Here is a 144,179-nt window from a genome sequence, read left to right on the forward strand (position 1 = left end):
TCTGGTCCATACAAATCTCTTGCCATCTCTGTGGCCTTAGGGGCTGCTCCTCGCTCCTTTCTGCACTTTATCTGCCCCTTCACATTAGGTTCCTGCTGCCCTGGCCTCTTACTCCCCACGGTCCTTCTTTGCCTGGAGCCAGCCCAGTTACTGTCCAAGGCAAGGAGCAGTCTTCTCCCTCCTAGGGAATCACTCCTCTCCAGTGATTCAGCCAAATAATTTCTTAAACTAGTAACAGAAACTTAAACAGATAAAATAGATGCCATCCGTCATACAGTATGGAAACCTTTCAGTCTGTGAATCTGAATTTTTCCAGGAAAGCCTGAAATTAGTAGTGTCCTCCTGCTGAGGAGGGATTCTCTGCCTGAGCCTATCAAGAGCTGTCCATCTAGTTCACAGCCTGCTCCAGGCAGTCATCTTTTCCATGGGATGTGAGAACAAGCTGAAGACTGCAAATAGGTGCTGAACAACCAAGTCAGCGTCAGCCTCTCCCACCACTAAGTAAAGCAGTGGGAAGGGAATGCTCTCTTCAGCCTTCTACTGCTGCTGCAGAGTAAGGCATAAATAACTCTGCTGTGCCGCAGAGCATGCAGAATTTTTTCTCCTGCAGTTCTTACCCTGGCCCTTCATCTCAGGGCAGTATTCTTGCATGGTTCAGTCTGTTTCTAAAATCTAAAATATTATTTTATTAAATCCGAGGGCACTATCATGAACCTAACAAAACGAGCACTTAGTCATGCTGCCCATTTTCTCCTCTGCTTTACCTTAGAGGTACAGACTTTTACCTTTCAAAAATGCTGTTGAATTTGCTGCTAGCACTGTGAGGGATCTTTTTATTATTATTATCCTGTAAAGGCTGACTGCCTGTAGGCTGCCTAAGGGCTAGACTGTTGGGTTGCCTGGGTTACCCTTTCTTCCAGAACGCAGCTAATCCAGAATCACATTATAAAAGAAATGCTAAATGTTTTTAATAGTCAGAATTAAGAGTGAACACACAAGGCTATGAGAAAACGTTTTGCCTTGAGATGCATGCAGGTACCAGTGCTGCTGCTAAACACCCTTTACTCCTCAAATTGGAGCAAATGGCCTTTTATGAATTGCAAACAGAAGAAATCCTCACAGGCACCCTTCTGTTCTACCTGCTCTTTCATGAGCAAGAACAGAAAGTGTCCATGGGGTGGACACAGATCTCCTGACACTGCTGATGACCTGCATTCATGGCAGTATGGTACCATATGGTGGAAACGCTTCCTAACAAATTTGCAAACTACATGCTGAGGCCCACTATGTGCACGTGCATTTGTGTCTGCACGCTTAATGCTATAGGGCTAGGTCAACATTATTGTGCCCTGCTAGAAAAGGTTTTAAGAGTCAGTCACCCATTAGGAACCCCACAACTGCTAAGTGGTTCATTATTAATTTTGTATCCCATCTCAATCAATAGCCAGAAATATCCTATATGAGTTAATCCATTTAGATGGGAGTCTCAATGCTCTTATCAATATGTAGGTTGATGCCTAAGGTTCAATGGACAGAGACATTTCACCTTGACCTGTACACACCAACTCCATTCAGGGGGAAGGAGGTGAAAAAAGAGGGGAATTTAGCTCTTGGCTGAGCTTTTATTTTATGTAACCTATAGACAGACAAAACTACTTGGTAAAACATATACATTAAATTAATGCACACATTACACTGCAGCTTTGGTTATTTTCATAACTACTGTTAGTAAGGCACTTTGATTGTGGGATGAAAGTTTCTGTGAGCTGTCACATATGTAAAAGGTTTTTTTCTGCATCTTTTTGTCTTGTCTGTGCTTGTGATGCTACAGTCTTTAGTTATTACTATTATGGATTATTTTTTCAATTGGTAACTCATTTTCCAATGGGAATAGAATTGTCTTGGAATAAATCAGAGCTGTGTAGCAATGAAGCTATATACCAACAACCTTCTTTCCTATTAAGGATGAACCTTCTTTCCTATTAATAATAATGGCTACTCCTGTTGAGAATGATGATTACAAGCAAAGAGAAATTGTAAAATTGAAGGGAAGGAAGAAAAAGATGATTATGGTTAAAACAGGTGAAAGATGCTTTCAAGAACTGGATTCTATTCTGTCTTAATTATAGACCCCTGTGTAAAGTTAGGAAAGTCACTGAAATTAACTGGAGAAAATGGCCACTATTTCTTCATTTCCTTTCTGGCCAAAACCTTGATGTCCAGCTGCTGAATGTTCTCACCAGAAAGTTGTGTTAATGCCAGCTGATTTCTGATTGACATATTGGGTGTTTCACAACACAAAAGTACACTGACATGTGGTCACATTTTCAGTGATTCAAAATGGGTGCCCATATAATTATATACACCTTCTTTTGCTCTTATTGCCTCACATAACTGACACCAAAACACAAATAATTCTACTACTTTGACTTATAAAGTTACTGTAAGAAGTAAATTAATATTTTTGAAGTAGTCATATATTAGAAACACTAGATACAGTATCAAAGAAAGAATCCTGATGAAATTTGGAATTCCACCTTCAGAGCAGGATTTGAACAGCAGGCTAGAAATAAAAACGAATATATGCAACTAGAAAGAAAAAACAAGAATGCCAAATAGCTGCTTTTTAAAGCTATTTTGTACCTTAAATGAGGTAAAAGAGAACAAAATATACACATTTTTTAAATGTATCAGAATGCAAACACTTAAGGAAGCCTTAAGTCTTGCTTTGCCTTTTGAGTACTCAAATTTGCATTCTGAGTACAATATTAATATTCTTTTCCTTGATTTTGTGATTTAATAAAAGCATTCCCAAGTGGAAAAGGCATGGAATCTGACTACATTAATTTCTTTTGCTTTGGGTACTAATTACCTGCCACCACTTTACATGGAGAGTACAAAGACAGCATTTTCTTCTGCTGTACCTTCAGTGAAACGTGTAATTGCCTATACTCTGGGTGTCCAAGTACAGGACTACTTTTTTCCTTTATCTCACTAGTCTTGTTTGTGCTCCTTACTCAGTGCCATTCTGATGTGGTGGTGGAGGGTGGTAGTTGAGCTGCCCTTGAAACAGGAAGATGTTTCTTGTAAATTCATCCAAGAGTCAAAGTTTTAATAGATTAATTAAACTTGTCAAACTCTTTAAAAGCATTTTTCCCTGAAGTAATTTATCACCTATGAAGTAATGAACTAAAGTGCAATAGCTAATTACCTGCAGAACATAAGAAGTACAGAGCATTTCACTGTAGGGTTACCCTGTTGCATTAGCCTATGAATCTGAAAAATAACCCATCGTAATGTAGGAGATGCATTAAGGAGAGATCTTAAACTAAGGCATACTCTTCTGAAAATAATCATACCACAAGTTTTAGAAGAAACTCAAATGATTTCTAACAGTATAATCATTTCTAATTTAATTTTATCTTAATTTTGTTGCTCATGAGCAGCACGCTGTTGATAGCCTTGCAACTTCAGGTTTGTCTACATATAGTAGGATGTACAGAATAGCAAGTTACGTACCCACGTCTCCTGCACTTGGTTCCAGCTTTAGCTCCTTTCAAGGAACCATAAGCCATTTGATTTCTGAACACATTCATTGTTTTGGTTTGGGTTTTTTTGGGGTTTTTTTGTTTGTTTGTTTTTTTGTTTTGGTTTGGTTTTTTTTCAGCCTATTCCTGGAAAGAAAACTTGACCATTGGAAATCAAAACAGAGCCAAGCTACCTGTGCTGGGTTGTGTTCTTGCCCCACAGAAAATAACAGAAAAATCACCAAATTGAAAGATTGTTCCCGTCCCCCCCAAAAAAAACAAGAGCCAAAAACCAAAACCACAACCTTCTTATCAATCCTCTTACCAACTGGATAACCCCATTTAAACCAGCCACACTATGTCACTGACTGGTGTAGTCCACACCATGTCCACATGGAGTACGCAGCTAAGCTTTCCTCCCACTTGCATATTTAGGATTTGCACATGGTTCAAGGCATCAATAGGTTTAAAGGTAAAAAGAAATGTAAAAGTGCAGCTCATTAAGGATTTGTTAAAGAGTGAAAAAAAATCAAGAGTCATCTGTCAAGATCACCTGCTTCTCTCTCATTAAATGTAACGTTAAATGATGTGTATGTCACATAGGACTGGCACTATAAAATAAGAACATCCGTCACTTTTCATATTTTTGCTTTGACATGAACTAGCAATCAAATGAAAATTAAATCTATTACAGAATTTATTTTTTAATTTCATTTTTAGTAACTATGTCAAAAGTACAATTTTTTTCTGAAAGAGCTATTTTAGTGATGCTCAACCTATTTATGTAACTGATGCATATTTTACATGGTCCAATAAAAAAAATTGTTCCTAAAGTAGCTGCTTCATTTTTCATCTCTCTCTCCATTTCTGATTTCACTAGTACCAAGCTATTGCCAAGATAAATACTAAAATTTGATATAAACTTCTGCTTTGCACTGTAGAATGTACTTGTGGGAGATATTTTTTATTAAAATGTATATTTTACCCAATATCCTGTACACAAGAAAAAAATGTTTGAACAACACACATTTTCTTAGCTTTGTGCCATATTCAATCTCGTATCTACTGACGTTTCCTTGAGTGCTGTTATTAATATCGGTTGTATTTTTCTATCCTGTAAGTTTGCTCATGCTTTGCTATGTGGTGGCAAGTTTTCCACATTGTTTAAGCCCCAAACTATTTTTTCTGGAAAAAATCAGCTTGAAAATTGCTTCCTTATGAGGATTGTTATGATTGTTGTCAATGCCAGGAATAAAAAAATAACACAGCATAGGTCGTGCTGGCTGAGTAAACTTTAAATGTAACAATTTAAAGAAGCTCTCTCTAATATCAAGACTGAATAACAGTGTGCTTTAGTTAAAGTTGCAATCTCATATATTGTTACTTACAGGAAAAGTTGAGTTTTATCGCTAGGTATATCCTGTAGCAATTACAACTTTTAATACAAAGATGCTTAACATGATTAGCAAAGTAGACAAAAAGTTTTCAGGTCTAATCCTTTACCAAGGAGAAAACAATAGTACCTAAAGCAAGCAGGGAACATCAGCATTTCACAAGAAAAGGATAACTCCTGCACACGATAACTACTCCACCAACTAGGAGAATTGATTTTTTTTTTTTTTTTTTTTTAAATCTTATCCAAAGGTTCCAGGAGACACAGGAATTTCACGCAGCCAATCAGAAAAACAGCCCAAAGATACGCTATAATCCAAATGGGAAGTAATTATTAAGAAAGGGAAAGCAAGGGAAATAGAACTGAAATGGTTAAAATCAAAGATATTTAATCTTAAAGAAAATACCAAAGGAACAATAGAAGCATGATATTGGTCTCAACAGTTAAGATTAGTAACTTACGTGGTTGCAAATGGGTAAGATTGCCCTGTATCTTCCATGTATGCAATTTAATGAAGTCAGTGTGTTGCTATGAATAAGTTGGGGCGTGAATTACAAACCGTTCCAAGTCAGCCATTAGCATCCCATTTCTCTACCTGGAGAGGGGAGAGCTCTTCCCTGCAAGAGCTAGAAAAAGTTTTTGTATTGCACTCATCAGAAATACATGTATAGCATAGGATATCTTCTTTCTACATGGGTATGTGTTCTGAACAGGTATCAGCCTGGCCTTTTAGCAGGAGCAGATATAAACTGCTGATCCAGAAATTATTCCCTGTATTCTCCAGTATCTTCTACTACCGCCCCTCACCTATTTTACACATATACTCTGTGACCAAAAAAACCAACCCCAAACTCTGCTTTTTATTTCAGTTCTCCCTTTGGAGCCTGAAGAGCCAAAAAACTTTCAGATACAATAAGATAACCTGTTCTCTTCCTTTTCCAATAAAAGATATGAACGTGTGAGTTTAGAGGAGATTTAGCCATGAGGCCAGGTATTTCTGTTATTAAGATACACTAGAATTACAGGTGCCAAGGACAGATAGAGAAATGTAGAGGAGGATGGAGAGAAGAGCAAACCATCCATTAGTCAGCTTTCTAGGCACTTGCCTTATAATTGAGATGAGGCAATAATCCCTACAAAAAGCTGAAATAAACATAGGCTGCAATGGTAGAACATGTTAGCAATACCATTCCACAAAGTATGACAGACAGGACCAATACAATGTGATTGTATAGAAGACCTTGAAGTGATTTGGTTTTATACAACTTAAGGTTGTTGCTGACACATCAGAAATGTTACTGAAGAAAAAAAAAACCCACAACACAAAAAACAACAAAACACAAACCAGGAAAAACCTCTTCACAAGCCACAAAACTCATCACAAAGTGCATCACAGCTTCTTTTGGACTGCCTAGGAAATTAAGGAAATTTTTTTGCAGGCAGCAGCTTATTCTCTTGCTTTTTTAGACTTTTTTCTTCTTCTTCTTTCTGCTATTGAAGCAAAACAAGATCTTGGTATATTGTTTATACGAGAACAAAAATTAAATGAGGAACATGTATTTAACCTCACTGTATTTGGTTTCATTAAATGGATTCCCTAGGTTTTTTTCTTTTTTAATCTCTTCTCGCAAAGAATGAACAAAAGTAAATTAACCTTTTTCAGCCATACCTGAAACGTACTTGGTCATTTTTGCATTTATAAAATGCAGTCCAAAATCTGTCCTGCTTTTACAAGGCATGAGCCTAACAGGAGAGAGAAGGAGGTCATGAAATAGCTGTACTTTTCCATGCAAGTCTACAGAGACTTGATCTGTCCTCAGCATTCAGATCTCTAAGTGCACAGAGATTTACCCTTATCAGCATTTCTTTCAGACAATCAAATTCAAATCACCTTTTGTAATTACATTATTAAACACTGTAACCTATTTTCTTTCTTTCTCCCCTCCCACCACCACGCAACGCTGGGTTGCCAATGTGAGCACTTTCTTTATGGGGATTTTTCGCTATTTGCAGCTATCGCATTCTCGACACTTGGCTATCCTTATGGACGTGAACTGCTCCAAGCAGTTTCATTTGGAATTGCATTAGGAAGAAGCTGGCCAGACTGGATGTTGTGTCGGCAGGCAAAACATGGCAGTATGCAGAGTAGCTCATTCCCTGCACTTCTGGCTTTGCATCCACAGACCAGGGGCATAACAGGACATGAATTTGCCCAGCATAACACTGTCCCTCATTACTGTGCTTTGACTCATAGGGTACGATCACACCAGCAAATGTGATAGAGATACAGGTACTTAAATAATTTGCCAGACGCTTTATTTTGCAACTGGGGAAAGATGTGTGTGCCCAGCTATGGCAGTTCTGCCATTAGTCACCAGCACTTTTATTTAGTTTGTGTACAACACACTAGGCACACCTTCATGGGGAGTTTGCAGAACACTAATTCTACATGTCCAATAAAACCTCAAAGTTAATCTACTTCTACTCTGCAACATCTGACATGTCTCTTCCTCCTAAACAGCTAATGAATCCCATTAATGTGATGAAAATTACAGGGATGATGTGTGCACGCAAAGCTACTTGACATGAACAAGGACAACCAATAGTATCCAGAGAATATGCAGCAGTTGGGATGTGCATAGTTTCGTAATTCTGTATTTTATGAATCTTCACCAAAAGAATATGCAGACACATTCACTAATATAAATATGTATATTTTACAGTTACAGCTTAACATTAAGAGTAAACACACAAACCTAACGTGTGAAACCTTTAACCAAAACACTCAAACATGAGCAACAACCCCAAATTTTTATATTAATATTTCAGTATAAAATTTCAATGTATCTGATATTCAGAGTTATATAAGGTTAATTTTATTTCAGGCCCCCACACCTGTATTTGAATATTTAATTCTGGAAACAGGTTAGAAGATACCAACTTTAATTCATATTTCAGTGATAACTCTTCTATCAAAACAAAGCTGTAATTTTTAAGCAGTGGGTGGAAGTCTTATACATCTACTGAAACCATGACAAATACAGACTTTCAGTGCAAAAGCTTTCCTTAGTCTCTAGTCCTGAGAGAGAGACACGTCCCTCTGTATATCTTGAAGAAATCTTACCTCTTTCTCTGTGTCGAGGAAAGCATTCTACATTTGCTGCATTTCCAGGTTGAAATACTGGGAAATGGTGTAGATGAGCAATATTAGGAAAGCACCTTGGTGCGAGCACACAGAAAGCTACCAGGGGGGTGCAGACCTGGGTCAGACTGCAGACTGCACAACTGTGGCCTGTTGTTTGCACCAGGTACCAATAACCAGACAGAGCGAGTGAGCACAAAAACTGAGTGCAATTATAAGCGTGGATAACCCTTGCAGTTCTGCTCTGGCACGTAGCACAAAGCTCCAACACCTGTAAAAGAGAGGCCAGCCGAGGGAACCACATGTGTGCCAGCTGCAGGGCTGGAGTATGTGTGACAGTGACCTTCCATACTATAAGAGAGGCTGAAAAAATCAGCCATTAGACAACAGATGTTGTATTAGTCCTGCAGAAAGGGTTTGCGTAGCTCATTATAACCTATTGCAATAGGTTTTAAACAGAACTCTTGAAAATTACACTGCTTTTTAAATGGATGAATACCTAATTAAAGGAATTAGCTGCGATTCCTGAATCGCTGCAGAGCTCTTATTTTAAGCCTTGCCCATCACCCCTTGTCACTGAAGTTTACAACCACATATGTTTCACTTTGTAAAACACTAAAAAACACAAACTACCCCTGAAAACAACAAAAGGGATGCAGATTCTTCCTCTAATGGGCATGCATATTTCAAACACTTTATTCATGATGTTACCCTAGAGCTGTATAGGTAGATTATGAATATTGTTGTATATGCAACATAATATAAATATATGCATTGCATATTTTATATTATTACATACATTTTATATAATGATACACATTTTATATAGTATAATAATGTAATATATATTTCTACTTCATAAAATTTTTTTCAATATACTTATAAATGCAAATATTTACAAGCAACCAATTAAAAGTATGCATCAAAACACACTGGTCAACAACAACAAAAAAAAAAAGGCAGAGTAAATAGCTCCAAAGTGGAAAGGAATCCCTTCTAAGAGCAGCAGCTGAGTGGAGAAAGGATTGCTTTCTATTAGGTGTAACAGCAGGATTTGTTATCATTTAAATACACGCCCTAATACACTTAGTGTTTTGTGCTATGTTTAACAAGATTAAGTGATCATACAACGTTTCATCTCAAATCTTTATTGGAAATCAGACGACAAGCCTCATTTCTTGCCAAAACATTGTCCCATGGTTCATGCATGATGCTAATTCCAGCTGAATGAGTAAATCTGTTTACCCAGGCATAACAAGAAAAGTGCTATTTATCCATTAAAGAATTCCCTTAAGAACACCTTTTTTTTTCTAGACTTCTATCATTTTTCTAAACAGGTGCAACTTTGCACCAAAAACCTGGATTATGAAGTTCTAAGGCACTATTGAGGCCTTTGATGTGGATAAAATTGGAAATATTGTTATCTTTACAGTCAAGGATTTAAAAATCAAAACACTTTATAGAAAGCACCAAGTTTCATAAGTATTAACTACATAGGAACTTTTCTTTTTTAAAAATTTCTAAATGAAAGCTGGCAGGGGAAAGACTAGCAATGTAAATTGACCGAACACAGCTTCAGAGTACAACTGAATGATGTATGTACTAAACTTGAAAATAATACAAGCCTCCCGATACATGGACGCATGCCAACGCCTAAATTATACCAAGAGGCAGCACAGGTGGGAATGGGACTCCATTTTTCCGATTCTCATGCCTGCTGAAAAGAAATTCTACAACTACAACACCAGGAAGTAATTCATTACTTTTAGTGTATCTTTAGCTAATACATCTTATAAACCAGTTTCTACCCAACAGACAAAGTGCTATAGACCTGCCTTGGCTGTACCTGTACTTATAATGGCAAAGAGGAATCTTCAGTTTCTAGTCTAGATACAAGCATTTTTCCAGCCTAGTCTCTTGCTGTATATTACATTCTGTTTATTTATTGATTTTTATGCCAAGACGTTTAAAGATTCAGCTGCACCATTAAGTTACACAGGCATGTATGGGAGCTGGCAACATTGGGTTCTTTGGAAAAAGTAACATCCACAACCAGCATTAGCCAGGGAACATTTGCCAGTGTACTTTAATGAAGACATTAGTTGCAGATAAACAATAGTTAGATGTCTTTCATATTCCCAATGCAAGTGATATTAGGAGCTGAGCTAAGCAATTATTTTGTTCTGTGAAGGAGGAATAGGGTAAATAATACACTATGCTCTCTGAAAATAAAATTCAGGTTAGTGTAATTCAGCTCCAGCTGCTGTCATTATGGGCTTGGACTCTAATACATAACAGATTTAAATACAAAACTCCCTTTTCTCAAGGATAAGCCTAAACCAATGTGTTGAAAAATATCCCATGACAGCATGCTGTTATCAGTGCTTTAAAAGTTGGTTCACAGTCCTGCTTTTACAGAAGGCAAAGTGCATTTAAACTTGGGTATCACACATTCAAGAAGAATTTCCTAATCCCTAATTTTTAGTTTATTCACGGTGCATTTTCAGGATAGTCACTTGAAAAAATGGATTCCAGCCACTGCTGGAATATTTACTTACTATGCAAAGGGATACTACAAGTATTCAGAATAACAAATAGTCTGACGATTTTGGTATCCTCTTTAGGAGAGAGAAGGATGCAGGATCCCAGCAGCAGAGAAGGTGATGGAACTTGCTTCCTTCCATTCTCGGTAGGCATGCTCATTTCCAGGCTATCACATAAAAAGGCAATGACACAGCAGGCTTGCGAACTTAGCCTGCTCTTCTTGTGTACCAGGCTGAAACCGCTACTGTGCCAAGAAGAATTCATTTAATTAAAACCCAAAACATTTTGTATTTACTACAGTATGGACCACACTTTTTCCTATTTGATCTTGCTTAACTAAAAATATAAATTAAAGACAAAACAAAACACAGGTTGGGAGGGGGGTGGTTGTTCTTTGGGGTTTTGGATTTCTTTTTTTTTTTTGGTGGTGGTTTTGTGTATGGGCTTTTTTGTGTTTGGCGGTTTGTTTGTTTTCCTCCTGATATGAATTGGATGCTGGATCTCTGAGTCCATCCTCACACACCTACCAATCAGAACAAAACAGAGCTCCAAGAGCAATGAAGGACACCTTTAGAAGCAGCTGTCTCAGAAATAGCCATGGCTGGTATTCTGGCCTCACTTGGGATGAGTTTTTCTCTTTTTCTGAAAAGCAGGCACAGCACTAGGATACTTCCTGTTATTTTCAGCTTTTTCTGCAGTCTGAACAGACCTCCTGGTAACACTCATTTACCAGGCTATAAACCTCTGGGTTCTTTAACATGTTTCCTGCTAACATTTTGGAGAACTCTTCAGAGCCAGTTTATTTTTCAAGATATTTTTTCCATAGCCTTTACTATTATATTTTTTAATTAAATTAATTCTATTAATCAGAGTTATAAAGTGTTCTTTGAGGAGTTTTATGTCCTCTTCAATCATCAAATTATGTTCTTCATTTAACAGCAAGGTTTCTCCCAGTAGTCTTACATTTTTATATTATTCTTACAGTTAAAGTGCTTGTTAAACAATGTTTTCAGCAATGTCCCCAAAATTTCTCTCAGCAAACTAGTGTTGAGGTTGAATCAATTGTGCTGTACTTTTCTAGAAAAGCTTTTTCCTTTTTTAGCTTGAGGACCTCGGATGGAGAAGTGCTCAGGGTTAAACACATGACCTTGCCTGCATCAAACCATTCATAACCCCAATCCATGGTCTGCAGAAGTACATGATGCAAAACTCCTCTCTTGTACAAGAAGCAATTCCTCTGAACATTTTCCAACAGACGATTTCCCTGGGGTCTATTTCAGGAGGTAAATCAAAACTGTTCTCCATGTCCCTAAAAGTCACCTTGAGCAGACCTCAAGCTGCATATTAGCATTCCCCTCTTTATCACCTGCTGCTGCTCTCCTCCCTATTGCCTCCCCACACCAGCCTTCTCTTCAGCTCCTGCCACCACCTACTGCATTTCTGTCCTATGCATTTGCCTGCCTCTGCCAATACTCCACTGGGATCTCTACAATGTTATTTTCCTTCCCTTTGCCTACACCTGCATCTTGATTTTTTTGTTCATTTTAAGTCTGAGACAGTCACTTGTTTAATCTTGTAAGGCACTTCCATATTCATTTGATAAGAATAACAGCAGTACTAAGGTTTTTTTTGTTGTTGCTGTTTTGTTTAGGGTTTTGGGGTTTTTTTGCTGGGTGTGGTGGGTTTTTTTTACCAGGCCATATTACAAAACAGAATACGGTACTTCACCCGAGGCCTCACCAAATCCAGAAGAGCATAACAGTTGCCTACCATACATGTGATCCACCTGTCTAAACAACCACCAAAAAAAAAGTGGTATTTCTCTTGTTTCCTATGGTTTTTGGAACCATAACAACCCAAGACCCATTTCTGTGGCACAGTTGCCTAAAGAGTTATTCCCCATTTGATTTTCAAGTAAAAACCACGTTAAGTAGCAGACAACAAAAAAAGAGTATGGTATCTTCACCTGGCTTCATTTTAAATTTTGAGTCTACACAGAATTAGGAATTAAATTTAGAGATTAAAATATTTATCCTAGAAAACAAAAGGGTTTGTGAATTCCTGAAGACAAAACAATCACTGAATATAGAATCATAGAATCATTTAGGTTGGAAAAGACCTTTAAGACCATTGAGTCCAACCCTAAACTTAACACTGCCAAGTCCACTACTGAACCATGTCCCTAAAAAGCAATTGTTCTTCCTGAAACAAGGAAATCTAAAAACCATCAAAATCAGATTTCATCTTCTGCACAATTTACTTTTTTTCTTCTTGTAATGTGAAAACTATAGCAAAAATAAGCAAAATGCTCCTCAGCTCAAGTTAGAATTGATTTCCTACGACTGAGAAATACACTGTAGGCAATATTTCACAGAGCAGCAACAAGGCTATTCCTTCCTATTAGAAGTACGAAATTATGAGCTTAAACGTCCTCCAAGACCATATCTGCTGTTTGACTGCCTCTGTGGAGTCTGTTGTTCGTACAAAAAGGGATCTGCTGTTTCACAGCAGAGTGATGAAATGCATGCTGTACTTTGGCAATGAGGGTGCTGAACAACGACACCTTGCAAATTTAGCTGTGCTAACGAAAGACGTTATCGCCTTCATCTGTCTTTCCCCCTCCCCTCTTCTGCAAGAGGTTGCTGCGCCCACAGCATAAACCAGTGGAAGAGAGCATATTGCACGCCTTGCCTGCATGGGTGCAAAACCTGGAGTTAGCTCCAACTCCCTTTCATGAGCAACTTAAAACTCAGAAATCTGCACTGCAGCAGGGGAGGTGCAGGCACACAGCCAGCTCCACTAACAGGTTGCGGGGAGTATAACTGGAGCCGGGGTGCTGAGCTGTACCTGTCAGCATAGCTGGTATAGCTGTCTCCATCCTATGGACCAGCTTCCTGCTGAAAATTTGCAAGGGCAAAGGAAGACAAGTTTTAAGATGCCTTCCACCTACAGACCTTTTGCATGAAACAGTAATTAAGAAATTTCTTTTTCTGTGAACATTCCTCAGATAAACATTTCTTTTCATAACAGGTCATGTTGACAAAAAGGCAAGACAGAGGAATTTTAAAGCTAATGACTTTTTAATATATATTAGCATATATTTGAGTATAAGCCATATATTGAGATTAAGCCTAATTAAATCACAGCTAATCAGGTCTGAGTTTCATTTCCATTATCCTCAAAAATCCAGTGTTCTTCCCCTGTTATATTATGCTATGTTATACTATAACTATGACATAGTACACACTGCTATGACTTTCTGTACCTGATAAAAAAACATGTCTGTAAACATATTTGAACTTTCTTGGTGAATTTCTAATACAAATTCCTATCAGTACCAAGCGGGAAAAGGGAGAACTACCTAAATTAAAGACCTTTGTCACGTTTTGTACACAACTAGATTTTGCTAAACCTGGAGCAAGGTCAACTGCTGCATGAAACATACAGTTGAACTTCTTTTAAGATCATATTTATCACAAATAATAAACTTCCATGAACACTTGCTTACAAGATATCTTGTCAGATGTATGCGATATTAAAGAAACACTGTAGTATATACTTGATTAGTGACTGTTAATCAACAAATGGATTAAGTCACTCAAATTTTGCAAGTGGATTTTTTCAGTAACTTGCCTCCTAGAGGACCTATGGTACCCACCCCCTCCCCTACACACGCACACAGAGGGTATCAACAGAAGAGCAATGGCTATGCCACTGAGCTAGACGGCTGCTTATTTATGGTGCTTAGCTATTCATAAATGCAATGATGGCATAGACATATTAAAAGGGAACAAAATAGACTTTTCATAAATATGTTTTTCATGTCTTTATAAGTGTTCTCCCCCTCTTCCTGAAAGAGGAAGTTTGCAAATCAGCTTTTCATAAGACATTGTATCTAGTTGATTGGATCCTTCAAGCAGCTAAGAGACTCTATCTGCTAGAAATTCCCCTGAAGTTCATTTTGAAATTGAAAATATGTTTACTATAGAACTGAAATAATGTCATGAGGCTGACAGAAAAGATTTATCTATTATCTCCAAGAGATGCAATCCTAAGTAGCACTTTATTTGTTTCACATCATTCACATAGTTTATATCACTTACTGTCTGAGAGAGATGCAGAAGAATCTTATTTAAAAAGATCTCAGTCTCTCATCTGCAGACTATGCTTTCAAAAAAGCACAGTCTAGTAAGTACATATATATCTATATACCAACTAAATACGTATTGCTCTCGCCTAGCAAGTTTGGAACTGACTGTCAGTTGAGATCAGGAACCAGGTCACTGAAATTCTCATTTTTATGCAGTTAAGGTGTGGGGGAGAGATTTTTCCAGTGTGCATATATCAGATATGGAACTGAGAAACATACCACTAAAGAAATAACTAAAAAATTCTAACACACAGTGTGAAGACCCAGAATTGCTAATAGACAGGGAAAGGAAGGCATTACTGCCTCTTCCCAGGCCATGATTCCTTGACAGCCTCAGTCAGGCTCACAGCCACTGCTGCAGTCCTGCCTTTCTGTCCCTTTCTGTCACTTGTCATCTTCTGTAATGAGCTCTTTTAATTTGCTAAGCCAAACGGCTAACACAAAAGCATTAGTTTAGGTTCACTTTTTGCCCGTTTGGTGAACTGAAATTATTTATTCTAGGTCAAAAGACAGGACAGAGTGAAAGGAGCACAGGTTGCATTAAAGGTCAGCATTTATTCTTGCTTCTGCCATTTGTGGGGTGATGGGTCACATCCTGAGCTAGCATAGACAGCTACAGGTAAAATGGGATGGGATGGGAGGAGCCCATCACACAGCAAATATGACATCATGCACTCCAACATTGCTGTTCCTCAGCTATGCTTTTGCTTGAGGTTTCTTGTTGGGTTTTTTGTGTTTTGTTTGGTTGTTTTTTTTTTTTTAAAGAAAAAAAGGAAGAATTTTCAGGTGCAAAAACTTCAGCTGCTTTGGCAATACTAGATTTACCAAATTTAGCTTGACTAACTTTAAGGAGCACTTTTAGGATTAATGGAATTGGAGATTAATAACCTGGTGGAACCGGGGAGTCACAAACATCTCTTGTGCGGTGCTGTAACAGAGCAGCTAGCCTTACATCAAGATATGACCTTCTAATCTGATGCTAGTGACACAGCTGAACAAATATTCAGATAGCGTGTAGGTAAGTGTAAGTAGGTCATCAAAGAGGTTATTATTAGTATATCTCTCACTTTTTTGCTCTCCCAAGCGCCTCTCATTGTAAAATGTCCTTTGCTTTCAGTACTGGTTAAAATTTTGCTGCACATGGAGGAACAAACATCTGGAAAAAAACCAAAACACCCCCCCCAAAAATCCCACCACATTAAAAAGCGTAGGGGTCATCTCCCCGCAGACTTTAGGGACATTGCCCTCAACACAAGAGTCTCCCTACAGAGAGAAGTTACAAATGAATTTACATGTCACATTTATTATGTGTCCAAACACAGCAAGCTTCATCTACCACCAGCACTAAAAGGATTACTGCTCTGCATGAAAAATTATTTTGAAAACCTAAAAAAAGTGAGCTGCTTCTGACTTCTTCCATGAATTCAGCTGAAGGTCTACAGACACTCAGGGTTACTGCACTGCATCCCAAAGGGCAGCACTTCACTAAAGGATCAAAACTAAATGCATTTGGATTACGCCCATACTAATATATACAAGAAGCTTGGGCTTGCTCTCCAGCCCCAAGGCCAACGGGCCCTGAGCAGCACGGCTCGTGTCCAGTGTGCTAATGTCCCTGTCCCTCTCCTCTCCCCACGGCCCCCAGGCACGGGACCGTCAGCCACGCTGCCCCTGGGAGCAGCCCCAGGCTGTACAATCTCCCAGCCCATGCTCAGGCGACCCCTGGAAAAGCGTAACTAGGCCTGGACCAAAATCGTGCCATTGATCATCCTAACAATTTAACAAAATGAGCAAATCACATGCCAGTGCTCAGACTATACTTTAACCCTGTTTAGTTTGCTAATGAAAACACAGCCTTGGTGCCTGCATGCTAACAGCAAACTCCATTTTGGCAAACTTTAAAAATCAAAACAAAACACACTTATTTTTTCCTTCCTGCTCCTTCTCTTTTAAAAAAAAAAAAAAAAAACCAAAAACTAAGATTCCGCCCCCCCCCATTTTAGCTGTCTTCAGGACCTGATATTAAAAGCTACAGGTATCCCAGCTAAATACAACTAAATAGTACCCAGTTAAGTTCCCTCCATATTTTACTTAATTCATTCCAAATAGTTCAGGGACGGCTGGCACAAAACCAAGGGAAAACAATGGGGCTGAATCTGGTGCTTTTATGCGCAGCATGATCAAGGCTTTTATATTACACAGGAGTGAAAAACACTAACATGTCACCAAAACACTATAAGCTCCTACAGCACTCAGCAATAATTTCAGAAACCAAGATCCACTGAGCGAATGCTATTACCAACATTTCAGAACATACCAATAGCTACTTTCAAGTACATACTTTGAAGCAACACACTTGAGCCTCACAATGATTGCCGATTTTAATTTCCTACTAGACATACCCATACTCCCATGTGTGTAACAGATCCGATCTATGGAAATTTTAGAGCCTACTTTGCTGAAAACAGAGATCAAGATGAAACTGGCATTGGAGAAGCTGGTCACACTACAGATAACCATAGAGGAGAAACCAAGAGTTCTTTGTAATTGAAAGGGAATAAAAAAAAAATGAGCATTATGTTACATTCAGTACAAAAGACAACCATCAGTAGACTACGTGCATTTGGAAAAATATTAGGAATCTTTAATTTTAAGTATTTACTGTCCTGTTACATTAAGACTCATTTGTGGTCTTTGGGAAACTGCCTGTCCCTAACACAAGTTTGCCGTTTCTCTTTTGATACCATCTTATCATCACACTCTAATAGAATTAATAGGCTGTTCAGAAAAACAATTGAAAATAGTAGGGGAAAAACTAGGATAGGATTAAGACTGTCGATTCTAGTACCAGGTGTCCTATAAAAAGGTATTGTTTTTTACTGGACATGACGAGGGTCAGCTCAGTGATAACAAAACTCAAACACCCCACCTCCCCCATCATTGCTCAGCCTAACATCTTTTCCCTCATCAGGCTTATCCTTACCACCATCAATAATAATTTTCTGCACAGCAGAAGTATCACTAGGCTTGTAATCACTGCCAGGCTCCTCTGGCAGAAAAATCACTCTCTGACTCACCCTAACAGCTTTAGAGAGGCTGTGACAAGCATGGCACTGATGTGCTGACAAACCATTTTGAAATATAAAGAGCTGGTTATGGACATGCACCGAAAGAAAAAGCTATTTACTTTTCTGTTGTAAGCATATATATTTATTTTTAAAGAAATATTATTTCTAGCTAAGTTGGTGGGAAAAAAAAATTCTTTCCACCTTCAGGAAAGGAGTGAAGATGGAATAGGTTTGTAGAGTCTTGTAGAAAAATGTGTCTAGAACTAAATGGTTTTTCTTAGTGAGTAATACTGATTTCGTGGTAGGGAGGGAGGGAAGCACAAAATGTCATTTTAAAGAAAAACTATTTGCTTGAGCATTACAGGTTGAGTTGAGTAGGGGATGGTTTGCTAACTCTACAATGAAAAATATTACCTTGACCAGAATTTCAGCTACCACACTTCAGGGCCCAAGCACTGACTGGATACAGAAGGCAATATAGGTTCAGAGCAAGGAACTGAAGAGCATCATAGGCTACAATCACTGTCTTCATTACATATTTCATACAGAAGAGACAAAATAAAGATGATTTCTATCCCCAGAGTTCAGGTAAGTGCCACCAGGAAATTTCAGAGTTTGGGAAGAAACATATGTCAGTGTATGTATTCTTTATGTCGTATTTTGGCTAAAACTGAAAAACCTATCTTATTTCTTCCAAAACAAATAAGAGAAAATATAAAAGCTATGTTGAGGAAGAAGATCTATTTCTGTCCTATATGTTGAACCTTTATAAAGAAAAGCCAACCATGAGCCCATACAATCATAGCCCTTCAGTAACAATACTGGGTAATTATTACTGACTTATGGCAGTAGACAGATCTTTGTAAAGCACAGGAAACTGTAACGAGGTTTTGGAGACTATTCACTGGGATAGTTATAGGCTTAGATAGCACACAAACCACATAAAAGGTGGAGCAAGAGTCAGGTATGAAGGGTCTGAGGTTTAACTATAGCACAATTCATAACATAGTCAAACACAAGCGAAGAAGAAAGTCTCTCTGTATTTACATATAACAAAAAAAGAAGGAAATCTGCTCTCTTACATAACTTTTATTGCAAAATATTAAGAAAAACACAAATGGTTAAACATGCTCAACCTACACAAGAACTACTCTAACTAAAGATGACCTGAAGGTTTTTTTGGTGTGTTTTTTTTTTTTTTAAGGTACAAAAGTATTCTCAAACTCTGTTTTCTTTCACTTCAATGTTACAACTATCTCCAAGCTAGAGAAGTTTTTTGTATCCCCTTTTCTTTCTCTCATTCTCACTTTTTAAAGTTTTGGTATCCCAGTGGAAATAGTATAGACCATCCAGAAACTCATTACACCACAATTAAGAAACAGTTTTATTACCTATTTCTCACCATATGTTCAAGTAATTACAATCAGTGTTAAAATCTTGTAATTACAGCTTGCACAAAATTAACTGTATGACAGACTTTTCTATGCTTCATATTTTAGTAATGCTAGTTATTAATTATTTGTACTTCTGCAATGCCTAAAGGCCATTTCAGTACGAAAATATATGTAGTAAAAAGATCATGAGAGATATATTTTTAAAAGGGGGTTGTATTTTTCTTAAATCGGTCTAATCCAAGATCAGAGACATCAAGCTGTAGGATTACCATACAGTATTAGTAAAGGGTAAAGTTAAATTCCTGTATTTCCAAGCTTTGCCACATTTAGTTTGGATTAATTCTCAGTTCTCTGACTTTAATGTGTGAGACATTACAAGGACTTAGACCATTAAGGTTTTTACTTTCTTAAACTGCTACCTTTCTCTCTTGTCCTTAACTCTATTGGCACCTTTTTCTTGGATTAAATAAAGATGTCCCTCTCCTGCATGCATTTCCTTGGGGTTTTTGTTGTTGTTGTTGGATTTTAAAAATTTTTTATTTTTCTTCATTAAATCCATGTTTGGTTTTTTTTGAGATATAATCATAAATAGGAAAAAAAAAATCAGTTCTCACAATATGCACCACTAAAAATCTGAATTAGATTCTCAAGAAACTAAGCATATTCATATATATAGTACTGCACTGTGCCATATTGACAAAATAAGAGCTTATTTCAGAACTTTGTTGGAGCTATGTCTGTTATCTTTATTTTTCCATGGATTCCATAAGAGAATCAAGAATTCACTCCCCTTTTTGTACTCAAATTACAGATTTTTTTTGTTACAAAAGCTTTAACAAAGACAAAGCATAAGTGACCATTGTGAAGTAGGTGCTTGTTTCTATTTGATCAGACTTTATGCAGAGAAATCCTTATGACATTCAGGTTCAGGTTTCAGTATCTTTGCTTCATACAGAAGTTTTAACTGGGTAGCTGTCATCATGGATGACATGCTTTTAACAGCCACACAGACAGCATCCTTAAAAAAAATTAAGTCCCTCAGAATTTCTAGTTTTTAGCATAGACAGAAATTGCTCTGGAGAATGAAAACCCATTCTTTCCATTATCTATATTGACAGTAATTCTAATATCTAATATTTATCTACAGTATCTGCATTTTTTTTTTTCCCATAAATGGGTTTTGGGGGTGTTGGGTGATGTTGTTGTTGGGGTGTTTTAATGACAAATGACCAAGAAGATACTCTTTAAAAACTGTGCCACTACACCAACTTTTTTTTTTAACTGTTTATAAAGTTGTCTTAACACAAATGAATAAGAAGTTAATAGCAAAAATTACAATACCATAACCTCTCTACATGAACCTGAGGAAACTTTTCTACACTTTAAAAAAAAATGAAGTAGCATTTTCTAATCTGCTTAGTCTTAGAAAATTTTTTTCTAGGCTTTGACCACACATTGACACATTCTTGCACATTTTCCTGTTAATTTTCATCATTAATATTTCTAGCAGACATAATCTTAAAGTTGCATTTTTATATATATGAAAATACACGTGTGTGCGTATATATATATACACACAAAGTCCAATCATGACAGAAAGGACTATCACTTAAAAAATAAAACATCTTCCAAGTTTTCCCTTCTGAAATGAAGAAGTTAACAAAAGTAAGATTAATTCACTGAACTTTTTGGTACCTCCAAAGATGTGTTATTACCAAACGTTGTTCTTAATGATGTATGATAAGTTTTAGTGATGACCTGATTCTGTAATCCTATTGAACTCTGAACTGACAGCACTTCTCAGAAACAATGTTCCTTTTCAGGCTTCGTAAGAGATCTCTTGAACACAGCGTAGAAATTGCAGATCATCAACTAAAATTTAAATTCCATCCAACTCAAATGTTCCCAAACAACCCTCCTGTAACCTAAAAAAAAAAATCTATTATCTATTCCTATACATACACACGCTTAAAAGACAACAAAAGCATCAGTCTATCGTTTAGTTCATTGTTTCTGACATGCAGAATACATGAGCCTGGTCTTATGGTTATCTTATAATTAACTCCTCCAGTTTCATTATGAAATTAATAATAATCATTCACTACTCCATGCATTTAAGTTCAATATCTTCACGTGCATGAAATTCTCTTTTCAATATTTCTTTATTAGTTATAATTTCATTTTTTCTTTGGAGTAAACTTTAGAAGCAGATATGAGTGTTCAATGCCCCAAAATGGGACTTGAGAGACCCCTCTAAATAAAGCAACATGCAATACTAAAATAAATAGCAAATAGGAACAACATCCCAGTCAGGAAAACAACAGTAATAGAGATATATTATGAAATGGTACAGCATCACTACAGGGTTTTACTCTGAGATGACCACATGTCTGTATGGTCAGGTCCCCTATTATGGCATTCATTTCGCGCAGAGAATTTCAAGAATTTCAGCTTCTAGGTTTTGACAGATAATATCTTGTTCCCAAAGTCAAAGACAACTCTGAAAACTCAAATCTAGCATAAACCTAGCAGTGTATCTCCTAGCACTGGAGAGAAAATAGAAATAGTGGGCTGCCTAAAACCCCAGTTGGATTCCACTGCTGTGGAGCTTGTTGCCTTTCCAGAATAAAATCTGTAAGCTGGACTGCTGACATTTTGGTCTTTTCTGTCTTCTTGCCTAAGTAGAACTCGCCCTTTGGATACTTAGTTCTCTCCCCCTTCGGTGAACTTCTCTACTGCATGGAGCCAGGCTGGGAAGGAGCCAAAGCTCAAGTCTGAATTGCACCCAGAAAGCTAGAAGTGGAGAGGAAGGCACAGAAAACAGCTGCAAAATGCAGGTATCACTGCCACAGATCACACTGGCTTCAGCTGCAGGATTTTGTCCTATTGCACACACACGCAAACTAAATGCTATAACCTCCCAAACTCTTTCTAGCATACTCTAGCACATATGTATAAATTTTACATATAATAATCAATCATACCCTCACACCTACTAGGTATTTCCAAAATAAAAGTGAACTTATAAACAATAAAAACTAAGTTGATCCTTCATGATGCTACCAAAACAAACGCATTATGCAATAGGTATTGTCACGCTGGCCAAGACATCACATTAGGGCTGCATGCAGGTGACTAGGTTGCTGACGAGACCCTGCCTAACAGACAGGGTGTGAGAAATTGCTGGACATAGCATAAGAAAATTCACGGACTTGACAGCTCACAACATAAGAAGTGTTACAGATAGCAACAGGAGGGACCGCTGGCTTTGCAGATGGTTATGGAGTTAGTACATGAGAAACAGTGAAACTGCACAGATGATCAAAGAGGGGAGTATTGCAGAGCTTTAGGAGGTTGTCCTGCATGGCCAACAGTACCTAGGTCACCATTTCAGTGATACCATAAGGCCAAGATTACCTAGGTAATTGTGTCAAAAATATCTAATTTGGGTATGGATTTAGAATAACTGGCACCAATGGGAGAATATTATAGATCGATTATCTGGGAGAAGACTAGGGCAAAGACAGGGAAATAAAAAGGTGATAAAAAGGAGAGTGAAGCAATAGGAAGAAACATAATAAGGCGTGCAAACGTCCTTGTAATCAGGGCTGTCTGGGAATACACATGGCAGCCCTGTGCTCCATCACTGCAGACTAAACCAGGACAATAAACCAAACCTGTTGTTCTGACAGTATCACAGGAGCTGAACCCATTTCTGCAGTCAGGAGGACCATGAGCATAGCAAGAGGGAATGCTTTCCCCTGCAAGCACATGGGAGCACCCTAGGGGGGCTGATCCAACATCCTGTTGTCACCTTTTTTGATGACAGGTACAGTCCTCACAGCATCAACATCTTCCCAGTCATTTCCTAATACACTGCTGTATCCTCTCCACATAATATGTTAAACATCTGTTAGAAGTTACATTTTAGGAAGGAGAGTGAGGTTACTGTAGTTAGGTTACAAATTGCTACTCTACCGTTAAAAAAAATTATAATTAGATTTTCCATAGTAGGTTGATTTGACATTCAGAATATTTTTCTTGCTTTAGTTTATGATGGGATTACACTCTATAGTATTGCCATTCAATGCACAACAGATTTACTGATTTAGTTTCATGATCATTTATTGGGTTATACAGCATTAGGAATACAGCGTGAATTACATGCTCGTTAGTCAGGTATCTGCTCTGTTAAAACAAGATTTAAACTAGGATTTCCAATTTTTTGAAAATGCACTCTTTTTAAGTCTACATACTTTAATTTACTTTCAATTTCCTTTATAATTTACTGTGTAACCACGGCTACCTCTATCTTAAATAAGTTATTCCTATATTTAATGGACAATACATATGATTGGATCCTACAGTTTGCGTATGTTTTTCCTGATTAAGCATCCATAGACATGAACAATCTTCTAATTCATTTTGTCAAAGATGCAAGGAATTACTTTGTTTTCTGTTGCAGACACTCTCAGGATGACCCTTTCATTCTGGAGTTAACCTATCTGAATTACATACCCATTAAATTAAATGAATTGTCAAAGCTGAATTTGACAATTCTGTACAAAAAGCTATTAATCAAGAGATTTGTAATGTAACTGTTAAGTGAACAATGAGAACTTAAAGTAGCAATATTAGGGTTTGTAAAAGAAGTACCAATTAGCGCTGTAATTTTTCTCATGTCATACTGCTGCAGCTCTTAATAGTGCCATTCATTTAACAAGTTAGGTAGGACATGGGCTTAACCTGAAAGCTTTATGGCAAACATCATGAGCTTTGAAATAGTTCAGAATATAATTTTTCCAGTTCATATTTTTGAAGATTAGCTAATCCTTCGATAAATTGCATGTTCAAATATAGCATCTTACTTAAGTATATGGACAGAAATCTCCCACAGCTGACATATCCTTTGATATCCAGCCATAATACATGCAATTGCCACATAGCTCTGTAGCAATTCTAGCAACACTCATTTCCTCTTCTCCCTACCGCCTCTGCCCAGAACGGTTTCAGTTAGTGCAAAGATGTCTACAAGGCAAGGCGACATTTTCTCATCACACAGACATATGTGGTACCTAGGAATTGCCACTTGAAACATCTGTATTCTCAACTTCAGTACTGCTTTCACACGTTTTTGTCCTTGAGGAGATTCAAACCAATAGAAACCGAATATTAAAATATAGTTCTAGCTAACAGATAAGGCCATATTATTGAGTGTAAAATCTCATTCCTATTGAAAACTCACTCCTACAACACTATGGAGGTCTTCAAGAAATTATTTAAGAGGAACTGAAACACATGAGAGCACGAATCTTGACTCCTGACCATGGTCTGCATATACCTGTGCATGGAAATGATGCTCACAATACAAAGTACTAAGGAATTGCTCCCTTTGGGTAGTAGTAGCAAGATAGCCTCAAATTTCCCGGACGAAAGTCAGCACAAGTATCAATGGCCCTGTCTTAATGCACTTCAAGGATGATACACTGTGTGACTGAGCACACAGTAAGGAAGGACAGGAAAATATTTCTTAAGATTTAATCAGGCCACCTTTTTCTTCCTGATGTTAGTTCATTAATCTCTGCACCTCTTCAAAGCTGTCACAAAAGGATTTGTCTTCTCAACTGTTCATTTGTTTAAAGAACAAAGAGAGATGTATAAACCACAATTTTCTTTTTCTCTCCCTCCCACCCCCCCAATTTGGCTGGAATATTCACAGATTGTGCTAGATCAGGCATCAAGGTGTCCTTTAACCACTGAACATATGTAAAATAAAGTCATCCAACTAAACTTTAGCCTCTACATAGTAGTAAGTTGTTTCAGTAAGCTCAAATCAAACCAGATAAAAATAGAATGCATCAGTCCACTAAATAAACAATGAAAAATTGTTTCATGAAATGACATTCTGAGCATTTCATTAATATTTTTCAGATCTTTTTCATTCTGAGAAAGAGAGAAGATATTTAATTTCATGTAGGAGTAAAAGAAAAGATAAAGTATATCTTACTTGTTTCATACAGAACTCATGAAAACACACAAAATAAATTCCACAAGACACTTGTTCTCTGTTGGGTTCACAATACACTTCAACATAAGCTAATGGGACGATTTTGTAAAAACATTAATAAGTCTTTAAAAATCAGCAACAAAAGCAAACTTTCTTCTTCCATTCATATTACAGGAAAACTGTGTTCCTATGCCTCCAATTGCCTTTTTTTTTTGCCATTAAAATACCATATGATTTCTTTTAATTCTTGGTTTGCTTAGTGAACAAAGAAAAGAAATGCAGAAATTCTGTTTTATTTCAATAAATTGGTTAAAAACTTGCTGACTTTCTGCATAATTTAATATAGAATATTTATGGCTTCAAATGAATTAATCACACGGGCAAATTACAGACATCATTAGTCAATTATGCATACCACCACAGGGCGTGCAAATGCAAGACTCAAATCACACAAGATGTCTTCAAGTGTTACTGAAAAAAGCATTAAAAACCATGGGTTAAAGTCACGCTTGTCACGAATATATGGAATTCCTTTAAGTTTATAGGTTTCTTCTCTGGTGGAATGAAATAAAAATTTACCCACTTACCTCTAAGCTTTTTAATCATTTCATTTCTTACAGATCTGATCTGTTTGTAGAACATAAACACAATTAGCTCCTCAACTACAGATTGTTTGGGGGGTTTGGGCAACAGAAGCCTTAGCTGTACATTTGATTAAATAATTATTCCTTCACCTGCTGAAGATTTCAGTGCAATAGCAGTTCTTTGGAGAAACATGTTTTTTGTCTCAGAAAACAGGTTCTTTAAGATACCCAGTAAAGAACTCATGTTTAGATGTAATTAAAATCTTTATCTAAAGACAATAATTAAAAGGACTTTTGTTACTACAACATTAAATTTGAAAGTTATGTACGCAAGCAAAGACACTTCTCATTCCTGCAGCATAGCCACACTAACTACAAGTGCTGTATTCCACTATATATAATCGGTCAATTGGGGTCAGTAATTCATTTTATCAACACCATAAGGCAAGGAGGGGATTTTGGGGTGCATTGATAAGATCCAAAGAACTGCGGTGCAGAGATCGCTCATCCAATTTAGAGCAGGCTGGTAGGGCTACGCCGGACAGTAGTAGCATGGCATAGCAATACTGCATCAGGGCCCAAAACCAAGGCCACTTGGCTCCAGAACAGCCTCATGCTGGTACAGATATACTGCTTCTGAAGATAATTTTGTCACAGCCAAATTGTTTATTTCTGTATCCTGTTCCATATGTGCTGGCCTGGGCAGGATGCCCTGTTGCAGGTGTCCTGCCATAGCACCTCTTCTCAGAGGGCAACACCTGAGAGGTGGTACTTCGCACACCACCTACATGAGGGCAGTCTGGCAGACACGCTCTCCTAAAAGCATGTGAATAGCAAGGATGTAGAGAGCTTCATGAAGCACATTATACAGCAAGAATAAACTACCTCACAAGCAGGGAGATACAATCAACCTCTCTGGAAAAAAATAACCAAACAAAAGCTGCATTTGGCAGTATAGCAGCGCTGCAAAAAGAGATGATGGAAGAGTGAAGTATGATTAGAAACTACATAAGACTACAGAATTTAGACTAAATTAATTTCTTAATTTTTTTTTTCATATTTGGCCCTGATGCCACCACCTTCATCTTCACAAAAACACAGTGAAATCTTTTTTGTCTTTAAGCAACCAAAACGTCAGCTCCATGGGAAAGATGCTGCATCCACACACAGTAAACTCACATGACTAAGCTGAGATAGTCAGGTTGATACTGATTCAGAAAGTCTAAACTCTAATTAAATTCTCATATTTTTCATTTAGCTGTTTACTTTCATAATAAAATACTTAATAATAAAAACACTTTCATAATAAAAGCTATTATGCATCTATTAAGCAACATACTGGTGTGTCTTAACTCCTCTGGAGAAATACAGCTCTGTGTTTGTGGAAAACTCCTATTGTATAACCTCCCTTCAGTTATTCCTCAAATCCTCTCCTGTCCTCATGGAAATCAGCTGTAGTTGTTCAGTGAGGTTAAAGTCAAAATACCACAAGACCACTCTGTCCTAACTCATTCTCAAGACTCCGCTTTTTACTCCCCCTCACCCCAAAATCTTAAATGAACTTGTACGTCATTATCCTCAACAAATGCAACCACAGGCAAAGGGCTGTTTTCCAGACAGGACCTGTTCACATGGGAGTGCGTACTGGGGCAGTCCGATTCATGTTCCTTGCATCTCCTCCACCACTTCCAGAAGTATGACTGCAAGTCATCACCCTCCCCCTGTCAGTGCCTCTTTTGACTGCAAATCATCACCCTCCCCCCATCAGTACCTCTTTTAACTTCAGAGCTTCACACTCAACTTCTGTTCTTAAATCAGTCTTCCCACATTATTTTCAAAGACTATCTACCCACCCTTATTTCTTATTTAAGGAGTAGTTTCAGGACCATGCTTTAATAAACAAACAAATACTATTCTTCAACAAAGATTTATGTTGGGTCTGATGAGTTATTTTAGTTACAAACTTTTTTCTCCCTGGTTCACCCAAGGAACTGGTTTGCCAGCATCTCCCCTCCAAAGGGTAGACTTGCAGGCTGTCAAAATACACAATTAAAGCCATTCTTCAAGGCAATTAATAACAGCAAGAAAGCAGCATGCTGCAAATAGTTTGTCACTGGTCAATGGCTAGGCTACGCCCTGCATTCCCTCAACCTGAAATTGAATTTTTCCACAAATTTCAGGTGAACGTCAGAGTTTGGCAGTATCTAAAATGTCACAGCCGGCACTGCACAATCTCACCGAAAACAAGATAATTTTTGCTACTAGGAGCTCAAGATCTAAATGGATTCATTTCTTTGGAAACCAACAGAAAAAGTCCTGTTGACAGCAGCTTATTGGGTCCACCCAAAACATTCCAGATGACTGCAAGACAAGAAATCTAGCTTGTTCAGAGAGTCAGATAGGGAATATTTACACACATTGTTATTTTTTGCCTGAAGAGATACATAAATATTCTCTCTTAATCTGTAGTGAGGCAATCCTGAGTCTGAAGGGCTGCTCAGAGTGGGACTGAATACCTGCCATTCTGCACACTACTTCTATTAGCAAGTTAACCTGAGGAGGGGAAATCTCCATGGGAATTTTTTTCATATGCCTGGCATCACAAAAATGGGAGGAATGGAGATTTTGTTCAAAATCTCCACGGCACCTCCAGAATCTTGTAACTGGATGAGAAAGCTGCATTTTCCATCTGCATTTATGTAATTATCTTTTAACCTTTTATGTTGCTCCTACTACTCAAAATTGGATAAATTTTAAAACAATGATGTGGGTTTTGGTCTGTGGCCACAATGTTGTTATATTGAAGCCAAAGCACAGAAGCTGCCAATGAGATTAAGTTCAGTTCTGCATTTAATCAAATTCACATCATCTAATAGATTTCTATCATCTTGCTCTTTCCTTTCTCTCATCCCTTCTCCAGACAAGTCTACTCTTTTTTCCTATGTTTTATAATATCAGCTATTTTTCCAGTCATATAGCTAAACTTAAAAAGATAAAATAGTGAAGTTAGAAGTTGTCTGACCAGTTCAGCTTTTGTATGAGGTATAATCATAAAAACTGGTTACGTTGTGTGCCTTCACTCTAGCACCTAGAAAAGCAAGTAAGCGTTACAAGGGAGTTTGCATTTTCTTTGGTCACTCCTCCCTGTGCATGGAGTCTCTCCTTTAGGCATTTCAGAGTGACCAAAGAGAATTTAATGTTGTACATAAACTTGCCACCAAAATGTAGCACAGTGACTCTGTTGAATTTGAGATCGATACTACAAAGGCAAAATTTCAAACTTTTTCCTCTCATTTCGTGTATGAGTCAATAAACCACTTAACATTAAAAATTAGTCAGCCTAACTATGTTGCAAAGGAAGATGTTAAATACCACTGCAACAATAAGTGTTAAAAATGAACTTGTTAAAGTTCACAGGAAAAAGAAATTAAAGATTGATAGCAGTGTTAGTTCTGAGACCCTGAATACATCCACCAGCTTAGAACACAGCTTAAAACAGGCTACATGTAAATGAAATTAACATAAGAACTGTGACAATTATTTGATGAGGTGTTTTCACATTCTGTATTCAAAATGAAGTAAACCTACTAAAAAGACAAGTAAAAAGAGGGGGGCATTTCTTAGTTTTGCACGATGTTGTACTACTATAGGCTTTGAGGAGAACGACACAAACATACCCATTTCATACAAGTTTTCTGAGATTTAACATGTTTTAGACACAATTGAAAGAACACAGCTAAGAAATAGCTTTTTGTGACCTTCAGAGTGGTGGAATTCACTGTGAAACTGAAAGTCATTTTATTACAAACAACAAACATGAACAGATTAACAAGGAAGCTTAACCAGCTCATACTCAAACTATATATCAGTGATTAAATAGATCTTACCCTGTCGACTTCTCTTAAGCATAAATGTTGGTAGAAGGAAATAAGGGGAACAAGCCCATTGGTTGGGGAAGAAGGAAAAAGAAGAGAAATTACTATAGATCATAAACTCACTTGGGAAAGGTACCAGATGGCCTTCATTTTCACAATTGCAAAGGACAATTAAAAAAATCTAATTTCAAAATCTAGGAGTGCATATATTTACAGGTAATGTACCTTAATATTTCTACCAAAGTTTGTCATATTAAAAAAAAAAATTAAGTAGTGCCAGTCTTTCATGTTAATTCAAGTGACTCTGACCACAAATACCAATCTGTCCAATATCTAGGGTCCTATACTGGAGGCTGAAGTGTTTGGGAATTTCAAGTTCAGCTTTAGCAATGAAGACCTTGAAAAATCTCACTTAAACATCAGATTTAATTTTTGATATCAGTGTTTAATTTAGATATTGACCAGGAGATGGCAGCAGTACCCACTGAATTTATTTACATGACTACGAAATTACAGCACATTAAATTCAAAACAAATATGGAACATATGCAAATTATAGATATGAACTCATAAATCCTGCAGATGCTCTTAAAATATAATTCTTCATCAGGGACTGTATTATATGCGTGATCATTTGCTTCTGGGTCACCTTCAGAAATGAATTACAAATTGATATATTTTCATATGCCATGGCATGTTCTTTGCAAGTCAGAAACCAATGATTTATTCCCTTATTTATAGATTCAGTAATAATACACTGCAGAACACAGAGTGATCTGTGGGTAGTGGTGGATAAAACTTTTAAAACGTGATTTACGGCTGTAAGGAAATGTCCACAAGTCAAGGATACAGATAGGATATGAATCCCAGGTATGAAGGTGTTACTAGTCCAAAGGAACTGGAACAGCGATGGTGAGGGGGGAGGGTCATGCTTCGCTACTGGAAATAAGGAGGAGAGATCTGAAGAGAGAAGGAGAGAGGAGACCGAAAAAAGAGAACAAAGGAGGACCTCTGTAATCTTTCCAAAAGACAAAAGCTCACGTAAATCCCAAAAAGCTGTTTCAAATCATGACCTGTGTGCAAACATGTGTGAACAAGAAATAAAATTAAGAAATCAGAAAAGCACAATGGATTTTAAGGTGAAGTTCATTAATGAATGCTGCTGTAGAGGACAATGGAATCCAAAGGATGCTTACGGCTTTTCTACACATTAACGATGTTACAGTTTCATCTGCTTTCACAGGCTTCTTCATTGCACCAGTGCAATCCTGTCAGTTACTGTATATTCAGTAATGCAAGAGTTCTTTTACAGTAACAACAATCATGTTAATAACAAATTTGAATCAGTTCCAGCTGACATTTTTACTATAAGTGAAATAAATATTATCCTCATTTAACAGTCAAAGAAACTTCACCTCAGAGCGCCTCATAGTTACTTGGTGTTTCAGAGCAGAACCAGAATGAGTTGCTAACTAGCTCCTACATCTTTTCCACCAAAACACATTGCTATCTAGTGGAAAATCGGTTAAGCCACTGTTGTAACGAAATTGCTTTTCCAATGTCCACTCAGAGCAGCTAGACAGGTCCCTGGAGTTGAAGGTACCCACCAACACGACACGTGGCCCCAAGAGAGGCCATTCAGAGTAAAGAATAAAGACAACCATTTTTCCAGAGGAAAATTAAATAAATGTTAAATTTACCTTCTTCACAATATGCAAAGCATGCCTTGCAGGGTTAGTCATCACTGCCTGTAAGTGACACAAGGCAAACCCATCAGCGTTGCTAAAATTAAACCATGGCATCGCCTAGAGCAGAGACCAAAATAACTGCTGGCAGAGGAGCTCACAGAGCACTGGAGAGCTGGGCTCAGCACTCCGGTTCTTCAACAACCGAATGAAGAACAGGAGATATAGCTGACACCAGGCTCTGGCACAGGCCAGGCTCTATATCCTGACCACGCATTTTTTCCCCTATCCTTAGCAGTCTGCTACCACAAACAGCTGCCAAATTTACCCACCTGTAAGGTGGAATATTGCTTACCACAACAGACCAAGGCCAACAGCACAAACCCATAAATACAAGGAGTCACAGCAGTGCTGGAAATTTCAGCTCCTCTGGTCAATGCAGATACCAACTAGTAGTATCTTAAGCCACTAATGAATAATAAAACCAAAAAGCATGCCGTGAGTGTAGGGCTCTTGCTGTCCTGCCCTCTGTCCAGCTTGAGGGTGCTGCCCATCGTGGGCAGGAGTATGTAGAAAGAGACCCTGCACACAGAAGTGGAGGGATGTGCAAAATTCATCTACACTCTACATCTTCATTCATCTACATCTAATTATTCCGCAAACACTGGCCAGCAGGCTCAAATGTGATTTTATTTTCCACCTATGTAGAAAGATTAGCAGAACAGTTCAGTCAGACCAGAAGCACAAGTGCAGCTTCTTCACAGTAGGAATATGAACCAAATGCTGGCAGTATTTAATGCATCTGTTCACTTGTGCTGGAGTGCATGTTTGGAGGAGCAGTAACAGTATCGTAACTGACCAAAGGCCTTTTCCCTCTCCTAAGCCTAGATGGATAACACTGGCTTCCCTCTAACACTGGCTGCTAGAAGGTTGAGAGTTCTGTGGAACAAAGGTAAAGCCGTCCAGCAAGAAAAATATATCTTTCAATGTTGCAGATCTTCAAAACCCAAATGCAGCACCCAGCTCACAGAACAAGGACCGTTTCCCAGTAATTTCCCATGGATGACATTGCTTTTGTGTGCCTTAGCGTATGGACTCTGCTCATTCTGTATACGATTGCTCAAAACACACTTTGGTATCAGCCCCTCACTAACGCAGATTTCCTTCCACAATATTCACAACCAGTCTTTTCTTGGTTAGAGTAGCTTGTGATAATTACTTTGCTGTTTCAATACATCCAAGTTACAGGTTCTAGAAAAAAAAATTAAGAACGAACTTTGTTGCATGTTGGATTCTGGAGAACACCAAACTGGAGGGTTTCTGTGTGTTACTTGCAGAAACAAAGAAATAATTACCAGAAAATCTAGTATGTAATGTTTCAGCTCCTTTCTTTCTGGCTGAAGAATCTTTTTGGCTCGTTGATTTAGGAAGCTAATAATAACATGAATGTAATTGAGAACATGGAAATCAACCTTTAACAACTAAGTGATCTCATTCTTTCAATTGTAGTTAGCAAGAGTAAGGTGTGTCTGACAGTCACTGAAAAGTTTAGCCATACTTGCAGATGGCACCTGATTAATGTCTTCAGGATGACAGATCAGTGGTCATCTGCATTTGATAAGAGTGCTAGACCTCTAGATACTGCAGAATAAAAACCAATTCCACATCTTGCTGTCCAGATTTTTTATTTATTTGTTTTTAAGTGTGAGGGTGCCTAATCTGTCATATCTCATGAAGCTGAAAGTTTGTCTCATCACTTCTTTACTAGTTAAATGAAGCAAACAAATGAAGAGCACCTTATAATATAGGCTAGAAAACCATCAATATTCTGACAAGAACAAGTTTTTAAGACCTCTTTCTCTGGCCTCAAAAGGAGCCACTTCATAATTCTAGCAGAAAGAGAGGGCAGAAGAGGAGACAGCTGGCTGACACGCAGTCCAGATAACAGGAGGGTCATGACGTGTTGGCAGGTGGAAGCATTCTGAAGAAGGGGCAGAATTTACATACACCATTTCTTCACATGAAAGCATCTGCCAGGGTCCATCGGTAAAGCAAGGTACATCTCTGTGCTTGTCAGATCTGTCTCAGTTCGTCTGATCCCCTCCTTGCAACAAACTCATGCAACTAAGGAATCCTATGGCACTTTTACAAGGCAAAAATATCACACACTTTCACAATTAATCAGCTGCTGTGTATTTAGGACAATCCATAAAACCTGCTCAGAACTCCAGGTAATGGAAGGAGGAGCAACCTCACAGACAGCTGCAGCTGTGCAACAGGTATTGATCCAGCTGCAAGGGAAGTTCAAGGTCCCAATTACATATAGTGAGTCAGAAAGGGGCTTTTCAATACCTGCTTTTTCATGTCAGCTAGTGCTGGGCTAGTTTTCCCAGAATGCCAAAGTTTGTTTTCTCACTATGAACAAAATTGTTTTTTTCCTTTTCACTCAAACTCCCCATCCCTACATATCTTCGTATAATACTGTAATTTAGAATTATCTTATACACCAATGCTGTGAAGAAACAAGAATTCTGAGAATTTTTGCACCGTCAGTTTCTTGCCAGAAATAGAACTTTTAAAGTAAAGCTAATCTTCCATAATGTATTTCACAATGTTCTCATCAGAGGATTATAATTACATGACTTCTGACACCTGCTGTTATTTGACTACTTAGATTTAGGTCAATATTTTCCATTTATAACTCTTTACTGAAATAAACAAAAAAATTATCTTCTACTAAAATAATTTGACAGTTTATCATTGTACTACTTAAAAAAAGTGACTGCTCTGACAGACTTAAAAAAAGGCTTTAGTAAGTATCACTGCTGTCAAAAAGAGGCTAAAACCCACAATCAGTTCACTGTTGTTCTTCGTGGCCAGTTGTCATATCAGCGCAGTTCAATTAAGACTGAGGCTGAAGTTCTACCTCCCTGGCAGACAATGGAAAAATAGTGTCAGTTTTTATAAATCAAACACCTTTTTCATTTTTAAAATTAAATTTTCTGTTCACATGCCTCCTATTAGCAGAACTCCAGGAGATCAGCCTCCCATTCGTATTAAGTTATCTATAGGAGGATCTTCCAACCAACATAGGAAGAGAAGTTTTACAACTGACTGCTTCTGATTTTAAGTCTATAAAAGAAATTTTAAACCTCTTCAATTTAACTTACTTCATTAATGAAAATTAATTTTATCCCCTCAAAGAGCTAATATTTTCTATCCTTGAAGAGATGCTTCCTCTATTTGTTCTCCTGAAGAATTAAAATATCATATATTAACTTATTCTGAATCTCGACCACTTGATAATAAGAACAATCTACTACATGACCAATAAATGTTAGTAATTGGGGCTGAGGTACAGGAAATACTGAGATTTTTTTAGTTTGTTTGTATTTTTCAAACATAATACTAAACTCTTCTGGTGAGTTGACCCTGGCTGGATGCCAGGTGCCCAGCAAAGCCATTCTACCACTCCCCTTCCTCAGCTGGACAGGGCAGAGAAAATATAATGAAAGGCTCATGGGTCAAGATAAGGACAGGGAGGTCACTCAGCAATTACTGTCACAGGCAAAACAGACTCCGCTTGGGGAAATTAGTTTAATTTATCACCAATCAAATCAGAGTAGGCTAATGAGAAATAAAAACTAAACCTTAAAACACCTTCCCCCCACCCCTCCCTTCTTCCCAGGCTCAACTTCACTCCTGATTTCTCTACCTCCTCCCCACCTTCTCACTCCTCTCTCCAGCTGTTGTTCTGCAGGTCCTGCCCCCCCCCCCCCCCCCCCCCCCCCAGCCTTCTTAAATAGGTTATCACAGAGGCACTACCTACCACCATCACCAACTGGCTCAGCCTTGGCCAGCAGTGGGTGCATCTTTTGCCATACAAACCCCATACAACGCTTTTCAAAGTAGTTTTTCTCTCTAGTGTCCTGTGCCTGGATCTTGTTTCAAAATACCTTGTGTGAGAACATTCTACCAGTTGAAGTGTGGGTTTGGGGTTTTTTTTGGTGCCTCTGCAAACCTTTGGAACAGTATTCAAACCAACAGTAAGCTAAAGTTAGTTTCTTTTCATCAGAAGTACAGCACTTGATAATGCAAGTTTTAACCGTATATGTTTTTATCCGTGGAACAGCAGAAATTATTATAGCACATTTCTAGTACAAGTTTATTCTCTGGTGTATAAACTACTTTCTATATTGATATGCAAATATTCAAACTTCCATGTCTGGTCACTTATAAACTTTAGAATTGCACAAACAGATGCTTTAACTTAAATTTCTGTCTTAAACAGACATTTTCCTTTCTTTCCATCATTCTCCTCTCAATAATGAACAAGGCCTGTGTGGGTCTTGAGCAGCTTTTGCTTCTATCACCCTGGTGTAAGAAGCCAAAGATCACAGAGCAACTGAAATGGAAAAAAATAATTCCACCAAAAACTCAACAAGATATCAATACCTAGTTGTTTTCCTAAGTAAAATGGCAAGTATCTGGTTTATTCAAATGCGACAGGTAAGCAATAAGGGGAAAGGCGTGTGTGTAGTAGAGAGATCTTTCTTTGCTGGGAGGCAACTGCAGTAATAACCAAGTGACTCAGCCTCCTGCTAAAAATGTTATTTCCACCCCTGCCTTTTGAAAGGATCCTTTTGCAGAAAATCCACACATCATTCAGCTTTACTGAACGCTGAAATGAAAAATAGATGCCCACTGTCATACAGCTATATTGATTATGAGTGAAAATGTGATCATTTTGCATTAACTTGCCCCACAGCACTGGAGTTCCATCAAAGCATCAGAAGGAAATTAATGCTTTCATATAGTGCCTAAGAAAAATATGAGATGTTGTTCACTTTGCCCTCTAGACAAAGAGGTATATGCCAGTAGCTGAGAGGTAATAGCTTTCAGAAGAGAACATGAACTCTAGACTTTTATTAAAATCATTATTTAATGTGCAAAAAATAATGAAGCCACAGCCTTGGCATTTAAAACAGCAATTTGTAGTCATTACATCTTAGATCATGAGGCTTATTTTGTAAAAAGCCAGTCTTTCTCAAATTAAAAATTCATCATCAACTCCCACAGATTATGTAGTCCTTTAAATGATGCCATTTCATACAGATTTATTCCAGCTAAACAAAGAGCCAGTGAAGTGGCACACAAAATATCTATTTCATTGCTTTCTCTCTAGAAAGACCTTTCTACTCCTTAGACTGTTCAAAATCTCACACAAAGGTTGACTAATGCATTGATATTTTAGTAATTTCACCTTCCCGGGACATTTGGGTCTTAATTTGCCATGCTCCTCATCCCCATTGTAGAGTGAACTGTAAAAAACCTTCAACAGAAGGTTTCTTTCTTCTCTTTTCATACTTAGAATGGCAGCCCACAAAGGGAATGACGGTAAGAAGATATGAACAGGCCTAAGTGGATCCCTCTAGTTGACTATCATTTAATCCATTATGAATATTAGATTTATTTTTGATGGAAAAATAGGCAGTGAAAACCTGTTCCTCTCCATCAAGAATCCCGTTAAGAACATGCGTGGCAAAGTGACACAGCCCTACATAACTGACACTTGTTATTCTGCTTTATATCAAACACTGTTATGCTTGATTCTCTTTAAGCACGAAATGATTTTTACTAAATGAAGTCACACAACATCATAGCGCATTTAGATTTTAATGTTTTATCTAATAAATCTTTTGGAAGATCACTATGGCCTGACAAGAAGTTGCAAGATGCACATTCATTCTGTCTTACTAGTGAGATATTTTACTCAGTAACTTGGAGAAATGTAACCGAGATTTACATGTGTATCAGCAAGAGAACAAAAATGCACTGCACGTTTTATCTCTTTCCTGCTTCAAGACTTCTTTTAATTACCATTTGAGCTATAGCAGTGTCAAGAAGTTGGGATCCCTTTTGAAAAGAACATCAAGAGTCAGTTCCTCCCCCAAATTATTTTAACATATGGACCTGAATCGACACGTAACACCACCTGTAATTTAATTTTTTGTATGTTGAATAGGCATGCTGATTTCAATCCCCCTCCTCTTTTCAGCAGAAACAGTACATTTAAATTAACATGTTTCACAGTATGTCCTCTACTGTCTTCCAAATGTCTATACTCAAAACACCTCTCCCATGAAGCATCCCTCTTACAATGGCGATGCAGCTTTTTCTATACCCTTCTGCGATCTCTACACCTACCAGATAAGATTTTAATTAGGGGCTAGCAAGGGGCTAACAATGTTTTATCAAGGGACAAGTAACATTACATTTATTACTCTACTTTCCATCTAACTAAACACCTTGCTCTTTAGCTATATCTGCCAACAATTCTCTCCAAGACTTACCTCCAACTGCCTTCGGTACACAAACTTTCTATTAACCCTACAAAATATGTTTACTCACAAGTTTTGCAGAATCCTATGATACTTCATGAAACTTCACTAGGAGTCCAGACCTACATGCAAAGCAAACAGATCTCACCCTCATTAAACTGCAATTTACCAGAGATTTATGCAAAATTGTGGAATTCAAATTGGAAAATAATTTTTAAATACAGAAGATTGTGGGAATCTTGAACAGGACTGCAACATACACAGCCTATATGATGTAAAAAAATTAAGCAGAACAAGCTTCAAAACAAAAGCAGGTTATTGTACTTTTCATAACAACAGTCATTTCAGGAAGTTGAAAATAAAGGATGGCCATCATGACAGGTAGTTGGCTGGAAAGATAATAAAATGAGGTGCTTTGTTTTGGTCTCTGATAAGTTCCTACCAACCAAGTTATACCAGTGCCCATCCAAAACTACAATCTAAAAATCAATTTGGTATATATAATGAAATATACCATTTAAAGGAAAAATGAAAGTTAAGAAATGTAATCAGTGTTGCCAATTGGAAAGACACAATCTCATAGTTACTGCACATTACTGCAATTTAAAGAGTTTCACAATGAAGTCCACAGAAGCACAGAATGCACAAGCTTAGAACTGCTACTGTACAGGCATCAGTGACATTTAGGTTCCTACTTTCAGTTTGTTATTCATGAATCTTGCCATCTTTGAAGCAAATAGAAATATTATAATTTCTATCCAAGAAACAGAGATTGTAGAGAAATTATGAAAACAGCCAGTACCCTGATGCTTCAGGAAATGGTGTCACTAGTTAGAGGCTGCTTAAAACCTTAAAGTCTAAATAGTTTCTCTCCCAAAATTATTCTCAGTTATTCTGATGCTAGTGGAAGCTTTATCTTCAAATTTCCAAATTTATCTGCAGAGCTGAGAAAATATAGTGAATGTTGACACAAAATCTATAGGATAAAAAAGTAAGCCATCTCAAGTGGAAGAGCTTGCTGTCTCACAGGGGGGACAGGCAAGCTTACATCACTATCAGAGCAGTCTTGCATGCCAGTTACCACTCCACCAAAATGTTAAGGACATATTCAAAATCAAAACACCCTTTCTCAATACCTCTAAGAGTGCTGAATCCTCCAAGATAAGCATCTATTTAAAGCTTTTACATCCTCTTCATCATATGCACCTGCTTCCCTTACCTCCAGTTATATGGCCCCAGACAGATGCAGGCAAGCAGTTGTACAAGAAGGTCATTGCTCATTTTTTTCCTTTTTTTTTTTTTTTTTTCTCCAAGAAACATCTTTATATGTAATCCAAACAGCATGCAGATGAAGTTCTACTTTCATACTGCATACAGCTTCTTGGTGCTATGGACTTTCTTTAATGCTTAAATTCAAGCAAAATATTAAAAATTAGGGTCTCCTTTCACTAGATAAAGACCTATTGTGGGATTTTTAAGCATGAAAGCACAAAAAGCATTAAAGGAGTTGAGCGGTCTCAAGGGAAAAATAAAATTATTTTTAAAATCAGAAAAAATGGTTAGTCACTAAAAGTAAACACATTGAACTGTGCAGGCAAGTTTTTTTTTTCAGTATATTTTTTCTTCTACATTGTGCTCACCTTTTCCTCCCAAAGCCCAGCAAACATTTGAAATGATTATGTATTCAAGAATGGTGTATTTGCTGAAAGGCAGACAAATACTTCTTTAGCTTGAAACTCAATTTGTGGTTGAATGATTAATGTCATCTAGGTCTTGCAATTACATAAGTTTGGATGTCACCCAGGGGGTTCAGGTTGTCATGCCAGTAGAAGTACACATATTTCTTCTCAATTCAGTGCACAACAGGGTATGTTTCCCTAGACGGAGAACAAGCTCCCTCTATAGTTACAGTCTAGCAACCAACATTGCCAGGTCTGACAATGACAGCTTTAATTTAAATTCTTGTTTCTTTATGGTAAATAAACAAGAGCAGCCATTCCTGCATAATCTCTCTGTTGCATCACCTGCCTTCCAGTTACTATTACTACTCACTGATCCCCAGCCACAATTACTTTTTCAGGAGGTACTAAAGTTGCTAAAAATAATCCAAAAATATACAACAAAAAATGGTTAATCAAATACAGAATTTATATTTAGTAACTTTGATCAAGTCTTTCTTCACATTACCATTTCAGATGAACTCTTCTTTCATCATGTTCTCATTAATATTCTGCTAATATCATCAGTCTTAATTAACAAGCAGTACATACCTTTTGTTCTCATACCTCCGGTTTATTTTTTGTGTTTATATGTTCACAAAGTAGATAACACATTACTTGCATTTCCCATAACAATTTTATCTTCTCTATGCAGATGCTTGTCACCCAACTAGTCTCTAAGTCTGTCCCAGGCCAGGATCCCCAAAACTAACATCTGGCCACTCTAATCCAGGTGTTTGCTCTGCTACCAAGCTATGTGACTGCTAAGAGTGGCCGTGTTTCTAAGCAGCTCAGTCTGAAATTTAACAAATTGCAGAATAACCTGCCTTGGCCTATCTGTTCTGGAGGGATAAGTTTCCTGTCCACATTTAAGTTCCTAAGCTCTGCACTTCAAGATTGTCTCACTAGCATGCCAGGTATGCAAGTGATGGATTCACATGCGCTCATGCCAGCTATGTTCACAGTAAGAAATGTGCAGAGGGACAGAAGACTGCGAGAAACTGTAAAGAAAGTTTCCTCATCCCCATGTCATCTGCCCTTACAGCATGAGTGCTTCTAGTCCACTTTAATGCAAAGTCACATAGGCCAGGTTAAACCCCTTCCGGCAGGTTTAAGCCCAGTTGCTGGCCTTTGCTCCAAGATGGACTGAAAGCATGTGCTCAGTTATGGACAGCTAAGAAGGTGTTTAAGAAACAGGTCCTGATTCCTGTGACCAATAGCATGCACCCTGATGAAAGCCCCAGTGAGAATGCTTTTAATTCCTTCCATGGCAAAGATGAAAAGATTAGGGCTTTAAAATAACTTCCTTAGCTTTGCCCTGGAGGGGCTTAAAAGTACTCACACACCAAATTACTGGATCTCAATGAGAAGCCAAAAAATAAACTGGAGACGCACTAAAGAGGAGAAACTTAAAGTTGCCTCAGTTCCTCTCTCCCTCCCAGCTGGCAGCAGGAGCAATGCATTGGAGACCTACCCAGATTCCCTGCCAATATAATCTCAGCCCCATCCCAAGTACCAAGTGCCTCTTGCTAAGGCATCTGTCACATGGTGGGTGCTGAGGCTGTTGAATCCCAAGTCACGGCCCACCAAGCTGGTAAAGTGCCTCTGAGGCCACATCCAGAAATAACGCATTCCTCTTCAACACTGCAGAGCCTTGCAAGCCCTACTCACCACCGTGCAAAAACCTCACTCTACCACCACAGGCTTTTGCCTGTTACTCTCCTTGGTCACCTGCCATCTCAGCCAGTAAATGCTTTTCACACACTGTCTCACAGTAGGTATCTGAGCAGACTCCTTCCCATTTGATAGGTCTTTTACAGTTGAAGCATCTTCAGCATCATATGCGTAAGAGACAAGAAGCTACCTTAGGGCTCTGCTTGATTTTCATGGTCCTGTCTGAGGTACACATTCACAAACAAGACATTTTGCATACCTAGATTAACCACCGCAGTTTATCCTTCTGTACTCCAGGAACACCACTGACACAAGCATGTCACATGCAGGGAGAGGAACACGTAGTAAAACAAAAGTTTCAGATCCTCAGCAGTATTGGTAAAGGGAAGACTGAACATAAAAACAGATAAAATAGTTTACAACTACCATTGCATTTGCTCACTCACATTAAGGTAAAAATAACAATGTTTAAAACTTTAATACTAATAGCTATCTTGTATTTACTGGGGGTACCTAGTTCCCTGAAGCCTAGTTGAGTTTATTGAATGGTGCAAAAATTAACAAAAGCCGTAAGTTCATCTATGTTCCAATCCCTGCTTCCAACTGAGAAAAATCAAGCTCCTTGAAGGGAATACATCAATTCCTTAACAATAGTAGTATTTCAACTACTGCAGTATCATAATTTCTTACAGAAATTGGAAGTATATTGCACTTGCTATGCATATATGTTGTAATTAGCTTAAGAAGTAACTTTGAAATAAAAACCTATATACAACACTAATAATAATAAATATCGAAGTGAAAAAAAAAATCTGATTTAGAAGTGTTAATGTGGGCAATGGATCCTCATCTATGCTAAACAGCTTGGCTAATACAATCAGTTTAATTTTGTTATCATCATCCATAGGACATTAACAAACAATCACCAGAGAAACTCAGGGTATCTGACTACAAGACCTTAGCCATTTTTATGGCAAAATATCTAGTGGGGAAAAAAAAAAAGGCAAAAAAGGATTTCTAATTGACATCCAGCCATTCTAAAAACCAAGAGCTGATCAACAGTCAGCAGTCTCAGCCTCAAGGTTGTCTGTATTCAGTATTTCTGTAATAGAAACAAAAGTTTAATCTTCACACACAAAGCATGACACTTTTGCAGACAACGCAAAACCGGGGGGAGTGGCTGGTGCAGCAGAGAGTTGTGCTGCCATTCGGAAGGACCTCAACAGGCTGGAGAAATGAGCTGACAGAAGCTGTATGAATTTCAACAATGGGAAATGCAAAGTCCTGCACCTGGGGAGGAATAAAACCCCATGCACCTGTACAAGCTGGGGGCTGATAGCTGGAAAGCAGATATGTGGAAAAGGCCCTGGGGGTCCTAGTGGACACCAAGTTGGACAGCAACTCACACAGAGCAAAGAAGGACAAACAGCCACCTAAGCACCATTACATAGAAGGTAGTCAGCAGGTTAAGGGGGGGGTGATCCTTCCTCTCTGCTCAGCACTGGTGAGATACCTGGGAGTGCTGGGTCCAGTGCTGGGCTCCCCATTATGAGACAGGGAAATACTAGACCAAGTCCAGGAAAAGGCCACAAAGATGATTAAGGGACTGGAGCATCTGTCATATGAGGAGAGGCTGAGAGAGCTGGGACTGTTCAGCCTGGAGCAGAGAATGCTCAGGGGATCAGATCCGTGTGTACAAATACCTGATGGGGGAAGTACAGAAGAGGGAGTCAGGCTTTTGTCAGTGGTGCCCAGCGACTGGGCAACAAGAGGCGATGGGCACTAACTGAAATACAGGAAATTCCACCTAAACATAAGAAAGCACTTTCTGCTGTGAAAGTGGTCAGACACTGGAAGAGGCCGCCCAGAGAAGCTGTGGAGTTCTCCATCCTTGGAAATAGTCATAAACCAACTGGACACAGCCCTGAGCAACCTGCTCTGAGCAGGAGGCTGGACCAGATGATTTCCAGAGGTGCCTTCCTGCCTCAAAAAACAAACTTGTACTGAATGATTATCTATCTCAGTTTACTTTTTCTACTGTCCTGACAGCACTCATCAACTAAAGTAAAACAAACAAATGCACATGCACACACACCACCACACAAAAACCCCCAAACACCTAGCTAAAATGAAGATAAACTCCACTGAAATTCAAGAAATCTTATCTGAAAGATACATGAACTTTTTTGTTCAAAGTATTTAGCTACTGTACCAAGATGATTAGCCCAGCAGTCATTTACACAGACTAGACTTCTGTGGTTCAAACTTTTGAAAAGCTATAGAAGCACAGAGTATTTTTGCCACTTCTGAACAGAGGGAGCACATTTTTTTTTTTCCAGCTTTCTACAACCACGGTATGTGATACAACTCAAAAAGAAAATACATTTACAGAAGAACTATCTCTTCCCACTTAAAGAAAGAATGAACACTGTTAGCAGCTAAGCATAAGAGACTATAAAATCTACCAAGCCATCTATAAAGTAAGGAGAAGACTATTCTTGCTGTACACCACTGTCCTTGGGAACTTCATCTATTGAGACCACCTCTGTAACAGACCCAATACCTAAAACTAGCCAACAGAGAATTTTTTCTTTCTCCAAAGGGAATAAACAGTCTCTTCACTCAAAACCAGAAAAAGAGTTGCTCACAGTTTGAACCTCTACTCTTAATATTTTCAGGTTTGCTTAGTGGTTTTGGGTGGGTTTTTTGTTGTGTTTTTTTGTTTTGTTGTTGGTTTTTGTTGTTTGATTGTTTTGGGGTTTTAAGAGTTTGGTTTTGGCTTGGTTTTTTGAGGGTTTTTTTGGTTTTTGTTTTGGCTTCGTTTTTTTTTTTTTTTTTTCTTTTTTTTTGGGGGGGTGGGGGCACAGAATCAGATCCATCACTGCATTAGTATTAATAAGAGTCACAAGCTGATCCAAAACAGTATTGGTCCACAACGACAAGGAATGAACAAACCTTAGGAAACTTTTTCTTAAACAACATGCTATATCCAACCTCATCTGTTTTACAAGAACTTGGTATCTAAAATCATGATAAAAAAAAAGACAAAGTACTTTTACCTCCCATCAAGAACAATTTAACAATCTGATTTCTCTGAGATAAAAGGAAACAGTCTTAACTCCATTAGCCTGTGCTTGTACACTACCTACTAGTACACGACCTTGATTAAGGTTCTAGATGCAATCCATGAATATTACATTACTTACTTGTTACATATAAAAAATTTCCTAACTAGTCGTCTAATGTTGCTAAAAATATTGTTTGCTCCTAAAAACAAACACTTATAATACTTATATTTGCTGTACTTCAGAAACGATGTCATGACAGCAAAACCAGTGTTATTCACATATTCACTCTTCCACAGAGTTATCATCTTAAGTCATTTAGGTAACTCCATCTGCAAGACGCACGTTGTTATCGGCATAAACATAAATACAAGAAACCCCTGAAAACACATATAGCATTGTAGCAAACAGGTGGAAGCTGGATTTGACAGAAGAAATATTGGCTGTTCCTATGTCTGGAAATGCATTCAATAATCTTCCTTGATGATTAATATATCCCACGTGTAAAAGCCTGCATAAAAGACCAAGCAACAGCTGTAATTTACTGAAAGAGGTAGGACAGCTCAGCAGTAGAAGCCATCCAAGTTGTAAAATGACAGTGTATTAGTAGTTCCCATCCATTTAATTACAGTTTAAACTTTCCGATCTGACACAGTAATAAATTGAAAAATGCTGCATTACTGGCTATTTTTTTTTCCTTTAAGACAGATGTTGTACATGGTATATTGTGGACCTTTTCCATCTCTTCCTTTCTTGCTGGTTATTGCCTGGCTAACAGGAAGTTTCACTTTAATGAAAAATACATTAGTGCATTAAGATAAGGTCATCAGTTCTTAAGTTAAATGCAATTTCTGTAATAAAATTAATTGTATAGCCCACATAAAATTTTTTATGTGGGTTAAACACTTTTAATTACTACCTAAATTTTGTTCAACTGAATGTTTAAATGGAGTATTCCCCTATAAAAAGAATGCATACACTGTGAAATGCCTTAACAGTTCTTTATGGCATGCCTTCTATATGTTATACTGTAATACAGTAAGTGGTCAGTGTTAAAGTCTACATAAGTCTCTTGAGCAAGGCTGAGCGGAAGAAGGCAGAGGAAAGAAAACTGCCAGGCGATGCAGTCTGAAAACTGGGTTTGAGGGTGGACCTGGTTGCTCAGGGCCATGTCCAGTTGGGTTTGGGGTATTTTTAAGGATGAAGACTCTACAATCTGTCTGTGCACCCTGGTATACAACATTATAAAGCAGAAAATGTTTTAGCAGTTATTTGTAAATCCTTCTCTGTTTCATATAAATAGCAAATATTATTTGACATAAATATCAAGTCATCACTGTAGCAGAAGTTAGAGCTCAGACAGATCACCTCTCAGATCACCGTAGCAATCTTTGGCTATTAAAAAACCCTCATGTTTTCTCAGTAATATTTGTATATTTAGCGTGAAGTGTAACAGCTCACACATGAAAGACAACATTAGGATGACTTTATCCCACTAGTTACAAAGTTCTTCTGAAATGTGAGACAAAACACTAAAATTCTCCATTCCGTTCAAAAGCAGAGCTATAACCCTGGGTCCTCTATGCCTTGGATGGCTTAGATGGATATTAAGAGGACTTGGAACGATTAAGTTTCATAAATGGTGCATGGCACCTTTTTAAAGTCCTTACAACATTAGTAGGTATAGGCTAAAGGATTTCCCCCCGCCCCCCCCCAAGAAAGAAAAAGGTTCTCTGTCAGGAAAATTTTATTTCAACCAGGATTTTTTTTTTTTTTTAATTCAGCTCCCGAGCCTCCAAAATAATAAGCAAGTGTTAATTCATCTCCAAGTCAGATGCCATTGAACTGCATAATGATAGGCCCTTGGACTTGAACCATGGATTTATGGGTTAATTCAATGTGCATACTTTTTCTAGGATATTTTTAGTTTTATGTCTCCAACTCAATGTATATTATTCAATCAATTGATTTATGAAAACAATATTCTTATACTAACTTAAATGTGGTTCCATATTTCAGAACCAGATTAAATTTGACATTTTATGTTGTCTTCATTTTAACTGAACTGGATTGTGTCAAGAAAAAAAAAACCTTCCTACACAGAGAAAAGAATTGTTTTCATTAAAGGAAGCTTTGGAAATACTTGCCTTTTATGGCCTCAGACTTAATAAATTGTTAGATTAAGTAAGTGCATGTATAATATTCTTTGACAGAAACAGTTGATATAAGTGTCTTGTATAGTGTTCCTCATTGTGCTTTTTAAGTGTACTTCAGCCATTAAAAAAAAAAAGCAGCCCATTTCTCTTTTGCAGCATCCAGGAAGCGTGATTTTGTTGCAGCTGAATGAACGACATAACAATTTTGCATTATTGCCAGTAATGTGATTCCTTGTTTTGGAGTCAAACACAGTCAAATCACATTAAAAGTTGCTAGCTCCGGTACAACTTACATACAGTAAAACATTGTCACTCTACATGGAGGCTGGCATAATAGCACAAGGGAAAGCACGGTAACCTTAAGCAGTTGAAAACTAATTCAGGAAAAGGCCTGTCCAATTCAAAGATGTTTGGGCATGTGACCTCGAAATCTTAGTCAATCTGTAGTGCAGATGTGAGAGGAGGAGGGAGAACAGAAACAGTCTGTACACGTGTTCATATGTATACTGTGGCTGGGCATCTGGGTATGTGTGCAATGACATAATTAGTGCTTTAGGCTCTGCACCCATGAGACACTGGTAGTAGAATACAGCGACGAAGGTAAGAGTCCTCTACGACCTACCCATATGGGTGGAAATTATCTGAAAAATCCAGTTCTAGAAAATATACCTGACAAAAATATCCCAAACAAGCAAGCAGCAAGTGAGCAAAAGGGTTTATTAGGTTCTTTCCCTTTCTGTGTTTTTTCATCAATTAACCCCATGTTTTCTTTTCCTCTGACTTTAAGGTATTGTTAACTATTCATACTCTTCTTAGAACTAGAAAATAATTACTTAACTGTTATGTAAAAGTAGTAAATTTTCCTCACATTCTCTCAAATTCTTGAATACCTTTGACATATCTAATGCAAATTTGTGCTCTATTTTATTAGGGATAAATACTTTGTTTCAGATTTTTTTAATACACTAGAGTCATTCTTTGGAGCTGCTTTTCCCTTTGGTTGGCTTCTCTCAATCATTTAAATTAAATCAAAGTCAAATATACAAGTTTGTGTAAACTGTTTTGAAATTTTAACTAAATTACTATGTTAAACACTAATGAAATAAAACTTTGTAGCAGCAGCCAGCACAGACATTAGTAGCTATTTGAAAAATATCAGTCCTAGATTAGTTCATTCAATTGTTTAAACTCAACAGGTGTTTCAAAAATGTCTTATAAATATCATATTTAATAAGACAAGTCTAACGAGATTGTCACTCATTCAAAGAATTTAAAACAACTGCACCCACATCCTTTTGGCTACAATACATTCTCATTCCCCTATCAAATCACTGTCATTTGGCTACATCCTTTTGGTCCCTTGCCCAGAATAATTTATCCATCAACTGAAATTTCACAGGTGCAAGATTTACAGTGAAAAACGTATTTTGGGCATTTTTAATCATCTGCAAGATTTCTCTCTGTAAAGTTCTTTATTAAATTAAACATAGCTTGAATCCCCATACATTTTTGCTAAGACTGTTCAATTACACCTAGATATGAAAACTTTGATTTTTTGATCAAGCATACCAATTTCTCTCTTGCTCACTGTAAAATTATACTTGCTCCTTTCTCCTGTTTAAGAAAAAAAAAAAATCACCTTTAGACCCACAAGAATTCTGTAATATCCTCTCCTTTTTCAAATGCATTTATTTTTGCTAGCGACTAAAACATCATGAAAGCATTATGATAACACCAAGTGTTTTCCAAAACAGCAACATTTGAAACTATTTCTGAAGTATGCAAGTAAAGATACAGGTTCACAAACCACCTCTACATTAACAGATTACTTGCACTCGCTCTCCTGTTAATGATATTTGTATATGAGCACGCAGACATCTGTTAGCAGAAAGGGGAGGCTTTGGCCCAACTGAAAATTCCAACACCACCTCACATTGCCCTTTTTTCTGAAGCCATTGCCACCTCTTCTTCGAACAAAAAACGTTTCAAGGCTTTGCAAATCAGCTTCACAGTGGAGGACATCACAATGAAGATTAATCTAATTATATTTAAAGTGCAACTTTCTTTGGTTTCACATATATTCCTGTGGAAATTATACCCTCTGGAAATCTGCAAGATTTCCAAGAACCTTTGCCCAATTCTTACTCTTCAAGAAGCATCTCTGCCTCAAGGCTATTTTAAACACAGGCGAGCTCTGGGCTCTGAAGAAAACTGCCCTGCATTTCACAGAGCAACACCTCCTAGCTTTTATTACGCCAAAAATAACATAGCACCTGAAGATAACACCACTATTGCAAACCTCCTCAAGAATCAGAAAGAACACAGATTAAAAATGTAACAGCTATGTACACCAGCACCACCTGGTGATAGCTACAGTGAAGCATGTAATGATTTGGTTAGTTCAGATTATGAGTGAACATCCACGCTGCGGTAGCAGTCAGTTTTTCTCCTGATGCTCTGCATGGTGCGCTAGGTCAGAGCCCAGGGGTCGGGACAAGGATGCTCCGCTCTCAGGCACGGTCACCGCCCCAGCCCCTGAGAAAGCAAGGATTTATTCCTGGGCAGCTCTTCTCCACCAGCATATACTTCTCCCTACCTTTCAGCTATGTGTACACAGCACAGCAAGGTGCAATACCATAACACCTAAGCTAGCACCGTATTCTCCAAAATCAGCATGGGTTGGACTTCTGTATTTAGTAAGCTCCCTGGACAAAACAACGCACAACAGGATTTTCAGGTATCAACACAATGGTATCGACAATCACAGATATTGTGGCAAGTCTCAATGTAAGCTCTCTTGCAAGGTTCAACTGCTTGCACTTTTCCAAGTAGGCTTTCATGTCTGCATAACAGGTAGTACAGAAAACCATGAAGTACTTTAGGCTGTGTAACCCTGAAATCCTGTAATTGCCCAGTACTGGTAACCCTGACACTGAGTACTGCAACTGCTAGTAAGAGGCCACAGGCTTTGTACGGTGCTCCCAAAGGCTCCTGACTGAGGCTTGCCAGGCTTGCTTTGTTTAAATTTGCCCTCATTTGTCTGGAGCTTTGTTTTCGCTCAATTTAGATATAAATAGCGATTCCTCTACTGAATAGCTGGCTACAGCTAACTTGTTTTACTTTTGCTAGGCAGAACTGTTTTTTTCAGGGTAACAAAGAAAACCAAGCCCAAGTATCTAACATGCATAAAACCACACTATAAATAGTACATTTGGATGCAAAAGCATTGCAGACCAAATGGAAGAAAGCAAAATGCAAAACACACATTGGCAAACAAAAATGACCAAGTGGCTCCTTGACTGAGGATCCCACCCAACACCAGACTGAACCCACTGACCTGATTTCACATTTCACTTCAGGCATCAGATCAACTACCATTAAAGAAAGGTTGGGAAACCAGAAATCCCACGAGAAGATCTGCTTTCATCACCACTGAGTATGACAAGAGTATTGGTTTCTTTGGGTATCAACTACCTATCTAGGAGGAATATTTCCAAGTGTCCTGCCCAAAGTTGGAGGGCCCAGAGCTACAGAAGCATGTGGCACAGCGTGTCTGCACACTGCATCTTCAGCAGATACGAATACTCAAGCAGAACAACTCCTGATGAGAAATTCCAGCTGGTGCTATCCTGGAGCTGATCTCACCAAGCTGACAGACCTTTTGTAAATTGATATATTAGTTCTTAAAGAAGGTAATAGTTTTCTCTCAAGATATGACAAATTATTCTCTCCTTCAACTTCCCATATATTTATGAATGTATTTGTTCAGGACAGGACTACAAATCTAAGTTTACGAGGAACTGTTTTAATTTCGTAGTCTGAAAAAAAGCAGCAAAGCTGGCAAACCTGATCACTCTGTCTTTGATCTTCCTTACTTGTAGACAAGCTGTAAGAGATTAAGCTCTTTTCCCATTACTTAATCACTTAAAGTGATACTCTAGGATTCCCAAGGGTAAATGCATTAGCTACTGATCAGTCCAGGCACTTTTTTTTTTTTTAACAGATTGAAAGATTTATAAAATACTGTTAGCTTATGCAGTTTGGATTAGATTTTCAGAAATCCTTTGATAATTCAGGGGCATAAATCTTGTTGAAATCAACATGTAGAGGGAATTCAAATGGCTACTTTGTAATACCATGTAAACTGCTCATTTTTATGACTAATTTTTCCCCCATGTTTCATATCGAATATATCCTTACTTTCTTTAAGGCTACAAGAAAACATTCTTACAATCCGGAAAGGGAAGAGTCAGTGTGTTAAATTAAGATCCTTGATTACTGCTGTGCTGTATAGCAACAATTTAAGACAAAGGATTGCAAGATTTGCATCATTTCCCTGTATACTCTATGTCCACCGTATCTCAGCTCCAATTGTATTAAAGCCCCAGGGTTTCTCTGTCTGGGAAAGAATTGATCCTTAAGCAAACTGCCTGAACAGTTCCCATCTTACTTGTATATACATTTTTTAACTTAACTGCATCTATATCCTTCCAGAACTATTAAATTCTCACCAGGGAAGCCACAGAAAGGTGAAGGAAGCCTTCCAAAGGAAGGTTTTTTTTCAATACTGGACACAGTGACAACTATATAATGATGGCAAATATATAGGATCACTGCTAGACTCTCATCCAAGACATTCTGATGTCTTCATCTAGTCAAATATGTTCTCCAAATAAAATTATATTATGCAGAGCAAAATGAATCTTATGTTATGGATTTTGGCATGAAACCATAGTGATTTTTAACTCAGTTGTCTGCCACAATTCAGGATATTAATTGGAGTATAAATTGTACAGATGTACATTCTGCATTAAGTGACCTTTTTCTTTCAAGGTCTTATAGAATCCTTTGTGTCTAAAATGACCACTCTATTAAAAAAAAACCAACACAAAAAACCAAAAAAACCCCAAAAACCTCATCACATAGAAAAATGAGTACTACTTAAATAATCTAAATATTTATAAAACTTACTATTCTTAAAAAACAAAGTAGTCAAGCATTTCCAATAGCTTTTCAAGTAGATTTTAGTTTCATGCAAGAGAACTTATTTCCTTATTACAATTCTTTATAACATCACTAAAAAGTCCTTCTTGAAAGGTATGAGCAGATAATTACTAAAATGTGCACATACAAATTCCAGGTTTAGTGCTTGCAATGACATGGTATGGAAGCTGGCACAGCTATTCCCCTTGCCAGCTCCCTAGGGAGACCAGACCCATTTGGGATCAACTGCCTTCACCCTTTGTAAATTTAATATTTAAATTGAAATATCAAAAATCCTTAGTGAACTCCCACTTTATCTGAACTTGAAACTTAGTCATACCTGAAAAAACAATTCAGAAAAACCCAAGAGACACTTTGAACCATATCAATATTATTAATTCAAATATCATTACCACCAGTGGAACTGAAATATTTCCTCAAAATATAAAACACGTCTATCTCACACAGCACTGAATGTCTGCCTGAATGTAGGCCTTGGGGGGAGAGGGGGATGGTAAATCTTAAAACTATGAGTCCCCATATCTCTAATTAAATTAGTGTTACTGCGCCCCATTTATCCTTATTAAAAAAAAAATGGGTGGAAGTCACAACTGCCAACTGCATTAGAAGGAAGTCACCAAGTTATTATCCATTTGCTTTTCAAAATGGAGCAAAAGGAAACCAAAACTATGCCAAGTTAAGGTAAATAAAACACATTATTACTAACCATAAGCAACCTTACCTTTAAGACCAGATGTATAGTGGTTTAAGAAAGAAAAAGCAGCAGCAGCAACAAAAAAAATGGCACTCAACTTGCTAACCTTCTCTGCCCAGCTAAAAGAAACCAGGTATGTCCTAAAGAAGAAAACACATCCATAGCTTGAAGAAGCATGATACAGTCTCACAGTAATAGCTATGTAGTGTAAACATCCAAAGTCCAAGCAAACTTTTAGCTCTGCTGCTATTTCTAAGTGGATTGATCAGTCATTATTTTGCCAGATATTTCTATGAAAGCACCACAAATACTGTCTCTGTCCCATTTCATTGATTTTCCAAAAAAAATTACAAGCAATTTCAAAACACAACACTAAACTGTTAAGGAAAGATCATAAAAATCTTTCAACTGTCAACTAAGTTGAAGGCTTGTTTTCTCTGCTGATTCTCTGTCATATCCATTTGAAGCAGCCCTCTGAAGCATTGGTGGGGGAAAGACTGAGAACAGCAGCGGGGGAAAACTCAGCTCAGGAGCTGTGCCTCTGGGTCAGTGCCCAGCCACACCAGCCCAGGGAAGGCAGCAGCCGAAAGCGAGTATGTGAACTCACGCCTGAAGTCCTACTACTCATACAATACATCTCTATGCCCTATTAATTGCTTAATGTTCCTTTCTTTTGTCCTTGGAAATGCCTGAACTTTTCTTTTTTAAATCTAGACAATTAAAATAAAAGTCAAACCAAAGTAGAATATACACCATAGGAAAGAAATTTCTCAACTGATGCTTTCCCAAGTTGTTACACTATAAAAGAGTATTCAAAAAAAGAAAAAAGGTAAGGAACTATGACAAGTTCTACAGTAAGAGAGTATTTAACATCCTGATACAGCTGTAAGAGTACAAATTTAGTAAGGTCATTTCCAAAACAATAGTATCTAACTAAATTATTTGATTTTTGAGGCAAGATAAGTTTATAAAGACTGACACATGATACAACGATGCTGAAAAGAGTAGTTGTTGTGGTCTGAAATCATTTGGGGTTTTGTTGGGGGTGGGCGATGGTTTGTAAGGGAATTAAACATCCTGGACACTTAAAAGCCATCATCAGTAATATACCAATATTGTGTTCAGTCAAAGGATGTTTGTAGCAATAACTGAGGGGATTAACTGGTTACTTCTAGTAATATTTGCCTCCCCTGGGGCAGTCACTGGGTAAGTAAATAAAATCAACTGTGGACCAAGTGTTCTCCTCTTTGTTTGCCTGGGGTGTTTTCTTTCTCTTTTCTGAGAGTCAGCTTTTCAGTCTGGTGAACGGTAAGTTAAATCAAGAAAAAGCTGCATGAATAAAAAATAGAGTTTTGCAAGCAAAACTCTACTTTTTATATAACAAGATCAAGTAAGAATGCCTTTCTGTCCCAGAAATCAGACATGATGTAAAATTCTTCCTCGCTCCACAGCAGGAGGAAACTGTTCTGAGCCTGCACCAGAGAGACAAACTCAACTGTACCATACCATGATGTGGGGTTCCAAACTTCATGATCATTCTTCTGGATTCAGATTAAGGACTAAAACTTCCCACTGTTCAGATAATCACTCCAGTAACACCTCTTGGGATATTTTGATCTAAAGCTCTCTTATTTCACCTAGCACTGTCAATCTGCTTCCCACCAACCTTCCATGGAAACTGCATCTCTCTCTACCTGAGATGACAGAGTAATGATAGGATAAAAAAAAAAGCAAAATTATTTCACCTTTACCTTAGGAAATGGAAAAGAAGATACTTCAAGATAGACAAAACTAAACTGAAACACCTCATATTAGCATGCTAAATGAAAAGTAGTGTAATTTTTCTGGAAACTCCCTTTTTCCCTTTTGCTTTGATTCCACTTAGTGTATTTCATTAGTTTTTTAGAAAGGGACAGTTAGACCTCCCATCTCCATTCTGCCTAGGCTGTGCTTCCAGGTTTAGCTACATTTCCCACGATGTCTGTTCAAACTGTGTAAAGCAGCACTTTAAGTCACCTGCCTGCACACACTGATAACAGAGTACTGCCACACATGCAAGAACAGAAGTCCAAAGGAAAAAAGCAGCACCCTTATACCAGAGGTAGAGATATTTTAAAGTAGAAGTGAACGGCAACAACATGCTTTCCTTTCAGTTCCATACACAAAAGATGAAGTGTTTCATTTTGACAATGCAAAAAGTTTGACTCATCTGAAAATGTTGAAAAAGATTTGCATTAATATTTATTTTTCTTTTACAATTCAATATAATATTTTGATTTTTAAACACAGCCAGCCACAGAAATCCCAATTACTGCTTCAACCTCTTAAATTTCTCCCCTTTTTAGGAAAGATACATAGATACAGATCAAAATTGTACTTTTTTTTGTATTTGAAAACAAGCACAATATTATGTATTATGCTTGGATGACATAATGTATGCACTCACAAAATCTATCTCAATATAATTCTTCTGATCCTTAAAAATCTACTTCTGTGTCTGTAAGAAACCTTAATTTGATAAGGCTGCTGATGGGCCAAGTCAAGTAGATATTACAGTTTAATTATTTCTTTGTACTTCCTCATCTGTCTGCATCCTTCCCTATTCTCACCATATACTTAGACTGTGGACAATGTTGGTCAACGATCTTTTGTTTGCATCGGTGGTGTTTGGAGCGTTTTTGTGTGTAGTTGTATAATTCTCATCACACTGGTGTCCTGCCCCCTGTTTTGGATTCTTTGGATTACAAGAGTTCATACAAGTAATAATTGCAATTTTAGAAGTAACCATAGGACCAATCTACAGTGAATCATAATGTATGGGGGTGGGGGAGGGTGGACATATACAGAGAATACTTTAAGTAAAAAAATTAATAACCTGAAGGATTAAGTAATAACCTGTGACTGCTTTTGTCATTCATTTAAGCTTTTTGCTTCACCTTCCTTTACTACATATGGCATTAAATCTCTTACTACTTAACAGCTATTGGTATATAATTACAGGTACCCAGGAATATCTGTATTTCATACAGCCAGCCTGGCTCTCCTCAGGGGTTCATAGATGCCTTGAATCAGCAACTCCAGTTCCTTCAAAAGATAGTTAAGACAAAAAGAGGAGGTTGTTACAGATTACTCTGCTCTCTGTTCATGTACTCTCCCTTCCTGCTCCTTCAGTTCTAGTTATGGTGTCACTACTATTCAATGAAATTAAAAGACAAGTCATCATTGGAGATGAACCATTTCAGCTGAAGGCCTCAAGCGATCATTTATTCTCTGCTCCTGCATTCAGTCTCTGTACCTGTTTCAGGAGAAGACAATACTCATTGCCAAAGTACTTTATTTTAAAAAGTTAATTCTCAACTACCAGGCAATAGCTTAAGGCATTTTTGATCAAGACCCAAACTAACTGTTTTACTATGAAAGATTTCAAATTAATAAGCTTCCCTTTTATTTTTAGAGGGAATTAGAATTTAGAGGGATTAGAGCCCTCATTATGCTTAGATCTAGAATTTTAGACGATGCCATTTTAACACTTTTTGAAATGTGATTGATTTATTGTTCTGTCATGTTATTTATTGGATAATATGATAAATTCAATACAATTCATCATAGTATTCTATAAATATTGCAACAAATTATTAAAGCAATAAAATCTCATGGCAGAAATTTAATGAGATCATGTCACATTTGTGTTAAAGCCAAGTGATAAATTGTGACACCTGCAGTGGCTATCACCACCTTAAAAGGAAAAGTCTGCACATTCAAATCTTGGGTTCTCTCAGCACAAAGCAAAAGTCTAAATCTCAACTTGGAGCTACCAGACAGAAAACGCACAACAGAAAACATTAAATGCGTATGTCTAGCTGCACACTAGTCTTTCCTCTAGTAATGCACATACCAGTCCTGGATACCATTTAGTGTGAAATTCAAATATATGAAAATTCAGCAGTTTAGGATAGACGTATATCTACAGATTTATTGGGTTCATTTCCTTCTTAGTTTAACAGGCTTCAAATTACTGATTTAATTTAGCCATTTGTTGAGGAAAATACTTTTGTAGTACTAAGTTCCTTTAAGTACTAGTTCTTCTAATTTTCTTCTGCCAGATAGAGCTGATACAGCCTATGGAAAAGTTAATCACTGTTATCCTATTGTAATACAAGTCAAAAAGTAAAAAAAAGAAATATATATATTTGACTGGAAAAAAAAAAACAGGGAAAGCATGTAGAAAAGGATGCCACACCATTACTTACAAGTCTGGAAAGGAATTTATATTCTTATGTATTATATTAGATGACAGTTGTAGGAACAGCTTATGGGGCTAGCTACTCTTCTGTAGATGTATATGCATGCAAACGCACAATTACTTGCTGCAGATTAGCTTAACAATAAGTTGATACCAAGTCTGACATGCAACTCGTAATTTTTTCCTCTTTCTCAGTTTTGTATGAGCAACTAAGACTGTGTCTCACAGATTTACTCAAATACTTTTATAAATGGAAGAGAAGAAGATTTAGTAGGTCTTACTATTATTCAACCTGAGTACTAAATCTTTTATTATTAAACATTCTCCTAATTGTCTCCTGGAGGAGTTCAAAGTTCCAGTGATTCATTCATACTTATTAAAAATCCAGTCATCCAATAAAGGAGCAGAAAGCAAACCATGTGAATTAGAGATCCAATCTCCCCCAACCAAACTCCTTTTGAAAAACAAACTGCAGTCCATTCACAGATTAATCAACAAGGCTTAAATTCACCTCATCACAGTTCTTCACTGCATTAGACTGTAACAACAGAAAACTATTACACCTTCTGTGAACCAATTTCTAGAATGAAATGTAGTATGTGCATTTATAAGTTCATTGCAATACTCAAACAGGTGTTAACAGTACATACTTCAAGATGTAAGCTCCTTGAAGTCTCAAGGACTTTATTATTTTAAAAATAAGCATTCAGAAAAAACATAAACCAGTTGTGAAATGGCACTAAATGTGACAAATTATGCTTTTTAAAAATATTTTAAAGAAATTGATTATACTAGAAAGAGAAGATAAAACAGAATGTATGCATGCTAATATGCAACTGAGAATTCTAAAATCAATTTATTTGCTGCATGTATTAATCTTACTAACTCTAAAATTTCAGATGAGTATTAATATTAGCAGCAGGTTGGCTCTTTGTCCTATTCCTTTATCGTGGTAACATGCAGCATATTTTCGTGCATCGCAGGAACTGCCAGCCAGCCCTGTCCTCAAAGCTTTCAACAGATCAGCACTCTTCACTTTGGGTTATCGGAATAAAACATTACCTTCTGTCAGATATAATTTTTTGGACCAGAGTAAAGACTGGAAATGTTTTATTCTGAAGCAAGTTTCTCTTCCTACATCCCTAAGCAAAGCTAGTAGTTGTAAACTTGAGCTCTTAAGCTACTGAACTTGATACAAAAGCCTAAGGATGGGCCAGACACACACTTACACCCACTTGTACTTGTCCTGTCATGGCACAACCTAAAATCTACATAAGGCCCAACCCTCACCTTACCTGTACATTTGTTTAACAAGGACGCATGTTTTTGGGTTTCATTTTTTTAATATTGCCACCCTGTGGTCATTCATGGCAACGGCAAAACTGTTCTCCACAAAAAATATTAGGGAAAATAAGTTGGGAATTCAAAGAGCAACCCTTTATAGTTTAAGAATCTGGAAGACAAAGCTTTATGTAAAGTTATGCAGGAAATCCCACAATTTTAGAATAGCCACTTAATTTTCTGTAGTTCTGTAGAAATATTATGCATTCACTTCAATCAAGCGAGTCTTCTGTTTCTTAATCTTAGCTGCAGCAACATCATGAACCTACACAGCACAAGAAGTTGTTCACAGGAACACTACCTCCAGCATAAAGTTCACTGCCTTACCTGTGTTAGTTTTGCCATCAACTGTCCTTATCAGTATAAATGAATTTTTTTTTCTTAACTTGCCATCTCAAGAAAAAACAAATCTGTCTTGACCCTATAATTTCTTCTATGCTTTCAAACTGTAAAATTCTTTACTGCATACTTTTGGCCATGAATATTCTCTATGTTTGTGCTTCTCTCCCTTTCTGTATGCAAGGAGAATTGACATATTCAGTCTTGTTTTCAATAACTAAAAAATAAATCAAAAAACCACAACTCTCAACTTCTAACTCAGTCTAATTCTACAGTATTTTGTAAAAACCTAGTGAGGGAGTAGTCATTTCAGAGCTGTAGCTAGTCATTATTTTGTTAAGCACAAAAACCCTCTACTCAATTAACATTTATCTTTATACTAATTCCCATAAAGTTATTTACTGTTATTACAGATTATCTTGCTTTTGCAAGTTTTACTGCTGAGATACTTGTTTCCAACTGTTGAAATACTCGATTACAACAGGAAGGAGGGGCGGGGAGAGGGGACACCACAAAAACTGACATCTAAATTTCACTCCAATAGCTGTGTAGGTACCAGGAATAAAAAAAACCTAGCAACATCTTATCTACCATCTTGATCTCCAAATGAAGAAAGGTGATTTCAATAGTTTTATTTTGTTCTTTTGTAGTTTTGGAGCATGCTTGAAGTACAGTATTTAGAAAATAAGTGCCCTGGTAGCCAGTACACTCCTCCTGATTGGGAAGACTGTTTCCCCAAGAAACACAGAAACAACCCTAAAATACCTTTCAGACCAAGGACCGGGGCATTCACCTGTAGGGTGGGAGGAGATGTAGACAAGGAGATCACTGAGCCTTCAGTGCACATCTCTTTCAGAGTGCTCTAAACACTTTATTCCCTTGCCAAGCAAAATTGGAATAAAGTCATTTTCATCCATGCCTTAGTTTCCTTTGTTTTTCTCTGAAATTTTTCATTAACAACGTACCACCATTTTAGGACTATGCTTTTTGGGGGTGTGAAAAGGATAGCTGATACTCACATACTGTACACAAACACATGTATTTCAGCCTGGCTTGACCTGATAATTTTTAAAGTTTTCTGTCTACCTGCTGAACTGAAGAGTGAATTATTCTTACAGCCTCAATGAAACCCTCCACGAATATTCTCTGCTAGTTCTACCTTCACAAGTTCTACACAGAGTTAAGTGAATAATAGTCTTCTGTATTTCATTTGTAAACCTCTTTATGAGGATGTAGATCATTAAATGAAACAATGGAATGTCAGATACTTCCCTTTCTTCATTGACACAGAAATATCTAATTCCCTCTGCATAGCTAGATCAGTTGAGCACCCTACATTTTGTAACATCAAGAGTTCACGTAATTTCAGGAACTTTGCATAGAAAGAAGAATGCAGCAAGTTTTTCACAAATTGGAAGGACTCTTAACATCGTAAAAGCAATAGCAGATTTCTTTTTAGCTGAAATCAGGTTAATGACTGGTTCTCCTCTCATGCATTTTTATCAGCTGTAAGTTTTTAAATATCTTCCTAATCCCCCAGTCATCACGAAGGTGCACTGACCCTCAGCTTTACCAACCTGTAACTTCAATTACACTAGTCCATGAAAATGTTAATTAGAATATCCTTCCATAGCAGTAGAATATAGAAGCAATATAAATGAGGACATAGAAAAAGTAGATGATGTGATGGTAGACTGGTAAAAAGGACTTTAACTATGAATTAATTAACCTAAAAACCACACAAAACAACCCTCTCATTGTTATAATATCACATCTTTAAAATTTCCATTGCTCATTTCTGTAATGTCATCAGTAAACAGCATTCTCAAACTCAGATGTTGCCTCAGAGTTCATTTAATGCATTGTATTCATATAAGGCATTCATTATTTCTACCTATTTCATCAGCCCTTTCCATTGATATGTAATAAAAACCCTCATTCAAAACACTGATGAAGAGTACCTATCAAGTCAGGCCGACTAAGCCAGTTGCTGAATCCAAATGAACAGCCAGCCAAGCCTCTACTTCATATAACTAGATAAATTGGATACATAGGGAAAAAGAGGATGCATGAGTAAAAGCTTCAGGGATTTGGGCCTCTGAACCCAGATGATCCAAATTCAGTTATGTTGCCAGTAGATTAAGCAGCATAACACAGAGCCTAGGGAGAAATGCTTAGTAGTCATAGATTTATCCAAAAAATTAGACATTCTTGAAACACTATGGTTATAGATTTCAAGGAAATGTTTTCATCTCTGTTACAGAAAATGCCATGTGATGTACAGAATTCTGAAAGCATGCTATAATAGTAATTTCAAAAAATTTGACACCAGGTAACTGCAGTCATTTTATGCCCCTCCCAGCCCCCTCCCGCCCTTTTATTTTATTTTTTTTTTTTTGACATTATTCCACTCTCTGAACAGTACACTTGTCTCAGGGTAACAGTGTACTCCACATAGTAACACTGCATTCTAGAAATTACTTTACATTGATTTATTATTGTAATTATATATATATACACAGTAGACAAGAATATGGTGGATGTCCTATCCAGAACCCAGCTATATTATTATATATACAATGTATTGATCTGACCTACTTTGGACTAAACAGGCAGTTTAAAGCAAAATGGAAGAAACAGTTAAAGGAAAACCAGTTGGTGGAGTGAGCAGGTGATTAGACAAAAGATAGAAGCTTAGTGTTCCCAGCAAAAATATTTTAAAAGAACGCTATCAAATTGAATTGTTACTTCAACAAGGAGAGGAGAAAGGCAAAGGACACTTGGTGAATATTAGCAAAAAAGCTAGCCTTATTGGTAGACAGCAGTGATCTACAGTTCTGCATAATAGGCTCCTCGCTCTATAAATCTGCTCTACTCCACAGCACTTTCCTGAGAACGTGATATATTTCTAAAAAGTTCCATCTAAATGTCACCCTGAAAGCTTGCTGTGCTGAGGACCATTCTAAATGTCAGAAGAGTCTCATGCGACCTATGACTGAATTTAGGATTAGTCTGCACCATATTTTCCTAAAATGAATTTCTAAGGCTAAGTTATGCATTTGGTATTTGGATTTTGATCTGTGCCGTTATCCAGTCTCCTTGCCTTCAAAAGCGCAGACTTTTTTCAGTTTACCTCAGTTTTCAAGCCTCAGTGTGCTTGGAAAGAGCAATGAGAAATGTTACAGTGGAACATGTTCCTCCTGCATCCTTTGAAAGAATTAATCTGAATCACGGCTGCATTTTGGATTTTTAAGTTTGCACAGGTACCAATTCATTTACAGAATGCAGAGAAAAGTACACTTCATTAGCTCCACTGCCCACAGAACTGAATAGATACAAAAAACCTGGATCCCTACAGTACTCTTAACACAGAAACGGACACAATCTTTAAACACCTTTGGGAAAAAAAAAAAGTGATTGAAATTCATTAGACATCTAAACTTGACCTAACCAAGATAAAAGAGACTATTCATGCATTAATATGAAGGCACAAGTATATCAAAGTGAGAAAAAAATTACTGAAAGTAATTATGGAATTAAAGACTTTCACAGTTCATACTCACATGAAGGAGACGCATGCATTAGCTTGTAGGAGAACACTACCTAGTTTTCAATGGATTTATAAAATGATTCACATTATGTTCACTCTTTTGTCTCCATAAGCATTAGCATCCATTTGTCAACTCATTCTGTGGGGTATAGTAAGAAGTGAGCTTAAGTTGAAGCTTTACCCTTTGAGAAACTTGGTTCTCTTTTACAAAATACTTGTAGTGTTGCTTTGAGTATTCTACCACTATCCAGACTGATTAAAATTAACCATAAAGTTTAAAAGAAAAAAGTTTCATTAATGAAACTGACAGATTAAATGCATTCTGTGCCGTATTCTACAAAAACTTATTTAGACTGCAAGAATGGTTTATTACAGAATGTATGACCACCTAATTCAAGAATAAATCTTGATACACATATCTGAAGGAGCACAGTTGAGGACTGTGCAATGGGCACCTTCAGCTGCAGCAGCATCTGGCTTGTGACCACCAAGCCATAAAAATATAAATGTTCTTTGAACAACTTTTTCTAAGGAGAGAAAAACACTTAAGAAAACAAACAAGGCAAAACTATAATAGAATATTCTAGTCTGAGCTTAATTGTTATACAAGATATACTAAATAAAACATCAAAGTAAGGCTTAAATAGGACTTAAGGGAATCATAAGCCATATGCTGGCCCTCTGAACCAAAATTAATTTCATCTTAAAAACTACACGGGTCATTGTCATAACAGTTTGGATGAGAAAATTGAATTGGGGGGCACTATTCATCTCATAATGCTCATAGTAGTCATTACTGTAATAAAAGGTAGCCCACAAACTAGAGGAGGTATACAGAAGAGGTTAATAGCGCAATCATCTAAATGTACAGTTAGTACTCTGCCAAATTCACTGCATTAGATTTTTATTTAGTGTTACTCTACTACATCCTGCATTACCAAGTGTAAAATAAATTGTACTTTTACAGCACAGTGTTTTATGAATTCTATTTATTAGAAATACTTTTACTGTTTTCAGGCAAAATATATAGAAATACTCAAAATGCATGTGTTGTTAGTCTCATACCTTTGTTATAAAGTACTTAAAACGTGCTTTGAAAATTTGCTTTGCTTGTTCTATTGCACACATGCACTGGGTTAAAAACGTTAGGTAATTCCACAAATTTTACCTTGCAATTTCATTGTGTTACTATAGAAATCCTACATGTGATTTTTAAAGCAGCTTTTATGATTTCATTTCTGTACTAAAATGTCAAGTAGCTATGCTTTATACACTCTGTCATGTGGTCAGTGTATCTGATGGATTAAACAATGCCACCATCAGAACTCACTGTCAGCTAAAGGCAGGAACACATTAAGCTTCAAGAGAAGTTGAAAGCAGCATTCATGTTCATATTTTGGGCCTTCTATGTACTGCTTTGGTTTCTAGCAGTCTTGGGCACCACACTGCAGTGACCCTTTTCTGGAGGAAGTGGACCCATGCAGAAACACGGAGGCTGAGCAAGTTGCAACAGAATAAGCCAGCATGACCACAGTAGTGATTCCCTAGCAAACGCATCAAGATCAAACTGTAGAATGCAAGTTTATGTTCCAGAACATTAACCAACTTCTTTCATAACCTTAGGAAACTAAGGCAGGCTATTCCAGAATTGCTCACATTTTATGCTGTACACCTCCCTCACACAAACACACTGGCAGAAATCCCACCAATTCTCAAAAAAAAAAAAAAAAAAAAAAAAAGTAGTAAAGCTTGTGCACACTTTCATTGGGATTAGTTTATCTTTAGCTATTGCTTGACCCTCCTGCATGCTCTCTGGGCGTTATGTGATAGTAAACGCACAGAATGACTCTAACCTGTCAGTTTAACTTTGGAAGATGTTACTGAAATGTCCTTGTTCATCAGGTCACATTACTATACATGGGCACTAAGATCCATGCAATATAACGCAGGCAGCCAAAGCTGCCAATGTGCATGCTGAAAAATAACCTCACTCCCCTGTCTCCAAGAGAAAAACTCTGAACAAGTGACAGATGACTGACAGGCTGGATCACGTTCCATATATTTTAGGTGCTTTTTTTTGTTGGATCAGTATGCAGTTTTCAAGTATTTACAGGTAAAGTCCTAAAGATTTTTGAAAGGGAACAGCTAAAAAAAATAAGAATTCATACAAAGTAGATTCTTGGTATAATACTTTGAGGTATAACAAGAGCTGTGTAACTGATACAGAGTCACACAAAACTTTGGTGGGTGGTTTGTTTTGTTTGGTTGGTTGGGTTTTTTTTTTTTTGGTTGGTTGGTTTTTTTAAAAAGCTTCATGAAAGCAGAACACACATACACACCAGACGGCTGCATGCTTCGGTTCAAAGCGGGAACTTCAACCTCACTGCCCCAACACGTGCCACAGCAGTCCAGATATTGGCTGTTGCAAGGTACCACCCCCACACACACCACCGCAATGTTTTCAGTGAAAAACCTAACTCATTCTGATGAGAAAATAGTCTTTTTAAAAAATACTCATTTATACGAAAAGAATTTTCTTTGCTAAAAACCTGTATGTTCTATCAAGTTTGAAATACCCAGCTGGTTGGGGGAAGGGGGGTGGTGTATGTGCATTTGAACTAGGTCCTTTGATTTGCAGGAAACTATTTGAATGTTAAAGCAAGGACGGGCTTAGGAGGAGCTGTGAGGGTCCAGTTTTGCTGGTTTTTTACCCCACAGGAACTATGGAGACTTGAGGAGAGCCAAAAGACTCAGCTCAGGTCTATACTTCATCATCTGTTTTCAAATCCGACGAACTCCAGTACTTACAATTAGGATGATGATTTGCACCAGAGAAGAAAGGAGAAAAAAATGTGCTGTTTTCTACCAAAGAAGCAGAAAATCCTCTTTAAGCAGAAGCTGGCATTTGAAGAGCAGTGACCACATATTCCTGGGAGGCTAAATACTGCCTGGCAATGCTCCTGATGAAGTACTGACTCCAGCTCACTGAAGGAAACAAACCAAAAACAAAAGCATGCCGAGATAACTCCTAACTGCAAGGTGGGGGCAGATAACTGGAGCGAGGAGGGAAGTTTTCCCAGTGGCAATAGTGGGAAGAGCAGAGAGGTGAAGCTGAGCCTGGGAGACGGGGCCTGCTGCTCCTACCCCTGCCAAACATGGCCACTTCCACCCCTGGCTCCGCATCAGGCCCCAGCAGGCAGAGCCGGCCTCACCGCGCACCCCAGCCCTGCTTCAGCTTGGCTGCGGCCTCACGTTCGGGTACCCCACGCCTCGGTCCAGCAATGGGGCTGGGGCTGCCCAGCTCAGCCCCACTGCTGGCGAGGCCTGGTCCTGCCCTGCCAGGCACCCCGGTGGCGCGGCAGGGCACCTCAGTGCTGGCACGGCGAGCTACCGCTTTGTTTTTAAGCCCTTTCTGAACAGGTTTGAAGCGGATCTGCTACCATCATCCTCACCCTCTCCCACTACTTCAGGATTTCTCAGGTGGGAGGAGTGCTTTTTCTACCTGGATAAAAGAAGTCATTTTATCTCAAACTCTTCTTTTAAAAATAAGGGCAATCTTTATACTCCACCTTTGCTTTTCTCATCAATTGTTATACTCCCTCAACTTCTTTCTATATTCCTCCCAGTCTTTTCTTCCATCTCCGCCTCTCAATTTTTTTTCCTCTTATCTGCAATTGCATTTTGTACTTGTTCATCCACCTCGGCCTTCCCCCCCACCACTTATACTGTATTTATTGCTCTATGACACACACATCACCTGTGGGCGGCCGTTAACTCATCTTTCAACACTTTCCATTTCCCTTCTGTGTTCCTCCTTTATATTTTTATCCCCTTTGATCTCACCCAGCGCTGCACACATCCAGCCAACATTTCTGTCTTGAACTTCAGCTCTGTCTAATTCTTTATATTCTTAACAGAAGATCAAAACAGCTCATGGCTACCATTCAGGTGCTAGCACCCCCCATCCTACAAAGTGTTGGTGCGACATTTCCACTGCGTTCACTAGGTGCCCAGCCGCACTGTGCCAGCTATGGGGGAAGGCGACCGCAGGAGCGGACTTCTCCCCGCCATCACTTGCAACGCAAAGGAGATACTACATTGGCAAGTAAAAGAGCACAAGAAAGCAAAGAAAAGAAAAATACATAACAACGAATATAAAGAACAAAACAAAAAGGCAAGAAGTATAGAGAGATAACAGGCTCAGCAATATTATCCTACAAGTAGAATATGTTTCCACCTTAAAGCAAAAACAAACAAAACCCCCCACAAAACCAAACAAACCCACCCCACCTCAACTTTGTATGGAAAAGCAAAGTGTAGAAACTTTTTTGTAGAAATGAATACTTCTAAAACATTTTGGATTATACATTTTACAATTTGGTCATACCACCACCAAATATATGTCCACGCAAGCTACTGCAGTACCTCATGCTAACGACAACTCTAGGTCTTCAGACAGCATTCTATGTTATGTATTTTGCCCTCTTACTGTACGCTGCTGGCTCTCCCCGAGAGACCTGCGTCTGACCAGTAAGGTGCTCTGGCCTCTCGGGGCACCACAACAGCTGTCACCAGATGACCAGTACCATGCTGCTATGCTGACCCAACCATGATGTGCATCTCCCCAGCAGTCAAATGTTCAAAAATCAGCTCTGGCTCCCCTTTTAAATGTTGTGCAAACTCTTACATGTACTCTTAAGAGTGTCTTTTACACGAATTCATACATTGCTTATTTGGTTACAGAGCTCGCATACTAATCAAGCTTCCGATATGTGTAGCAGCTCATACACTATTCTTATTATTGTTGAGGTGGGGGAACAATGAAAAACTGAATATCCCATTAAAGCAATTAGAAAAGTACTCTGGTTTTGCTCCTCTCTACCTCTAATTATTTCAGTCTACCAATATTGCCAGTGTCAGCACAGTTTCACATACCAGATCATGATAATTAGCGGCACAAACTTCTGATCTCTGATGTAGGAATATTCACCAATTAACAAGTTAACAGTTAATTAGGCTTAAACCAAAAAATGTCATCATCATCTGATGCTTGTGCAGCCTGAAATTCTCAATTACACTGTGGCAGTCTAGCTGCAAGGAACAAGGCAGGTAAGGAGCTATGAAGCAGGGCAGATGGGAAACTTCAGCATCAGGGAGGTGCTGTGAAACAACAAGCAGATGCCAACATTAGAATCATAGAACCCTTTAGGTTGGAAGAGACCTTTAAGATCATCAAGTCCAACTGTTCACCTAGCACTGCCAAGTCCACCACTAACCCATGTCCCTAAGCAGCACATCTACATGGCTTTTAAATACCTCCAGGGATGGGGACTCAACACCACTTCCCTGGGCAGCCTGTTCCAATGCCAGACAACCCTTTTAGTGAAGAAATTTTTCCTATCTAAATCTCTCCTGGCACAACTTCAGGCTTTTTCCTCATTCTATCACTTGTTACTTGGGAGAAGAGACCAACACCCACCTCACTACCACCTCCTTTCAGGTAGTTGCAGAGAGCAATAAGGTCTCCCCTCAGCCTCCTTTTCTCCAGTCTAAACAACCCCAGTTCCCTCAGCCACTCCTCATAAGACTAGTGGTCCAGATTCTTCACCAGCTTCGTTGCCCTTCATTGCCCTTCGTAGCTAATTATCAGAAAAATAAGATATTTTTGTTTTTACTTATGACTTGGATAGTCATCACTTGAATCAAATATTCAAAAAAAAAAAGGTGATTTTTGGTTTGTGAAGTCTTGTGAAATCTACTCTTTTTAAAATTAAAGATAACTACTAGGGTGAGTGGAGAAAAAGAGCTCCACCACCACTTCGCACGCAAGTCACAGCAAAGGAGACAAAGCAGCAGGCTTAGTTAATCTAGCTTGGGAAACACAGCTGTTCTCTGTTGGCTTTTAGCAATCTGAAAAGTAAGGCTGAAAAACACCAAAGCAAATAGTTTAACTAATCATTCCTTTGCTTCATGCTGCAATGTTGAATGTCTTCTCCCCATAAGGACTGGATTTCCTCCAAATTCCTAACAAATGAAGGCTGCCTCTAAGGTGCTCTTTTCTTCTCTTTCAAAAGAAATAATGGGTTTAAATATCTAGCCTAACTTTGGTATCATTTTACAAATTTGTCAACTTACTTTGTAATACAAGCAGAATTTTGGTAGTTCATGTGCAGATCCTTAGAGCCACTGTACTAACAAACACCAGCACCATCTGCAAAGAATTCACAGATTAAATAAGACTGCACTTATCTGTCTAAACTTCTGTTTGTGCTCCTTAAATCATCATACTGCATTGAGAGAAAGGGTACAGGCACTCTTACATTTTCAGAGTCAGTTTTGCCAGTGCTGTTTAGCCTTATTAAAAAGGTATAACCCACTCAAAAAAAACAGGTAAAATGTTCATATCATATGGTATATTCGATGTGTCTGTTTCTCTCCTTAATTAAAGGGCTAAATATCACATGATTTACAAGGTACTACAGATATTCAGAGGCTATGTTCCTTTTTTCCAATCCCACTACTACAACATAGGACAGAAGAGGAGCAAAAAGAAGTCTCTGCATGTTATTAACCTGTCCCATGCCAGTTGTTAACCACCCATGAATGCAGTCTCCCTCCATAACGCCTCCTGACACACATGTGAGACAAATGAAGATTTCAGGACTCTAGCGTGAGTATATAGAGCTTGGGTCACAATGAGAGTTGCCTGCTGTCTGCTACCTAGGGGATGATACACATAACGAGCTGCTATCACCATATTTTCATCTTCAAGAGGGGCCAGAAAGGGTCTGTTTTACCACAACTATACACCGAAGTTTATTATTTGTATTTAAGCAAAGTGCCGCCTTAAGCAAATCAGAAAAGTAGCTTTCTACTGTAATTCTTTCCTGCTATCATATTCATCACCATGCAAAGAATATCTTTGTATGGATCTGAAATGACACGAATCTGTTAAAGTTTCCAAATATAGGAGCTAGTCCTTTAAATTCAAACTGCTGATCAGCTCAAATGTTCATCTCTGGAGGTCCCACATGTAGCACACAATGTTATGACAGCAACCATCATGTTCATCCACTCAAACTGAAAGGCAAGAGAGAATAAACCCCATAATCTTAGCTATAAATTAACTTTGAACTTCATTTGGAAAAAAAAAAAAGGAACAACAGCTCCCTTAATTACAGACTTTTCTTTATTTTTAATTAACCAGAATAACTGAAGCATAACTTCTTAAAATCCTCTTGCTTAGCGTCTCCCATAGTGGAACCTTTTTGCTACCTGCCAAACAATGTTAAATCTTGAAAAACTTCTGGCTGCGTAATCTACTGGCTAATACTAGTCTATAACATACACAGTGTCTTTCTTATAAGCCCTCATGACTTCAAAAAGTGTAATTTAGGTTCTGTTTGTTTTTCAACTCTGATTATTCCAAATAAAATAACTGCAGATTGTAAAACAGAAAATATTCTCTCTTGATCATTCCAAATTCATAGAAGCAGTACTTAAAATCTGCTTTCTTTATGGTTTGTATACTTTTTTTTTTTTTAAATCAAACATTAATGGTAACATCGTTATTTAATAAAAGCTTTTTTCTTAGGAACATATATTTCAGTCACATACAGCAAGGTTTTGCAACACCATACTAAGTAAAATGTAATAGTTCCATCCAGTGGTCATCTCCAGCATTGCAGACCTAAGATCAGAAAGTAAAACAAGAAATCTTTGCACTGAACTAATTCTAAGAATGACCTAATAGCATGGGAAAAAGCAGAGTTGACTTGCTGAATTCATACGGTAAGTACTTAATAAAGCATTATTAGCACGATCAGATCACAATTATAAAATATCTTTCTATTTGTACAATACATATAATTGAAAACACATTTACCTGTTACTAGCATTTTGAAATCATAACACAGAATAAAGATTTTACTTAATTTCTTAATTACTTCATACAAAAATGAATACATCCATAGCATAAAATTATAAATAACTCCCAATTTCAAAAACATGTCTTTTCTTTCCTATTTTTCATAATGTGCAGCATCCAGAAGGGCCCAACACAGAACTCACTATACTAAAAAAATACAAAAGCACAGACAAAGACATGCTCTCCTAGGAGCTTTCAGCATTGTTTGTGTCCCCCAAATGCTTCAGCTGAAAAGTGTCAGGTCCAGATGTATTGGTCACAGATGACTGACAGCAACTTCTGTAGCACAGATACAACTGGGGAAAAACACACCCATTTTTTTATCACCACTCTGACCCACTGTTCCTTCAGCGTTTGGAAAAAACCAACAAACATGTCAATGGAGTCTATTGGGCATCTTAAATGAAAGATTAAATATTTCTCATATGCACACACATACACAGATCATGGTGACAGAAACAACCAAAGGATTTTGCCAAATTGCCCACAAATTAGAAATGCAGAGCAGGAGCAGACGACGAGGCGCAGCAGCCATGCTACCTTCTACAGGCTCAGGTAGAGCGCCGCACATTTTTATGTCATGTCAGCAACTTTCACCACTGTGTTCATAAATATTAGATGCTGTTAACTCTTTCTGGTGTTCTGATAACCTTCCTCTGACAGCAACAGTTTCTGCTTGCCCTGTTTCAGGTCATTAAGATCAGTCAAATTCACAAGACACACAGATTGTGACCTTGTCAAAACCAATCATTTGAAAGACAGCTTCAGTTAGGGAAAAAGCAGAATATAAACTGCTATGTTCATGTTCCCTATGTACTAGCACAGACAGCGTCTTTGTTATTAAGTAAGCATAACGCTCCCCACCCATGATTGCTCTTCTCTATCCCAACAACCCATACAGTGCCATTCATCTTTTCTCCCTCTCCTCCCCTTTTCTTGTGCTGTTTCAAAATGAAATACATAAGATCTAAGCACAGAATGAATTATGAATAAAGCTTTCTTCACACTCATTTCTCCCTATAAACCCTGCCACTAACCTCAAAAGACATTTCCCTATTCGAAGATCAGCAAACAACGTTTCTCAGAGAGTGTAATGGTACCCGTGCCGATGCTTTTATACCAATAACTCAACTTCCTGAGCAGTGACAGGCTCTCCATGCCTTATAAGGCAGCTGCAAGCACTTCTTTAGAAGATAACCATAAAATGAACAGCACAGTCTGCCACTAACCACAAACTGTGTCCCAGAGGCTAGCCACCATTTTATGTTTTACACTAGGAGAGGTACAACAGACCAAAATAGGGAGAAATTCACAATTGCTTAACAAAGTTCAGTGCGACTTTTTGATTTGAGAAAGATTTGCCAAATTCAGCCACTGGGAGGAGTGTATCAGCACAGGCTTGTGCAGCAGGGAGATGGAGAGAGCAGGCTGAACTGCTGAAGAAAAACAACTGTACCACAAAAGCCATTAAAAAATTACTAGCTATTGCTTTCTCCAGGGTGAGCAGCTTGACTGGGATTTGAACACACACAAAGACTATCCCTATCCCAAGGCACCCAAAGCCCTATCAACAAACCGGGGGTGGGGGGAGGAAATAACATTCTTGAATTTCAGAATTGAAGGAAGATCACCTTGGGACCTAGATTATCCTTCCCATAGCACACGCCTGTAGGAGGAGCTGCTACAACACAAACCTGTTTCCCAATTCACCCTGGGGCCGCTGAGGCTCTCGGATATGGGGTCTGGTGTCTCTGCAAATGGCAGGAACCACACTTGCTCCCCAAGCACTCTACATTTCTTATATCTCCATGCCACATATCTGGGCATCTTACCATCTCACAGCTACACACAACAGAGAAATATCTCTACCGAATGGAGTATGAGGCACAGAGACCTTAAAGCTAGATCTACAAAGGGCACATTCATTAAAATGCCCACTGTTGGCAAGTCTTAGTATTTGGGCACCTTGTAGCCTATACATGGCCCTGAAATGAGACAGTCAAAAAGCAATAGAAATAAAGACTTCAGCAATGACTACCCTGAGCAGGGTGCTACCAGATACAGCTAATAGGAACCTGTAATAAAAGATAAGCAGTTTTTTACCTCTCCAGACATTAAGTCTCACACCTGTTTCTGCAACTGTGATCTAAAGGAGTGAACCTTCACCCATAGCCCTGGACCTTTCTCTGAAATTAAGCACACAAACACTTACTTCAAAACATTAAAAAAAAGTGTGAAGTCTTTAAATACATAAGCAGGGTGAGAATGAGGAGGGGAAAGTTGACTCATGCTACCAGCACTGGATGAAATACAGTAAAAGTGAACAAAACGGTCCTTGAAACAGGGACTGAAGCTCCAGACTTCCTAACAAGAAAGACAGCAGCAAGCCACACAGCTTATTCTCTTTACTCAGTCTCACAGCCCAATGAATATTTTTAATTCCTTTATACAAAGTAGAACAGCTTTCAGAGGCCTACACATGGGGTAATTACAGAGCCATCCTGGAGCAAAATCCTATGAGAAGTATCATTTTTGGTGCACACAAGGAGGGGAAGTGAACTCTGGGCTTCCGCTGACTGGAGAAAATCAACAAGCCTTCTGTCAAGCAAGATTGAAATTTAACCACTTATAATGTTGTATATAAATGTTGATGTTTTCATTTTAAATGTAACTTTGTATATTTTAATAAATGCATAAAGGGATTGTTTCCCCAAAGGCCTCCAGATATGACTTATTGATGTGTTAGGAATGAATTGGCACTTTGAGGCAAAAAGATAGCTCAGATTTATGAAGCAGTGAGCTTCAGAGTACAGGAAGGTACCATCCTACCAAGAACAGACCAGGTATTCCAAGATGCTCTTGGAATACAGTGATTTGAGCAGTTAACCTTTCAGTAACAAGCATCAAAATTACATTTCTCTGTTTCCTCAGATCAAAACCAAAATCCTCCTGTCAACATCAGGAGAAGCATTTTTGTAACAAATGCTTCCTTTCTAATCAGGGCCTCTTCTAGACAGCTGTTCTATTCACAACACTGAAAGTTAATTTCTGTTCATACTGATATTCGCAATCATTCTTTAATTGTTTACTTTAACTGCTTTGGAAAGAAATTCCACTGATTTTTTTTTCCTTTCGTATCAAAACTTGAGTGAACAGCCTGGAAATTATTAGAAACTGACAATATACTGTATTAAAATTCATTGTAATATAAACAATATCTACAAATTCATAATCTACTTAAGGGACTGGGGAGCACTCATTTTTATTCCCTTATAATTGCACATTTTCCAGATTATCATCTTTGTTTAAAGAAGAAAATATATTACAAAAAAACTCTGCAATACAAGGGAGAGCATTAAAACTTCAAAGGCTAGCACTAACAAACCCAAACAACAATGGACCAAAGACTATAACCTTAACCTGCGTTTAGTCCCCCTGCACCATATAAAGCAGGCTGATAAATGAAGTTATTTATGATACCTTCCCTAGAAGGTGCTTCCTTTGGTGCACAGACCCAGTCCACTTCAGAGAGAAAGAGGGAGTAAGGATGAACACTCATTTGTGGGACCCCATGAAATTTCTTGCACACGTTTAACAGTATGAGAGAAAGGAAAAAGCAGCAAGTTGTGTCAGGGTAACTGCTTCTTCAAGGCCCTGATTCTGATCCCGACACAGGATGCTTAGGATGCCAAGTGAATTACACAAACCAAATGTTGAGAGACAATGAGAAAATTTGGTTTTCTCTTTTTCAGGTTCCCCAATTTAATGTCCCATGATACAAACTGACCAGCACCAAAATTTGGAAATAAAGGCCCAAAGTTTAACGTTTTGTGCCTAAAAAGAAACTGGCAAAAAGCGTCCATCCTGACAGTGTCTTGGGTATCTCAGATTCAGCAGTCTGAAAACAGAGGAGATATTTGATCTCGATCTCATTTTGCCTTTATTGCTTTCTTGTAAAAGATAAAACTTGCACACCTCAAGGGTGTTGTGAAGGTAAATTAATTATTTTGGGAGAAGCTATTCAGATATTACAGTGATAAGCATCATGAAAAGCCCCTGAGGAAAAGAATTATTTTGACTTCAGAGTCAGGGTCTGAATAAAATGCAGGAAATAAGGCCTCAGGCCACATGTTGTACAAAATAGTGAACATCTGCTCATTAAGCAAACCCTGCCCATCTCATAAAACCAAATACAGCAAGAATACTTTGGAAAAAAATAGCATGGGATAACATAATTAAGAACTACTGTATAGCATACAACTGGAGGCAAACTTCTGTTACAAGAGTCATTAACAGTACTTGACTATAAACTCTTCATTTTTCTTATAATATTTTTAATGCATGCAATGTCCTTGTTTGCCTCGTCAGAATTAAAACCAAATCCCATGTCCTTTGTGACCACTTTGTCCATTAATAATGTTTGAAACACATGTAAAACAAAACAGACCTCTTCCCCTTCAACTGGGAGAGTAAATGATAGCAGTTGTTACACTGTGGGTTTTTGGGGATAGAATTGGCCAGAAAGTTTTCATGCGTCTGCTGACAACAAGAGTCAAGAAGTGGAATGTCATTCTGCGCTCTGGAAGGAGACGTGCTCTTTTGGCAATAGACTTTTCAAACCATTCAACTCTCCCCAATAAACTTTGTCTTCTACCCCATATACTCAGATCTATATTGGTCATATGTTGGGGTTTTTTTCCCCTTTCAAGTCTCGGTTTTCCAATTCTCTGCTTCTTGTTAAAAATTCACGATCCCCTTCTAGACTATATAACCTCACCCCGCTCTTTTGACCTACATCACCTAGTTCCTTTATTATTAGTTCCCTATCCTGCATTCCTCAGCCGAGCCACCTTATGTCCATCATTTTAATCTCCAGCGATACCTACGCTTTTTTACTAGGCACCAGTTAACTTTGGCACTTACTCTGAGAATCAATACTTCTAGCCTCAGTCTCCCAAGTGTTCCCATTCATCCAGACCTACTTTGAGATCTCTTGAAACACATTTCCCCTTTCCCCAAGTCCTATGCCACTGCATTAACTTCTTATCCAGGTATCTTTGGCAGAGTGCCATCTGGCTGCTATTCTTTATGTATGGGTAGGGTCCAATTCTGAGTCAAACTCATTGCTATCCCAGTTTTTCTTCTCCTTCCCCTAGATCTGTTTCCTCTAGTCTGCTTTCAGCTTGCGATACCTCACACATTGCTAGGTGTTTACAGCAGGAGACAAAAAAAAAACCCTTCCATCTAAGTACTGAAGTCAACTGTTAACTAATTTTTATCTTCAATATTTAATAAAACATTTAACTTCATCTTTGAACTGAAAAAACAGAGACATTTCCCCCCTTCCAAACATATTTAGGAATACAAAATAAACTTAAGATAAGCTTTCAAAATGGAAATATGTTCATATTCACAGGACTATATTACCAATACACATAAAACCTGAATTTCACTGATAACTCTCAATGAGTAAATGCTGAGACTCAGGGAATGGCCTACTATACAGGAAAGATGAGCATCCATTTGCATGGTAGTAACCATAACGTAACATTATACTTTAACCCAAATGTAGTTGGAAACATGCCGAAGCAGTAGTGTTCACAGTACTACTTCACTTCATGATGCTAAACCAGGCCTCAGAAGGAAGATGCTGCTAAAGAAAAGAGTCATGCAGCATCTTGTCAGGCATGCATCGCTTTCAGTGAATGCCTGACCTTTCTGAAAGGCATTTCAAGGTAGTCAATGTGAACGTTCAGCACCAGGTGAAATCGCACATGCACTGCCTGAACACACAGGTACAAGACACTGCGCCAGGACCTTTCGTTAAAGGATAGAAAGGGCAATGCTAAAAGCTGATGGAGGCCAGGGGGAAAACAAAGACCTTTGAACTGAGAAGGCAGTGGACAGGAAGGTAAAAGTGCCTCTCCTGAAAGGAGATTTTTCTGGAATGCAAAGGGAGGCGAGGAAGGGCAACTGCCTCCCAGGAGGTCCCAGCCTCACACCAGGGCCCCTGCCCTTCCGGGGACCACCCTCCTTCCTCAGTATCTAAGCCCATTTTCTGAGTGAAACGCTGCATCCCTGCAAGTGGAAGAGCCTCCAAGCGCCTGCTCCACCAGACAGCAGTGCAGTCCCCATGCCTCTGCCTGGGGAAGAGTGAAAAACCCTGCTGCTCATCACTGTCGCACAGCTGTGACAGCCAGCGGCTCCCAAACAGAGCCCTGGGAAAAAAATCAAAGCTCCTAAAGGAGTTTCAGACAGTGCAGCAGAGGCATGTTGATGTAGCATATCAATGCCAGCTGCCGTACTGTGGGCACTGCAGAGGCAATAGCTAGCATTACCTTCAGGGAATTCCATCAGCTCTTCTGGTGGATTTCTGAATTTCAGAGGACTTAATCCATGGTAATGTTAGGCATGGCCAAGAGAGATTAACATTATGTTTCAGAGCATCTAAGCATCTTGCAAAGTTACGTTACACCTTTTAAAACAAGATCCTGAATAATTTAGAAGTTATTTAAAGCATGACTCGGTACAAAAAAACAAGTCAAAGAAAGTAGATTTTACATTCTGCAACTCACGCAATGAAGTTAGCTGTTTCTCTCTTCTGATTTTGTTAACAGTTTAGTTTTTGAACTCAGATACATTAATCCCATATTCCTTTTCAGGATTTCAAGCCACAAAGTTCATAAAGTATTGTTTTGTACCTATGCAAACCTACAGCTTGAACTCCCCGAGCACTTGTGGTCAGACATTTCAACACGACAGTCTGAAATCCAGGCAGATAGGTACAGAAAAGTTCAGGAAGAGAAATTAAGAAGAAAGGTTAGGTACACAGCCAGATTATACTTGAATTTCGCAGTGGCTCCTATTTATCACAAAATTAGTCCAAAAAAAAATTTGAATTCCAACTTGTATAGCAAGTTTTTACAATAATAAACTTAATTTCCAAAACTCCAGACTTTGGTAGGTTTGGTGGGTTTTTCTCCCCCCCCCCCCCCCCTTAAGAAGTATTCCTTTTAAAAAAAATTGGCTGAGAAAGCTGTCCTAATTAATATTCAGTTCAGTGATTAAGCACTCTCCCAAGTGACCTATATGTGTAATAGCATCAAGTACCACCTGCTCAAACTGTTGTTTTGCAGCGAAATATTAATCCCTCGTACCTTCTGTTACCAAGCTTGGATGCCATCTGAAATTCAAAAGGGAATAATTCATTGTAGATGCTTTGTAAACTCGCTGAAATTTATATAAAAAACTAGCAATTATGTACAAATAATTTGAAATAGTGTAGCACAAAAAGGAGGTTACAGAATTCTAGATAATTTCTCCTATTTGAAGTTCATTTCATATTATGTAATGTATAAATAAAATTTTTTAATGGAAATTATTTCTTTTGAATAAACCTTGCATATTTTCTATAGACAAGTGCAAGGAATATAGCTATCTCAAATTGCTTATGTCTGGTCCTTAAAGAAGAGGTGTTAAGATAATATTTCATAAAAATCTATTTCTTCAAAAGTGGTGGCATAGAAAGCTCCACTGCAAGTTTGAATTTATCCCTACCACAAAATACATTAATAGATACAGCGTATTTTTTATATGCACCGTGGGTGGAAAAATCCTTATATTTCTGCCAACATTATACCTAGAATGCAAGCAAAATTGCATACTTAAGACAACATGTTTGTACTATTGATGGCACGCAAGTGGAAAGGGAAAAAGAAACAGAATCAGATAGTTGGCAGCATAACAAACCCAAAGGTCAACATCTGATTTCGCTGACTTCAACTGGGAGCCTTCGTATTTCACAAAGTCTTTATTTAAACAAAAAAAAAAATTAAAAATCCTCACATGCTTTCTGTCTTGGGACTACATATGTGAGAGAGACCTTTAGACCTCAGCTTCAGTCCACATAGGTAAGCAAAGGATCATACAGAAGATCTGAAGGCAGGACACAAACCTACAAAGTTACAAGTACAAAGGAAATTTTGCAAGCAAACTAAGCAGCTCCTTATGTAGAAAAAAACCCAATCGCTAATTTCTTTGAAGGTATTCTCAGCATATTCCTAAACATTTATGCAATAACACAACTTTCCCTTGTTCTGTGTAAGTTGGGGTCAAAGTGAGGCAAATGAACTGTGCCTAAATTATGTGGAAACAGAATTTTCAAAGACCACAAATTCTGTACTTAGAGACTGAACAAATTAGTAGCATAAAGCAGCAGATTCTACAGTAAGAGAAAATTTATTTAAATTAAATAATAAATTAAAAAACAAAATCAATCTTTGAAATAGTCCCATCATTTCTAAGATAACATTCTTAACATAATGACAGTGGGGCCTGTGGGGCTTAAGAAGAAAACCAGACTGTATCTAAAGGAGCTTGCAAGGGGGCTCAGTTTTGGGCTAGTACCAACATACAACAGTATTTGGAAATCTCCAAATGCATTGCCTACAACATCTAATAAAAGTCTCGAGACCTCTCCTCAAAGACAAAACAAGTTAAGGCCTACAGTGTGGTCATAATGGGTTTCAGCAACTTGCCTTAGAGTCTTTGAGCCAAATTGAGCACATCTTCTAAAAAAACATGCTTCTAAAACATAACTTTATTTTCTCAGTCCCCCTGTATAAAATGTGTTGCACCACACTTTGCCATCTTATTGGGGTCTTGTGAAAAAAACACCTTAAAGATCTGTGACAGATTCTGCTATTCTAGTAATACATGCAATGTAAAGTACCTTAACCTTTTTGTATAAATGCAATATATTGGAGAAAGTATTTTACCTTCACAGCTTTACCTCTGTTACAACTAATCTTTGGGAATTGGTCATGAAAGCCAAATACAAAAATTTTGAAAAGCAGAACAAAAAAGCAAAGATTCTATGAGTGCTTTAACTAACATGAATATTATCCTCCCACCATCCAACCAGAGCATATTGACTTGCGTGTTCTTAAGGTTCTCATTTTATTTATGTGACTTTTATAGAAGAAGATTGTAGGCTGGTTGTAAAACACATGCAAAATAGAACTGTCCAACAGATTTTGGGAGGCATGCATTCAGATACATTTTTATCATCTTATTCAAGAAGCAACTGAACCAAATTAATGAGATGTATAAAGACTTATTTTTTAAAAAGACATAAATGAGAATTACATAGACAGCTCTCAAAGGTTAATTGCAGCTGAATCCTTAACTATTCGGCCTCTTCTGAGCTGCGAACAGTGGTGACTCTGTACATTTGCACAAACTAAATATATAAGGAAAGCAAAGGCTCTCACTTGCCAACAGGGACCACATGGTTGAAATGATTGATGGGGTGAATTCTCCCTACTGTCCCCACTCTCTTTGCTGAGCAAATGGACAAACGGCTCATGAAACATCCCTCACATTTTCACGTTTACTTATACCTCAAGCATTCAAGGTGAACCATACCAGTTTCAGTTCAGCTTAAATGCTATGTTTTAAACCACGGGGGTTGAGGGAGGCAATGAGAGGCCTTACAACCCACAGCCATGCCAGCAGAAGGGACTGCGAGACCCAGATTTGTTCCAAGATCACTAAAGCATTGATTTGAGGAGTGTATTTTCTATCATCTCAAAATAAACTGATTCCATAGATTTTTGCTACTAAATAGTAGCAATATCCTCCAGATATAGAAATCAGAATGTCATACTATTTATGTATTAATAGCTGGGTGTGTTTATTTTCACAGTAGATACCACCACATTATGTGATGTCTCCAGACAGTACTGACTTATAGAAGTGGAGAAAGATTTGATCTGAAGAAGTCTTCAAACAAAAATACTATTGAAATATGCCTTACCAATTGCTTACCAATGTGGACTGAAACTGAAGTCTTAGCTCAGAAAAATAAAAGTATACATTAAATATTTATTCAACAAGTTAAAATTAATTTTCTTCCCAAGGTATGCAAACAAAGCATGTACTTTGAACTTTCAAACCTATTTTAATAAAAACTAGAAGTTGCAAACTATACGTTCAATAGAATAAGATGAAGAGAGACATGGAAAAAAAATTAAATCAATTCTTATGTATTAGTTTATGCTACTGTATTCTTTTGTTTTCAGTTTTGTCTGAAAAGCTTGTTAAACTCATCTGATAATTATTAGCTATCTGCTAGTTTTTATTGATACTAATGCAGGCAAAAGGCTTTGCTTTCAATGAAATTTTCCATTCTCTGTGCATTTCAAGGAACCAAAATAGAAATAGCTAAATTTTCAAATCACATTAGACTCTAAAAATAGGAATTTCTGGAGTATTTTGCGAATGCTGATAACAAGACAGTTCTATTCAAATATTTCCAGGAGCTCACCTTTTGTCACCCATGTGTATGAAAAGCATGGCAGCTATTCAAAGGGGTATTACCTTATTTCTATATAATGCAGTTATTTACATATTTGAATTACCTACCTGAAAGGCACAGACCTATCTTAGGGATAACACTAAATATATCAGACAACATAACTAATGTTACCATTCAGAAGTACAATTTTGCTGTGTTTATATTTCAGTCATAGCAACGACTGTGGTAGAAGTATTTTCCATGATTAGTCTGTTCTAATACTAGTGTCAATCTTGCCCATCCAGTAGAGAAAAGCAGAACAAGACATTCACTAATGAAGCAGGAAAAAAGCCTTCCCTCATCCTCTGCCTTCTGTGAAATGCTGCAAACATTTTAGGAAAATAAAGTAGTAGCATGAGAAAATTACCCAAATGCAACCTGACACTACAGAGCTGTATCAAGCCTAACTGTAATTTATTTGAATAAAAGCTGAAATTTCTTCAGAAGTGCTCTGCATTAGAAGGGGACAGGAAAAAAAAAAACAAAAAGCTGACAGTCACTAGCTCCTGTGAAGACAATAAAAACAAGGATAAAAGCTTAGAAGCACTGAAGAATGGCCTTTTCTCTACAGCTAGTGAATAACAGCTTTCTTTCTACCTTAAACTGGAGTACGTACTGCGATAGAGCTCCACATCTCCACAAAGATGGATGCAATGTAATATTCCTCTTATTTCTAAGGTAGCATCTCAGGTCAAAAAGCACAAAGATCACATAAAAATGCTTCATACAACAGTATTTTCCTATACAAAAATATATCCAGTAACTGGTTTTGAATTCCACAAAATATATAAATCATTTCCCTGTAAAAAGATACACCACCTAAGAAATGCTGACGCTACCACGGGACATGTATTTTAGTACCACTGACTTGAGTTGATCAGAAAGCTATACTTGCTGTATTTCATTTATAAGCCTGTGATTTGAATTCATTTTATGCCGATAAATCCTAAGTCTTAATATGTTAAAACACACACATTAAATGCAAGGGAAGCCATTGTGACAATCTGTCAAAGGCCTTTCAAACCAAGGCCACAAAGGTAACCCCACTTTATTTTCAGTATAATAATTTTATAGTGACTGTAAGTTAATATTAACTGAGAAGGTCCCAGTGAAGTCAACAAAAAGGCTCCCCTTAATTTCCCCTTAGTTTTATGGTCTGTTTTCATGCCTGGCAAAGAATCATCAGAATCTTACCATTAAAGTGGTTATCTCTTTTTTTTTCCCCTTAGCAAACAGGTCTTTAGAATGAAAATGACCCTATCGGTCACTTTCAGTTAGTTTTATGACTATACTCTAAATAAAAAAAAGATCAAGTTAAAATTAAAGAAAATAATAAACTCACAGATAAAGATTTTAGAATGAAAACATGGTTTTGCGAAGTTTACCACCACTTCTTTTCCACTTTGTTATAGATCATTTTCATAATATTTTTTGTACTTCCCGAGCACTTGTACACATACAATTATTATGACAAAAATAAAAAAATAAGGTGAAACAAAGATGCATTCTAGTATTGCCTTTTTCAGCCACCAGTTACAGGATACCTAAAGAGAAGAGCTAACTTCAAGAGAAGCATATTTAACTAATAATCCACAATATTACATCCCACGTGCCAGTTAGTGGAACCTTTTCCTTCCCTCCTTATTACAACTCTACTTTCACTTACTGTTTAAAGTTCATATCTAATTCAATATCCAAACACATCAAATAATAATGCATCACCTTGTCATGCTTACAATCACTTTTCATTTTCCAAATTACCTGGACCACTAGTTGGTGAGCCAACATTGATCTTTGCTGCTTTCCTTCTTTTCACAAAGGAAGAAGCTCCACCTTCGCTTAACTTTAGGAGCAACCAGTGCATCATAACGTTGAGCATGCTGCTGCTACAGATCATTTTAGTTTTCACCCTTCAATTACCAAGTGTCAGGAGAAAAAAGTATTTGTTTGAAGCAGGAGGACTAATTCAAACTAACAGAAGCCATTTTTACAATCAATTAGTCTGCACAGTCGAATTTATGCAACTATTTCTCTTAAGACTTTTAAATGGTTGCCCATAATTTCTGTGTCTGAGCACCTGCCACATATAAATCAACAACTGAGCACTGCAGGAATCACACAGCCATATTCACTGCACAGCTATTATGAACCAGCCTTCTGTTCAAAGGTACTGAGCTGTGGTCTTCATGATTACTTAGTAGTAAAACAATTTGTTTTGACTAAACTGTCTCCAGAGCAGGTTGAAGCATATGGTACATAAACTTTCTAGAACTGAAGGTGATCTTTGGAGGATGTGTTTTTTAAATTGGAAAGTATTTCGATCACAACACATGCTAAATGGAACAAATTTTATCATCCCTGAAGTAACCCTTGAACATCACTTACAACAGTCACAAGAACCCATTTTCTACTTTAATCTAAAATTCCAGGTAATGCACATATTAGAAGTGCATTAAAATGCTCTTAACCTGATTGGATTTTAAGGTGATGAAAGGTGAATAAGAGGGCAGATGTGTTAGAGAAGTCTGAAAATTGCAATTCCAACTTCTGAATTATTTATGAAAAGTAGCATAGCAAACAAGTTGAGTAGCATTTCTTTTTAACTTGCAAAATGACCGTTGGCAATTCTCACAATTCAAGTTCAGGCCTACTTTTCCATCAAGGCAACTTCTCACACATAGACTTCCCACAGCTCTAATGTCAAACAAAATACCATGTGCAACACAAAACCATATCCTTTCATTTGGCATTAGAGTCAGGTACAATTCCTCGACAGGGACAGAGGTCCCCCATGTTATGACCAAGGCAAGAGGATGCCTCACTGCACAGATGCAAAAGGAGCCGTCCTCCAGGAGCACCAGGCCACTGGGGAACATGGATGCCCTGGAGATCCTTGGGGGATTATATCAGATGCAGTAGCTTCTAGCAGAGGTTTCAGGGCCTCCAATTGCAGTGCTGATGGAAGTTATGGATCAGTAATGTTAGGAATGATTTCAACCTGTTTCAAAAAACAGATCTTCAGAATTTCTAGTTTCTGGAAACACAGATTTCCTTCCAGCTGGGACTAGACACACGTGACAAGATAGTAATATTTCTTATGCATCACCTTTATAGGCAAACATTTTCACATGACGTACTACCTGAAAATACTATTACTAGTATGAAGAAAATGCAGGCTTTGCTTAAAATGTCATGTCCTGTGTAACACTGCTTAGTATTTATTAAAGAAAAAATTTGTTTCAATACTTAGGTATTTATTTATTCACACTGGTTTAGTACTCGTTTACTCAGTTTAACAACATTTCAGCTCCAGTTTCTGAACCTTGGCATATTTCTGAAATACCTGGTAGCCTTTTATAACTCTTCAAAATAAATGATCATCCAGTACCAGCAAAACATAGTCAAACCTCTTTGTGTATATTCTACTTTCTCAGTAGGAACACATCCCATAGTCATGGTGATAAAGTGTCTGTCTCCACTCTGCCAGGCTGATCAAATATCCAGTTTCCCAATGTGATAGCAAAACCAATGAAAGAAAAACCAAAAATGAAGAATATCTTAATAGTTTAAACTGATTTGATTTATTTAATTTTGCTTTAAACAAGTGTTACATTTTGAGTTTTATTGTTTAACACAGGGAAAGAAAATACCTAGATGTAGTCACAATTCATAAAAGGGCGAATGACACACTGCCTTTGACTTAACGGTCAGGTGCTTAGGATACTCATCAAGGATGTAAAAAGGACAATCTAAAAAATCACCTCCTTGATGAGACAGATATAGGAATAGAGTAGTCAATCTCCCCCTAAAAATACTCCACTGAATGGGAAAAGACAGTAGACAGAGACAGAAAATAAGCATTCTATAGTAAGTAAAACAATTGTCTGGTCATGGCACAGAAAGAACCTAAATTAATTAGGAGATAAGTCATGATCTATCGGAAGTGGAGTTCACTTAAAATTGCTTTATTTAGGTAACAAAATTGTGAAACCTGAAATATTGTTGCAGACTGCAAAATGCTACAGGAATGACAGAAACGTGATAGGATAGATGCTCATGATATATACGGTACTAAAATATATATACATATATACACACACACACATTACCCTGTAGAGAGAACACAGAAATAAAGAAAGTGGTAATGAGACAAAAGAGTAGATAAATTACCAGACAGTCTAAAGAAGGGAGAGCATAGTTAAAAAAGGATGTGCTTGGGTCAATGTTACTTTGTAAATGGGTGAAAAAAAATACCTTTTGGTTCCGTCAACAGCCAACTGCAGATTTTCAAGGCAAGATTTGATCACATAAAATGTCTATGAAGTAGTTTGATTGAATAACAATAGTGAATACTAAAGCATCAACTTTGCTAAGTTTAAAAAAAATATTACTTCTTAAACATTGTATCAGGCAATCAAGAAATCACTGTAAAAGTTTTGGGTTTTTTTTAAACTGGGAACAGCTATTCTCCAAAGAGTATTGTTGGTGACGCTGATGAAATTAGAACCGCGTGTAAGAAAATACTGCCATTTATAGAACACACAGCAAGCAATTTTTAAATCAGACATTTAGAATATGACAAAGTTTAATCACTATTCTAATAACATAAATGATCAGAAAAACAGTTGCAGATACTACTATGTAAATAAAATCCTTTATAGAGAGCTTATGAAAGAGAATTTCCACTAAGGATCTTTATCTGGGAATGAAAGTTAGCACACAAGCTATGTTCTCCATTTGGCTCCCAAGGCTATGTAAAGCCTTATTTTGCAAAAGGAATACAGGGGAAAAAAGTGATCATGTTAATTATGTAATCAAAAAGTATAATAAAATCTCTATGAGTTTTGCTCAAATGCAAGTACAATCATGTCCTTGGCTATTTAAGATTTTTCATTAAGTTTACTCCAACCAAATTCTGAATTGATTATAAATCAGTCAAGTTTCCTTTCCCATTAGGTTCTGCTATCAGCTCTAGTCGCATAAGACCATGTTATAGCTACTAGAATAAGCTTTACATATTATGATACATCAGGAGATAACATGTGTAGAGAGAATGACTGGAAAAATAACACAAGGTTTGTGATATATGGATTCAATTGTCCTCAAAAGCAGTTTTTGTTCTAGTCAAAGATTAAAAAACCCCACTGATTCTCGCTTGCTTCATTGTGGACTTGGATGTATAGATGACCATTTTGTACTGTATTTTAAATAGAAAGGAAGTATCTGTGGACACACACCCACAGCAAGAAGGGGAGGAGAAGAGGAGACCCGAGGGAAATCCTTTAGGATTGAATGTGTATTATCAACTAGTGCAACAAACTAAGTAAAAGCTAAATAAATGGATTTTCAGTATTTGCAGCTAGAGGCTTCCGAATTAGAATACCTCAATAATTAGCTCAGATGAAATGTAATTGCTCATAGAATTACCAATGTCTTCATTAGTAACTGGCCCTTTGGTATGGATTATCACATAAATCTTTTTCCATACTGTATCTAATTGAAAGTAAACAAGCCAAAGCTTGGTGTAAACCTATTCAACATACACAAATTAAGCCAGTATTTATGCTAGATCTTATTTTCTCTGAACTCCACTATCCATTTTCAGTGCCTAATAAAGAATCAAATGCGACAGTAATGCTTAGCTGGTCCCCTGCCAAAATGCTTGATGTTGAGTCCCTGCCTAAGTTAAGTATATAAATTGATATAGCAGATCTTCCAGCTCCAAATCTGAGGCAGCTACTTTCCCTGAATTGCAAGCTTCGCGTTATGAATTAAACATCAAGATACATTTTCAAGACACATGTATGTGAGCGAGAGAGGGGTTAGGGAAGCGCCAGGGGTCCCAGACGTACACCAGATCATATCGCCCCTGTCATGCCAGCAGCCCTGTGCTATCCCGGGGGAAAAACCTATGCACAAAGAATCATAGAATGGTTTGGGTTGGAAGGGACCTTTTTAAAGGTCATCTAGTCCAACCCCCCTGCAATGAGCAGGGACATCTTCAACTAGATCAGGTTGCTCAGAGCCCCATCCAACCTGACCTTGAATGTTTCCAGGGATGGGGCATCTACCACTGGTCTGGGCAACCTGTTCCAGTGTTTCACCACCCTTATCATAAAAAATTTCTTCCTTAAGTCCAACCTAAATCTACCCTCTTTTAGGGTATGGTTTTACCATGCAGATGTCCTGTTGGGAAGGTGGATGTATTGGCAGCTGCAGCAGGAGCTAAGCCACTGTCATGCAGCTTTGGTCTCCTCAAAGACAAGTGGCTTCAGACTGCTGCCAGAGGGATGCTGCTGTAGTGGAGAAAAAGGCTTCAATGACTTTGCATCTCTCCATTCCCTCAAAATGAATAAGTAAGAAGCATGCCCTGCCAAGAAAGGAGGGGAGCCACACATAATATAGCTGGAGATGCTGGCTGCAGGGAGCAACAGTGACACCCTGGTCTCTGGTACCACTGATAAACAACAAGCAATATGCTTCTGCTTAAGGAGACAGTCCTAGGCACTCAAGGCCAGGAGCCACTATTTTCAGATTCATTTGGTTTGAAAACCTGGGAGACACAAATATTGTGCCTTATTCACAACTTGGGCAAGTTGTTACAACAGACACTACGATCTTGCTTAGGCGATGGTGTTTCTCTATTAATATTGTGCATTTGGAAGGCAGGACACAGCATTTAATATCTTCCCAGAAACATGAGTAAGATCATTACTGGTACACTAACTTTATTACCTTAGCTTTATTAAATAAAAGTAACAGGTACTTGTATATTATTTCAGTAGAAGGGTAAGTAAACTCTCCACACTGTATTCCTACACATTGCACATTGACTGAGGAAGACAGATACATAAACTATTTAAATAATCTTTATGTAAATTCTTAAATGAAATTCTTCCTGTTGCCTGGAGCTATCAATACCATTTACAGCATATGTGCAATGCAATAAAATGAATAATGCTTTATTGTATGTGCGACTTCTCAGCATGATACAAAGAAAAGTTTCTCTGAAAAGCGGGCCTGAAGCCAGCCTCCAGACAGCATATGCCACTACTTATTTCACTTTATAATCAAAACATTACTCCCAAGACAAAAAAATAGTGTTAAACTTTGTGTTATCATAGCTGCATAACTCCTTTTGCCCTGTAAGGGGGGGGGCGGGGAAACCAAGCAGTTCCTTATACAGCATGTAAGGGGAATGACAATAGCTGTTTGCACAACTACTGGTTGTGTCTATCTGTTTACACCTACACATAAATAGGTTATTAGGTATCACAGCAGATTTAACAAAAAGTCGATATATAAGTCCAGGCAAAAAAGCCTAGGATATGTTGGCTCCAAGCCAGAAAGGAAGGTTGCAGTTATATCTTATTGACAGAAGGGTTATAAATCCATATACCACCCCACTCCCCCCAAAAGCCTCTTCAAGGCTTTCTCACCACTGCCTTGAAAGAGGAAAATACCAGGCTTTAATTAAAGTATCACCAGCTCTGGAAATCATAAAGATGCTGTCATATCATCCAGGTCAGTGCTTTTCAACTCCAGGTGTGAGGACCCACTGGAGATTCGGAAAAAATGTAGATTAATTCCAAGGGATTAGTGAAAAGGGTTTAAACTTTAATATATTTTTATGATCTGTATGAACTGTATAATCTAAGCTACACAGGAATTTATGGATGCGAAGCTTGTGTAATTCCACAAGAAAGTTCCTAGGTGTTAAGTTGAAAAAGTTTAAAAAAAAATCACCATCCTTAATATGTATATCTCTACTACAAACTTGTCTAACTTCTGTCTTTTTTTACATAGTAAAATACATAGTATTTGCAACTTCCTTTGATATTAATTTGATTTTTTTTTTGCCTCCTCATCCTTGGAGGAAAGTCATTATTACCTCTCAATAAGCTAAGATAACCTAATACAAGTGCTCTAATGGAAATATCTATTTTAACCTATGACAGTTATTACTGTGAAAACAAGAAGAATTAGAACCATTTGTTTTCATGCTTTTACAGTGAGAGAGCAGACTGCTGCTTTCAGCAAGCTTGTAAAGCACCCTCACAGAAATGCTTTCTGGATTTTTCTGTGGAATTTAATTAGAATGCATTACTTCCCAGGATCACCTCAGCAAGAACCACCTTTTCTAACAACTGCTTAGTAACATTTTCACAATACTAATGTATTTAGATGATTTGTATCCAGGTTTCCCAAAAAACACCACACCCCAAGTTACATACACTTTAAAATACAGACATTCCTGAAGAAATGTGCTAAATGCTACTATTTTTATGTTGATTCTAGAAGTATTCTACATATCAGATATGGAAAATACTGAGGAATATGCAGAATTTCTTCTTTTTTGGAGGAAAAAAATTAACTTCAAACACATGTAATCTGTCATCAGGAAGTCACAGGCCTTCTCAGTGGCTGACCTTGTAAAGGACCAAAGAATCTATTAGACAGGATTCAAGAATGGCAAGATTTATGGGCTGGCTGTGGTAGTGAGCATAAATCACACCACTACTTTCACTCAGAGCTGATGTGAAGAAAGACCATGCACATGACAGAGGGGCCAAAAGTGGTCAAATGTTTCTCTATTGGATTATATTCTTATCAGACATGTAGCCAATTTTAAACACTTAGAATTAATTTATTTGCTTTCTTTCTTAATAAAAGTGAAGCTAGCCATCTTGAGATCTCTCATAAAGCTAAAGCTTACAGGTGTTGCTACACATGGCTTGTGTGCATGATGCCCCTCATCACGTTTACCCTGCATGCCACTCAATTTCAACTTGAAAACACAGAATCACAAAATTACCTCTTTAAAAGGGTTTGAATGAAGGAAAGCAGAATTTCTCGTGTAAAAAGATATCAAGACAAGATAAATCAAGTAGCCAAAATGATAAAGTTATTTTCCATAGAATAAATAGGTGCATCAACTAGACACAAATGTTAATGACTATTGAAGCTGGATTTAATACTTATACTATGAAAAATAGTAATCCTTAACACAAGACCACATGCAATAAATAGAGACCTCTTGCATACAATTTAAATTTTTTGTCTTGTGGTTGTAGAGCTTTTGTTGACCAAGCTAAATATCCATCAGATAAGGTACCAATTCAGCAAACTATTCTTACACTTCATTGCAAAAGTCTTATTCTTCATAGATTTGAATAGAGCTAAAGCACCTAACTCCCCTGTTTTGCTGAACAGGGGCAGGCTCTATGTGCTATGAATTCAGCATGTTTAAGCACATTGAGAACTAAAACAAAGGATTCGTCCCAACAAACATGTTACTCCAACATTCAGGGTCTTTAAGAGAGAGAAACCTTTGGAGCAATGGGGGGATAACAATGCTGCCACTGAGTTTCAAGCCAGAGATAATGACGACGTACACCTGCCAGATGAAGTTAGCAGGTTCACACAAAAACCTGTCATACTTGTGTTTATTTTTGTTAACAGACATGTATAAGCTCATGCTGTGTACAGTGGCACTTCAAGCGCAGCATCTGCTTTCCGATTTGTACGTGAGCAAACATATTTGTTAAACTCACTCTGCAGTTGACGGACAGCCCAGTGAAACAACTAACACAGGCTAAGTTTGCCTGTCACACACATGCATAAATTAATATGCAAAATTACACCTAGAACTGCAAATGCCCTCCTCCTCATCTTTTTAAGATAGTCTAGAGAGCAATAATAATTCTACGTCTCCAAAATATTTGTATAGCACAGGTGTCTGCGCATGGTCCTGGGCAGCTGTGCTAGCTGAGCCCATGTTGAGTGGGGAGGTTGGCACAGATGACCTTGAGAGGTCCCTTCCAACCTCAGCTATTCTGAGAACACCCGATCACTTTCTGCATACAACTAAACATCTTATACATTTTGCTGCTTCAAATGAGATTTTAAGGAAAAAAAAAGTGAAATATATCTTTCATGCAATGCTCTTGAACCTTTAAATTCAGGTGGAGAGTGCTAAGTATAAACATTGTGAAACTTGAAGCCTCGCATTTCTCATAAAGTTCCCTTGGGAACTTCATGCTACTCTAAAGCAAAAAAACCTAAATGTTTTATACCAGGTGATTTTTGAGTCTGTTACTATTGAAGACAGATTTCGAATGTGCACTTCAGGAACAGACATCTCATGTAAATGGAATCATTAATTCATTTCAAATTAATAAATAATAAAATGTTCTAGCGAATCAAACTAGCAGGCAGTAAGGGGAAAGTGCTTGGCACATACACATACATATGTATCTGCAGTATTACAATATACATGATAAAAATTCCCCTAGGCTACTTTTCTATAACAGAAAAAATCATAGGATTTACTACTAGTAATGGTCAATGCCAGAGTTTTTGAAAGGAACACAGACTGCAGATAGAACATAAAGAGGATAGCATGCTTTGGACTTTAACTATACAATACAGTATTTCTTAGCAGCAAAATAAAACTTAAATTCTTCTCAATAGGCTTTTCTTTTTAACTTATAGTTGAAAGACATATGTCTGATAGTATTTTCCTAAACTTTAGCAATAAAAAAAAAATCTAGTAGATGCTATTAATTCCCTACCTTTAATGCAAACTGAGGAATTTGAAAACATTCACTTTCACAGTAATAGATTTAAGCAGACAAGAAATAATCTGCATTTTCTGCTACATATTAGGATAATGGAAACAACATTCTTACCCATGTATTTTTAATGATATGACCCTACAACTACGATGCATAGTCACAAAGCACTGAAACATCATCTAACAAGATGAGAAAGCTGTGACTTATTTGATCTGATCCAGAAATGAGCTGTCAAAGTTAAATTGTTATGTAATTAATTGTGCATTTGCTGGCAATTTTTAAACTGTGAATGAAACACTGTAGTGAAATTGCAAATCATTGAACACTTTCATCTAATACATTTGAGATAATCCTTTGAAGACCACTTCCCCTGAACAGAGTGTTAATGAGAAGTTCCTCACTTTAATAAACTGTCATCTAATAAGTATAACCAAACAACAATTTTCTTTAAAAAAATCTTTCTTAGATGGCCATCACTGGATGGATTCCATAACTGGTGTTGAGATATTCAACAGAAATATTCAAGACCTTCAAGAAATAATTCACCTCCAGAGTGAGCACTGAAATGGCCTAAGTGGGAGACAACACAAGTTTAAATTAACCAATTTACTGCACAGGACACCCTGCATTTATATCACTACATGCCTGCAGTTAGATAGTCTTCCATTCCTCTCTCAATTGTATTCAAAGCAGAGCTAGAAGTGCTACTAATGACCTTTTAACCTTGTTTCACTCTTCATCCTAAGGATGCCACTTCCCAGTTCTCCTCCCTCTCCCTGCCCCTTCTGTATCTTTACACAATTTATTAGTTATTAACCATGACTTATGCAGATACATTGACAGTTTTCCCCAGATTTTTTTCTTTTGGAAGTTGAGATTTGGTGTTGCTGTTACCAATAGTCAAGGCAACTCCTGAAATACATTTGTTAGCTTTTTTTCAGTCAAGGTTTGCCATTCTAAAACCTTTGCTAGGCTATATTCCTCCTGGAGGAGTGAGGGTCTAAATGCAGAACAGCAAGTGGCAGGATGAAAAATGAATATCTGTTTCCCAAGTGTCACCGAGTCAGCATAAGAGCTGACAGCATGAAGATGAGCAAATGTTGAACTTGTAGTGAAGTAGCTACTAATGCTGGAATCCAGGCTTGGTATTTTCACTCTAATGAAGCTTTCACAGCACTTGTTTATGGGGAGTTCTCTCTTTAAAGAGGCTAAAATGACTTTGCTGTTGGGTTTGTTTTGGGTTTTCTTTGTTTGTTTGTTGTTTTAACATTGGAAGAAGTGAACTCCAAACAGCAACTGAAAAGTAAAAGAGACTTTGCTTAAAAACAAATCTACTTCAGCTACCCAACATGTTAAACTAGCTTGTTTGAACTATGAGCTTCTTGCCAGAATATCCTTTTAGATGTTTATTTCAACTCACCAAGACCTAAGAGTTTATGGGTATGATAACTTTTTAAAATAAAGTATATATGAAAAGGGCAAAGAAAGACAACTGAATCCTGGAATACTTTAAAATGCAACATAAATAAAACTCCAAGCTGTATCTCAATAAATATACATTAGGACACTTAGTACTTGTACAGGTTCCAGGATTAAGCATTTTATACTACATGCATTCTATCATTCTCTTTACTGCCAATTTTTATTATTTTTTATGTAGTTTACTACCACAGTGACTGCCAAGAACATTTTCGAAGCCTCATACATTCTGTTAAAACATCAAGAACACCATATTTTCAAAAATGAAAGATTTACTTCAAATGATATCAAATGAAACTTTTTTCCTAAATTGTATCAAGTGGTGTTTTTATTCATGTCATATTTTCTAATAGTAAATTTACCTTTTATAAAGGAATACAAAAATTGGTTTTGAGTTTGGTGCTAAGATCATAGGATCATTTTTAATTCCTACACAATGAGGTGAGTTCTGTCCCACTTAGAGCCGTGGGTGCCACAGCAGAATCAACAGTTATCTGCATCAAATCTTGTTTCCAGGAGATGACATCTGAGGTTCTCAATTACGCATACATTCATTATAAAGTTCTCATTATTCAAAACTAAAGCTTCCCAGAAATCAATTGTTGAGCATTTAACCTGTTGCAGACCTCAAACACTGAACCTTCTACATAAAACAAACCAACCACCTACCCCACACACCTGCTATCAGAAGCATTCTTCTTATGTAGCTGCTTACAGCCCATAGCTAACTTTTTAGCATCCTTCATGTTAAAAAATATCCTAGATATTGAATTGTATTAGACCATGAATTCAAGAGTTTAACAGTGTGATTGTTTCAGTTTCTCTTAATTTTTCATATAATAAAAATATAACATCTACTTTTGCAATGCAAGTTCTAGTAAGAAGGTAAAACCACACCCTGTACCTGCTCTCCTTTACCTCTTGTCTCTCTCATTGATCTTTGATTTGTTAAGCTAGGAGAACTGAAGACCAACAGAATACCTGCACTCTGTGTATGGAACATGGACACAATACCTGAAGAATAAAGGTCTCATCTCCTACATCAGGTCTAATTTCCTATGTATTGCTGCCCAATATGAAACAATTCATTTCTTGTTCCCCATAATAACCTTTCAGAGAAAACAGGGTTTTTCATCCCCTCAAAGATGCAGACTAGCAATCCTGGGGAAAACAGCTACAGAAAAGGCAGTCCATATCCTTAGGCAACTTTATGTAAATTACTCATAAGGAAAACCTAAATTTATGCTTAGATAGTTCACACAGTTTTCATTAGAATTTAAGCCCTTTTATTAACTCATACCAAAAAGTCATGTTTTTGTCACTTCAGTAACAAGAACCCTTTTGTCCTCAGCTACTTAGTTAGCACCTATTAGTTTCATAAACTATTACCACAGATTTTCTACTTCCTCATTAATAATAGGTGGTCTGCTCAAGTTATCTCCTTCTGTACTTAATGCTAAAATTATTCTTATGTTCTGTTGTAAGATTTCTGAAAATTACATTGTAGTGGAATCTTTAATGATGATGTATTAGGTTTAACAGTGTATTGTTTGACTTATCTTGAATCTCTCCGAAATAGGCATGACATGAAGTATTTTCTGATTATTGGCCACAAAGTGGAATGTCTGCATGCTTAATATCTTATACTTTTTGTAGAAGTCAATGAAGATCAATTCTAAAAAAAAAAATTACAGTATTTGTAGATTGCATTAACTTTGCACAGCATCTTTGCCTGGAAGGAGGATTTATGACAAATGGAAATATAATTAATTGAAAGCAAAGCATACTTTCTGATCAAACTTAAATTCCACAGCTCATGTAGGAGTTCAGCTGCATTCCAAAATATTATATGCAGTTGCTTTTTTTTTTTTTTAATACTGTGGCTAAATTGAAGCAGGCAGCAAACATTTTGCTTTTCAATTAGCCAATACCTGCAGCAGGAATACAGACAAAGAGATAATACCTTAAAGAAACACTCTATTAGTTTCTTCTTCCATCAAGAGTTTCTGCAAAGGGTGTTGCCTAGACAAATGAAGACAACCAGACCTCTTTTCAGAAATGTAACATATTATTGGTTAACAGTCTTTTTTTTAAAGGGCTACTTGCCAATTTTAAAGTGGCTAAGATTAACCATTCCATTAAAAACAAACAAAAATCCTCCTTTCAAAATGTAGTGTTGTTATCCATTAGCAAAGCTGCATGATATAAGAGATAAAGGTTAAGTACTAAATCATGTTCAATTGCTTTAAAAAACTTCTGGTACTTTGGTAGGGTAAAGGTACATGCATATAGTGTGTTTTCAAAGGTATTTTGAGACCTTTATTATGAGACTTGCAGCAGTCACTTTGTATTAAGGCTGAAGCTTCCTTCATTAAAGCTACGTTCCCCCCACCTCTCCAACAAAGACTGCTGAACCAGAAATAAGATTTCTGTTTGCAGTTCAAGAATTTTTTCTTTTATACATAGATATGTACAAACCACCTTTCCTTCCACATATAAAAAGTAGCATCAAATTTGCACAGGCAGAAGTGAGAACATGAGTTTTAGGTGTATTATTCACACACATGCCTCCTATTCTTTCCAGCATGGTACATCACGATCTCAAGAACAAAGCCTTTGAGCTTGTTTTTTCTACAGAAATCACTCAAATGTCTCTAAATGCCTTTACACACCCACGATGAGGGTACAGAAGACAGGTCTGGCCCCATCATCACTCAGTTCCTTCATCACAACTTAACTCAAACATTTACTATCACTCCACAGCGAGGAAGCAGTAATAGAGAAGGAACAACTGCAATGTAACACAACATGCCTGGAGAACTTTGGTTGTCCTACCCCCAATTATTCTTACTACACCACCTGAATATATAACAGGTGGTAATGCACAAGCAAAGATTGCTAAGGCTTGTCATCTGGCTTTAATCTAAATTTGGATCAAAGAGCAGGTCTATCAGAGACTCGACACAGAATCCCAAGTGAGTGCTCACCAGCTCTCTGCAATAGGATGCTTCACAGGAAAGCAATACAGGTTAGTTTTATTTTGCTGGAATGAGCTTCAGTTTCATTTAAAGGGTATGAACTGATTACCTTAAAACAATTTAATACATTCTACAACACATTCTGATAATCTTTGGCGAGACTTTAAAAGTACATATGTATTTCATTAGTACCTACTTACCTAGAAAGAGATATGAATTGTAGGTGATGATTTCCTTTAAATGAAAGTTCTACAGTATATTTAAGTAGAGTTTGAGGCGCAAGCTGGGACTGCAGAGTGGTTCAGAAATGGGTACAGGGGTTCCGGCAGGCAATACCTCCCTCCCCAGTTCTCCTATCCCAAATATTTTCTTTCCAGAAAAGAAATTTTTCCAGCATAAGTAACATAGAATACAGCGTTAGGACTTCCACATTGTTGTTGCATTTGTGGGCGCTCACTTGCTCTACAAATTTTCTCTACTTGTGATAGTCCCATTAATACCAGATTAATCACATGAAACCTACCCTAGCACACATTCGCCAAAATGCAATAAATTTCTAATACATATTACATATGCACAGAAGACTAATATGTCTGCAAGTGCATGTATAATTTTTAAGGAACAATTGCAACTTTCCCCATTTACATGGCCAGCCAAAAGGAGAAGTTTTATATTTCAGAGCACCAGCGTAGAGACACTCAAACTAGGAACAGCAATTCAACTTGACCTGGTCCAGGAAGTCTGCAAGCCTATTCAGTCCTTCTTTTGCATTTTTTTTTCTCCAATATCTAAAGGTGTTTATGTTGTATTTGCTGCTTCTAATGAGATGAAATGAGGTTATCCAGAGATTAAAGGGGAATCTCAACAGAGCTTCCCCCCTCCACTTGCCCAACCACAGAAGGGCATTGCCTTCTTTCTGTGCTACCAGGGAGGGATCAGCAGACCAGCTCCAGGAATAGCTGCTCTTCTTGTGTGTGTCAGACACAATCTACTGCTACTCCAGTCCTGCTGATAGCAGAAATTGCAACAAACTTTTCACCTCAGCAAATTCTGAATAGGATTTCACATGGGACACACACACTGGTGTAGTCTGAGGAAGCACTGAATATCAAAGGTCTGCTAGAAACAATCAAGGTGTGACGATTCTTTCGAGGGAAGATGGTGAGCAATGTTAAGTGTAAACCTGCCCAGCAGCTGATGCTCTAATTCACTAACCTGATGACCTTCCTGTAAATTGCAAAAAGCTTTTCTGATATGTTGCTTCTTAAACAGAGATGAAAAAGTAACTTCTTCCAGACAGTTACTGGGCTAAGATTTTACTGAAATCAGTAACTTTGTAGTTGCTGTGAGTTGCAGTATATTGCTGATTTGTTAGGAAGTATATAATTTATCTTATTTTTAAAAGAGCAATTATTCTGTAGATAAACATTTTCACATAATCACAGAAAAAAAATCTGGTTGGAAGGGACCTCTGAAGGCACATGGATCCAACCTCCTTCTCAAAGCTGGGCCAGTTTCCAATTTAGATCAGGTTGCCCAGGGCCTTGTCCTATCAAGTCCTGAATATCTCCAAGGATGGCAATTCCTGAGTCTCTCTGGGTAACCCAGGTCAGTGCTTAACCACACACAGAGTGAACAATCCTTTCCTTGTCTCCGATTGTGATTTTCCTTGCTGCACATCACAACCATTGCTCTTGTGCATCTTTGAGGAAAGTCTAGCTCCATCTTCCTCCACATCTGTTTTCTAGCCCCCAGTGATCTTGGAGACCCTCAGCTGCACTCACCACTTTACCAACACGTCTCTCATACTGAAGGGCCCAAAACTCAATGCAGCATGCCAGATACAGCCCCACAAGTGCCAAAAATAGGAGCACAGCCATTACCTTCAGCCTGCCTGCTATACTTGTGCTAATGCCACACAGTATGTGGTTCATTTTCATCACCTCCAGGGCATGCTGCTGACTCACAGTTGACACTCTGCCCACCAAGACATCCAGGACCTTTCCTGGAGACCTGCATTGTAGGTACATTATACACTTTAAAAAGAATTTATAGATCACTTGTGGCTTTGCACATTTTTTTTTAAAGGCTAGTTTGAAAGACTGACGTAATACAACTGATATGCAGATAGCAGAAATTAACATTAAAACAAAAGCCTGCAATTCATCTCACATCAGGCACCCAGATCAGATCTCAAGTTTCTTCCTGTGAGCGTGCAAAACTGTCACACACTGTTAGGGTACGCCACAGGCTTTGGAGGGGCTGGGTGACCCATTAGCTAGCTGAGATCCCTGCACACGAGGCTGGTCTGTGCAGCATCCGTCCCCCTGGCCCTAGGGCAGCAATGCCACCTGGGTCCTACTCCATATCACCACAGAGCTGCTTATCTTTGCATTGGGAGTCACAAGCCAGGTTACATGCATGCACTTGGCAGATTTGGCCATGCTGGAGGCAAGCCACGGCACCGCAGCACCAATGCGCAGCATCAGGGTTAGCTGAGGTGTGAAATTGGAACCAGTTCTGAGACTTGCTTTCTACATAGGGATTTGACTTCTCTGGTGTTTTATGTTTTAAGCCAAAATCACTAGTCATTTATAAATTTAGAATTATACAAGTATACATGTATGCACATACACACTCCGTATATATGAAATATTTCTTTCATTACCTCCTCAGACAAGCAAAGAGCTGAGCAAGAAGCAGCTACTTACACACAGCTGCTTTAGCCCACAGCAATGTGCAGTGGTTAGAAATAGATACCAAAGCTTAAGTCTTTCAGTTTCTAAGTACTTAGAATTGTCACAATATTTCAGCATCCTATCCATAGTCAAAACAAGTTCCTAAGGTTAAGTTTGTTAAGAAATCCCACATATCTGCCTGCCTTCCCACCGATAACAAGTCACAGTAATCTCAGGATTTCAGGACTGAGAAAAGACATTGTTATTCATTGGTTTTGGAACATGTTTTGGGGCACATTTGTTTTTCCTCAGCAACACATACAGAAAAAAGAAGGGAGAAAAAAAATGGAAGTGAAGTAATTTGAATGCTCGTGTTCAGCTATAAGCATCAATTTTGTGACTCTTCGAAGTCCAGCAAAGACTTCCTTTTACTCTTTCTAAAGGTATATTGATATATACTCCTGTGTATTCCAAGTCAGCTGTAACGCTGGCTGAGCATAACCTGCTATATCATTGATTAAAGCTACCAAATGCAAAAAGAAAACAAAAATATCCCCCACAACATTGTTTCAGTTCAAAAGCTAAGATTATTTTCTCCAAATAGGCCTGTGTTGGGGGAAAAAGAAGTTCCTGCAGGCTGGGGGTCAGAGCTCAGCCAGCCAGCAACACCCACTGCTTTCTAGCATGTTCAGTTTGAGCTCTGAAGCCTCTTGGCTGTAGCACATTGCACAGCCTTTATGCTTGATCATTAAAGAACGCAACCTGTCAACACTGTACGCTGACAGCTCTGAAAAAATAGATTTCTTCTGCAGGAAGCGTGCATCCAAAAACACCAGCATTACTGCTGCATTCTTCAGAGAGCAGACACCTTTTTATCCAGCATCTCCAGAGCTTCAAAGAGAGCACCTGCTTAATCTATACAGCAATGAAATTCCACATATTATGAAACATTCACTTCTTTTGTAAGTCTGAAAATTATTAGATTCCAGGACTCCTTATTCATCTCCTGTCTCAAAATAAAATATTGATGTTAACACTGTTGGAGAATATCACAGAACAGTAATTGTCTGCTCACTGTTCAGGTAACTTAAGACTTCCAACTATATGATTTCTCTAAGTTTGAAACAAGTGTAACTGTTTCAAAACATTCTTCAGATTACTCATGGCTCAATCTTAGAGACATATAAAATATTTTTCTAAAGTTACTTATGAGTATTAAATATAGGCCAGGGTTGTTTTGGAGACAGAGGAGAACCTGTAATATTCAGGTAAGTGAGAAAATCAGAATGGGTGAAAAATTCTAAAAATTACACATTTGAGTAACGTGCAAGAGCACAAAATAAAGAGACACACAGTTTCTTCCATCCTCCAGTCTCCACTTGACACTTACACTGGGTAGACTGAAGTAACTAATGGTAAGCAACACTTAAATAGAGCAAGATGCAGCTCCATGGACCTCAAAAGACAGAGAACAGCTTGAATTAATGTGTAAAAAGAAACATATAGGAATAGCCATTGAAGAACAAAGGGTTTTTAATTTGAGTTTACTATTCAGATTGGAAATGGAAGTGGAACAAATGTTGGTTTCTTTCTAACTTCCATAGCAACCCACTCACACTGAAGTTATGTGACTCAGAAGCTGTTTTCTCTAAATGCAGCCATATGGCTTTTAAACCCTTTTGGTTCAATGCCCAGATACAGAATAATTATTTCTTCATTTTATTGTCCTGATAGACTCTGAATACTCAAACTTTATAATTTTACTCAAATTACTCAAGTTCTTTACATTTCTTGGGTTCCTGCAAGTCAAGCCCAAAGGGCTTTGCTTTTTACTTTAAAAGAAAATGTTAAGAAATCCACAGCAAAATTAGGGATATATCTGACAACTTAAAGAGATTTTACATTTTCCAAATACCTTGTGTATATAATTATACCAAAAAAATATTTGTTCCTTACTTTTAATTTACTGCTTCATTGCCAGAGAATTAAAAATTCACATTTCTCAAATTAAGGTTTAAGTAGTCATCAGCAGTTTTAATAAGTACATATGCTCAAAAGTCTACACTAAATGTCCATCACAGCAGAGTACAAAGTCTACCAAGACTGAAACGCAGCCAGCTTTATTACACTGGACCTGCTTAAATGTATTTCTTAATATTCACAAGCTGCATAGCAACCTCGCAAAATTATTTAAAATTACAGCAAAACAGCATGATGAAAATTCACATCCCTTTTCCAGTGAGAGTTATTGCCAGTTTTAGGAAGACATTTTACATTCAACAAGAACATAATATTTTGTCACACCATTAATGTTTCATTTTTCTAAGTTATATTTTGGTAATTATTAGAAAACAGAAACATCTAGAACTACATGACCGAAAGACCAGCTCACAGATGAAGACTGCAGTCTTCAACACCTCTCATCAGCCAGAAACTCACAGTAGGTTTAGAACCATGGAAAGTATATTTCACAGCACAAGCGTCCTCATGTTGTCCACTTTGAAAACAAACTGTTTTAAGTTACTGTTTCTGTGTTTCTTTCCAACATCCCGTTCTTTCCAATAGCATTCACCAGTATTTCATAAAACAAAATGTAACGGGTATGGTAAATTTTTTTAGCACAACACCACAAAAAGTAAGTCTTCAAATAGATCTGTTTTTCCAAGTCAAAAAACTAAAATATCAAAATGGAAGCTTTAAAATAAAATCTCCAGAAAACCTACTCACCTTTTTGTAAAAAGACAGTTTACATCACAGAAAAGCTCCTCTGCATGTCTGGTGATTAGCTACAAAATGTTCATGACCCTTACCCTACAACAGTGCTCTATGGGCTGTGAGGTTGGCTTTTAATATCTGCAGAGGCAACATTAAGTTCTGCAGAAGTTTCATGCAGAATTGCGGCAAACAGTTTACATCCAATTTCTATGCCTACAACTTCACCAAGCAAAAGTAAACATAGTTATAGTTCCAACAGCCAAGAACTGCTACTTCTGCCCAAACTGCACAGTGGAATGGACCTAGCACAGGCTACATACGCTAGCCAGCATCATGCTTGTAGTCATTGACTAGAGTAATAGAGAGCAGATAGCCTGTAGTTGGAAAAAGTACAGCGTTTTCCCCACTTTAGAGAGTAAATTAAGGATGTGAGAATCTCAGCTCACCTGTAACATGTATTTCCTAAAGTTGGTCTGACATACCTCAAAAAGAAACGTCTATCCACTTCCCTCTAATTTCAATGCCTCAAAATTATCACTTACAGATTTCCCCCTTCCCCAGTTTGACACAAAATGCAAGCATCTTTTATACTAAATATATATTAAAAAAAAAAACCCCAAACAATAGCCTCTTGTTACCAGCCCTTAGATACAGTCTTCAGATCAGAAACACGCATAATGCTTCATTTTTGAAAATTAAATACCCAAGAAGCAAGGTACTTTTTTCCTCCTGTCTGCATTCTTGTAGCTGTTATTCTGCACCACCATCAGTGAGACGGGAACACAACATCGAAAATATTTATAGCATTGGAACAAATGCCTTTCTGAATATTACATGTTTATTGCAGATATCACAGCTAAGTAATACAAAGCGTCCATGTCTGTAATCTCTTAAACAACTACTTCACACCTAGAGACCCAACAATGGATAACAACAGGAGATTTATTTCAAGTCACACTCCAATCACAGAGCACAAGAAAACAGATTCGAGCATCTGGAAAATCCCATAAGGCATTGAGACATCAATTTCCAAAGAGCATTTGACTTTTCAACTGAAGTACTTCAGAATTTGATATTCTTATTTCTTGTCAGCAGTTCACACAAGTTCAGCAATTCATCACACGCCCTCGTTTCTCCAACCAATGCTATGCAATATTGAGCAAATGGAAAATTGTAGTAAAAGGTCTTCACTTACCTTGTCCTTGTCCACTGATCTGGTGACTCCACAGCATCAGAATTATTGCAAATATCCAGTGTGTCTGTCCAGTTACTCTGATGCTTCCTTGTCTTCCAGCCATTGCATTATTGGATGCTATACAAAGAAATATTATTGAATGTTTTAGTTATAACCCTTGGGAAATATATATTTGGGTGGAGGAAAACAAAACAAAATCCCCACAAATTTACTCAGTACATATCTGTCACTCTACTTTAATAAATACTCACTGATAGAAATGCTTTTTCATTCAGAACCTCCCTGACTGTTTGCTCAAGACTGTTACCTCATAGGCTACTACAAAATGGAAGTAAATTGCTTTGAAAATGCATGACTTTACCCTTCATACAGAGGTCCTAAATATCACAAAAAAAAAACCAAACCAGGTTCCAATCCTGCCAGCTTTAGGAGTCCTGAAAAAGCAGCAGTTCACTGAGTCATTTTAAAGTTTTGCTGTATAGTACAGAAACTCTTCTGAGGCAAAGTCCCTCAGTCAGTGTTTAACTTGAATTTTTAAAAAGTTTGGGTTTTTACACCATTGAGTTGTGCCAGCAGCTGCATTTCAATGTGGGCTTTCCTGGACCAACTATGTCTTCCAGTGGTCACAGTTTCCACATCACTGACACATGCTGCAATTACCTGTTTATTATTCCCCCTCACCTCCTTTCTTTGGGACTCTGACTCAGGTCAGCTTCTTCAAAAGATCTGTTTAATCAAATACCAATTTGTCAGAACTGTACTAATTACGCAGGCCTGGCTGGACCCTGGCTGAAAAAAATTGTAATTCCTAGCCTAAAGCACAAGCAAATATCACAGAAATTGGTATATGAAGTTAGGTAATTCATCCAACATGTGGGAAATCTTGCAACAAATCCTTATATTGTTTTAAAAAGGATGTTATTTTTAAAATTTCTTGTGTTTTTCCATTATGAAATTCTGTATTATTGTTAACAGTGTTGCACAAATTTATAAAAATAGTTTTAAAAAAACAGGAAAAATTATAACAGAAGGGAATATTTATGTACTGGCTGATTAAGCATACTTTAAATATTGTTATTGTAAGTTTCATTTAAAAAAAAACAACTGACAGAAGTATTTAACAAAGCCACAGATGCAGAAGCCCTCCATAACAAAAGACTCAACTGACTCAGTAATCCTTAGTCCTCAATTCTGATCTATACTCTCCAATAAAAAAAATAATCTCTGCTTTATACAATTAAAAAAATTTATTATTTATGCAATAAAAAGCCAAGTGAAACTACACAGTCTGTCACGTAGAAGAATATTAGGCATGAGTTTCCCCCCTTCCCACCTACTCCCACATACGGAGGGAAGGAAAGCAATGGAAACTCCAAGAGTTTTCTGGCTTGGTTGGGGGGGGAGGGGGAAGGAGGTGTTCATTTTCCCTGTTTGTTGTGACACTCAAACTTTCAGACTTTCACTTCTTCATTTAATCAGTCCTCCAGCTGCTGACCCAGATCACTAGATATCTCCTCACATAGTTGTTCAGAATTAAAATTGGCTTTTGCTTCAAAACTGGTTGTGGAAACTAGCCTTTCTGCACAGAAAAATTCCCCAGTGTTGCAATCACCTTGATTTTCTCATTATGAGTTTGGTTTAGGCTCCACTAGAACAGCTGTTATTTCAGCAAAACAGTGCCCTCCCCAGCCAGCACTCAGCAGTTCCTCCCCTTACCCTCTCAAGCAGGCATATGGAGGGAAGAGAGAAAGGGATGCTACAACACTTTGTTTGTTTGTTTTGCCTTGCCTTTTTTGGGCTGTTTAACCCCAAGAGTAGTCCCAAAGCAAAAGTACAGAACAATGAATATGAATCAATGCCCTAAAAATATATATGTTTTACCACTGCAAGGTCAAAGAAATAGTTTTGTAAAAACAGTATCTCGGAAAAAAGATATTCTGTTTCATTAACATTCTTTCCCCAAACTAACAGACACATTTTTGATTCTCAGTGTAAGCAAACAGATGGTGTTCAATTAGTTATTTACCTACTTTACTACTATTAATTAAAATCTCCAAGATAATTTTTGTTTTCACTGTGTCTACGGAAAGCCAGAGTTCCATAAAAATCTGGCATTTGTATCTACAGCCCTGCTAGTTGTAATATAAATATCACAACTAAGAAAGCATTAAGATGCCTTATCTGAACCCCACAGGGAAACATTTAACTTTTAAGAAGGGGTTTTTGCTTGAACATTCATAACTAGTGAACAGAGGAAGATGACGGCCATCTTACTAGGAGGAAGCCTAGAGGTCAAGGTCCATAGTATTCAAAATGAGAACGGAAACAGCAAAAACTGTGAATTTTGATTTTGGGTCAGAGAGACATTTTCTTCACACTGAAGCAACCATCCGTGGAAGAAAGACAACAAGCGAGGCAGAAGGAGGTGCAGGGGATGGGACAAAGCTGCATGCTTCATAACACCACAGGACTGCAAAGAGAGAGAGAGAATCTAAGCCTGATAGATACCATTCCTGTTATAGTTCTTGTCCTCTATGAGACAATTTATAAAGGAAAAGAAGCAAAGAAAAGCTACTACCACGTATGTAACTGAAAGTTAAAACCAGAGCTTTCATTTGTCAAGGAAGATTCAACAGGAGGCTGTTGTTATAGAAGCAGAAAACTGACTCAGAACCCAAAACATAAGTCTCTGAATCCTGAACCTCTCTTTCCACACAATAGGTGCAGGGAAACAGGTTTATCTCAAGCAAACACATTTCTTAATTAAAGAACAATTGTTCTAAGAGAGGCTACACTTGCATAAAAAAGCTTAACTGCCAAGTCTATGACAACCTTTATATCATTTGGGTTTACACTAGTGTTGCTTCAGCCCTTCTAATACAGGAATAAAATGACCAAGGACAGAATCAATTCATCAGTATGCTGAATTAATAGGAACAGCAGGTACAACATATCAGGAGAGGCAGAGGGGAAGAGAAGTCTTCTTTTTCTCCCTCTTTTTTCTTTAGTTATCTTGTGAAAGAAGTGACAAGAAATTACATTAAAAAAAAATCCAACAAACACCAAAACAGATTTTAAAAACATACTTAAATTTTTGTTGTTACAAGACTTATTGAAGGAAAGCCAAGAGATACACAAATCACATCCTCCAAGGGACAAAAACCTCATTAATCACTCTATCCAACTCTCCAGGGAAAATCTATTTTTATTCCCCCCCTCCCCAAACCTGTTAGAAGAGAAAAGTATCAGAGGAGAAAAAACACCAGACTAACAAAGATATAAAATCTTACTTATAGATCTTCCTTCTCACTACTCCATCTCCTAAATCAACCATTCTCCCTTCACTGGGGGAAAGAAAAACAAGGCAACCCCCACACCCTTTATGGTCTCTCCAACCAGGGCTCAGGTGAAGTAACGAGCACCTCAACATAACCTAATGCAGCTGTGCTCACACAACAATTTCTGCACCAGAAAGTACAGAGAAAATATCAATCACCACCACTATTTAGTCTTTTTTTTTTTTCCACTAAACTTATGCATATAACAGTACTTTACCTGAAAAACAGCTACAAGAACTACACTTGCCAGCTTCACAGCTAAGAGAAAATGGCAAGGGGACCTTCTTGCCATTTGTTGACAATTAGCTGTAACTAATTTAGAGTGAACCAGGTGCAGTCAGTTGGCAGGAAATCAGAAAACATAGATAAATCTGTCATATAAAGGACTGTAACAAAGTTTGAAGTTTGTTTCAGACAAGACTTTTGCTGAAGTAGTGTTGGCATGAAAAGCTAGGAGGCTTTCAGTTGTATTACCAGAGATTTGTTGCTCTCTCAGTGGCATGATCCATTAAAATCCATAGGCTTTACAGAATTTGATTTGGGGGTGGCAGTAACTTGCATCTATTTTGCTTTCCTTCTGTTACTGCTTGGATTATTTTATATGCTTTTGTTTTGTCTGAATCACTGAGTGTATCAACTACATGGACTTAAGTACCCTTTTTAGTATAATTAATTTATAAATTTCTTTACAAAGTTACATTTTTTTGAACAATATTTAGTCTATGCAAGCATAGACTTGGTAAATGTTTGGTAAATTACAAGCAAAAGTATGCCAGCTTTCTGGTAAGTCATGGAAATGGCACTGTTGCCTCATAAAAGTGAAAGTTACTGTTGCAGATGAAGTAGAATTTAGTCACTTAACTCTATATTTAAAGTACAGTTTTCTTCTTCGTACAGTACCAATGAAATATCTGGTACAGATAGTGGAAAAGGATAAATGGGTTTTCAGGCCATTGTTAATACAGCCAGCCTCCCTGTGTATACCTTTCACTCATGCATTAAAAAGATATCCATTTATTTATAAAAAATATTGAAATAATCATTGAATTTGTTGCTACCACTCTGTGGCTAACACTACAGCCTATAGCTTATATGGCTATAAATACATTCTTTGAGTAGTCATCTTCAGAAAAATGTTATGTCAGATAAAGTAAGGCAAATTGCTACACCATGTAGGATAGCAATTCCTTGTTCAGACCAGTCTGAAAATTGAAGACTCGCATATGTGCTTAATGTTGAAACATATATTTTGCCCTACTGGAATTTCTTGTGTTTTGGTTTAGAAAGTAATCCCACTCTTCCCTCTCCTTCAAGAATTCTTGTACATTTGAAACTTGTAACTGCGCCTAACAAAAGGAAGACAGTAATAGCAAATACATACCTAAAAAAACCATAGCTCATGTGATACTCAGCATATTGTTGAATGTATCACATTAAACTGCTTTCATAAAATAGATTTGAGATAGATGGAAGAACAAAAAAAAAACCCACCATCAATTACTTTCTCAGTGGTGGTCATTAAAGAGTTGACAGGTCATGTGTCCCAACAGCTGTATCTCTCTGAAATAGAAATCTGATACAAGAGTTTGGGCAGGTACGTGAAATGCTTAGTTACATAGCCAGGCACAAATAAAAGGGAAAAAACAAAACAAAACAAAACACCGAAAACATAAAACATCCTTTAAAGTATTTTGAACATTACAATCATTGGGAATCACTAATGCCTAAGGAAATGCCAAGGACAGACTAAAACTTTTGCTAATACAGATTGCCAAGTCTAAACCAGATGCATTTTGCTGAATGAGAATCTACGTGCCTGATTTTGATCTTCCTTACATGCACAGAAACCTATGGTACCAGCAGGCCTGTTTATATCCATGTAACTGAAATCAGAACCTGGTCTGATGCATTTAAAATAATTGAATTTATCACTGATGTCTTACTTTGCCTGTTAGAAAGACTGTATTTTTTAACCTCATTTCTGTTAGTGCATTACCAAAGACATTATAAATACAAGATCCCTCTGAGGGCCATCTGTGGAACCAGATACTATCCGGTGAGGACCTCTCTGCAGTATCAGGATTGTTTATGCAGTGTAATGAACAGTAATGATAAGATTTTTCCTATTTAAACTCAGAAGCAATACAAGAGCAGCGTAACAATATCCATACCACATCAGAGGTTTTCAATGCTGCTATAGGCAGGCCAGAGCACTCCTGATCCTCATTTTTAGCTGGTGGCCATTGCCTTTGTGCACAGAAGTTGAGAAGTCATGAACTGCCACCTGCGATCTCCAAGAGCCCAGGTGGAGGAAAACAGAAGAGATACGCAGATATACCTGTCAGTCTGGAGATAGCTGTGGCTCAACTTAGATACCTAAAAGGGTTCACAAGCCCCTTACCTTGCAGGCATACCTTCTGCACAGTGCTATGGCACGAGAAGGAAAGTCATCTTCCTCCCTTTCTGCAAAAGTGGTCTTGGAGTACATGAGGCAGCAGAGCATGCAAAAGTTTTCTCCACCTTCCCAATACTATGACAGATTTATGAAGAGGAGGAAACACTTAGTTTTGAAGGGGCTGGGAAGGCTGGAGCAAGCATTCCCACCAACGCCAGGCTCCTAATTTAGGAGGCAACTCTTCCTATGCCTCCTCCATAGCCAGTGAAAAGAAAGAGGACCCTCTGGGAGGGCACTGGAGAGCACCAAAATTAGAGTCCAGCTGGGATTCGCTGCAGAGTAGGCCCTGTGTCCTCCACTGGCTACTGGAGGAGGTCAGAGAGCTTGCCTCCAGGTGAAGTATAAAACAGGCTACGGTGCATAGTCACACTCATGCAGACACCTCTTCCTCTCCAGCTCTCCTTTGGAGCCCATTCCCTCATCCATTGCTAGAACAGAGCTTCTTGTGATATCAGGACATGTGCCTCTCTATGTCAGGATGATTTCTTCAGTTAAGCATGCCTGCCAGAAACTTATGTGGTGTAGTTCCAAAGTTTCCAAACCATATTTAGGAAGAGTGATTCAGAGCATCAGTTAGCAATTATTGATTATTCAGTAACATACTAAATCATTAATTCGCTAACTTATAATCAGGTTTGCTTTCAGAACCTTTCAAAATTTAAGTAACTATTGATTCTTCCATACTCTCTGATTAAAATTTAAAGTGTAAAATGTAAGAGTTGTAACATTTTTAAAATTGAATTTTTTTAACATCAGATTAATGCTATAAAGAAAACAACATGTGTGTAGTGCTAAGAGAAATAAAAGTTACTCACAGGCATACTGTAACTGTGAATTAATGGTACCTGAATGAAGGCCAATATGTTTTAACCTAGGTATTTAGCCTTTAGAAAGATAGTTTCTTCAGTTCTTTTGTGTGTTGAAACCTATCAATTTCAATTTTATGAAATACTGTGGACCTTCATGGCCATTTCATTAATACTGAAAAGGTTTTTTCCCAAAATATAAAAAATTCCTTTGCAATAGGAAGTTTAATTATTGGATGAGTTTAGCTTTTAAGATCTTTCTTACGGTTGTTCAAATGATAGTATCTGATACAGGAATTGTCTGTATCACCACAGAAGATAGTTGTGGAAATTATAACAAGTGGTTGAAAGCAGTTCTGTTGGCACCCACCACTCAAAAAATATTGTTTTACTTCACAAATGACCAAATAAAAATCAATTTTTTTCTTTGTCTTCTGGTGTTGCCGCCTTCAGGGTTCACAGTTTCAATCCTTCCACAAAACAGCAGCAAAATTCAATCTCAGAAGCCAAGATTCCTAGGCAAGGCATTTATCCTTAGACGAATACTTTAGAAAAAATACAAAATATCAAAGATCTCATAAAGAAACAAAAAGAGACCTCTTAAATCAGGTATGTCCTTTCTTGCAAGAAAATGAAATGTAGCATGGTAAAATGTGAACATCTGACTCAGTTCCCTTTATTTTTTTCCCAAACAAACAAACAAAAAACCTTTCAAACATATCTATATAACACGTTACACAATATCAACAGGCTTTGGATAAGTTTGAAATAGCCAACTACACCAAACTTGCAGAAGTCTTGCTTGCAGCCCTATTTATTTATAATCCTCAATTTCCACATTCAAAACAAATCCCTATGTACAGTCTCCTGCAGGTTGTGGTTAGAAGATATCACATGAATGTGGGAATATTTGCGGTCTGCAGTGGTCTGTCTCACTAGATTTGCATATCAGGGATAGCCAGTTGCTGCTCATGTGCGGACTGGGCTGCACAAATGGGAAGGAGCTGTGGTATCATGGTCGTAGCCACGAAACACCGCGTCTTTCTAAGGCTCCAGGCACAGGCAACGGGCAGTCATAGTCTTCCAGCAAGACGCTGGTGCCTGGCTTTCCAGAAGGGCAGAAAGCAAGTGTTGCTGTGCTACTCGTGCATAAGGTAAGCCTCCTTCTTACTACACCTTCTGCATACATGCAACTTCATGCAACTTACCCTAGGGCCAAATATACCAGAGTGTTTACAAAAAGAGCAGGTCCTCTTATCACCATCAGCAGCATCTGATATGGTTCGTATTGCCTGGCACATGAGAGAAGGACTCCAAAATCACATAGCCCTCCCCATTCTGCACCGGACTGCATCCAGCCCTGCTCCTCCCTACTGAAACAGGAATACAGCTATCATCACCTATTAGCAGACAACAGCATCCATAATCGGGTAACACCATTTACCAGCAGGTACTTGAAATGCTGTAAGTTTACACCTGAGTATATCTAGTTTGTGCGGCTATAGAGACATTCCTCATCAGTTGTAACATGCCCCCTGCCATACAAAATCAGATCCAGTTTATTCCAAGCATTGTAAGCTTTGCTGAACCTGGACAGTGCATCACTTTTGTAACAATCCTAAAAGAAGAATATTATCCACATTAAGTTGATACTATAATATTTTGGTCTTTAAGTCTTTCTGATTCACAAAAGAGAACAAAACCAAAGAGTAAATAAAATTGTGACCAATAAACATGTTTCCTAATTACAATCATTCATACAACCCACTTTTGCATTAACAGATCAAAATCAATATAATTGACTTTTGTTCCATAAAACCATTTGTTTTGGTTTTCTTTGCTATCTCATATGCTAAGAAGTAAACTTACAATGCATTAAGAAATTTCAGATAACTGGCTCTGTCAATACAGCATGAAGGATGAGGAAAAAGTGAGTAGAAGAGTAACATATTTTTCACAAAGTATTGGATCCCATGAACAAGTTAATGATGTTTGAAAGGGAGAAAATGCGAGGACCAAAAGTTTTCAAGTTGCTGAGTGATAATAATGGTGCCATCTATTGTGCATCCATCACACTGAAGTGCTTGACACGTATTTTGGACTGTTTTCACACATTTTCTTTATGATGATTAATAGTGGCATTGTACCCTCTGAAATAGCAGCCCATCACACAGAGAAAGGTGTACTAAATTAAATTCAGATGATAACAATTTTGATCTCAGACACACATGGAGAAAATACTGAAAGGTTAGAAAAAAAAAAACTGTGAGAAATACTCATTTCTAAGATGAGGGTCCACAACAAATAGAGCAGGGAAAAAGGAGTGGGGACAAAACGCGCTGCTTAAACACAAGAGCCTTTCTGAAGCATCCATTATTCTGATTTCTTTTTCCCACCCTACATTTACATTAGAAAGTGGTGAGGTTTAAGATGTGTTTTCTTTCATTATACTTTGAAGGACAAAGGGGGGTACTACACTAGATAAGATAATTAAATTTCTGTAAAAGGAGGGAATAAAAGGTGATGTGTATCACCTGCCCACGTCTCACATCCTGGACATGCTACTGTGGTCTGTTTTGTCTCTAATACAAGTCAGAAGTGCACAGAGGTTGATGCAATTTACATTTGTTTCCTCCTGGGTCCTTAAACATTTTGGCTAAAGCATCTCTTCACTTTTTTTAGTGGAGAGAGGAAGCACAGTTAGCATACAGACACTCCACCGGTGCCTTTTGGTTTGATGAGACTGGAAGCGGGGCTTCCAAGCCCCCCAAGGTGACCAAAGCAACATAAAGACGTTTCAGTGCAAGCATGCTTATGCTGACGCATTTTAGCCTGCTGCCTAGGAGGATGAAGGCAGTTACTATGGCTCAGCTAACAAGCCCTAACCCTAACTTCATTTCTTCAGAGGTGGAATTTAGCAGGGGAATTTTCAGGGTGCACCCTTTGCTCTGACTCAACAAGAAAAAATATGGCAAAAAAATCCCTACTTACATTAGAACAGCAGGCATAATAACTATCTGCATGAGTGTCATGATGTATATTTAATAACTGGAAACCACTCTGAAATATCTGGCTGTGTGATACACAAACAGGAATGGTAAATCGCTGCTAGAACTTGCTCGGGAACGTGTGCAGCGCCATGCGCTCCTGGGAGCACAGAAGCAGAAGCACACTACAACTTCCCCAACATGGGAGCACGGCTGCAGAAATCAATTATTCAGTCTCTTGCAACAGTCAACAGACTTGTAAGTCTTAATGGAGAGCAGCTAAGGGATGGGAGATGGCAGCCTGATTTGTGGATCAGCTCAGGTGCATACAAGCAGCACGGTAAAGTCTGAGTAGTTTCGTCAAAGACTGTCACCTTTCCTAACCGCCAACATATGAATAATAAATAAGTCTCAGTTGTGCTATTTGATATGCATAGGATTTCCAAATGTGCCTGAGAGCAAGTTTAGTCCCTACTGGCTTTTGCTTTTCTTTTTTTGTACAGATACAAATGTACATAATAATATTGTACAGGACTGTTTAGAAAAACTGAATGAGCTGGAAGTTGATCTAATGAATGCACTCCAGTGAGGCATCACATAGTATAGTTAAGAGACCTGATCATGATTTAATAACTTATTAAATTACAGTGTTGTTCATATACTACATATTTTTACATTATTACCACTATCAAGGAATACTGGCATAGTTATTCTTGTAAATCCCCCATGCCTAACCTAAAATAATCTTGATAAACTTGAAAAAAAAAATCTAGGGCAGAATAACTCTGAAGTATGGCAAAGGTGAAAAATTCGCCTAATTTTTCGAGTGGTAGTACCAACAGACATAGGAACAGTTGGTTAGTTTTTTCCTGTTATGTTGAGTATGTAAAATCTAAGTAGCCATAAACCCCAGGGGAATGAGATTGTTAATATTCCACCTGTACCAGTAATCATACCTTCATCTATTCAAAGAGTGTGTAATTTACCAAAAATTGTTTTGAGAGTGGTCTAGCAGTTTTTAATATTTATTGGAATTACACTTACATCTCTTTTAAAGGATCTCTCCAGAGTTTAGCTCTCTGGGCTTCTATAGGATAAAAAGCATGATAGCTAGTAAATTTTAAAAACCTGTAGAAATTCTTTGAATAACTTTCTTATGCATAACAATGTTGTATCTACTGATTTAAAAGACCTGATGCACCAGGGCTAGAAACAGCTAACTTTGAGGGCAGATGCTTGCTGTCTCTGAGCTGAAGAGGTCTTTATTCTGACCAAGCGTCCTGAGAACGTGTCACCTTAAATCCATCGTTCATCCAATATTTTATGTCACAGATTCTAGGCTCTAGCTAGTGTATTTCTGTGACAGAATTTTCTTGTTTACAGGGTGAACAGGGAGGGAAACGCTTCTGCAGCTGTTGGTTTGGATTTATTGCTGTGGGGCATTTTTCTTATGTTTAAAAGAAAAACTAGCATTCTTGGAGGCCTTGGGTTGTGGAAGCTGTCCTAGTGAAGAAAGTAAATCTATTTTCCACATTATGGTTTAAAACAGGTAAGAAAAGGAGAGAACATTTTACTGTGAAAATCAACACAGCATTTAATATTATGTTTTCCCCATAGCCAAGAGCATGCTACCTTCCAGATGCCCAGCCACAACTCCCAGTCAAATCCTATGAAGTTGTGAAGTGCCAGGTAGAGCTGATGAAGAAATTCTGCTGATTGAGAAGCAGACAAAAGAAAAATCAATGCCTGAGCATCAGTAGAGTGTAATAAAAGCAATATCTCATTTTGACACCTTGACTGAGGTTTTTTTGGACAATGACTACCAATATTTTTCCACTTGTAGTTCCAGTCGTAGCCACATTGCTTGTTTCCCTCTTTCATAAAGGCTACTACTGTTTTCTGCAAAGACTTTTTTCTCACTCATAGTAAGCTAAAGATGCATTAGTAGGATATCAGAGACTAATTAAATATTGTGACTGTGATACTCAGATAAACAGGTATTCAGGCTCCAGTGGGTTTTTTCCCTCCAAAGGTGCAGACTGCTTTCTCCTTCTCACAAAATATTTCATCAGTAGAGACTTCATAAGTAGTCATTTGTTGTTCCTTATAATTTCTAGCTGACCCTGTAACAGGTTCTCCACCTTCAATGTTTAAAGGCAAAGCCCTTGAGCTGAAGGCACCACTAAGTTTTTTCAATGAGCTGAATGATGGAAAAAGATTTAATCTGATGCCAATTCCCCACGTTCATTAAGATCACTTATTCCACAGAAAACCCCACATATTCCAAGGGAATTGATGTCAGATAAACTGTTTCTCCACTGCTCAGTTAACTGACAAAGAAAAACACCAGTTCAAAACATTCTTTAAACAGATGACTCGGCTTCCAGTTTTGTAGGCATGCTAGGCAATTTCAGTTGCTACTTGTGAAAAAGCCTGATGACCTCTCACAGTTGGGAAACTTAATTTTAGCACAAACAGGTAGTCAATGAAGGACAAAGAAAGGTAATAGCGCCCACCTAGTCCTTGAACCTGCACAAAAATTTACATCGGAAACATTAATCCTACTGAATTTTAGTAAAAACATACTAAGAAATGGCTTTCATCCATAAAGTTATTTCTTTTCCTTATCATTTCTATATGACTAGATATAGGATTGCTGGGATTTTTTCATATTTATTCTGATGTTTGTTTGCAACCTGCTTAATTTAGGGATTCTGGAATAAAGGAATCCTCAGTATAAACATTTTTCTCTGATGATTTCGAGAGCTGTACTGACATCAGCACAGATATTTTTTCATTCATTCTGAAGTCAAAGAAAAACATGCAACTGAAATTCTTAACTACTCAGAGAAACAGCACATTGTAAGTAATTTATCAGATGCTTGAGCAACATGTAGATCAGGTAGCAGTCCTCTGCATACAGGTAAAGTTCATTGAAGAGAGGAAATGCACACATTTACACCCAATTTCACCATATTAACTACAGCGAAACCTATACATCTGTTGTTTCGAGTTTTCTTTAATTGCACATGGGTTATTAGCGTTACCAAGTAAGACTGACAACTGAATATAAATAGTAACCATTAGTTATATCAATAACCTTATGAAAATACTGTATCCATATTAACCATTCTTATTTCTCTGACTCACATTGTTGATGGAATCTTGGATGGGCAAATGCAGGTAAACACCTTCTACTTGCATCAGATTTGAACTGCAGCAGAGTATACCTACTTCTCACCACCCAGTCCGAGACACGAGACAAGTGAATTAATCCTTTTAAAAAATTTGCCTCTGTACTTCTGGCTTACACTTTGTGTAATGACCAAAAGCAAGCACCTATGTACTTGCTATCTCCAGCTGTATAAAAATGCCAGAGAAACAGTGAAACATGTACAGCTGCAAAGAAGTACCTGAAATGTAATACGTAACATGTAACTCCACAATTAATTTCCATTATTAATTTCCATAACATTAGGAATAAAATAGGGTTGATTTTCCACAAGTATTTTAATTTATGAAGTATATATATATTGTAGGTTAAATCTCAAATAAGTGACCCAGTATCAACAACTTTAAATAATGAGACATATCTTTGGCCAGCAGGGTAGTTATTTCCCCTAATTTACAGCTGGTACCCTGGCTGTTCTTGACCCAATTTTTTCTTTACAATAAAATTAGAGACTATTTCTTCAATCCTAAAGGCCTACATAAGAACCCATCTTGAGTATTAATGTTCCTTCTTGACCATAAATTCTTTATCTATATACATATGTATGCAATGGACATATTTCCTCTTATCCAAAGTTATGAAAACTCCAAAAGAAAGGCCTCCTGCTGTGTTGGTTGCAGAAAGTTTAAACTTATAAGGTTGAGCTTTCATTGGTGAAACATGCCTATACTCAAGTGCCATCAAACTCTTCTGCATTTGTATTACTTCTCTCAAAGCTAATTACAACTATTTTTATTACCTACCTTTTCCTTACTATTAACATCAACAAAATTGAAGATGTTACGCTGGTTCCAAATTAATAAAGGAAGTCTGCAATTTCCAATTTACACACTACACTCTAATACCTTTTATGAGCTCAACTGCTTTGTATATTGTAATCCATAATTTGAAATAAAAGACTTGGGCACTTTTATGAATTAAACTGTAAGTAAAAGAGGATAAACGAGCAAAACTCCTATGCCCTTTCTTCACACCAGCATTTTACTGATTTCTCCCATAGCTCTGGCATTAAGATTTTGAGGGATGCCCGGAACAGCGTAACTGGAAGCAAAGCACGGGTTTGCACCTGGTGTTACCCCCGCTGCCCCGGGATGTATTTTGCCCCTGGGCTCCGCACCGTACCCGACCCCCCCCCACCCAGGCAGACCCCGCTTCCCCACCTCCAGCCGCCCCCCGGCCGTTGCTCCAGCCCCGGTAAAACTTCGGGGGAGGAAAGCGCGGGATTCCGCCTTTCCCCCTCCTACTCTTTTTTTTCTCTCTGCCCCAGCCCCCCGGCTCTTACCTGGGCGGCTGGAGGGGGCACCGGGAGCCCCGAAACGGGGTCCCAGGAGCTGCCGGAGGCGTGCCTTAAGTTTGCCAGGGAAGGGCGGCGGGCAGATCCCGCGGGAATGACAGCCTCCGGTGTGCAGGGCCGGTAGTTTGCACAGCCCAGGCGGAGCTAGCTTACTTGCTCTGTTAAAGGGAAAAAAAAAAGGTGGGTGGAGAGCGAGAGGAAGGCACCCTCTCCTACAGGCTTCTGGCCGTGCAATTATTGCAGCCGAAGGGAGGAGTTAGTTTAATTCCAGGCCGCGATCCCGGGAAACGCGCCCGCGCGGGCGGAGCCGGGAAGCGGCCCTCACCGCGCTTCAGCACCGCGGACAGCGGCGCCCGCCCCCGCCGCGCCCCGCCCCGCCCCGCCCCGCCCCGCCGGGGTCCGGCCAGCGCGCCGCTTCGGCAAGCACACGCCTGGGGCAAGCCAATACTTTGAACGGTGGAAAATCGCCCGTGCTGCTAGGCAAAGCGGTCCAGTGGTTAGTTGTCATCACACACAGAAGTTTGCCTGTTAGTCCTCCTGGGAATTTGCCAAGTGGCTTCTGCCAGCCATCACCAGCTGAAAGTAGGCATCAGGTCGTGATTGCCTGCAGAATCGCTCATATCCTGCCGATACACATAAATGATAATTTCTTGCACATATTCTGACTGATTAGTGATCCACTGCCACTGGCTGATAACTATTATTTATCTTATTCTGCCGCTGAGGACGTCGGGACAGACAGATTAAGAAGTAATTGAGATTACATACATAAAGCCAGACCCTACATGACTCCAGATCTGAGTGTGCCTAACCCGCAGGATCATCTTCCTCCTCAGATCATTTCTTTCCCTCCTCCTTCTTCCTTGGGTGCAAGTGTAGTGCCTCAATGGCACTACAAGCAATAGCTTGGCCATCAACTCTGTAAGCTTTTATAGACCTCACCCCAACACTGAAATATGATTTGAGGTCCTCCAAATTCAGAAAGTTGCTATGGTGAATGTAATATCCCAAAACAAAGAAGCATGGTTTTGTAAGGAACAGTCAATAAGGAGCATGAGGATAGAACTAGACCTTTTATCTACACAGAGATGAATGTTAAGCAAGTGGGATAAGAATTCACATGTTAGGGTCTCTCAAGCAGAAGGGAGAGGATTCACCTTTTGTAAATCTCAGCAAAGAAAATTTTCCGGAAATTAAATACTTCTTATCTCCAGAGTTCGTGAAATATTGAATAAGCGTTCCAGGACAACAAACAAGCTTTGTTTCAGCATTGTAGAATAAGGGCTGCCACAAGAGTGGAGTTAAGTTATTCCGGAAAAAAATATTGATATATTACAGTGAGAAAGGAAATTTTCATTACTAATAATTCATATAAAGAGTAAACAAAGAGAACCCACTTCTTGCTTGTTATTGGAAATAGTTTAGAGTTTGGAAAAAAATAAAGGCAGGCTTGGGGAAAGTTCATCAATGCTCAAGACAGACAAGAGAAAGGTAAGGTGAATCTTAAACCAGTACTCCATGACTCTTCAGTTCATCAAAATTTATATGATCTATTTATGTGCATGCTTCTTCTAAATACATGCATGACATGAGAATACAAATTACAGCTGTGGAAATGGGAGTATGGAAAGCTGAACGGATGGAAATCCTATGGAAAAAAACCCTCAAATTTCTAAATAACTACTAAACTGTGATATTTCACACACTTTCTGCCTTAAAGTAAAGGGACTATGAGAACTGAAGGGCTGAGATGATTTTAAAAATTATTTTTATTATATATGCAGTTATGTATATTATAAGTTTTATTTTTATTATATATGCAATTTTTATTATTTTTGTTATATATGCAATTCCTCACAGCCTTCCCAAGATTTTTCCTGTTTAAAGCATATTCTAAAATGTCTTCTTTTTCTACTAAGCTTCTTTTTGTTAACCAAGAAATTTTTTTATATATATGCACGCACACACACTTATACACATATGGCAAAACCTAATGCCAGGCATTTACAGCATTTTGCAAAATGGAGCAAAACGAGAGGAAAGATAGACTTTGAAATCTCAGGATTTGAGATGTAGACAGTAACATAAGCTTAGAAAAAGGTTTTCAGAGTAGTAACACACTTAAAATCGCGTCATGCAAGTTTTCCCAACAACAGCCTGAAAGCAGGTGTGCCAATTAGGCTCATCACAGATTGTGCAGTGAAGACACAGGCCTCTTTAGTGAAAGCGTCTTGGAGCATATCCAGTACTAGTACATGACTATGGATATGATCGTGTCAAAACCCAGGCTGCTATGGCTTTAGACTCATAAGTCACCTTGCTATACAGATGGTCTGAGAGATGAAGCATGGAAGAAGAAAGCTAAAATGCTAGTGGCAGAAGTCATGAACTGAACGGGACCAACTGCACGAAGTAACGCACGACATATCCTGCTGCGGCAGAGAAGGGTTTCTTTGCTTTCCTGTGCTAACCACTAATTCACAGTCAGGAGGCCTGTTTAAGGTAGTGACTGGTTTGGTATGCTCATTTTACAGGACAGTCAAAAACATCCTTATGGTTAACATTTGGCAGAGAGGGTAAGATTGCTCTAATACGGACTGAGTTCTTGGCATCTATGGTCTCAGTGCAGTTTCCACAGGAGAAAATTTTTGTTCAGGTAGTAAAAAATCAAAGTTAAACAATGGTCAAGCAGTTATACTCAGAAATTACTAGGGACTGAATAACGATCAGCTTAGATCAGAATTAAAATTACTAGGTGAACTGCATATTATTTTTAAGACAAGGGATCTTCCTCAGTTTCCTCCTCTTTTGCTATAGACCAGACAGTGCCGTATTATGTTAGAGAGTAGGCAAGCGTGGAACAGCAACAGCAAAAACCTTCCTTTGTTGAAGAGCTTATAGCCTAGTAAGGTAAAAATCTTGATAAGAATAATGTACTTACTGTGTGGGCAGCATAAGTTTTATGTGTTCTTAATTATTCATTTCTTTGCTTCTAAGTGCTTTCATTTAAAAATGATGTGATGTGTACGTGCAGCGTTGATATTCAGATAACTTAATTGTTTTGGTAATATAACAAGGCATATGATGTAATGTCAATAGACTGCACCTTGCGTGCATTACAGAGCTCTTCCATGTGGATGCTTATCCTCTAGTGACAAAGCTAATGATTCCTAATATGCGTACAGGGTAAGAAAGAGACTGCTGTGATAGACACTTAATAAATGGTTAAACAGATTGGTCGGAGAGCCAAGTAAAAAACTCAAAATCAAATCTTGGCATTGAACTGGTTTTGCAATGATATAAGCAGATGCGAAAGATTTGAATATGAATAAAACAAGAAAAGAAAAAACCTGAGGGAGAATGATACCAAAGTAATGCAGCTATTTGTCCACACGTGCAGTCAGCTTCCTTCCTTAAAACGTGCTCCAAGCAATACCAACTTAATGCTATGTTTCCAGTGGTAATCCAGGCTCAAAAATATTAGTTACTGTAGAGTACAATGCATTTCCTTTTCTAGGTGTTTCAGTAATGGAGTACAAAGTATCTAATTAAAATGTAAACCTCTGAGCGGGTATTCATGCCTTCTAACTGATGTCATCTGAATTACTGCCGAGGAAAAACTTCTCTCCATCAGCTATACAGAAAATCTACATTTCTAACCATATCACCTAAACAGTGTTAAATAGATGGCTTGCTTTTTTTTTTTTTTGCATCCATTTGTGATGAAACAAAACAGAACTGAAAATACATGAAGCAGAGAGAAAGGGAAACAAAATCTAGACAATTGCTATCATTGTGGCCCAGCCACTCGGGATCAGTAGCATTTATTGCTCAGGTCTTCTCAGAGGGCAACGGTCTAAATGTGACAGGTATCAACAGCTGACTCTTCAGAGCAAAGAGGAAATGTTCAATTGTGTGGTATGTAGTCTTTTTAAACAGATATAGTCTATTCAAGAACATTCTTGTAAGAGTCATCCTAGTTCTGCTGTAAAGTGTATCTTTCTGGACAGGCTGCAGGGTTTTTTGTTGTGTTTTTTTTTTGGTTTTGTTTTTTTTGTGTGTGTTTTTGTGTTTGTTGTTTGGGTTTTTTTTGGGGGTGTGTGTGTGTTTTTTAAGATATTAATATTACTGATAGGTAGCAAAAAGAGCAGGAAATCACCTCCTGTAGTCAAAACAGGAAGATCAGCTTGAGCAACTGTCTTTCCTCTCAATAAGCTAATGCATATCTATCCATATAAATTTCATAAAGTCTCAACTTCATGTATGAACATTTGGCACATTGAAATGAATTGGTGTTTTGGCAGTAATTTCAGCAGGATCAGAGTTTTATTAAACAATTTTTAGTAGGCATGAGGTAGGAATGTGTCCACAGAATGAGAGGAGAATAGGCCATATATGTAACAACATCTCTAGTTAAACCTATAAAGAAATATATGCAAATCACTACCATCACTGCTGTGATTCACATTTTCTTTTTAGAAGCATGTCTACTAACCTATTTCTTTCCCCCCAGGTAACCTCAACTTAAAAGCCAGATTTACATTCTACTTGTCCAAAGGCAGCGTCAATTTTGAAGGGCATCTGACACATCCAATAGAAAACTGATGGTACAAGTAAGAGCAAACCCATCATCGTGATATCAGTCACATGAGTACAAAATAAAGTATTGGATTACCAGGATGAACTAAGAAGTCATTTACCTTTTTCCAATTACTCAGCTTAACAATTAAAACTTTGAATGATAATTTGAATTGTGTCAAAAGCAGTTATACTACTACTAACAGTGCTGCCTCATTACAAATATAATCATACTTTTGAGTGAAAATTAGCTCCTAAACCTTGTGGTGTAGAAGGTTAAGCACTTTGATTATTTTGTATCTAGAATCTGACCCAGAATCTCAGTTTCATAATGCCAGACCAATTTCTAATTGATTTTATATCACCATTGATTATTACAACAATGTAAGACTTCATCCAATTGAGTTATAAGAAGGGGGAGGGGAGGAATCTATCACAAAGATACAGAAGCATCCATCAAAGATGCATTTAGAGTAAATGGACAATGCATTTTTTTTAAGTTGTAATTGTATTCAAGGGAATGACATTTAGCAGCCATCGACTGTAGGTTATTGAGATATTCTGTGACCTTGGCTCCACTTCCAAATGGAAAGTAAAACCACAAGTAAAACTGCAGGGAATAAAGAAATTGAATTTTGGTCTCAATTACATTGTTTTGAAAATGTTCAACAGTAAGAAATGATCTTAATTACTCTCACAGCTACCAATTTTGGAATTGGTGCTTAACCAAAACCCACATGTTGAATAACCCTGTGATCTGTAAATGGGCAGAGTTCAAAGTATTGCAGTTGGAACCCACCTACACATACATAAGTGAATCTGTACATACTTACTAGAGCAGCCCAACTGTTTTGGTAAGAGCACGGTTTTCTTGCCAAAATAGTTGTACCAATATAATCTTTGTCTTGTAAAAGCCTAACAAATACACATGCAACACATTGTAGGTTATTTCATTACTATGTAACATTAAACTGTGGTGATACAACTGTGGTCACATTGGATGGGCATTTTCTACCTTACTGTATCCTGGCATTTAAAGCAGTAAGCTTATGCTCAGTAGTAATGCCTTTTTTATTCATGTAGCTACTTCTTTTAATGCAAAATCAGAATCTAAAAGAAAACTCTTCTTTTCTTTATTTCAGAAGGGACAGGAAAGGGTAGAAGTTGAAAGCCAGATCCCAAAGTTCCAGTTTATTTAAGAATTATTTTACAGCTTGACTCTGTTCACTGAATGTAGCTGTTAAGTAAAGGAGTAGGAAGAGAGGACAGGCAACAGAAGCTCTTTGCCTGACAGCACTTGTTAGAGCAGCACTCCTGATTATCGTAATGGGTTCACTTGTCAAATGCCTTTCATACCAAAAGCAAGGCTGTTAAATGTGAAGTTGAGACTGTGGATTTCCCCCGCCCACCCCACCCCCCCCCCCAATGAAAAAGCACTACCACATCACCCCCCTGACGATGAGCATTAAAAGCATTTTGATGCCTGAGAGAATCTTATTTCCAGAGGAATGTCACAGCATCTACCTGTTTTTTGTTGCTTCTGAACACTTTTTTCATAACTTCAAACAATGAGTCAGCACATAAGATTTAAACAAAGGTTTAGTTTTCTGTTTTGACCAGTAGCATTCATAAATAAGCTCTATTTTTCACTTCACATTCCCTAAAAACAATGAGCATTCTACCAACTGAATTGAAAGCCTTTGCTCATCTTTTCAGCTCTTTGGTAGCAAAATTCCTCTAAAAAAAAAAATAATCAAAGCTCAGTGCTGTTTTTGTACCAGCCAGTAATCTGATTCTAAAACTACAGTGACTAAATGAGTATTTGGATAGTTTTTCTTTAAAATGAACAAACAAAAACCCCAAACCTCAAACACTTCCTCTACTGCCTCAGAGGCAAAAAACTTTGAGCAGCAGAGAAAACAAGCCTTTGGTTCCTTTTAAAGGAACACTTCTCCCATGCCTTCTTCAGGGCACAACCATCACCAGCGTGGCTGTTGCAGGTTGAGTGACAGAGCACAGTGCTGGAGCAAATGCAAGTGGCCGCTGCGCTGCAAGGGAGAGAACCTCAGGGCTTCCCCCGGTTGCGGAGGTCACGTTGTGCAGGGAAATCACATTGCAGGGAACAGATGGACAGGCGGTGAAAATCATAACTGAAAAGACTGATGATTGCTCCAAATAAAAGGGTTGTTCAGGCAAATATTACACCCTTACAGTAGTGGAAGAGGAGTGATTTTAGCCATCACAGTAGAACTAAAAACATGAAGATGCATGAAAAGAAAGGAAGGAAGCCATGCTATTTCTGATGCTTTCCAGTAAGCAGCACTCAAAGAAGGCAATTATTCACTGGGTATGTGGTAACCCAATTGGAAATGGATTAGGAAAAATAAATCACCCCAAAAATAGCGACTGGGATTCTGGCATGTAATGTTTGTTACAAACAACAACAACATATCTGTTTTTCCACTCTGCTTTTTTTTCCAAAGGGGTGTTTTGAAACCTCAGCAATGTTGCTAGGACCAGATTCTCGCACATAAGAATCTAAGGACACATATAAGACTCAGTAAGGAGAGTTGAAATAGATTTTTTTTCCCCCCCCCCAGACTATTATTAGATGCACTACTTACACTTCCAGACATGTGAAACCACATTTCTAGGAGATGGGGGGGTTGTTTGGTTTTGGTGTTAAGCTCAGGAAGTTGACTTTCTTCCTTTGGTGCAGGGCAAGTCATGTACCTATATGCTAGCTCCCTCCTTCCAAGCACAGGAAAGAATAATGTTAATACACCCCATAGATGCCAAAAAAACCAACCAACCAACCAACCCACCCCACACAAACCACAACAAAAAAACAAATAATCTTTTTATTTGCTGCATATGAAGAGAACAAACTTCCAATTGCATTTTAGAGCACAGATGAATATAGTACTCTGTACCTCAGTGTTGCTTGAGCTTTATTGGAAAATAAAAATTATAATTATTGTTCTCAGCTTAATAAAGAACCAATTTATGAGGCATTTCTGTTGGCTTTTAAGCCTTCAAAACACCTGCAACTCACTTGAACCCTTACAGACCCGCAATTGTCTTTGTTGGCATATTATGCACAGATTTTTAGTGTGCTATTCCATTAGAGACACTGCAGGCCACCAGCCTGCTTGCAGAATTAAAAAGGAGTAGAAATAGGCATTTTAAAGGAAAATGAAGAAGAGGAAGGGAATATAACTGGGAGGGTGAGGAGAATCCCGCCAAAAGTGAAACTAGATTTTTCAATTATTTTTATAAACCGTTTTTAGGTCAAGGCAACAAAGAGAATGGGCTAGTATATTCAAAGAAACCTCAATTCCTTTTGCTACTGTTCTGTAATAGATGCACTCAAAAATCATTAATATCTTTCTGAAAGATGGAGAGTTGGAAATATAGCACCACAGAAACTGGTTATGTCCTTTATTAGAAAGACAAGTGATTGCTCCAGGTTTTCTTATTACAAATATTGAAAAAAGAAAAGCTGCAAAAAGGACTAATTCTGGAAAATAACACATAAAAGTAGAAAAAAAAAAAATCAATAGCAGCAGGAATCTAGAGAACAGTTTAAAAAAAAAAATCATAAGGGCTGGAGCGGTTACTTGTAAATGACAGATGAAAAGCATAAATCAATAGAAAGCTTTGAAGAAGGTACCATAGGAATAGATGAATATATACTCCAGAAAGATTAATGTTTTGTGTATGGCAGAAAAAAACCAATGGAACCAGTCATCATGAAATGGAAAATAACATCACATCCCATAACACTTTGTAATGACCTTGATAGGAAGAAGCTGGCTGCAGAGAAGTTACATCTCACTTAATTAGGTAGGATTTTGTGCAGCTTTGAAAGTATTTACTTGACTGTCTACACTAAATATAGCTTATTACTTACAAACTGCTCATAACTTAAAAGCATGCCTTCTTCTGAATCAAAACGAGACAGTAATAAATACTATAATTTTCATGTTTGTTAACTACTCTTGTTAACTACCTTTTACCAATAGAAGTGCATCATTGAAAACATATGGAGACATAACTGCTCAGAAAGCTACCGAAACACACTTTCTGATTTGAAAATGATGATTCAACATTGTTCCTTTTATGCAACTTCCCAGAAAATTTTATGAATATAACTTCTTTGAATTCCAAAGGAAATTTCTACTACTGGACATGAATATACTGGTTAGGGAGATTAGAATAAGGAGGAGAACAGTTTGTTTGGTCTCCTTAGATTTGACCAAGCAATGTACCATCCTTTCCATAACTCAGGAGAAAGAGCCCCAAGAACAAGTGATATCTATTTTATGAAGAGTTTTCCTATCATTTTGTTCCTGATTACGTTTGTGGTTTATAGGACACACAGCTAGAATGGAACAGAAGATTCTGTGTGTTGGTAATAAGGTTTTAAATAGATATAAGTTCCAGGGAATAGATTCATCTAATGAGATTTAATGGGATAGAGTTTTTGTTTTGGTTTGTTTTTTTTCTTAAATTCTTCTTTTATATATTCTTGTAAGTTCATGTTAAAAGTAGACAAGCATATATATAGAAACATTTTTCTGAAAGTTTCCTTCTGCTGCACATCAAAGGACCTTAAAATGTATGTAAAAATCACTTTACTGACTTTGGTTTCTGTGCTATAGTGTCTCAACCATTGCCTTGATGTTAACAAAGGCAGCGTGCTATTCTTGCTTTGAACTAGCCTACTGTCAGGACAGGTGGGACTAGCCTACTGGGCAGGCTACTTGAACAAGGATGTCCTGAGCTAGATTTTGTTGTGTAGCACCTATGCTCTGTCTCTATACAAGGACAGGTGAGCCAGACATCCATGAATATAAACAACTAACTGGGTATTCCCCAGGTACTGATGATGGGTCTAGAAACTTAGTCTGGAACAAGCTGCATTCCTTGCCTGGCACAGTAGCCTTTCAGGGACTGTTATAATACATTGTAATTTGAGCAATTTAAATTACACTGGACAGGGAAGCCTCCAAAAGGAAAAATGAGAACACACACATCATGGAAAGTACCATGGAATCCCATGCTTGGCAGTATCCATACCTTTTGAAGTCTTAAATGGCTTTTTCAAAGATTCCAGTGTGGAGGATGCATGATTTATATGTATGATAGTTATATCTTCCTCTTCCTGAATTTTCCCTTGCTTTTCTCACCTCCTTTTCTTGCATCTGGCTGTTTCATCCTTGAAGGAAAAAGAATTGGAAGTTCACATTTTGCTCTGGGAAAGGGCAGAACATAACTGTGAAAAATTCTGAGAATGAGCCAAAGAACGAACCCTCTGCTCTTCTTTGGTGCTTACATCCTCAGCCCTACCCAGCAGCCACTTATGTTTGAACCACTTGGTACCTCAAAAATACGCTGAGAGGATTGTGAGAGGTTTGAGTGTATTCAATTCACTTTTCATGAAGGTTCTGGTCAAGCAAAAGGAAGAACCATAGGATGTTTAGGCTTTACCCTTCTTTCTTGTGAGCATATACTTATGAAAGATTAAAGCTGGAGGAATCTTCATGGAAACCTTGTGAAAATAGCTGCAGATTTTGATGAGTGAGCAGGGAAAACACAAATACTGTTTCCCCAGTTCACTAATTTACCATGTAAACTACTCTCACAGTTTCTTGTCATCTTCTAACATTGGTCTATGCCTATACCTATACTAATATCATTATCTATAGCTAGTATTCAGCTATATGAGTCTACAATATTTCCTCCCCTTGCGTCAACAATAATTCTGTACTGCCTCAAGCAATTTTTCTAACCTTCCCTTTCACATCAGTGTTTGATACGGCATTTTATTCTCCTTTTCCCAACAACTTCTCAGCTGTACCCTTGACATATTTTAATTGGCGTTTCTCTCTGACCAAAAGATGGACACCTTTCTCTTCCAATTAGTTAATGTTTTCCTACTTTCTGCTGCTGCTGCTGTTGTTGTTTCCATCTCACTCACCATCCTCCTTGACCTCAGAGCAGCTGGAACTCTGAAATTAGATTAGACAGTCTCATGCAACTCTCTCAGCTCCACAGAAGCTGCTACAGTAGTTTTGGTTTTTTGTGTCCAAAACCATGCCTGGATTCTTATTTTGCTGTATAAATTGCAGTAATCATAGGTGCATATGGATGGAGATTACTATTTCCAATACAAATGAAGTATGAAAATAATAAAAAAGCAGAAAAAGTAGGAGATGGATACACTTGTTTTTGTAGCACAAGCACATAGAAGACACATATAAGCTTTCCCAAAGGCTGCATTCAAAACACTTTTCATCAACATTACCCTAGGAACAGCCCTACAAAAGGAGAGCTACTAATTACAGAATGGTAACAAAGTCCAGTGATTCAGAATGGTTTATTGCTAAAGATGCTGTAACTGAGTTTATGACTGGTAAGGAACTAATCTTTCCATTTCAAGTGCTATATTTTGCTATATTCAAGTGCTAAATCATGTTATAATTTTAATGCAAGGCTCATAGTAATACTAGAATGCTAGTGTGGGGAAAAAGGATTTTTACAGAGATGGACAAACCTCTATTTTACTAACTTCTGCCTCTTGTGAAACAATATTAATTCAGATTGACTCAAGTATGCTCTCACTGCTTATATTTTACAAAAAATTTAAAGGGATATCAGCTTTAGTAGCAAGTACTCAAAGAGTCCTTTTCTGCATGCCATTAGCTCAGTTTTGAAAAAGTAGAGTGAAGGCCAGGCAAGGAAAACAGCTCCTGAAAACTACAGCTAGTAAGAGAAACAGAAGGTAAGAGCATTGGTTGAAAACGTAACTGAATGAGGTGGTACAAATTAATTGCCATTCAGCAAGTACCCATCACTTGCTACAGTGGGTATGGATGGCAGTGTCCATACCACTCATGCACATTAATCTATTAATTAAAAAAAAAAAAAAGGAGCAGCTGTGGTGGAGGAAGTAACCATTATTTCTATTGTTTGCATTTCTCTTCTTACTATATGCTGGGAAAAAGAAAGTTGTTGCTATTCTTTATAGAAGACACGTGATGGTATGTTAAAGTTTTTGCTCTTTTTCTTAAGGAGCTGTGCAATTTAAGTTTTACACTTTTAGCAACAGTTCTCACCTCAGTGTCCCTCTGCTATTAGAGTAGGGCAGGATCAAAAAGAGATGTTTGTTAAGCAACTTCTCTAGTACTTTTATATTCAGTTTTAGTTCCTCTGAAAGCTACATTTGAGTTTCATATACATGAGGGTCAAATATAGACTGCCCAAGCTCTCAGGAACCATCCCACCATCTACACCTCCTCTTAATTCTCTCACATTTTGGCAAACACTGAGGAATCCACACCTCAAATCAGGAAACTGAGCTCTGAAGAGTTGATATGGTTGAATATAAGAAAAGTATTTAGGTCAGATTTTTCAACTCAAAAAGCCTAACTGATATGCCAATTAATCCAAGTCTGAATCCCAAAGAATGAGGCTTCTATTTCTATGATGCCATTACTTCCATTATTATACTAACATAAAATAATTTCCATGATTTTACCAATGTAACACAATGCCTTATGAACATTAAGGATTTCAACCTTACAATAGTCCTGACAGATATGTGTTATTAAGCAAGAAAGTGAAATACAGAGATGCTGAGTTACAGTGAAAGTTAAGGAAAAAAAAACCAACAAAAAACCACCAGCCAAACAAAGTAAAACAAACAAACAAAAAAGCCCAATAATAACAGAAGCTGTCATGGATCACAGTATTCCTGATAGCTAACCTGCCACTTAACAAACAGCAATTGATCTGAATAAAAATGGAGAAAAAGAAGGACATTCTCCAGTTATCAGTCATAGTAGGAATGATATTCATCCAAAAGGCAGAAGTCCAGAAGTTTATATCTATGAAAGCAAAGAGGTGGACAGAATTGATCCTGCTAATTTTTTTCACCCTTTATTGTAATTAAACTAAGAGAAATCTGTTCAGTCAGTGGGCTGCAGGACCCAGCCATCACTGTCAGGTTATGGTAAGCATGTATATCAAATGTAACTTGATAGAGTCCTTAAACGTCAATGTTATTTCATCACAAAAATAAATAAATAAGTAAGTAAATAAATCAACCTCAACTCTACACCAAGATTCAACTTCATTAAAAATAACTGCAAGGGCTTAACATTTGGAGTACGCTTAGACAACCCCCCCCTTATTCAGAAGGGTCTATTGTTAGAAAATATAGTCTCATTTGGATTTATATCGCTCTCCTCAAGTGCATGATTATGTCTCCAACAGAAAATCAGTATTCCATTGGCTACAAATGTATTACTGCTGGTTTAGGAAACCCTCCCTCCACTGTCACCTTACCGGTAATATGACATATTTCAATGCATTTTGCTGAGTTCAGTGCATTTTGATACTTCCATTTGGTGTTTTGCACTTCCTTTTCAATTCTCTCTCTGCAGTGTATCAACTTTGTTCATTATATTTCAAGTAGTGGGGCAGATAAATAGTGTCTGCCAAGATATACTTTCAACCGAGCATTGAAAGTGCCTGCTTAAAATTCCCTTTGAATAAATTTTGTTTAAAAAAAAGAAAAGAAAAGCTTTTTGGCAGGCCATTAATTATCACACAATTATTTGTGCTAGACTGTCATAAGTAGTGGATGTAGCAATATAAACACATTTTATAACTAAACAGCAAAAAAGATACTGACCATCTTTCCCACTGAAGAATTTGTTGCAGAATCCTAAACAGATAACCTACATGTCCTATGTAAAAAGTATTTTAGGCACCTTTTTCTGGACTTGCACACTGTTATATAGCTGGCTGTTTCTTTTAAAACAAAAAATCTTTACCCTCGTAGTCAGGATAAACTTCTTAACAGTTTGCATCTGTAGCTAATGTTTTACTTTATGTTGAACACAAAGAATAATCTCCGCAGATAAAACCTAAAAATATTGAGAAAAGTATCGAAATACTTTCCAAAAGCATCTTGTAGATGCTTTTCAATAAGTCATCTTCACTTGATCATTTGACAATTCAAATCCTGTTTGCTTCATACTTGTGACTTAGAAAACATCAAGAACTGGGCATTGAACTTCTCTTTTATTTATACAGGATTCAATTAGGGACAAATATCACCAAGTTTCTTCTACTTTAGGAACATCAAAAACTCACCACGGATGCCCATCTTTTCTTTTTACCCTGACCATGCTTTCTTGCTGTACTGGATCTAGCTGGGATGGAGTTAACTTTCTTCACACCAGCCTGTATGGATTTGACTAAAACAGTGTTGATAACACACCAATATTTTGGCTATTGCTGAGCAGGGCTCCCACAGAGTCAAGCCTTTCTCTTTCTTCCCACTCTGTCTCCACAGTGAGTAAGCTGGGGATAGTCAAGAAGTTGGGAGGAGGGGACGACACAGCTGAGACAGCTGACCCAAATTGGCCAAAGGGATGTTCCATGCCACATAACATCATGCTCAGCAATAAAACCTGGGGTACAGGAAAAAGGGGCTGGGGCAGGGGGGAAGGTTGACTTTGAAGGTGACCATTGCTCAGAGATTGTCTGTGCATCAGTCTGCTAGCAGGAGGTGGTTCATGACTGCTTTTTCATAACTTTGTTTGCTTGTCTTGGCCCCCCTTTCCTTCACCTATTAAAATGTCTTTATGAGTTTTCTCACTTTTCCCATTTTCTTCCCCACACCATCACGGGGAGGGAGGGAGAGAGTGAGCAAGTGGCAGTGTGGATGCTTAGCTACTGGCTGGGGTCAACCCAAACCACCAGCTAAGTTATTCTGTGTATTTTCTCTCTTTCTTTCTTGCCTGCCTGCCCAGTAACCTGTTCCCCAGGCTCAGTCAAGGTCCTTGCTTAGGGACAGAATTGAAGGACATCATATGGAGAGCAATTCCCTCCTCTCTTAACTTGTCTCATAGTGCACCATTCACATAAGTCAAATGTGCTACACAGGACACTGAGCTTTTAATGAAGCTTAACACTTTGCAGCTGGCAGCTTATGATATAAGCTGATCCCACCGTTACCTGTTTCATAAACAGTTTTTAAAGTAATGGAATTGTTTCCCTGAGAAAGGCAGTTACCCACTGCTAAAATTCACACAATTAGTTCCACTTACATAAACTGATATTTCTAGTATAGACACCCATAGCTGAATCCTTCTTCCAGCATCTGCCTGAAACACAATCCAAACAGTAATTGCACCATGTGTAACTTTAACCTAGTTAATTTGGGTGTTTGTAACAATCTAACCATAGCAGCACAGACTTAAGCCTAAGCTATATTAACTAACCTGAGACCTCAGGGGCAGTGCTCAGCCAGGCAAACCTGTAACCCTGCTCAGTGTAGCCAGACAAACCCACCGCAAGGTGGATGGGGTATGGGAAATTTCACTTTAAAAAAATGTCAGTGCAGCCACAACTTATATTAGATGTGATGACGCTGTATATGGTCTCTCCTAACACAAAGTTATACAATTCAGTCTACACATTTGCTCTGTTTGCAAAAACCTTCTTTCCAGATACCACAATCAAAAGGCAAGAGAGAGTACTTGCCCTATCTACTAGCCTGTGAAGTTCTCATTAAATTCCTGGAGGAATTATTCAGGTACCTGGAAAAAGAATAGGATCATTGCAGGTATTTCAGGCAAAATAGTCTGTAACCACTTATTGGCACAATATCTCCCAAAAGGTCATTGATTATTACCAACTGTGTCTATTAAAATGCAATTTTATATGACATTTTAAGAAGCGTGTCGGGCAATAAATTGCTAGATTGAAAGTGTTTTTCCAAAGAAGAGAAGGTAGCCACAAGGGCAGATATACATTGCAGACCAATAAGATTGCAATAAGCTAAAGTACACTATCAATCTGCTGAATTGATGCAGGGGGGTTGATCCATTGTATTTGCTGTAATAGAGATAGCAGTTGTCACAGAAAAAGTATGGCGTTACCAGGCTTGATAACTATTACCGTGATAAATACTAATGGACAAGGCTACTCTTGAGATGCCCATGTCAAAGTTGATATTTAACTTATTTCAGGTGGGCCTGAAAAAAAAATATTTTTCCATTGCCCTTTTCTTCCAATGGACTCTGTCATTAATGGCCACTGCCATAAACGTGGGCCTGAAAAAAGAGGTGAAGGCTGAAGTTTCTTAGCGTCCTTCCCCCACTACCCTGTCCTGCAACAGACCCCCAAATCCAGTGCTGCTGGCAGCTAGGAAACCTACTGTTTGCGCATATTATTAGAATAGAGAGAATAATTTTGTAAGAATGGATTATCCAAACAGTCCTTTTGCAATTTGCAGTGATTCACTGCCCCTCTGAGATGCTCTTGAAGCTACTATTTACCAGTCTGTTGATTTACAGGAACAACAAAGCTCATGAAAGCAAGTGTTGCATGATGTTGTTTCATGTGTGAGCTCACATACGTGTGATAACTACATCATATATAGGCATCACATGTGTGATAACTACATCTGAATTCTGGAAGAAGTCTTCCTGTGAGAGGGGCATTGGTAACATCTTTCTCCCTTGCGGCTTCTCCGGTACTTAGTAAGGATTAAGTTCACCCCACAGCCTTGCTTTCCCTTGGGGTGAGCTAATAGTATCTGACTCTTCTGTGGCACCTATTGTCACAAAATACAGAAGCTACTGTCTCTAAGACCATACTATCTTCGTTAATAGAAGTATTACATTTCAAAGGAATGATTGGACAGAGAAACAGCTTGACACCATAACCTACATGCTCCTAGGAAACTCAAGTTTCCTACTACCTACAGGAAGTAAGCACTTAAAATAACTGTTTATACCTGATTTGTGTAAGTTTTACCTCTTCACAAATTAATTGTTAGAATGTCACTTAATAATAACTATTACACATTTTACTGGTATAGAAACTGTAGCAACAAGGGAGTGAAAAAGCAAATGTTTCCAGCAAATCACTTCTCACTAATGGCAGCATAAATCTGCAGTTACCCAGTTGACTTCAATGAATCTACTTTACATTTACACTGCTGTAGCCAAGCATGACATTCATCGTAGTGATTTACTCCATAAATGAGATAGATCTAGGTTGGACTCAGTTCTGCACTTTGAAAGTGGTCTGTAGTTGAAAAATTCCTAGTAATTGGAGATAGAATTCATGGTTTAGGAGTGTTTCCAGAGCAAAATTTTTTTAAATGTTTCAGGGACTGCATTACTATGAAGAGCCAGATGTACGCAGCCACCTGTGACTTAAAGTGTATGTGTTTCAGATATGAAACAGTTCTTAGGACTTAGCTGTAGGGAATAGTTCTGTAAAGCTGATTGCTCCTCACATTTTAACAAAGGCTTCAACTTCATGTTGCCTAATTCCTGTAATACAACTTCATACATCAAAATAAAAGTCATAACCTAAGAGACAGAGTTGAATAAGAAAATGGAATAAATCCAGAACAAAAGCCGTTGGTCACCTTACTCTAATCTGGAGCTTCAAATACTTAAAACACTTTCATCATAATTATATAGGCTTTATGGGTGTAAACATGACAGAGACAGACTCTTCTCAGAGGTATCCAGTGACATGACAAGAGGCAATAGGCAGCACAAATTGAAATACAGGGTATTCCACTTAAACATAAGTGCAATTCTCTAACTGTGGATAGGTTAAGATTTCTATCAGGTTTTTGCAAATTACTCAGCTACTCTTGATGTAAAGCGATATTTCAGCTTATACAGAGGTCAGACTTTATAGCAAAATCTTTTGTACATAATAGTTCCGCAGTTTGGGGGTTTTTGTTGTTGTCGAAATAGATCTGTCTTTAGGAAATTAACTCTTGCTCTACAGCTCTTCTTCTGCTTCTACAGAGAAAGTAAATGAACACTCACTGTCTGCTACTGGTGGCAATTGATATTCACAGGATCAAGGTCATTTATATGGTACCCTCCACCTCTCTCACAAGAAATGCCTTTCAATTTATTGAATGTGGCTTATTATCTAAAAAAAACCCGAATTGGTAAGAGTGTTGGACATTGTCTACTCTGACTAAACTCAAAAGGAGATTTTTCTGCCACTTCCAACACTGGCCTGATCTGAAACTTATTAAAAAAAAAAATAAAGATAGGTAGATGTATTTCTACTGATTTCAATCACAGCATTGGACGAAGCTCCCATGTCAGAATCCATGAAAGAACTATGGAAAAAAAAAACAGAACAAACCACACCACACAACAAGGTAAATTAGATGTTTTTCCCCCTCAACTGACTACAGTCTCCACCCTTTTTAGTAGTTGCACAATAGATGCTCTGTAACAAAGTTCAGAAGAAATTTACATACCCATCTGGATAAAATATAAAATTCATTAACACCTTATCTTGTAGATGAAAATTGCAAATTTAAAACCTTTCTTCTTGTGACAAACTGGAGTCTTTTTTTGTCAGTAGTGTGAATTGATGTTTCCTATCTTTTACTTCACGTGTTTGGTGGGAAACGTACAATTTGCACTTCAAAGGCTCACTCCAGATTAGTCATGTGCTTTGCGGCTGTAGGAAAGTCTTGCAATTGTGTCATTAAAGTCAAGAGATTTCCATATATTTAAAGTGACAGGCTTACATTTATTTAATTCTATAGGAAGTATTAGACTGCTTATTGTTTGGAGCAGCATTTCAGCCTATTTGGATCTCTGATCTATTTATGTAATCATATAAATGATGAGCTGAGTGCCCATTGCAGTACAGTCATGTACATGAAATAGTTTACCAAACAATCTTGAAACATGAGACAAAAATAAACCAGGCTCCGCGGCCCAAAACAATCCTCTCAAAACAATTCCTCCTGCCTTAAGCCATTGTTTGATTATACAACTTAGCTTTTAAATCCATTTGGTACCAGACTGAACCCTGACAACTTTACTTATTCGTTATTCCCCGATGGAGAATGTCCCATCACAAGGATTTCAGGTGAGAGGCTACCAGAGCACCCATCAAATCCTGCAAGCATCAGAAATGATTTCTGCTGCACCTGTTTACAAAAGCAGCTCTGTAATCGCACAGAGGTGTGGAAACATTCTCGCTTCTGATTCCAAAAGTATTTGGAAAGCAAACGTGCCATAAAGTGCTATCACGGCAAGTAGCTGAGATGGCCCTGCTCTCGGCTGCTAAATCTCTGCCAGAGCTGGGAGCCAGGCTGTTCGCACCTTGCAGTGTGCAGTTCCCGACACTGGTGCACTGATACCTGGTGGCAGGAACTACACGTCTCTCCTACCAGCGACAGGCGCACAGGGCCGAGGGAGCTGTTCATCACCTGCTAGCTGCCATCTCCCCCCTACTTAGAAATATATTTAAAAATAAAAAAAATAGAGGCACTGCTACCTAGGAAGAAGAACCAGGCTGAATATATCCTCCTGAAGTTATCAAGCCCTTGGGAATGTTATTTGCAAGGAAGTCTGCGGCGTTATAATTCATGAGAACAGTATAAAACACGGTGGATCAAACTGTGCCAGGCATCATGGGGGCAGAGGCCGCGGTGCTCTACCTCCCCAGCCAGCCACCTCCCTCAGCCTCCCGCGAGGCCAGCCAGGCTGGGGAAGGTGACCGGGGCCAGCTACCGCCCAGCCATCCTCAGGCCCCGCTGCAGGCCCCGGCCTGGCCGGGAAGGCAGCCCCCAGGACGGGACAGGGTCAGGGTGAGGGTGTTGCCTGGCCCAGCAAGGCCCAGGGGCAGGCCGGGGCAGGCCTGATGGCAGGCCCCAAGGCGCTCCGGGCGTGGACACTGATTTTTCGCCCAAGTGAAACCAGCTGATGTATAGTATTTTATTAGGCTTTTAAAGCTTTGATTCTGGTCGTCCGTGACAGCTTAACAACACTGTCCTCACCAACAGTGCTCAGTTAGCAGAGGGGGTGAGGAATGGCAGAGCTCTCCTGCCAGCTCAGCAGGCCTCGTTTGAGTCCAGCCACTCCCTCCTCTGAGGTGGGAATGGCCACAGACCCGATTTCCCCATTACCAGTGCTAATTAATTTCCTCTGAGTAAAACCATGAAAATATTTCCCTGTAAGATATGAATGATCAAGCAACAAGAAAGCTGGCCGCTCTGTGGGAGGAAGGGGAAGACAAAGTTCCCTTCACAAACCTTGTTTTGGGGTAGGTCATCTATGTTAATAGTATGTCCAGTTATAAGTTTGATCACTGCAAAAGGCAGAGAACACAGAGGAATCTTAGAAGGTAAACGTTTCAATTTGACATAGAGTCTAGCACAGCTTGGTCTAACTTAGAAATGCTGATAGCACTTGTAATAAAAAAAAAAAAAAAGCAGACATCTCTGAAAGCTCTAGTACTTAAACACTGTCAGCTAAAACTGATTGTTAGCAGTAAAATAAATGCTATGGAGAATTCCTTAATAGCAAAAAGCTTTTTTCACAAGGAACTCTATCTTCTATACTTCTGCATTCCCCGTCACTAAATAGCAAGTGCTTCACAAGCCTTAATGCATTTATAACATTTCTGGGAGGTAGAGGAATACCATTGTTTTTCATTTTACAGATGGAGGGCTGAGGCAGAGGAAGGGGAACACTTTGTCCACGGCCATGAGTTTGAATCTTCATTTCTGGATTCCTGGGCCACCACCCTAAATACTGGGCAATACTTTCCACCACTAGCATTTTTTTACCCCTGATTAGGGATAGTCCTAGATAGAAACACTGATAGCATTACATCAAGAAAAGGTAGAGTGCCCTTCCCTCCTTCCTTGGGGGACCAATATTGATATCTCCCCCTGTTCCTTAAAAAGTCTAGGAGATAATGTAACAAAGTTACATCAGTAACAAAGGAAACTTGGCACCATCAGTAGCAATAGGGAGAATCAGAATATGTTCCCAAAATGCTGCATTTTTTTTTCCTGGCCTTCTATAAATAAGCCCAAATTCCTCTCTCCTTCCAAACACATACTACTTCATTCCAGAATACAGGAGAATTTTTTCCTCTATAGAAGAAGATTACACAAATGAAACATTGCTGACTTTTCCACTGCTTTTTCCTGCAGCATTTTCCATTGAACGGTATTCTCCACAGACACATATACATGCATATTTATAGTGTATCTACATAGATCATATTTTTCCTACACTCCCAAATTCTGAATTCTTCTTCAGCTCTGCTGCATTCGTTATCATCTGTTCTCTGTCTGTAGCTTAAAATGTTTTATTTTTAAAAAGTCTGTCTTTCTAGTAGATAAAAGAAAAGCATATAAATTTAAGGAATCAGCTACATTACTTCTGATGTGAACTTCTTTAGTTAAACTGTTCATGTTCATAAACCTGTACTGCTTCTGAATTCTTAACACAAATGGATGTAATCAGAGCTAGTCATCGCTTGCATTGATAATTTTAGCTCTTCAACTTCAAAAAACTGATTATAACGATCAGTCTCTTGGAATGTGTTTTATATTTTCTGATCCTTTTGTTTTGACACTCTGTGTGGCTCTAATAAGATAAAAGGAATGCCTACTTAAAAAAAAAATTAATGTTTTCTGCTTTCTTCCTCTTTCAGAAATTAAAACTCCTCCAATGTATTACAGATAATTGAAAAAATCAAAATTATGTGCTCATTTTTAACTTAAAAAAGAAAACTCTTGCAGACTAATTCAATCTGAGAAGCCTGAAAGATAAGAAAAGCTGCTATGCAGCATTCAGATAAGGCCCTCCCAGTGCTTTGCAATCAGACTAAATTCCTACTCATTTTAACAGAAGTTTGCAGAAGGGTAGAGTGCTTTGATACTGAAAGCTTTCACATATGGAAAGCGTGGACATGGGAATTGAGGCAATTTATTTAACGAGTAAACCACCTAAGAAGGAAACCAACCAGAAAGAGTGAAATTCAGGGAAAAGTAGATCTGCTGTCATCTCTACTAACTGCAGTGCCCTGGATTTGGAAAAACGTCATGAGACCATAACTTACACAGATAGCCAGGTTACTTTATTAGATAACCGAACCAATAATAGATACTTGCACAATGAAGTATATTGAACTGGAAAATTCTGAAATCATTGCTGAATGCTCGTTTACTTATACACTTAGCTATATTGTGGCAGTTTGAACACATTTTCAGCAAGAAAACAAATATTTATGTATAATTATATTGGCTTCAATAAGAATTCCTATAGATATATTTTTTTTTAGTTGGAATTTGTTGTTAGTATATTTTGTAATTTGCTCCAGAAAAGGCTGAAATGTCATGGTAGACTGAAATTAAAATCTTATTTTGTTTTCTTTCTGGATTTATGTTCTTTTCTTATTATTACATGACATCTGAGCAGCAATAACTCCTACTGACATGTCATAACAACTGAAATATTCTCTTACTCATATTCTCTTTCTAAAACAAACATGAACAATTGAATGTTATCTTCAGATGGAAAAAAATTGTGAAAATATTCAGGATAGACACCACAGAAGACAAGAAGATATATTAGATTCTTTGGAAATATGCCTCCTGTCTCTGCTGTAATGAAAACACTGTGACAGCCACATACCCAGGCATCTTTGTATTGATTCACAAAAGTCCTACTATTTTCCATCTAGCTGTAATGATTTCAAAGAAAACCTAAAATACAGACTAAAGGTGTACTTTAAAACATGTTTATTTCTTGCAGTAAAACCAGACCATTCTCATACTTCTACTTCATTTCATCTTCCCTGAGTTATCCCATACAACTGGCTGGAAGTCAGTGCAATGAGAGAGACTTCTGTAATTTGCTGGGTTAAAAATGTTTCAGAGATGTATTTTAGCTTATTTTTACCACACAGATTTTTCCATTGATCAGTTTACCAGTTTATCCCTTTAACAGTGTGCTGGCAGAAGTTAGAAGCAATAAATTACAATGAGGAAAGGGGGCAGGGGAAGAAGAAGTGGAGATGGGATATTTCAGATCAGCTTCTTAATTTAAGAAAAGCAGCTGGACAAGAAAGCTTAAGTGCTGAAGAGACCTATCTGGAGAGAGCCTGACTCAACTGGTAAGACTGCAAACTGCTCCAACCACAGCAGGGATTTCCTAACTCAAAGGGTCACAGTGCATTCAACAGCTGTGGTAGCCTGACCTTGAAACTGGCTAGCTTTGGGACAGGTAACTGTAGCCACAGTAGCCAGGGCCTCAACTAAGTTACAATAACTGTTTGTGAGGGTATGCTATGAACTACATCTGGGAACTAAGCTGGGTCTGCAAAAGCTCTTTTCTGCTTTTGTTGTTATTATTTTCAAGCCAGTCTGTTTCCCAATTCAATTCAGCCATGTTGTGAAACCATAGTTTGAGCACCACTTAGACAGGAGTTTCAGCTTCAGGTAAGACAAGATCTGAATTGAGCAGACCAATGCAGGCACAGGACCATTTCTTGAGAAAAAAATTTGTAACCCTACATCCTTCTGAATAATCACGCATCCATAAATCTTCAAAACACTCAGGATGGAATACTTCACAACATAAGCATACAAAGTAGATAATTACTGGCTTGCTTACTCTTCTTGCTGTTCTGCAATTTTCATTTCACTTTGTCAAAGTGCTAGGCAAGAAAGCATGGAATAAGAATGACAAAGAAAACAAACTTGAAGTGCCACCCTTAACAAGTTAAAGATATTAAGGATAGTTTTAATGATATTCTCTGGAATGACTGCAGTGACAAAGCATATTGAAAAAAAAATTTATGAAGAGCTGCAGAATAGGCACATAAGAGACATTCAAACCCCTAAACTTTGCAATATGCAAGTATATAATTAGGAGAGAGCTATATAATAAACACCAATTAAGCCAGAACAATCACAAGGGGAATAACAAAATGAATACTAAAGCAGGAAAACCAAAGCCATCTGCACACTGAGAAATACCGTGAATTCAAAACAGTCTGTGCGTAACTGAATACCTGAAAAGCTATTTATTACCAAACTGGGCAGAGGGGGGGGAAAGGATACCATAATAACAACATTCTTGTTATAAAATTCTCCAACTGTGATGACATTACTATATAGGCACTACATAAGAAATTGCTTCACAAAAAGCGCTACAGGAAAATAAAAAAAATAAAAAAAAAAAAAGAGAGTAAGAGCACCTACAATCAATTGTTTAAATTAAGAAGTTTAGGTCTGCTCAGTGCTAAGATTGACTCCAAATACTTTAATATTAACCTGCTACACTAACAAGAAAAATAGGGTTTATTTTGCCTAGAGATTTACTTAGTCTTCTTTCTGTGCTCACCTGATCATAGGCATGCAAAATATGAAGAGCAACAGCCTGCATCAATAACACTTACTACACCCTCTTTCTAACTTGTATCAATCCACCTCCTTCACATTCCTTTTTACTAACATATTAACTTCCTAATTACCATATCTTAAACAGTTACCTGCTGCAGAAGTACCTTTTATTTTCCCAAACATGGAGTGCTCTTGCCTTCTTTGTCCATTAAATAAAGGCCTTATTCTCATATGGACTTAAATCTAATTTCACAAGGAATTAAATCAGTAGTAAAATTCACATCAACTGATATCTATGCTGAAGAAGCACCCAGCTAGTTATATTTAGTACTGCATCTGTCACAGGAAACAAAACCTTAACCATTAATGAAAAATGTGTGAATTAACTGATGGTTTTTCACAGGTGAGTTATTTACAGAACAGTACTTCTTCCATTTCATCTAACATCAGCATTGCAACCTGACATACACCAACCTTTGGGTACCTGTGAATGCAGGTAGCCAACACACTAGCAAATTCCCCTCCTGGAGCTCTGCAAAGTGATAGTATCAGCAATAACATCAAGGAGGAAGAAAACAAGGTAAAAGGGAAGAAGGACAAGATGCAAGGGATATAGTTTAATTAGGCTGCAGCTTCATTAAATCTGGGATCATTTCTCAGCAGTAAATCGTTCCTCCCATGATTGCCCCAACCTATTTCAGAGGGTGCTCATCAGCCCACTGACGTGCTGGCTAGTCCTTCAGTCCCTCCTTGGCTAAAAATTAAAGGAGACCTAATGACTGTTACTTGTTACCCTGTGGTCTCACAGAGAAGAGGTATTTTGATGCCCTTCACCCTCTTTCTGCCAGCCCATATCCAGCCTAGTTTATCAGATAACCAAACCCTTGTGGTTCTTTACCTGCTGTGGCTATGGGTGGAGAAAAAGCAAAGAAGAACAAAACAAAGAAACTTGAGCAGCCCAGTGTTGTGGGAAGGGAAAATTCCTCCCTTGCTCCCTTTCAATCCCCCCCCACCCCCCGAGTTCAACAGCCCCCAGCGCGAATCGTCAAACATGCTCCTCTTCTGATCCAATAGGTGGGGAAAGTGAGGAGCAAAACTGGCTTTTAGCAGTGATGGAGCGTCAGGGTCAAAAGGAACTGGGTGTAGTCGTTACTCTGTCCCCACCTGCACATGACGTGACTTTTTCCAGCTCTTGGATAATATTCTTAGCTGATTTTTCTCACCTTCTAGGCAGAGCTGTAACAGAAGGATCAGAAGTGTCCTCTCTACAAAAAAAACCAGACTCAGTTTTTGTGGTACGTAAATAAAAAGGCATCCACATAGGGTGCTGTTAGAAGATATTGGACATAGTCTGGGTAATTGGGCAAGCAAAAATACCTGGGTGAGCAAGGTATTTTTAACTCTTTATGTTCATGTCTCCTCTGGACCCTTCTAAATATTTGCCTGTGTATTGTTTAAAGCTAAATGATAAATTAAACATTAGAGTTCTGTATTTTTGACAATACATTATTTCCATAAAATGAAAAGTCATCAGAGAAAATAAAATGCTCTGCTTGACAATATTGATCAGTATAAATTATGCATGACTCATTTTGAATTACTTCTATAACCCAATATTCTCCTCTTGCTAGTGGGAATAAATTAATTATAACATTAGGAGCCATTGTGCAAAGGTTAAAAACAGGCATGCATGCATTCAATCTACAGAAAACTAAAAAGTTTAGGTTAATGAAATGTCTGAGGAAGAGAGTCTTATTAATTAGCAGGTTCACAGCATACTTCACAGCTATATTTTAGAGATGCCAAACTGTAATATATTAACACTGTAGGCAAAAGCTGCATCTCCATCTAGAGAATCATTTCAAGCTTATTTTATTCAATCTTGGATCTTTTTTCTCGTGATTTGTATGCTGCAAAGCATTATCTCTTCTTCAAAGTCTTGCATGAGACAGAAACAAAGTGCAATGTTTATGGCCCTATAGATAATGGGATAAAACTACTGAAAAAGCTCTAGTTATTTTAATTTTTTAAATGGATTGCATTTTCAAAGTTTCATTAACATTGTACCTGATGTAGGCAGGTGTTCATAGATTTTTTTTCCCCCTTAATTGGCTTTAGATTTGATGTTGATATAATCTCTTTTCTTCTTTTTTTTGGGGGGGGGCGGGGGGGTGGTGATCCAAGCCCATTGCAATCAGCAGGAATCTTTCCACTGACTCTGCTGAATACTTCAAGACATAGTAACAAGAAAAAGTACCATACCTTGCAACGTAACAAACTTGGAGCTTTCTGCATAATATACAGAGAAGGCATGGAGTGCAGAGTATTGGCACTAGCTATCACACTGCTCCAGTCCTTCAGTTGCAACCTGAAAGCCATTCAGGAGTATATACAGTAATGCTTCATTTTTTCTCGTTTCAGCCTTTACGCTTTGAAGAATGCCAATAATGTTATTGTTCATTGGGATTGTTTTTGTGAGATGGACACTTCTGTTTTTTAAGGACAAAACTTATCCTGTCACTGAGCATCACCTTTAAGAACCAAGCATTAAACTAACATTTGTGGTCCTGTGGGTTGTTTTTGTTGGGAGGAAAAATCGCTGCTGGAGGGAGGTGAAGGAACGGGTGAGCTGCCAGACTTGCAGGCAGTTCCAGGGATGGGGACTTCTTGTTCTGTGCTTGAGTGGGCAGGGGAAGGAGGAGGTGCTGGCTGAGCCAAGTTTGGGTGGCATGGCTCCCAGTAAAGAGTGTACCAGGGTGGAGAGCAGCGCTTGCTGGAGGCGGCACTTCTTCAGCTGACAGACAGTTCAGGATCCAGCTCTGACTTTAAAACCCACTCATCTGAACTAGAACTAACCCCATCTAGCTCAGCCTGGGATGCAACTATGTCTATGAACAAAGTTCCCCCCAGGGAACAGGTTCCTTCGAAGTTCTTTTCCCAGATAACACTGCACCCAAAAATCTCCCTCCTTTTCCCTGAGCATGTTCCAGAGCTTGTTTTTCTCATTATTTTGACTGTCTCTCCTTCTGAAAGACTTCCTACATTTTTCTTTATTTCTCTCACTTTACACTGCTGATCAGGTTGAAGATTTGCATTATTTTCTGGCTCTATTCTTTGAGACTTGTCACCACTGTCCTGGTAGTTAAAAAGTCCTCAAATCTATAAGCTGCCTAATCTATCCCTATAAAGGTGACGTAGTTTAGCTAGAGCAATTTAAACAGTAGGTCTTTGATACCAATCAAAATACACTGCAGTAGATTGGGTAGCAATTACATTTGCAGGAAAGTCAAAAGTCTAAAGGGTTACCAGCAGGGATCTGCCGGTTCTCCCAGTGACTGATTGTGCTTTGTCCGCATCGCTCTGCATTGCCTATCAGTCCTCAGGGAAGGACTTGAGGTCAGCTTCTATTCAAGTCTCAACACCTACTTGCACATATTAGATAAAGCCTCTGTTTATTCTTTTTCAAAGAAAGATGCTTAACTACATATTCCCTGCTCCCCTGACCTCTCCAAGCCTCCCCACTCAAAAAAACCCCAAACAACCCACAGTCTTTTTGTGTGGGTTGCTGAACAGTTGGTGAAACTCTTGGCCTCATTTCATCCAATGATATTCCTTTTTTTTCCTCAGTTTATCATATTTAATAAAATATAGATGTAGGTACTTCAAAGAACAACCATAAAGACAGTAATAGCAAGGGCAAAAAAAACTTTGGTTCAGAGACATTAAGAAAAAACAAACTCTTCTTGACTGCAGAAGTTAGGGCACATGGACCAGATACAACAGAAATCAGCACAAGTCCTTCACTTGATAGAGCTATATGCTATAGCATTATATATTTTATTATATGTTTATTACATTTATTTTAAAAATGGTTCTAGTTTAAGACTTTTTTTAAAGCATTCTTTCCACAATAAGGATATATGATTTCAAAGTAAATCTGGCAATTTTGGTGACCAGAACAGTCTTTCTGCTCTTATTTGAGAAAGAAAGGAATGCAAAAATGAGAAAGGGAAAAAAGCCCACTTTTTAAAATTAGATTGATTGATAATCAAGGGTGCCCTAGGGATCCTATGGAGAAGTTAGCAATAACCTATACGAGAGCTGAAGCTTTTATTACATGCATATACATAGACAACTATACAAGTCTACTACCTCCAATTCGATCAGGCTCAGAAGGAGACAGATCTTAACAGACAGGCAGAGTCATATTGTTTCTGGAAAATTTCCAATTTATATGTGTCTCTTTAATAACGTGGACCTACCAGGATCCCATGTGTTTTGCTAGTCAAAACATTGGGAAATATCCAAAATTCGGCTATCTTAAAATACGATAACATGTATTATATATACCACAACACCTTCAAACCATAAGCACAGTTCCTGACACCTTTCATACAGCCCTCTGTTCCTTTCAGGAAAATCAGCTGGAAATCAAATGCTTTAAAGTGAAAGAATTGTACTGAATAAGAACTGAAAAGCTAAAGCCCCATCTGCTCTGAATCCACAGTGAGGATGCCTTGGTATATTTTATAGGAATAGGGGTGTGTCTTGGCATCCAATACATGACAATGCATGCATCTCATGCTGAGCAGTATGCCGTGCTACGATTAACTCTCTGCCTTCCCCTTAGACTTGCCTGAAGGCTGGGAACGACAGCCTAAAAGCATCCATAAGCATGGAGTAGACGGGTGGGAGGGAGAAGATTGGTAGATCCTTTAGACACCCTTTGCTCCTTCCTTATGCTGTGTATTTATTTCTTAGCTGAAACAAAGGCATAGACTTGCATAATGTACACAGACTAAATCTTTTATGACAGTTTTGAGCGCTAAGAAAACCTTTGATCTTTGAGAAAAAATACTTAATT

The 144,179-nt window shown here is 37.9% G+C and overlaps 1 long non-coding RNA gene across 2 annotated transcripts; it reads right to left on the reverse strand.

Moving 5' to 3' along the window:
- Positions 1-30,366: 30,366 nt before the first annotated feature.
- LOC148055687 (uncharacterized) lies at positions 30,367-104,739 on the reverse strand. 2 transcript variants are annotated; one of them, XR_015704998.1, is made up of 4 exons: positions 104,691-104,739; positions 101,401-101,517; positions 31,385-31,432; positions 30,367-30,644 (listed from the first exon to the last, which is right to left on the reverse strand). It is a non-coding gene; the product is annotated as an uncharacterized LOC148055687 (long non-coding RNA). The 2 variants fall into 2 exon arrangements; XR_015704999.1 differs by lacking the exons at positions 30,367-30,644; positions 31,385-31,432 and adding an exon at positions 76,592-76,604.
- Between the last annotated feature and the right edge of the window lie 39,440 nt (positions 104,740-144,179).

This window comes from Nipponia nippon, unplaced genomic scaffold (genome assembly GCF_047370975.1).
Source record: "Nipponia nippon isolate SJK-2023a ecotype South Korea unplaced genomic scaffold, ASM4737097v1 scaffold_2, whole genome shotgun sequence".
Taxonomy (NCBI): Eukaryota; Metazoa; Chordata; class Aves; order Pelecaniformes; family Threskiornithidae; genus Nipponia; species Nipponia nippon.